The sequence below is a fragment of the Somniosus microcephalus genome, chromosome 9, assembly GCF_052327205.1.
Source record: "Somniosus microcephalus isolate GS21.2 chromosome 9, FLI_Smic_1.0, whole genome shotgun sequence".
Classification (NCBI taxonomy): domain Eukaryota; kingdom Metazoa; phylum Chordata; class Chondrichthyes; order Squaliformes; family Somniosidae; genus Somniosus; species Somniosus microcephalus.
The window spans coordinates 129,184,466-129,328,644 of record NC_140995.1 but is presented as its reverse complement, the minus strand read 5'-3'; the positions used below and the strand labels follow the sequence as shown (position 1 = coordinate 129,328,644).

The window sequence follows — 144,179 nt, the reverse complement described above, 5'->3', positions numbered from 1 at the left end:
GACAAGCTCCTACGTGCTTGTGCTCTTTGAGTGATTGATGGTGCTGTATATTGTGGGCAGTAATTCTTGCAAGATGGCATGCAGCGTCATCAATCATTGGAAGAGCGCCAGCTGGTAGCAGTTTGTGAGCAGCACTTGGGAAGTGGAGAAATGGCAGAGTTCAGGGAGAAGGCGGCAATAGCGTTTTTACGAGGAAAGAAAAGGAAAATGGCAGTACCAGCATTTTGGGGTGGTTGGAGAAGAGAGAGAGAGAAAATATTGAAAATATTGAAATGAGGCGCCTGCAGTTTGTACTGTTATGAAAGCTGTCAGAGTTGTCGTAAGAAAATGTTCGTTCATGATAGGTTGCACTGTGATGCTGATGGAGCTGACCAGGTTAGACAGATTGGGCTTCATGCTCTGCGCAAAGCCTTGAGACAAGTTGGAGGTGGACTCCTCCATGTTCCGTGACATTGTGCACAAGCTTTCTGGCAGGCTGCCCAGTGCGCCAAGCATTTCCATATGTTTGCCCATCAGCCTTCTTCAGTAGGTTGGGTCCTGAAAGTCAGCATCTGAGTCCACTGCAGAAGAGCTAATGTGTGATCTTGCCTTCCAGTGAGCTGCCCCGCCAATATCCCCGGCCCTTGCTTCTGCATATTTGTGCCCGTCGAGTCACCACGTACCAGAATCCTCCTCTAACCTAGTCTCTAAAGTTTGCGTGGATTCAGCATCTGGGCTGGCGCTTGTAAGAGTCAAATCAAGAGACAGTGCATCTTCTGCAACACTGCCCTCCTCTTCCTCCATGGACTGTGGGGTGTCAACATTCTCAGAAGCTGAAATGAAAGAGAGGGACAAGGGTTAGCTTGTGGTGTGAGGAAGAGGAGAAAGAAGTGGGTGTTGAAAGCATCTGCAGCTTGTCATGCAGAGTGTGTGGGTGAGGGAGAAGTCAGATGAGACAAAGACGATTAGGTATAAAGAAACCCTGCACAGCGTCTTCTCCAGTGTAGCCAGTGGACACGGCCTCTGCTCTGCCTGTTCCCGTTATAGCCAGGACACTCTCTTCAATGGTGGAGAGGGTGTGCAGGCTTGCTCATCCTCCTCTGGTGGCAGCCTGTTGCCTGATGTTATCCCTTGCAAGAGAGAGTGATGGGGGCAGTGAGAGTCTTGTCAGGTGTTTTGAGAATATGGCTGTCATGGTAGAATAGCTGACAGTGTGTGTGTGAGATGTGAGTTGTGGGTAAGTGAGGGTTGTAATCGTGAGTGTGTGAGCATGAGCAGAAGGATGTTTAGAGAAGTGTGGTACAGTGATTGCAGGACAGTGCAGTGTAGTGGGGGAGGGCAGCATATAGAGTGCTATGAGTGTTGGAAGTAATAAGGCTCTGAGTAGTGCAGCTGTGATTTTAGCAGTCTTCTTACCTTAACAACTCTAGTTAAAGCATTGAATTTTTTTCCTGTTTTGCAGCCATGTTCTTGGGTCAATGCTCCTGGCATTGACATTCTCAGCAATCTCTTTCCACTGTCTCCTGAGCAGATGCCTGGATGGCTTCCTGCCCCTGAGGGAGAAAGGATGTCCCTCCTGCTCTCCACTGCCTGTACCAAGGCCTCCAGTGCCGCATCGGAGAACCTTGGTACCCGATCGCTGCCTCCTTCTGCCATTTGTTCATCAGGTTGTTGCACAGAATGCACTTCCCCTTTAAGAGATGCTGGCTGCCTTTAAGTAGTGTCCTGGACTCCCAATATCACCCCCCCCCCCCCCGCCCCTGCCCCCACCAATAGCCATACAGCCAATGAATAACACTGGCTGCACGTAATCAGCAGGCAGCACTGATATTCCGTACTGCCTGCATTGGCAGTAACCGGCCCGAGCAGTCCCATGCCCCCACCCCCGCGTGCCTGTTCTCGGGCACGATCTAATTTCTAGACAAATGTCTAGGAGAAAAACTTGATAATTGTTACAAAGGGACAGACACTCCAGGCTCCTCTCACTCACTGCCTGACAGTTGGCTTTGGCCTGGGAGCCGGTTTCCAGCCAAATGTTTTCGGCTGGGGAAACTCCAAAAAGCGAAACAAAATCCAATAAATTATCACAAAAGCTGTGTTTTGCTCTCATCACAGCGGTCTTTTAACTTAAATGCTGTATATAATTGTAGTTGAAATTATTTATGGTGTGAATTAGCTAAAATGTAGCAAGAGAACTATGTAAGCAAAAATGCCTCATTACATAACCATTTATTTTACATTATAATAGTAATATGTCACTAGGTCCAACCAAATATAAAGACATGAGCTAAAACAGAAAGAATACAAATACAGAAGTAAAAGAGCAAAAATGGCTTTGTCCCTTAAAGTGTGTAAGTGTGTGACGAGCTGTAGGTGTCTCCACTGATCAGTCTGTAATACATCACTTTTGCCCAGGTTAGTCAGTGTTCCATTCTGAGGAGCTTTGTCTGATGCAAATGTCTTTAAATAGCAATGTGAATGTGGCAGAGAAAAGCGGGCACATTGCCAGCTCAGAATAACAGGCTTTCCAATTCTCCAGGGAGAGAGATGGGATTGGCCTTTAGTACACCAGGGACTTCAATTTCATCATAAGTCATGGCAGCTTTTAGTTCATTTTGAATTTTCCAAATTGATGCCGCATTATATTAATAACTAATATCCAAGCAGCCTCGTGTGAGGGAGAAAGATGAGCAGCACACACCCTAAAGAGGAGAATAATGCCAGAAATTAGACGGGAAACATGTCACATATCGCTGTCAACTTACACAAATCAAATAATTGGTCATTTTGTAATATTTATTAATTATACATTTATTCACAAAGCATCGTTATTTGTTAAAAACATTCACTCTGCCTCTGTCATTAGGATAAGGAAATACAATGCAATGTGTGTTTCTGCATTATAATAACACTAATAGTTACGATGAAAGATTATACCTAAACCATTAACCTTTCTGTTCCTTTGAAGTAATGATCAACCAGCTTTGCATTTCCAGCATTTTCTGTTTCATTTCAGAGTTTCAGCATTCTGTGTTTTCTTTTTACTTGAACCTTTATGTTTCATTTCTTTGCTCCAATAGTGAGGGATATAAACAACATCCTAAATAGGAAATCCTTCCTCAGTAGTAATCCTACTGTGTGATTCACAGATGTAACAGCTGGCACAGTTTCATCATCAATAATGTATGTCACAAGAGATTAGGTTCCCAAAAGACAGAGATAATTTAAATCTTCAGTTCTTCCGTTTCCTTTGCTGCCTTCAATCAATAAAAAAACTTGGTGATGTCTAAGTGGAACCGTCATAATCGGAAATCCTAGGTAATTGAATATTTAACATCAATTAACTTCAAAACAGAATTACTAGATTCACGATTGCCATTTTAAAAGTTCAGTAAGAATATTTTGACTTTGGCATAGTGAGGAGCCTTAGAATGTGGATTCCCTTTTTTAAACACACTTGTGTAGAAATGTCAGCTAAAAACGGGGCGTGGAGATCAATCACGCGCCTGAACATGTAGGCCCGAGGCACACCTGATATAGGGCCTTGTGCCTAATTTAATTCACTATTAGGTGTCCACAACTCATTGGCAAAAAGGATTCAAAGGTCAAGCCGTTGCAAAACCAGCAGCGGCCCTCAGGTAACTGGTTAAAGGGGGCCGTGAAGGGAGTCAACTGGGCAGGAAGGCAATCAGCAAGGGGGGGGAGGGATCGGCAAAGGGGGGCGATCGGCAAAGGGGGGCGATCGGCAAAGGGGGGGTGATCGGCAAAGGGGGGGTGATCGGCAAAGGGGGTGATCGGCAAAGGTGGGCGATCGTCAAAGGGGGGTGATCAGCAAAGGGGGGTGATCAGCAAAGGGGGGTGATCGGCGAAGGGCGATCGGCAAAGGGGGGTGATCGGCGAAGGTGGGCGATCGGCAAAGGGGGGTGATCGGCAAAGGGGGGTGATCGGCAAAGGGGGGTGATCGGCAAAGGTGTGCGATCGGCAAAGGGGGATGATCGGCAAAGGGGGCGATCGGCAAGGGGGGCGATCGGCAGAGGGGGTGATCGGCAAAGGGGGGCAATCGGCAAAGTGGGGTGATCGGCAAGGGGGCCGATCGGCAAAGGGGGGCGATTGGCATGGGGGCAATCAGGTTGGAATGGGGTGTGATCAGGTCAGGGAGGAGGGTTCCGGCGGTTGGGAGGGAGAGCAATCAGGTCAGGAGGGAGGGAAGCAATTGGCTTCACTCACTGGGCAGAAGCCAGGATCAGCAGGGTGGTGGGGAGTGGGGGGGAAAGGGTAGAGTCTGGGAATGGGGTGGGAGGGAGGGAGTGGAGAGGCCAGGATTGGGGAAGGGAGCAGGGGTGATTAGAGGAGGGAAGCAGTGGCTGGCAGGCAGCAGCAGCCCCAATGGATTTAATGTTGTTTACATTCAGGAAAGTATTTATTAAACACTGACCTTGTTGGTGGCGGCCTGCAGCGGTTTCCTTAATGACCCCCTGTTAGGCCACATGTAGACCAGATTTTCCTGAGTGCAACCAATGCAGGCTAGTTTTTCCACTGCTGATCACTTCATCAAAGTTTACCTTCCTATCTTCTGCTGTGAAAATTCAATTTTTGCCCCCTCATCAATTTCACAAAGGCCACTCTGGGATTTCTCTCTATCTCTGTTTCTTGGAGGAGGAGGGGCGGGATAACAAGGAAGAATTCAGGGAAGCACAGTACTCAGACAGCATTGGAAGCGTACTTTACAACACCAGCAGTACCCACACTCCAGCATTTACAGACAATGATGTGTCTACCTCCACTTAACACAGGAGTAGTGCTTGCAATGGCTGTGCTTCACAAAGGAAGCCATCAATGAGTTATCCTGCATACTGCACCCTGATCTACAGCCCAATTCCATCATAAGCTCAGAAGTGGGGATGTTCGCTGATGACTGCACAGTGCTCAGTTCCATTCGCGACTCCTCAGATAATGAAGCAGTCCGTGCCCGAATGTAGCAAGACCTGGACGACATTCAGTCTTGGGCTGATAATTGGGAAGTAACATTCGCCCCACACAAGTGCCAGGCAATGACTATCTCCAACAAGAGAGAGTCTAACCACCGCCCCTTGACATTCAATGGCATTACCATCGCTGAATCCCCCACCATCAACATCCTGGGGGGTAACCATTGACCAGCAGCTTAACTGGACCAGCCATGTAAATACTGTGGCTACAAGAGCAGGTCAGAGGCTAGGTATTCTACGGCGAGTGTCTTACCTCCTCATGCCCCAAAGCCTTTCCACCAACTACAAGGCACAAGTCAGGAGTGTGATGGAATACTCTCCACTTGCCTGGATGAGTGCAGCTCCAACAACTCAAGAAGCTCGACACCATCCAGGACAAAGCAGCCTGCTTGATTGTCACCCCATCCACTACATTAAACATTCACTCCCTCCACCACTGGCACACCATGAATCATGTACAAGTTGCACTGCAGCAACTCGCCACGGTTTCTTCGATAACACCTCCCAAACACATGACCTCTACCGGCTAGAAGGACAAGGGCAACAAGCACATGGGAACACCATCACCTCCAAGTTCCCCTCCAAGTCACACACCATCTTGACTTGGAATTATATCGCCGATCCTTCATCGTCACTGGTTCAAAATCCTGGAACTCCCTCCCTAACAGCAGTGTGGGAGCACCTTCACCACACGGACTGCAGCGGTTCAAGAAGGCAACTCGCCACCACCTTCTCAAGGGCAATTAGGGATGGGCAATAAATGCTGGCTTTGCCAGTGATGCCCACAACCCATGAACGAATAAAAAAAAAAGCACTGCATTCCGAATGACTGTGAAGATTCCCCTGAATTTTTATGCTAAGAGGTCATTCCAGGTTGCCGTGGGGCTGATCAGTATCATTACTCAATCAGCTGTGCATAGATGCATCTGGCAAGTCACAATTGCATTGTTTGCTACAGCAAGCCAATTCATCAGCTTCCCCATGGACATTGGCAGCAGCATGACAGAACACTGCCACTTTAGCAAATGGCAGGAGTCATAGATTACATCCACATGGCAATATGTGCTTCCTCCATCAATCACAACACTTATCGACAGGAAAGTAATCCACTTGTTCTATGTCCAACTCATTTGTGACCACCAGCACCATCATGCCAGTAAATGCTCACCTTCCTGGCAGCTGCCATAAGGTCTTCATTTTAAAAGGAAGGAAGGAGGGCTGGAGGGTGGGAAGGAAGGAAGGAGGGAGGGAGGGAAGGAAAGGAGGGAGGGAGGGAGGGAGGGAGGAAGGAAGGAAGGAAGGGAGGAAGGAGGGTGGGAGGAGGGAGGGAGGAAGGAAGGAAGGAAGGAAATAAATCCTTATATATGCCGATGATGTCATCGGATCCCAACTGCAATTTTAACCAGTGGCGTGAGTGGGGAAGGTGGTGTGGCTTTCCTGTCAGGTGAAATAGCGGAAATAGGACCTGGGACTGGAAGAGGCCCAAACAGGTGAGCTTTTAAATTTTCTTTTTACTCTTTCGGTCCCCACAAGAAAACTTTAGCCATCCCCTGCCCTGCGCTCCCTCCTTTCTGATTGCAAGCCCCCCCTGAAATCCCCTCCATACGACTTACCTGAGTGCCGGCAGTCTCCTGCATTGCCAAGGTTGGGGGTCATCCTCCTGGAGGGGATCAGAAATTGGCTGCAGTCAGGCCTTAGAGCATAGCATGGCCATCAGCCTCTGTGGTGCCATAAAAAGGCATAAATATTTACTAAATTAAAAAAAAACTTAGACTATGTCATTGATCACCCTGTGAATGATTGAATAGGCTCTCCAGTCTTTAAATTTTAAATACTCCCTCTTCCACCACCATAGCAACACTAGACATTAAGGATGAACAGGTCTGCTGTATCTTGAGTGGAAAGTCTAGCCCTAGTGGTCCAGAGATTACAAGGAAAGGATATATATTGTTCGCTATTGCTATATTTGAACCACTGTTTCAGTGCCTAACACCAGTTGGTCTGAAGCTATTTTTCAGGAAATTAGCAAAATGAGTAATTTGGTAAATAATTGAATTTATACTGTCAATAATGGGACTTGTGTGTATAGAAAGGCAGCCCTTTTGCATAAATGAAATCAAAGACAGTTTAAAGAAGTGAAATACATTCTCAAATTTGCCTTTGATAGCTGCATGGATTGTAACATGCCTTACATTTCAATAAAGAAAAAAGAAAAAGGAAGACTTGCATTTATATAGCGCCTTTCATGACCACCGGACATTCCAAGGTGCTTTACAGCCAATGAAGTACTCTTTTAAGTAGAGTCACTATTGTAATGTAGGAAACACAGCAGCCAATGTGCACAGCAAGCTCCCACAAACTGCAATGTGATAATGACCAAATAATCTGTTTTTGTTATGTTGATTGAGAGATAAATATTAGCCAGGACACTGGCGATAACACCCCTGCTCTTCTTCAAAATAGTGCCGTGGGACCTTTTACATCCACCTGAGGGCGCAGACGGGGCCTCGGTTTAATGTCTCATCCGAAAGATGACACTGGAGTGTCAGCCTAGCTTTATATGCTCAAGTCTCTGGAATGGGACTTGAAACCACAGCCTTCTGACTCAGGCAAGTGTGCTGCCAACTGAGCCACAGCTGACACTACAATTAAAGCACTAATTTGAACAAAATAATGAATGTCTTGCTACATGAAATAAATATTTCTACTCATGAGCTGACAAGCTAATACATAATTAAGTAATTTTGTCCAAAGTCTTTATAAAATGCAGCAACCGTGGTTAGACAAAGGGGGAAATTTCATAGAAACATAGAAGATAGGAGCAGGAGTAGGCCATTCGGCCCCTCGAGCCTGCTCCGCCATTCAATGAGCTCATGGCTGATTGTCCAAATTCAGTACCCTGTTCCTGCCTTCTCTCCATATCCCTTGATCCCCCTAGCCTTAAGAAATATATCCAACTCCTTCTTGAATATATTTAATGAATTGGCCTCTACTGCCTTCTTTGGTAGAGAATTCCACAGGTTCACCACCCTCTGGGTGAAGAAATTCCTCCTCATCTCTGTCCTAAATGGCTTACCCCTTATCCTTAGACTGTGACCCCTGGTTCTGGACTCCCTGACCATCGGGAACATCCTTCCAGCATCTAGTCTGTCTAGTCCTGTTAGAATTTTATGAGTTTCGATGAGATCCAAATACAACAGAACAAAACACTCAAGTAACTCCCCTTGTGACTAATTGTGCTTTATCTTCCACTTACACATGCTTCTACGTGGTGCTTCCCCTGTGGCTTCAGCAGATGTAGAGGCACCTTGCTGACTTTGATGCTGCGCCTGCTTAAACGCCTATGATGGGCGTCCTCTGGGTTTGGGAGCCTGGGAGGGCTCCTTCACAGTCTGCTCTTCCTGCGGCTGTGCAGGGGCTGAAACGGCCATCTCAGTTGGGTGTGCAATGTGGGTCTGTGAGTGAGGGCTCCGCAGTGGCATGGTTGTGTGAGCACTTGGAGAGGAGCCCACACTTCCTTGTTGCCTGCCACCAACATCCCTCTCATGGGTTAGCCGCACTTCAGTGCTAGCAAGTGGTTGGAGAGCACCTTGCTGTACACCAGAGGGGCCATGAAGACCAGTATCTGTACTGGCAGTCCTCATAACAAGGACATCCGGGAAGCTCTGGTGTCTCTCCTCAATAGCTGCCCATCTCTCCTCCAGAGATGACAATCTATTTTGAAGAGTCACCATGTTTTCGTTAGCCTGACGATTTATGTCCTCCATGGCGGTTGCCACCTTCTCCATGGCGGAACGTTCATGCGCCATTGCCTCCACAAAGGCAGTGCTCATGTTAGGGATGGACTCCTCCATTCTCTCCACACTCGCAGTTACCCTGGATGCAAACCCTCTCACAGACTCCTGCACTTGTTCCTGGAGTTATGGGCCAGCTTTTCCTGCAAGGAGGGACAGAAGCGGAGTTTCAGCGAGAGTGATGGAGTGAGTGTGAAGAACCCATAACATAGAAGCTTAGAGGGAGACCAAGATGGAGTGAGGTGCCAAGAGGATGCTAGCTCCCTGCACATTGTTAGTTGTTGTCAATGCATAACAGTGAGAGCGAGTGTGAGGGGTGCATAGGCAGGATGGTGAAATGATTCAGTACAGAGACAGAGAGATGGATAGGTAAGCGTGCAAGGGAAGGGAAGTGGTGCTGCCTTTGCTCTCGATGAACTCATTGTGACCTGGCCAATTCCAGACTCCAGCAGAATCAAGGACTGAAAGGCTGAGGCTGCATGGGGCCCTTAAAAACATCCGCACTAATGACGTCATCAGAGGCGACTAACAGACCCGATCCGAGTCATTGGACCGGCCAGCTCGCACCATTCAACTTAAGGGGCCAAATAAGCTAAAATCACAACTGGGGATTGGATGCAGCCGGCAGCGGGTCCGGACCCGGCCCACCAGGCAACTCGACTCCATCCCGCCTCCTCCATTAAATTTGCGGCCCCAGTTCTCCAATCTGCACTTGAGTTGAGTAAGGGTCTGTAAAATGTACCCTGAAATCTAGAAAGGCAATGGCTAGATTTGAGCATACCTACAGCTATATGTGGGAGCAGTAGCCAAGTGTCTAGGTTACATGTCTCTGACTTACTGAAGGTCATGAATTTTACCACTTATGTAATGCAAACTATTTTGAGGTTGACTGGTTAAGTTCATCTTGTTAATTTGCCAAGCTATACCCCCAAGGCTACATTTCTGAAGAGCAGCCAATGATGGTTGGCATCTATAAACATGAGGCTGTACTGAATTAGCTTTGTGAATACGTTTGTTCAAAAAGGGTTGACACAACATATTCCTACAACAGCAGAAATGTAATTTCCGATCTGTGTAAACCTTTATGTCGATTTTTTAAAAATCATTTTCTACATTTTTCTACCTTTTATGAACTCCATACATGATTCCCTGCTAAGAATGTGAGCACACAGCCTCTGATTTCTCTCTCTCTCTCTGATACAGTGCCTTGCACCAATTCAATGTCCCCATATATAGCATGGGAGTTTGCTGGTCGGTACATTAATGGGGATCATTTTGAATTTGGATGATATATTTGCAAAATATGTGATATAAGCTTGGTCACCTGTTAAACATCTCTCCTGATTATTGTTTCAATTGAAGTTGAAATAACCCCCATTGTATGCACAAACCTATATTCTACCATTCTGGGACAACAAGTCCGTATACCACTGCACCGCCAGCTTTCCATTTCTGAATTATAGCTGCAAAACCTTAAGAATACTTCTGGATATTTCTAAATACTTTTGTCACCGGTTTGCTAAAATTCTTCAAGCTAACACAGAGCAATTGTACTTACCAAGTGCTATCTTGTTGAGCACTGGTATAGACCAGCATTTTATTAATTGTTATTTTCACTAAATGTCAAATACAGTAATCCCTCCCCAACCTCGGGGATACGTCCCTGAAAATCCCCGTGGTTAGTAAAACCGCGGTTGGCAAATACAGTATAAATGTTCAAATAACACAATAAAAAAGAATATAAAAGCAATAAAATCATGTTATTTACCTTAATCCTAAATTAAAAACCGCGTATACGCAAAATTCACTGCCACGGTTGGCAAAAGTTGTCGCAGAGAGGAAACCGTGTATACTTGAAATCTGCGTATGGCAAAACCGCGGTTGGGGCGGGATTCCTGTACAAGACTAACATTCCTTATATAATTAAATCCTCTGCCGCTCTACACTCCATATATTTGGGTCAGTTGTCAAAGCTACATGTACTAGACAATCAAGGCAGAGGTGGATACAAATCTGACACTGGTAATTCTACCATGCCTGTAATGCTCCTCGCCAATTTGTGGCAGTGTTCAACACTGAGCAGACAGCAAAGTTGACACTGTGGAGACGCATTTGTTTTCTGCAGAATCCACAGAAAATATCTGTGGTGCTCACCAGGGCATCTTGTTGAGCAAGGCATATCCAGTCCATCAAAGTCTGCCCTTGCAATCAGTTGAAGTGTCGCCTGACATTAGCTTTAATTAGATGCATCGAACAGCTGCCTCTCTGAAGCATGGATTGAAGGAGTCTGACTTGTGAATCTGACGAGACAGAAGTATTGGGTTTCCTTTCAATGAGCCATTCTTTCCTTCTCACATCACATGCCATTCATATTTCTATCACTGATGTTACATCAGTAGATGAATATGCAAATGGAGTGAGCCAAACTGATCTCTGCAGTATGGTTAATTTTTGAGAAACTATACATGTCTTTTTTCTTTTTATTATATATAAAAGAATCATTTTTAAAAAGATGTTAAAGAAATATTACATTTATTAAGTGAACAAATTTCCATGTATTCTTTTTCTAACAGCTTTTAACATAAAATCTAATCATTACTTTTTCAGTAATGCACTGCAAAGGGGATTAACATTGATTGCGAATGTTGTCTGAGTTCCATATACTACTGAGAGGGGGATCAAACTATTGAGGCTTGCAATGGCTATGAAAAACCCAGAGTCTAATGGTGTGCTACACCTTGTGCGAGACAAGCATGGTGGCCCAGTCTAACCTTCATAACAGTGGGTAATATTACATCATTCGGACAGCTCTCGACTCCTCCAGTTTATGTGCAGTGGCTTCAACTTTGTCCTGTGTGGCTTTACGTTGGCCCAGAAATTCGGGTCGGGGGCTTCCCGCGGGTGCAGCGCACCGGCAGTTGAGCTGTAGGGCCCCATGGAATTCCGATCCGAGGCCTGGTCCAGCTGCCGGCGCGCTGTGCTTGCGTATCCCAGGGGTGCAGTTAGTGCGATGCGTCCCCTGGGATCACGTGAGCCATGGGCAGCCAATCGGAGGAGGGAAAAGCCCATTCATAAGATTGACAGGAAGACCTGTCAAGACTTATAAATGCTACGGGCCCCAAAATAGCAGTAAACCTGCAAATAATTTTTTTTAAATCACACTTTTTAAATAAACTATAAATTACATTAAATAACTATTTTAAACAATAATTTAAATTTTTGAAAAAAATAATTTTATATTCTAACAGGGCTAAAAATAAACTTACCTTGCTTTAAAGTATTTAAAAATAATAAACCTGTGGAAAAAAGTTTTAATTTTAATTAATTCACCACTTACCTTGTAAAAAGCAGGCCTGCTTTTTACATTTCTAAATACTGCAGGCTTACGATCCCGTTCAGAGGATCGGAAGTGCCGGTTTCCCGCGCATGCGCAGTGCATGCAGGAAACCAGCACTTCCATCGGGCTTACGGGTGAGTACCCCACGCGTACTCACCCGTGGAGACCCGAATTTCTGGGCCATGAGATTGGTAAAGGAGCAGTGGAAGTTTAGACCGGTTCAGGCCAGGCAAGAAAGCAAACACAACCTCAGATTAAAACTGAACTCTATCACTTTATTAATGGATGGAGTATCATCTTACACATTGGAGGCTCTCCAGTGTATTTTCAATGTAATATAGATAACCACTTAAATCAGTCTCAGCTAGACCTGAAAGGACTAATAAATATTTGTGCTTGTCACAAAAAAACATATCTGTTCCATGACATAATTTCTTGTAAGTTGAAGCTTTTATTTGTAAGCTTGTCATGTGCCTTTAACAACTGCTTATTTTACAATCTGAAAGGCTAAAAGAAACAAAGTCTGGATTCCTACTATTCTTTAAAATAATGATTATGTAGCAAAAATAATAAAGAATAACAAAGTAGCAGTCTAGTCTTTGTTTATTCCACATGGGAAACAATGCCACGTTTAACTGGTGTGTAATACATACAAGGTTGACAAAAATATCTGTGATAAATTGAACAGTTCTACATGGAGCAAGTACATAAGTCACAGGACAGGCACTTGGGTCTTTTACTTGTTGTTGGTCCATGTGGGGTTTTATGATCCAATAGGCAGTAAAACACTTTAGAGGACTTTAGAAACCAAAGTGGTTACTTAATCTGAAATGAATTTAGTAATGTTAGAACAACTAAACCAACTGCACAACTCAACCAACTAACCCGATATTCATTCATTAGACCTTTGCAACTAGATAGTGTCTTGACTGCAGCTTTTTGACATGATATACAACAAGCAATATTGTGGACAACTGGTACTTTAGCTATTGTTGGATATGTTCAGTAACATATACTTAAATTAGGTTACTGCACTTCACCCTGAGGCATTCTATCTGTGCAAAATCAAGCACATTTTTCAAATGTACTTTGTACAAAATGTTCTCAAATGGAAGAAAATAGTTGATTAATTAACCACCTTTAATATGATAGAGCAGTAATAAGACAATATATATTCACTAATTTGGCATTACTTAAGGTTTTTTTGAGATATGGTGAACGGGAAGGAATGTCATGTGGCAGAGCCACTGAGGGACTCGGAACAACTGTACATAATTCCCTTTAACGAGGTGTTAGCTGCAGACTAAATCTGTACCATTGTATATACTGTTTGCATGTACAGTGCGCGGTCCCTTTAAGAGCACGGGCAAATGCGATGACGTCATGCCGCTAATCACGTGATCACCCAAACGCGGGAAAAACGTGATGACGTCATGACGCCAGCCACGGGACCGCCCAGGCAGTCCTCGTGGAGCCTCCGACCTGTTAAGACCTGTATTCATAGTTCTACATAAGAACATATGAACATAAGAAATAGGAGCAGGAGAAGGCCAATCGGCCCCTCGAGCCTGCTCCGCCATTCAATAAGATCATGGCTGATCTGATCCTAACTGCCAATCCACTATCACAGAACCATCCCCTGCATCTAACAGAATTAGACACACGAAATAGGAGCAGGATCAGGCTACACGGCCCCTGGGCCCGCTCCGCTAACCACAGGGCCATGACCGATCCGAACCTAGACTCATGTCCAAATTCCTGCCCGCTCCCCATAACCCTTAATTCCCTTTACTTCTAGGAAACTGTCTATTCCTGTTTTAAATTTATGTAATGATGTAGCTTCTACAGCTTTTGGGGGCAGCATATTCCATGGACCTACCACCCTCTGAGTGAAGTAGTTCCTCCTCATCTCAGTTTTGAAAGAGCAGCCCCTTATTCTAAGACTATGCCCCCTAGTTCTAGTTTCACCAATCATCGGGAACATCTTCCCTGCATCCACCCGATCCAACCCCTTCACAATCTTATATGTTTCAATAAGATCGCCTCTCATTCTTCTGAACTCCAATGAGTAGAGTCCCAATCTACTCAACCTCTCCTCATATGTCCATCCCCTCATCCCCGGGATTAACCGAGTGAACCTTCTTTGTACTGACTCGAGAGCAAGTATGTCTTTTCTTAAGTATGGACACCAAAACTGTACGCAGTATTCCAGGTGCGGTCTCACCAATACCTTGTACAACTGAAGCAATACCTCCCTATTTTTATATTCTATCCCCCTAGCAATGAAAGCCAACATTCCATTGGCCTTCTTAATCACTTGCTGCACCTGCATACTAACCTTTTGAGTTTCGTGCACCAGGACCCCCAGATCCCTTTGTACTTCAGTACTTTCCAGTTTCTTGCCATTAAGATAATAACTTGCTCTACGAATTTTCCTGCCAAAGTGCATAACCTCACACTTTCCAGTATTGTATTCCATCTGCCAAATCTCTGCCCACTTACTTAGCCTGTCGATGTCCCCTTGCAGGTTTTTTATGTCCTCCTCACTCACTACTTTCCCCCCCATCTTAGTATCATCTGCAAACTTTGATATGTTACACTCGGTCCCTCCTCCAAATCGTTAATATAGATTGTAAAGAGTTGGGGACCCAGCACTGACCCCTGCGGAACACCACTAGTTACTGATTGCCAGTCTGAGAATGAACCATTTATCCCAACTCTCTGCCTTCTGTTAGATAGCCAATCCTCTATCCATGCCAGAATATTACCCCCAATCCCGTGATTTTTTATCTTAAGCAATAATCTTTTGTATGGCACCTTGTCAAATGCCTTTTGGAAGTCTAAATACACTTCGTCCACTGGTTCCCCTTTATCCACCCTATATGTTACTTCCTCAAAGAACTCCAGCAAATTTGTCAAACATGACTTCCCCTTCATAAAACCATGCTGACTTTGTCCTATTAAATTATGATTATCCAAATGTCCTGTTACTGTCTCCTTAATAATGGACTCCAAAATTTTACCTACCACAGATGTTAGGCTAACTGGTCTATAGTTTCCAGCCTTCTGTCTACTGCCCTTTTTAAATAAGGGTGTTACATTAGCAGTTTTCCAGTCTGCCGGGACCATTGCCGAGTCCAGGGAGTTTTGGAAAATTATTACCAATGCATCCACAATCCCTACCGCCACTTCCCTCAAGACCCTAGGATGTAAGCCATCAGGTCCAGGTGATTTATCCGCCTTGAGTCCCATTATTTTACCGAGTACCACTTCCTTAGTGATTTTGATCGTGTTTAGCTCCTCCCCCCCCCTTTAGCCCCCTGTTTGTCCAGTGTTGGGATATTCTTAGTGTCTTCTACTGTAAAGACTGATGTAAAATATTCATTCAGTGTTTTTGCCATCTCCATATTTCCCACCATTAATTTCCCGGTCTCATCCTCTAAGGGACCAACATTTACTTTAGCCACCCTTTTTCTTTTTATATAACTATAAAAACTCTTACTATCTGTTTTTATATTTTTTGCTAATTTACTTTCATAATCTATCTTCCCTTTCTTAATCAATCTTTTATGTTATTTTTTGCTGTCTTTTAAAGTTTTCTCAATCCTCTATCCTCCCACTAGATTTGGCTACCTTATATGCCCTTGTTTTTAGTCGAATACTATCCTTAATTTCTTTACTTAGCCACGGATGGCTGTCTTTTCTTTTACACCCTTTTCTTCTCAGTGGAATATATACTTTTTGGAAGTTGTAAAATAACTCCTTAAATGTACACCACTGATCATGTATCGTCTTACCCTTTAATCTATTTACCCAGTCCACTCTACTCAATTCCGCTCTCATACCTTCATAGTCTCCTTTATTCAAGCTTAGCACGCTTGTTTGAGATCCAACCTTCTCACCCTCTAATTGAATATGGAATTCAACCATGTTATGGTCACTCATTCCAAGGGGATCCTTTACTAGGACATTTTTAATTAATCCTGTCTCGTTATACAGGACCAGATCTAAGGTTGCCTGCCCCCTGGTCGGTTCAGTTACATACTGCTCAAGAAACCCATCCCTAATACACTCAATGAACTCATCCTCAAGGCAGCCCTGCCCAATTTGATTTGTCCAATTAATATGATAGTTAAAATCCCCCATAATTATAGATGTTCCCTTATTACAAGCCTCAACTATTTCCTGATTGATACTCCGTCCAACAGAGTTGCCACAGTTCGGAGGCCTATAGACTATGCCCACTAGTGTTTTTTTCCCCTTATTATTCCTTACCTCCACCCAAACTGTTTCATTGTCCTGATCTTTTGACCCAATATCATTTCTCTGTATTACAGTGATTCCTTCCTTTATTAACATAGCCACCCCACCTCCCCTTCCTTCCTGCCTGTCCTTCCTGATCGTTAAATAACCTGGTATGTTTAATTCCCAGGCATTGTCACCCTGCAGCCATGTTTCTGTAATGGCCACAAGATCATACCCATATGTAGTTATTTGTGCCATTACCTCATCTATTTTGTTACGAATGCTACGTGCATTCAGATAGAGAACTTTCAAAGATGTTTTGTGACACTTAGTTCCTGCTTTTGCCCTTTTTATTACTTTACCGTTTACTCCATACCTTCGGCCGCTTCCTGACATGCTCTGGTTTTTAATTTCCCCACTGCTACCTAAGTCTATGACCTTCTCTGTTGTCATTTGTATTATTTGCTCTCTAGGAACCTCCCCCCCACTAGTTAGTTTAAAGCCCTCTCTACAGCCCTAGTTATATGATCCGCCAGGACTCTCGTCCCAGCACTGGCCAAGTGAAGCCCGTCCCAACGGAACAGCTCCCTCCTGCCCCAGTACTGGTGCCAGTGTCCCAGGAAGCAAAACCCATTTCTCCCACACCAGTCTTTGAGCCACGCATTTAAATCTCTAATTTTATTTGTCCTAGCCAAATTCGCTCGTGGCTCAGGTAATAATCCAGAAATTATTACCCTTGTGGTTCTGCTTTTTAATTTGGCCCCTAGCTGCTCAAACTCCCTCAGCAGAACCTCCTTCCTTGTCCTATCTATGTCATTGGTACCAACATGGACCACGACAACTGGATCCTCCCCCTCCCACTCCAAGTTTCTCTCCAGTCCAGAGGAGATGTCCTTAACCCTGGCACCGGGCAGGCAACACAGCCTTCGGGACTCTCGCTCTCAGCTGCAGAGAACTCTATCTATCCCCCTAACGATACTATCCCCTACCACTACAACATTTCTTTTAACTCCCCCCACTTGAATGGCCCCCCGCTCCACAGTGCTGTGGCCAGGTTGCTCATCCTCCCCGCAGTCCCTGTTCCCATCCTCACAGGGAGTAAGAGCCTCGAACCTGTTGGACAAGTGCAAGGGCTGCAGCTCCTCCAACGCTACCTCCTGGATCCCCGTACCTTCCTCACTTCTAGTCACACCATCCTGACCCTGGCCACGGACTACATCTGAATTAATTAATCTAATTGGTGTGACTACCTCCTGATACACAGAGTCCAGGTAACTCTCCCCCTCCCTGATGTGTCTCAGTATTTGAAGCTCGGACTCCAGCTCTTCAACACGGAGCCGGAATTCCTCGAGCAGCCAACACTTACTGCAAATGTGATCACCGTGAGCATCAATGGTGTCCACCAGCTCCCACATATTGCAGCAGCAACACATCGCCTGATCTCCCATTCTATGTAATTAATTAAATTTATTAATATTATTCTTAAATACCCTCTGCCTCGATTCTAGATGGTGAATATCACACCTTAGAAACTATAAACCAAGGAGATTTAAGCTTAAAAAGGGAGAAATACTTACCAACCAATCACTTACCCGCTTTGTGGTGACGTCACACCTTGAATACTTTTTACCTCTCTCCTTGCCTGAGATTGGAGACTGGTGAGGCCTACCTGAGCCTCTGGGGCCTCTTGTAGTCGCTCTGCCGCTCAGCTCCGCCTCCACCCGCTGCCGATGCCGCACTGAGGCCTACCTGAGCCTCTGGGGCCTCTTGTAGTCGCTCTGCCGCTCAGCTCCGCCTCCACCCGCTGCCGATGCCGCACTGGGGCCTACCTCAGCCTCTGGGGCCTCTTGTAGTCGCTCTGCCGCGCTGCTCTGCCTCCACCCGCTGCCGATGCCGTTCTCTTGCATCCATCTGTTTAAACTCGTTAGTTTGACATTAAAAACCTTTTTGATTGATTGCCTGCGTCGAACTCAATCTCTAGATAGGAATTTGACCATTCCTACATTGGTGACCCTGACTTTTGTGAACGGATTTCGCAAAAGGAACACAGCATGGAGGCAAACGCCGTTTCATTGAAGCTGCCGCAGTTCTGGGAGCAACAAGCGACCTCGTGGTTCATCCAAGTTGAAGCCCAGTTTGCCCTGAGAGGCATCGTTGAGGATCTGACCCGATACTTATACGTGGTCTCCGCACTCGACGGCTCTACCGCCTCGCAGATCGTTAGCCTTCTCGAGAACCCCCCATCGGACCGCAAGTATGAGACCCTCAAGGCGCGGTTGCTACAGGTTTTCGGGCTCACAAAGTCAGAGCGCGCCCATCGGCTGCTCGCTATGCCCTGGATCGTGGACTCCAAACCTTCCGAGCTGATGAGCCAAATGCTCACACTCCTCGGCTCCGAACCGGAATGCTTTCTCTTCAGAGAGTTATTCATCAGCCAATTACCGGAGCAAGTGCAAGCGGCCTTGGTGAGATCCGAGGTCGAAGACTGCGCAGCGCTCGCTGCCGAGGCAGACAAAATATTTGCAGTTATGCAACAGTACTGCACTGCCATGAGGCACCCATCCCCCACAGGCGCCGCCCCAGCTCCTCAGCCCGCGGGGCTGTGCTTCTACCATGCGCGGTTTGGCGCGAAGGCGAGATGTTGCCGCCCTCCCTGCAGCTTCTCTCAAAAAAAAAATGAAAAGCAACAACTCTGTCCAATGAAGAACGGGTCTAACGGGTGCCCCATGGCCGCGATGGCAATCGGCAATGCAGGCAAGCTGCTCTTCATCACAGATACCCTCTCCGGTCATCGGTTCCTGTGCGACACCGGAGCGCAGTGCAGCATTCTATCCGCGTCAGCTCTTGATGTACAGGCTGGGAGGCACGGCCTCCCCCTCGAAGCGGCTAATGGTGGAGCTATTCGGACCTTCGGCAGACGGTAGGTCCAGGTGTGCTTCGGCGGCCAGCGGTTTCTCTAGGAATTAGTTACGGCCAAGGTTTCGCAAGCCATTCTCGGTGCAGATTTCCTGTGCACCAACGGCCTCCTGGTCGATGTAAGGAACTGGCGGCTGATCAACGCGGCCACGTTTCACTCTATCCCTTGCCACCGTAGTAACACCATGTCGCGCACCGTCTCCTGCGCTTTCCCGACTCCGAATGAGTTCGCTCGCCTGCTAGGCGAATTTCCAGACCTGACCAGGCCCACGTTCTCCTCCACAGCCATGAAACATGGTGTGGAACACCACATCACCACCACCGGCCCCCAGTCCACGCGCGGGCCCGGCGCCTCGAACCTGGCAAGCTAGCGGTCGCGAAGGCGGAGTTCGCAACAATGGAACGCTTAGGGATTATTCGCAGGTCGAATAGTTCCTGGTCTTCGCCTCTTCACATCGTACCGAAACCTGGCGGCGGATGGCGGCCCTGCAGCGGCTATCGGCGCCTAAACGACGCCACCACTCCTGATCAATACCCGATCCCCCACATCCAGGATTTCTCTGCCCATTTGGCAGGAAACACCATTTTTTCCAAGGTTGACCTTGTCCGAGGCTACCACCAGGTCCCGGTGCACCCGTAAGACGTCCCGAAGACCGCAGTCATCACTCCTTTCAGTCTCTTCGAATTTTTAAGGATGCCGTTTGGGTTGAAGAACGCTGCCCAGGCTTTCCAGCGCCTCATGGACTCCGTGCTGCGGGACCTCAAGTTCCTTTTCGTCTACTTAGATGATATCGTCATTGCCAGTCCTAATAAGGAGGAACACATCTCTTACCTACGCACCCTCTTTCGACGCCTCAGCCAACACGGCCTGATTATCAACCCAGCCAAGTGTCAGTTTGGTCTGCACCAAATTGATTTCCTGGGACATCGCATTACCTCGGAGGGAGCGGTTCCTTTGCAAGCGAAGGTAGAGGCAGTGACAGCCTTTCCACGCCCGCAGAACATAAAGGCCCTGCAGGAGTTCCTCGGCATGGTAAATTTTTACCACCATTTTGTGCCTAAGGCAGCACTGCTCATGCAGCCCCTCTATGAGGCCCTCAAGGGCAAGTCTGGCAAGGATCCGGTAGGCTGGACGGTTGACATGGACCGGGCATTCACCGACACCAAGAGCGCCTTAGCCAACGCGACCACGCTGGCGCACCCGCTACCAGGAGCCACCATCGCCCTCACCACCAACGCGTCAGATTACGCAATCGTCGCCATTCAGGAGCAGTGGGTGAACGGGACGTGGCAGCCATTGGCATTCTTCAGCCGTCAACTGCGGCGTAACGAGCGGGCGTACAGTACTTTCGACAGGGAGTTACTAGCCCTTTTTCTGGCCATCCACCATTTCCGCTTCTTGTTGGAAGGACGTCCTTTCACCGCCTTTCTCGACCATAAGCCACTGACCTTTGCCATGGCCAAGACCGCCGAACCGTGGTCATCTCGACAACAACGTCAGCTGACATACATCTCCGAATTTACCACAGATATTCAGCATGTGGCCAGTGAAGACAACCTGGTGGCAGATTGCCTCTCCCGCGCGACCGTGCACGTGGTCCAGCTGGGCATCGACTACGCCCTCATGGCAGCAGACCAAGTCTCAGACCCAGAAGTGCAGGCTTACCGCACCAACACCACTAGCCTCCAGTTGGCCGACATCAGGTTCCATTCAGCTGGTACCACGTTGCTGTGTGACGTCTCCGTTCGGGACCCTCGCCCTATGGTGCCAGTCGCCTGGCGCCGCAAGGTGTTTGACGCCATACATGGGTTGTCACACCCAGGAATGAAGGCTTCTCAGAAGCTAATGTCATCCAAGTTCGTTTGGCGGAGCATGCATAAAGATATCCGCGACTGGGCCAACACCTGCGTGATCTGCCAAAAGGCCAAGGTACAGCGCCACATCAAGGCTCCATTGGCCACCTTTGCAGTTCCTGAGCGTCGGTTTGACCACGTTAATGTGGACCTGGTAGGACCACTTCCACCTTCCCATGGTTTTACGCACATCCTGACCATAGTAGATCGCACCACCAGATGGCCAGAGGCAGTTCCCCTGTCATCTACTACTTCGGCGGACATGGCCAGGGCATTCATCTCTTCATGGGTCGCCCATTTTGGAGTGCCTGCTGACATCTCTTCGGACCGGGGACCACAGTTTTCCTCCGAGCTCTGGAATGCGGTGGCTCAAAGACTCAGTGTCAAATTACACTGCACCACAGCCTACCACCCACAAGCGAATGGGCTGTGCAAACGTTTTCACAGATTGCTTAAGGCCGCACTGAGGGCCAACCTCCAAGACGCTGGATGGGCAGACAAGCTGCCGTGGGTCATGTTGGGCCTTCGCACGGCCCCCAAGGAAGATCTTCACTCTTCCGCGGCAGAGCTCATTTATGGTCAGCCGCTGCGAGTGCCAGGGGATTTCCTGCCAACACCAACAGAGCCATGGTCCGCCTCATGCCAGCTTATCAGCCACCAGGAAGCAGCCAGATGTTTCACGCCAGTTCCCACATCGCATCATGGGTTTCAGGGCTCTCACGTTCCAGCAGAGCTGAAACAAGCTGACTATGTGTTCATCCGCCATGATGCTCACCAGGATCCGCTCAAGGCCCCATACACTGGTCCTTTCTGCGTGTTAGAGGCAGGAGACAAAACCTTCAAGGTGGATGTCGGTGGTAAACCGGACCACATTTCGGTCGACCGTTTGAAGCCAGCACACCTGGACCTTGACCGTCCCATCGAGACCGCACAGCCACCAAGACGAGGTCAGCCGCCCACCGTCGTCACGCCAGAACAAGTGTAACCACCTGTCAAACCGCCCGCCGACCAACAGCTTCCGCTTCGGGAATACAGGAGTCGTTCTGACAGGCTTGTCAGAACCCCTCACCATTTGACTTTTTCCGTTAAAGACAATTCTGGGGGGGGCGCATGTGGCAGAGCCACTGAGGGACTCTGAACAACTGTACATAATTCCCTTTAACGAGGTGTTAGCTGCAGACTAAATCTGTACCATTGTATATACTGTTTGCATGTACAGTGCGCGGTCCCTTTAAGAGCGCGGGCAAACGCGATGACGTCATGCCGCTAATCACGTGATCACCCAAACGCGGGAAAAACGTGATGACGTCATGACGCCATCCACAGGACCGCCCAGGCAGTCCTCGTGGAGCCTCCGACCTGTTAAGACCTGTATTCATAGTTCTTTTGCATCCATCTGTTTAAACTCGTTAGTTTGACATTAAAAACCTTTTTGATTGATTGCCTGCATCGAACTCAATCTCTAGATAGGAATTTGACCATTCCTACAGTATTATAATTGTGAGATTGGAGTACTGTTAAACCAGATGCAGTATAATAAATGCTCAGTGGGATATTGTATGAAGTCAAACATTCATTAATTGTGATGCATGCGCTTCCAACTGTTTGTAGAGCAATTATCGGTGACAGTGGAGCAAAAATGTAAAAGAAAAAAGTATTTTCAAGACTAGTCCCTATCTGGTTGAAGAGAAGGAAGGAGGAGAAAAGGAAAGAAGGAAGGAGTGGAAGCAAAAGAGGGAGGGAAAAAAAGAGGTGAAGGAGGGAGGGAGTGGGAGGAAAGAAGGAAGGGAAAGAGAGCGAGGGAAGAAAGGAAGGAAGGAGAAAAGGAGAGATAGGAAGGGAATGAGACAGAGAGAGGGAGGAGGAAAGAAAGGAGGGGAATGAAGGAGGGAGGGGAAGAAGAGAGGGGAGGGAAGGAAGGGAGGAAAGGAAGGAAGGATGGGACAAAGGCAGCACAAGAAGGAACGAGGACTACCACATTATTTCTTGGACAGGTTGGCTGATTGGGCAGATGCATGGCAGATGCAGTATAATGTCGATAAATGCGAGGTTATCCACTTTGGTGGCAAAAACAGGAAGGCAGATTATTATCTGAACGGCAATAGATTGGGAGAAGGGGAAGTGCAATGAGACCTGGGTGTCCTTGTGCACCAGTCGCTGAAGGTAAGCATGCAGTTGCAGCAGGCAGTTAAGAAGGCAAATGGTATGTTGCCTTTGTAGTGAGAGAGTTCGAGTACAGGAACAAGGATGTCTTGCTACAGTTGTACAGGGCCTTGGTGAGACCACACCTTGAATATTGTATGCAGTTTTGGTCGCCTTATCTGAGGAAGGATGTTCTTGCCATGGAGGGAGTACAGCGAAGATTCACCAGACTGATACCTGGGATGGCAGGAATGATGTATGAGAAGAGATTAGGTCGATTGGGCTTATACGCGCTGGAGTTTAGAAGAATGAGAGGGGATCTCATTGAAACTTATAAAATTCTAACAGGACTAGACAGACTAGATGCAGGAAGGATGTTCCCGATGGTGGGGGAGTCCAGAACCAGGGGTCACAGTCTAAGGATAAGAGGTAAGCCATTTAGGACAGAGATGAGGAGGAATTTCTTCACCCAGAGAGTGGTGAACCTGTGGAATTCTCTACCACACAAGGCAGTTGAGGCCAATTCATTAAATATATTCAAGAAGGAGTTAGATATATTTCTTAAGACTAAAGGGATCAAGGGATATGGGGAGAAGGCAGGGACAGGGTACTGAGTTTGGATGATCAGCCGTGATCTCATTGAATGGCGGAGTAGTCTTGAGGGGCCGAATGGCCTACTCCTGCTCCTATCTTCTATGTTTCTTGTCTAGGAGTCAAACACTCCCCAATAAATATGGAATTTGCAGACATGGAGAGAGGTCACTGAGTGAGTGTCCACAGGAACTGAAAGACAACAAAGAAGGTGTCTGACTTAAATATTTAGCAAGGTAACTACTTACTAATCACATCAATGCTGGCAGCCTGCTCTATTTGGAAATGGATGGACCTTGCCATATGTGGATGAAAGCTTAAAATAGGAGCACCTTGAGGGATTTGTTCTAAAAAAAATCAGTCAGAATTATTGTACAAATGTACATTATGGTTAAGTATCCATATAGGACATATATATTTGTAAAAGCCCAGATTATGAATGTAACTTTCAAGTTCATGGCAAAGCTGAGCCATCGTATGACCCTGCCAGGAGCACCATTTCCCACCGCATTTGCTTAACAGGTGGACCTGTGCCCCTTCCCTTCCCAGAAAACCTCACAAATCCTAGGGCATTGTAAAGGGGGTGGAGACCTAGCAACATGGGTTTCTGCCCCTTTCTTTTCCTGAGCTTTGTGCTTGGCGAAACGTTAAGAAATTTTTCCCCATTATCTTGTGGAGTACATTTGATGGAGTATAATCACTTCCTGTTTAAGCCCTTGCATTGTGTACAGAAGTATGAATGGCAAAATAGGTTGCAGTCAGTCATTCCCTGCACTCTTCGGAAGGCAGCAGTCTGATAAAAATGTGTTGTCTTATCTCGCTAAGACAGCTTGCTGATGCAAGCCTGGATACTAGGATAAGGAATTATTTTTCCCCATGATGTATCTGTGGGTTTCAAATTGTGTCGTAATGCATATAGCTCTAGAGAGTGATTAAAATGGCCCTGCAGAATTCAGATTCAGAGCCAATCTGATGTTTGCCTGTTTTGCAGATAGAACTGATTAGTTCCTGCCTCCCTACTCAGGCTTAGGTTTTTGAAGAATCAGCGATGCCCACATAGTGTACATGTTTTTGTGCGCCATGTGCTTGGGGTATTTGTGGGACCTGTATGTGCATCGTCAGTGGCCCCTTTACCTCCCTGAGCACCCTCTGTTCTTCCTTCATCAGGATGGTGTGCTGGGACTATTGGTAACCGAGTCCCATCCTTTTGCCCGGCTGTTCTCAACTGGGGGTCCATGGCCTCCCAGGGGTCCATGATAAAGTTTCAAGGGGTCTGCCAAAAATAACCAGAGGATGTGTAAAAAAAAAGTAAATTTTCATGCATGTTTATTATATGCTGAAAGTGCAAAAATTAACACGTTCTCAGGTTATGTAAGGTGTAATAGAGGTATTTCAGCGGGAGCAAGATAAATTACAAAAAACAGGATAAATCATTGTAAGTGCTCACAATAAATGTTAGATTTGGATAAATTTTTTATTCGACCATCAGCTTCAAAACAACAAAACCTACAGAGCAATTATACAGAACTCCCTTCATCAAGTTCAACCGTAAGGGCTAAAGAACACTGAGGAGGTGGAGGTGTGAGTAAAAAACATAATGCTGCTATTAACCCTGCGAAATTAAGGAAATACGAAGACAGCTACTTGGATTTCAGTTAAAGCCGCTGCATCTTGCTTTTTGGATACATTGCTTTTTACACAGAGAGGCACTTGCTATGAAAGAATTGAATCAGGTCTTCATGGTGTTCTCAACACAACGGTAACACGCGTTAATTTTATTAAATCCAGAGCAACAAACTTCAGATGTTATGCTGCACAATTTCCTGTTCATGCATACAGAGGTCAGATGGCTATCTCGAGGCAGAATACTTACCCGTATACTTAATCTCAAGAAAGAGGTACGTACTTTTTTAGCTGATAAGAAACCTAACTGCAATGGTGTCACAGAGGCATCTGCCCCAAAGAGGCGTCAAGGGTAACATTATACTTTGTTGGGGCCGAAAAGCTGACTGTATTGGGATTGGCTGCCCGTTATACACCCTGCCCAATTTTCTTTTCCGTTTATTGGAGAACAAAACTCAACAAGGGTTCCCACTCCTGTTTCTGGTCAATAATGCCTACAGGAAAATATGGGTTACAGGAAAATACTAAACAGCTCCCTCTGCAACACATTTGAAGAAATTCATTGGTTCTCATGTTTCTGAAGTATACCTGTGATTTGTGTATATACTGAATTGCATTAGTCAGTCTTCTGCGGGGTCATTCTAACCCCTCCAATGGGAATCTGCCGGGATCAGATCGGCCGGCCGTTGTACGCCCCTCTCGATTTTACTTTCCAATGAAATCAGTGCAAAGTGAAATTGGGAGGGTGTAAATTGGACAGCTGACCTTATCCCATCATTTTTCTGCTGAGCGGATTAGGTTAAAATAAACAGCTTTGTCTCCCTCATTCCAAATGATCCTGTATTTAGATTAGCCTTTTTATGGTATGTTCAGTCATTGCCAGGAGATCCCTTAGTAGTAAAGCTGTAAAACTGCTTTAGTGGCCAACTTTACAGTACTGTGGGGAGTAGTCAGCACAAGGTTTTGCCAAAAGCTTCCTGAGGTAGGAGTTTTTTTTGTTTAATTTTCTGTCAGAGCCTACAGTTTAATTAAAAAAAGAATGAAAAGGTCAATCTTTTGCACTCTCTCTTGGCATGTACATGAAGCCTGGTGTACCTTAATGTTATCTACACAATTTCATGTCTTTCTTTGGTCACATTGAAGGAGGGCAAATTAGATGTCATGTCACTTAATAGGCACTGAAACACCTTATTTGCTAAGAGACGTGCCTTTTTGCGCAGCTATGATGCTGCTATATGTGTAAGATAGAGTTTCCAGCAAGGGTTCAGCTCCAGTTTTTCCTGTTACTGTCAGGCATTGCACTGAAGAGGAAATCTTTCCCAATGTACAACTCTTAGTGCAATGACTAAGCCCAACATTGCAAGTAGCCTTACATTAACCTACATGTGGCTGGGAATCATCTCCTCCAGAGCACATTTAATGGCACAAACTACCGATATTTATACACACTGGTGGCAAAACTTACAAAATGGCATAGCTGCCATAAATTACTTATTAGCTGTGCTATAGGGGAAAATAACTATATGTGTTATTAATAAGAGGGCATGCTTGGGTCTCCCATCAAACTTCCAACAAGTTCTGCATGTTAAAATGTTTGGGTTAAGATACAGGTTAGCAGTTAAAGAGTCCCATGTAACTGAGGAGGTTGAGGACTGGGGAGTACAAAAGGACATTGAATGACTTGCAAAGTGACTTGTAAGTAATGCAACAGAAAATGCTGGAAAAACTCAGCAAGTCAGGCAACATCCGTGGAGAGAAATTTGAGTTGACGTTTCGGGTTTGACCCTTCTTCAAAACTGGAGAGAAAAGGAACTAGATCGAAGGCAGGGCTGCGATCGGACAAAAGAATAAAAGAACCAAAAGAAGTAAAAGAGATTAGAAGCTAGACGAGATGGTAATAGGCTGTGATTAGGTGTAAAGTGTACTGGCAGGGCAAAAGATAGCTGCCAGGTGTGAGAGAGAAACAAAAGGCCCCTATTTCATTTTCACTTATATTTTTCCACTCCTTTCCTTTCCCCCCCCCCCCTTTCCTTTTGTTTCTCTCTCACACCTGGCAGCTATCTTTTGCCCTGCCAGTACACTTTACACCTAATCACAGCCTATTACCATCTCGTCTAGCTTCTAATCTCTTTTACTTCTTTTGGTTCTTTTATTCTTTTGTCCGATCGCAGCCCTGCCTTCGATCTAGTTCCTTTTCTCTCCAGTTTTGAAGAAGGGTCAAACCCGAAACGTCAACTCAAATTTCTCTCCACGGATGTTGCCTGACTTGCTGAGTTTTTCCAGCATTTTCTGTTGTTATTTCGGATTTCCAACATCTGCAGTATTTTGCTATCGTGTAAGTAATGCAGCTGGACACTCCAAACAATAGAATCTGGAGAATGTGCATCTCTACCACTTGCTACTAAACACTACAGTGCACATCCAGCCAGTAGATGCTGGAAACATTAGAAACATTAAATATTTCTACAAAAAGGCACATTGTCAGCACTTCAGTACCAGTACAAAAGCAGACCAACAATATAAAATGATCGTGCTTGTCAGGCTCTGCTTTTTCTCCATAGTTCCTGATGATCGGTAACCATCACGATCACTAGCAACATTTGGAATCATGGGCCCATTGTACCAGGTACGTACATTGGCAGCAAGACAGGAGGCAGCATCAACATGGCATGTCACTGAGGCTGTGACAGAGCTACAGGGTTTGGTCTAGTAGGTCAACATATGAGACAGTGTAAGGATGACTTTATTTTCTCGACACAGACAAGGTATCAAGACTGAAATAAAAAAAATAAAATGCTGAAAACGCTCAGGCAGCATCTGTGGACAGAGAAACAGAGTTACCATTTGACCCGAAATGTTAGCTGTTTCACTCCCCACAAACGCTGCCTGACCGGCTGAGAGTTTCCAGCATTTTCTGTTTTTATTTCAGATTTCCAGGATCCGCAGTATTTTTCTTTTGTTTTAAAGTACCAAGACTGCTTTTTTAACATTTTTTGGGCCCCATCAACAGAACCCTGAAATAGTAGAGTTCGGAAAAGAAGGATTCAGAGCCATCATCACTTCCATCTCTAGACGCTCTTTGTGATGCTTGTGCTGACTTTCAATCACACTTTGTTATCTGGAGCAGCGCATTTGCCCTGACACTAGCTGACCTGTTGACCCTGTAATGCACATTTTTAATGTTGGACAGTTAAAGGAATCCACCAATCATGGGAGAGTTTAATGAACAATTTGGTTTCATCCAGCTGCTGTGGGAAATGTGAGATATTTGCGATTTCATTGTAGTGTAATCCTTCTACGCAGATCATTTTCATATGAGGGGCATAGATAGGGTAGATAGAAAGGAACTTTTTCCCTTATTAGAGGGGCCAATAACCAGGAGGCATAATTTCAAGGTAAGGGGCAGGAGGTTTAGAGGGGATTTGAGGAAAAACTTTTTCACCCAGAGGGTGGTTGGAATCTGGAACTCACTGCCTGAAAGGGTGGTAGAGGCAGGAACCCTCACAACATTCAAGAAGCATTTAGATGAGCACTTGAAACGGCATAGCATACAAGGCTACGGACCAAGTGCTGGAAAATGGGATTAGAATAGACAGGGCTTGATGGCTGGCGCGGACACGATGGGCCTCTTTCTGTGCTGTATAACGCGATGACTCTTTGGGCTAAAAATTGAGTAGCACCCCAATTGGGGTGCAAACTTCGCCGGGGTGCTACTTTTAGCGCCCCAGAAAAATTAGTGCCCCCACGCTGGAACTTGAGTGGTTGCACCCCAAGGGGGAAGCGGGGTGCTACTGGAAGCGCCCTGCATCTCTCTTGGGGCGCTGTGAGTCAAAATTGCGACGTTATGTGCCGCAGCGCCACACACTGCGGCACGTCGCGCCGTGGTATTGCAGGCCTTCCTCCCCTTCTTAAAGGGGAGGGGCCTTGTGCAGCGCGACCCGGAGCCCAGCTGGGCCCCTGGGGATCGGGAGTGCAGGCAAAAGAGCCTGGCACTCAAGAGAAGTGCCGGGCTCTTGGAGCACAGCCAGCACTCCGCAGGGTGGGGGGGCGTTTCAGGAGGTCTGGGACGGGAGCGCAGGCAGGTGCTGGCAGGCAGCCAGCAACAAAAATGGCCACCCCACACCTCGCCTTTAAATTGCGCCTCCCCGGCCGCAGGTACGCCCCCCTGACCCCGTCAGACATAGCGTCTGGCAGTAAGTCAGGGGGTGCTCCCGAAGATCGTGGCCGGGGCGTGAGCGGGGCGCTGTGCACGCCAATGATGTCATCATCAGTGGCGCAGCGCCGCAGGGCACTACCGGTTAGCGCCACCACTAACCTCCCGCTGAATTTTGCGGGAGGCGTGGGCAGTGCCGCGCCCGGGTGCTAGTTGCTTTGTGTCCCGTTAGCGCCCTCTTAAGGCGCTAACGGGAAGCGCAACCAACTGAAATTTTCCCCCTATGACTCTATACAATAACAGGCAGTTACTGCACCATGGCACTACCATTTTATTAAAATTATGGATATATTCAATTGGTGTCTGATAAATCCAGTGATTTGCAATCTAAAAAAAATTGGGTATTCTGAATGCATTTGTCTGAATGTATTTGTGCAAAATATCTAACAAAGAGATATTTACTGTACTTCAAATATGGTTTAGATTACAAATGTTTAGCACCCCTCCCCCAAAAATGCAGAAAATACAGTTCTGGGCTTTAGTAATTAGGTATGTCCCTCATAATTGCCTTAATTGATGTTCATGCCAATGTTCTGTATTTGATTACAGCACAGCTGGTTTTGTGAGAAATAAGGGGCGCCAGTAATTACTACAAGTGCTGCAGTATCTCTGGTGGTAACATACTTCAATATCCACTAAAGGTGCAGTAACATCCCTGCACACATTCGGGCATATGTCCCTAATGATGACATCTCATTTCCCTCATACTCTGAATTAATTCTATTGATATTTTAACACCCACTGTATGATCAGATATAAGAATATTTTAATCCCAGGTATAAACAAAAGTGATGTTAAACTTAATGGTAGTGAATTTCCATGCAGTGAGTTACGCCACTTTACGCCAATGAAAACAGATTTGTGCCTGTTGGTGGTCAGCAGAGGTGTTTACACAATGGTTTCCTGGGTCAGCTCATTTGCATACCCATTGGAGTGGCGATTGCCGTAAATCCGGTGTAAAACTGGTGTAAGCTGCTGGAGCGCATTGAAACTGGAGTGGAGCCTTTAAAAAGACAGTTCAGCCTGCATACTTCAACAGCATACTGGGTGAGGGTGGGGGGAGGTGGTGGGGGGGCGGGGAACAAGGTAAGGAAGGAAAAGTGCTTGGTTTAGTCACTTGACTCTCAGATAAATTCACTGCATGTCTCATCAATCTTTTCATGATACGTTAGGACCCGCTGGAGCAAAGAGCCAGACAAAGCAGCAGGGCATGCCACCCAGGCACAAAAGAACAGTGCATTTTTCTGACTCAGCACTGGCACTGAGTACTAACTCTCTCAACCCCAGAGCTGCCAACCAGTGCCACAAGAAGTTCAATGAGCTCATCAGAGCAGGTAAGAGGACACACTGGACACCCTCTCTTTTCATTTTTTCTCACCCTGGCTACCAGTGTACCCTTCACCCTCTTAAAGCAACACTTTTACAACTATCAATTCATAGTGCACTCTGGTTAAGAGGGGCCTTTATCTCAACATCTTGCACTATGGCTACCCGCCTCCCTTCACAACAATTGTTTACATTCTCAACTCTAAAACTGCTTCTTCCACTTTAACAGACTAATACCCCGACATCTCATACCTCAGCTCCCCCGTGCCACTTGGCAAACACTCCTCTACCTTCCCTTCATTTACTCCTATTTACTACAAGAGAAATTGGCATACAACGCCCTGAAGGAGGTATCTCCACCTTTAAACGCCTCATGCCGTACAAGAAGAAGGCCATGAAATTCATGAGAGACACTGCTCTTACCGTGGGAGATGGTGAAGTCAGCAAAATATTGCCGATGCCAAGTTAGTGATTGAACACCTACGCTGTCACCCTGGCATCCCTATGAAGTACCACACAGACACAACCTCCCACCTACTTCTTTGTCTCCTTAATCTCAAGGAGGTAATGCTCACCCACTCTTAGCTTCTTTGAATCATAGAGTGATACAGCACAGAAGGAGGCCATGTTTTATAAAGGTTTAGCATAACTTCCTTGCTTTTGTACTCTGTGCCTCTGTTTATAAAGCCAAGGATCCCATATGCCTTTTTTAACAGCTTTCTCAATTTCTCCTGCCACCTTCATAGATTGGTGTATGTAAACCCCCAGGTGTCCCTGTTCCTGCACCCGCTTTAAGATCGTATCATATTGCCTCTCCACATTCTTCCTACCAAAATGAATCACGTCATACTTCTCTGCATTAAATTTAATCTGCCATGTGTCTGCCCATTTCACCAGTCTTGTCTAAGCCCTCCTGAAGTCTATTATTATCCTCCACACATTTACTACATTTCTGAGTTTTGTGTCATCTGCAAATTTTGAAATTACGCCCTGTATACCCAAGTCCAGGTCATTAATATATATCAAAAAGAGCAGTGGTCATAATATCGATCCCTGGGAGACACTACTGCACACTTCCCTCCAGTCTGAAAAACAACTGTTCACCGCTACACTCTTCTTTCTGTTCCTTAATCAATTTCCTATCCACGCAGCCACTGGTCCATTAATCCTTCAGTTTTGCTAACAAGTTTATTATGTGATACTTTATCAAACGCCTTTTGAAAGTCCAAATACATAAGATCAAAAGAACATAAGAAATAGAAGTAGGAGTAGGCCATTTGGCCCCTCGAGCCTGCTCTGCCATTCAATAAGATCATGGCTGATATTCTACCTCATCTCCACTTTCCTGCACTATCCCGATATCCCTTGATTCCCTTAATATCCAAAAATCTATCGATCTCTGTCTTGAATATACTCAACGACTGAGCCTCCACAGCCCTCTGGGGTAGAGAATTCCAAAGATTCTCCACCCTCTGAGTGAAGAAATTTCTCCTCATCTCAGTCCTAAATGGCTGACCCCTTATTCTGAGACTGTGACCCCTGGTTCTAGACTCCCCAGCCAGGGGAAACATCCTCCCTGCCTCTACCCTGTTAAGTCCTGTAAGAATTTTGTATGTTTCAATGAGATCACCTCTCATTTTTCTAAACTCCAGAGAATATAGGCCTAGTCTAATCAATCTCTCCTCATAGGACAATCACCCCATCCCAGGAATCAGTCTGGTGAACCGTCATTGCACTCCCTCTATGGCAAGTATATCCTTCCTTAGGTAAGGAGACCAAAACTGTACACAATACTCCAGGTGTGGTCTCACCAGAGCCCTATTTAATTGCAGTAAGACATCTTTACTCTTACACTCAAATCCTCTTGTATTAATGGCCAACATATCATTTGCTTTCCTAATTGCTTTCTGTACCTGCATGTTAAGTTTCAGTGATTCGTGTACAAGGACACCCAGGTCCCTCTGAACACCAACATTTCCTAATCTCTCACCATTTAAAAAATACTCTGCTATTCTATTTTTCCCACCAAAGTGGATAACTTCACATTTCTCCATGTTATATTCCATTTGCCATGTTCTTGCCCACTCACTTAGCTTGTCTATAGCCCCTTGAAGCCTCTTTGCATCCTCCTCACAACTTACATTCCCACCCAGCTTTATATCATCATCAAACTTGGCTATATTACATTTGGACCCCTCATCCAAATCATTGATGTAGATTGTGAATAGCTGAGGCCCAAGCACTGATTCTTGCAGTACCTCACTAGTTATAGCCCGCCAACCCGAAAATGACCCGTTTATTCCTACTCTCTGTTTTCTGTCCGTTAACCAATCCTCAATCCATGCTAGTATATTACCCCCAATCCCATGAGCCCTAATTTTGTTTAATAACCTCTTGTATGGCACCTTATCGAATGCCTTCTGAAAATCTAAATACACCACATCCATTGGTTCCCTCTTATCTATTCTGCTAGTTACAACCTCAAAAAAACTCTAACAGATTCATCAATCACGATTTCCCTTTCATAAATCTGTGTTGACTTTGCCCAATCCTATTATTATTTTCTAAGTGCCCTGTTACCTCATCCTTAATAATAGATTCTAGCATTTTCACTACTACTGATGTCAGGCTAATTGGTCTGTAGTTCCACGTTTTCTCTCTCCCTCCTTTCTTAAATAGTGAGGTTACATTTGTTACCTTCCAATCCGCGGGAACCATTCGAGAATCTATGGAATTTTGGAAAATGACAACCAATGCATTCACTATCTCTATAACCACCTCTTTCAAAACCCTCAGATGTAGGCCGTCAGGTCCAGGGGATTTATGGGCTTTCAGTCCTGTTAATTTCTCCAGTACTTTTTTTTTACCTAATAATAATTTCTTTCAGTTCCTCATTCTCACTTGACCCTTGGTTCTCCACTATTTCTGGGAAGTTTTTTGCGTCTTCTTCCATGAAGGCAGACACAAAGGAGAAGAAATTTCCCTCCATTGCACCTCCCGTGGGGGGCGCTAACGGGGCGCAAAGGCCTTTTCACCCGACTGTGGCACTGACCGCGTCTCCCGCCAAATTCCGTGGGAGGATAGCGGCGGCGCTACGAGGTTGCGCCCTGATCTCGTGCGCCCAGATATCATGACGTCATCTCTGGGCACATTGCCCTGGTAGCGCCCTGACAGAAAAATTTCCCTTCACCCCCTGCAGCAGCACCGGGTGATGGCAGTGACTGCTGCAGGGGACATGAGCAGGGCGGCCGGCCGCTAGCAGGGTGGAAGTTAAAGGTGAGGTGGCCAGCCACCCTGAAAAAAATGTCGGCTTTTTTGAAAAATGTTTTTTTTGCTGCGGACGCGGGGTCTGTGCCGTGATCACGCGGCACCCCCACTCCGCGGTGCTGCAGCTAAGTTAAAAAAAACTTAAATTCAGGGAAGAGCCCCTGCAATGCGTCAGCGCCATGCATAACCGTGTGCCCCGGGTCATGAACCTGCCCCCCTCTTGCGCTCGCTTGATTTAGCACTCCACTTCCCTCTTGGAGCAAAAAGTGGGAATTTTAGAAAGGCTGGAAGAGGTTAGCGCCTGGCACTAACTGTTCCAGCTTTTATTATTTTGCACCCCAAACAGGGCTCGAGGGGAATTTCTAGCCTAAAGTATTTGTTTAATTTCTCAGCCATTTCCTTATTCCCCATTATATTTTCTCCTGTCTCATCCTGTAAGGGACCCACATTTACTTTTGCTAATCTTTTCCTTTTTACATATCTATAGAAGCTTTTACAATCCGTTTTATGTCTCTCGCTAGTTTACTCTCATTCTATTTTCCCTTTCTTTCTCAATTTCTTGGTCCTCCTTTGCTGAATTCAAAAATCATTCCAATCATCAGGCTTACGACTCTTTTTGGCAACATTATATGCCTCTTCCTTTGATCTAATACTATCTTTAACGTCTCTTGTTAGCCACGGTTGGACCACTTTTCCTGTGGGGTTTTTGTGCCTTAAAGGAATGTATATTTGTTGTAAATTATGTATTAATGCTTTAAATGCTAGCCAATGCTTCTCTACCGTCATACCTTTTAATGTAGTTTCCCAATCTACCTTAGCAAACTCACCCCTCATACCTGCATAGTTTGCTTTGTTTAGATTTAAGACCCTAGTTTTGGATTTAACTAAATCACTTTCAAACTCAATGTAAAATTCTATCATATTATGATCACTCATCCCTCAAGGCACCTTTACTACAAGGTTACACAGAAACATAGAAACATAGAAGATAGGAGCAGGAGTAGGCCATTCGGCCCCTCGAGCCTGCTCCGCCATTCAATGAGATCATGGCTGATCATCCAAATTCAGTACCCTGTCCCTGCCTTCTCTACATATCCCTTGATCCCTTTAGCCTTAAGAAATATATCCAACTCCTTCTTGAATATATTTAATGAATTGGCCTCTACTGCCTTCTTTGGCAGAGAATTCCATAGGTTCACCACTCTCTGGGTGAAGAAATTCCTCCTCATCTCTGTCCTAAATGGCTTACCCCTTATCCTTAGACTATGACCCCTGGTTCTGGACTCCCCGACCATCGGGAACATCCTTCCAGCATCTAGTCTGTCTAGTCCTGTTAGAATTTTATAAGTTTCGATGAGATCCCCTCTCATTCTTCTAAACTCCAGCGAGTACAAGCCCAATTGACCCAACCTCTCCTCATACATCATTCCTGCCATCCCAGGTATCAGCCTGGTGAATCTTCGCTGCACTCCTTCCATGGCAAGAACATCCTTCCTCAGATAAGGCGACCAAAACTGCTCACAATACTCAAGATGTGGCCTCACCAAGGCCCTGTACAACTGCAGCAAGACATCCTTGTTCTTGTACTCAAACCCTCTCGCTATGAAGGCCAACATACCATTTGCCTTCTTAACTGCCTGCTGCACCTGCATGCTTACTTTCAGTGACTGGTGCACAAGGACACCCAGGTCTCGTTGCACTTCCCCTTCTCCCAATCTATTGCCATTCAGATAATAATCTGCCTTCCTGTTTTTGACACCAAAGTGGATAACCTCACATTTATCCACGTTATATTGCATCTGCCATGCTTCGGCCCAATCACCCAACCTGTCCAAATCATACTGGAATAACAACAGAAAATGCTGGAAAAACTCAGCAGGCCAGGCAACATCCGTGGAGAGTGAAATAGAGTCAACGTTTTGAGTCAAACTTTTTGTCAAGACTAGAAAGGCACAGGAAATGAAATAGATTGAAAGGCCAGGCTGTGGGAGAGAACAAAAGAGAAATGAAGAGACATTAAGAGGTATTCAAAACGAGACGAGATTGTGATAGGACTAGTGGAGACAAAAGACGGCTCTAGATTAGGTGTGAAATGTGTTGGCAGAATGCGAGACAGCTGCCATGTGGGAGAGAGAGAGAAAAAAAAGGAAGAAGAAAGGGGGGGGAAACCTAAAACAAAGGTGTGGATCAAAAATATAAGTAAAAATGTAATAGGGGCCGAGGTCATGATCTGAAATTGTTGAACTCGATATTGAGTCCTGAAGGCTGTAAAGTGCCTAATCGGAAGATGAGGTGCTGTTCCTCAAGTTTATGCTGAGCTTCTGTGGAACAATGCAAAAGCCCAAGTACAGTGAGGTCTGAGCGGGAATGGGGTGGTGAATTAAAACGACAGGTGACCGGAAGCTCGGGGTCATCCTTACGGACTGAATGGAGGTGTTCCGCAAATCATACTAGAGTTTCTCGGCATCATGCTCACAGCACACACGCCCACCCAGCTTTGTGTCGTCTGCAAACTTGGAGATATTACATCTAGTTCCCTTGTCCAGATCATTAATATATATTGTTAATAGCTGGGGTCCAAGGACCGATCCCTGTGGTACCCCACTAGTCACTGCCTGCCACTTGGAAAAAGAGCCGTTTATTCCAACTCTTTGCTTTCTGTCTGCCAACCAGTTCTCTATCCAAGTCAATACCTTGCCCCCAATCCCATGTGCCTTAATTTTACACGCTAATCTCTTATGCGGAACCTTATTGAAAGCCTTTTGAAAATCCAAATACACCACATCCACTGGTTCTCCCTTATCTATTTTACCAGTTACATCCTCAAAAAATTCTAGTAGATTAGTCAAGCATGATTTACCTTTTGTAAAGCCATGTTGACTTTGTCCGATCCGGTCACTTTTTTCCAAGTGCTCTGCTATTACATCCATTATAATGGAATCTAGCATTTTCCCCACTACTGATGTCTGTAATTCCCCATTTTCTCTCTACCACCCTTTTTGAACAGTGGGGTAACATTAGCTACCCGCCAATCCATGGGTACTGTTCCAGAGTCTATCGAATTTTGGAAGATGACCAGCAATGCATCTACTATTTCTAGGGCCACTTCCTTAAGTACCCTAGGATGTAGATTATCAGGCCCTGGGGATTTATCGGCCCTCAATCCCGTCAATTCCCTAACACAATTTCCCTACAAATACTGATTTCTATCAGTTCCTCCCTTTCATTAGACCCTTAGTTCCCCGACATCTTTGGGAGGTTATTTGTGTCCTCCTTTGTGAAGACAGAACCAAAGTATGTATTTAATTGGTCTGCCATTTCTTTGTTCCCCATTATAAATTCCCCTGATTCTGACTGCAAGGGACCTACACTTGATTTCACCAATCTTTTTCTCTTCACATATCTATAAAAGCTTTTACAGTCAGTTTTTATGTTCCCTGAAAGCTTTCTCTCATACTCTATTTTCCCCCTCTTAATTAATCCCTTTGTCCTCCTTTGTTGGATCCTAAACTGCTCCCAATCCTCAGGTTTACTGCTTTTTCTGGCCACTTTATATGTCCTCTCCTTGGATCTTATACTATCCCTAATTTCCCTTGTTAGCCACGGTTGAGTCACCTTTTTTGTTTTATTTTTATGCCAAACTGGGATGAACAAATTCTGTCGTTCATCCATGCGATCTTTGAATGTTTGCCATTGCCCATCCACCGTCAACCCTTTGAGTGACATTCCCCAATCAATCCTACCCAACTCGCACCTCATACCATCGTAGTCGCCTTTATTTAAATTCAGGACCCTAGTCTCTGAGTCAACTATTTCACTCTCCATCTTAATGAAGAATTCTATCATATTATGATCGCTCCGACTCAAGGGGCCTCGCACAACAAGATTGCTAATTAATCCTTTCTCATTACATAATACCCAGTCTAAGATGGCCTGATCTCTAGTTGGTTCCTCGACATATTGGTCCAGGAAACCATCCCGTATACACTCCAGGAATTCCTTCTCCACAGTATTGTTACTAATTTGGTTAGCCCAATCTATATGTAAATTAAAGTCACCCATGATAACTGCTGTGCCCTTATTGCACGCTTCTCTAATTTCCCGTTTAATGCCATCCCCGACCTCCGCATTACTGTTTGGAGGTCTATATACCACTCCCACTAATGTTTTCTGCCCCTTGGTATTTCTCAGTTCTACCCATACAGATTCCACATCATCAGAGCTACTATCCTTCCTTTCAATTGTGTTAATCCCCTCTTTAACCAGCAATGCTACCCCACCTCTTTTTCCTTTCTGCCTATCTTTCCTGAATATTGAATACCCCTGGATGTTGAGTTCCCAGCCTTGGCCAACCTGGAGCCATGTTTCCGTAATCCCAATCATATCATATTCGTTTACCTCTATTTGCGCAGCTAATTCATCCACCTTATTATGAATGCTCCTCGCATTAAGACACAAAGCCTTCAGGCTTGTTTTTTTTAATGCTCTTAGATCTTTTAGAATTATTATTTACTGTGGCCATGTTTGATTTAAACCCTTGATGTCTCTGCCTGTCACTTTTGTTTTTCTCCTTCCTGTCTTTTGCTTTTATCCTTGTTTCCCTTTCCTCTGTTTCCCCGCTCAGGTTCCCAACCCCCTGCCATTTTAGTTTAAATCCTCCCCCAGAGCATTAGCAAACACTCCCCCTAGGACATCGGTCCCGACCCTGCCCAGGTGCAAACCGTCCGTTTTGTACTGGTCCCACCTCCCCCAGAACCAGTTCCAATGTCCCAGGAATTTGAATCCCTCCCCCTTGCACCATTCCTCTAGCCACGTATTCATCTGAAATATCCTTCTATTTCTACTCTGACTAGCACGTGGCACTGGTAGCAATCCTGAGATTACTACCTTTGAGGTCCTATTTTTAAATTTACCTTCTAACTCCCTATATTCAGCTTTTAGGACCTCATCCCAGTTTTTACCTATATCGTTGGTACCTATATGCACCACGACAACTGGCTGTTCACCCTCCCCCTCCAGAATGCCCTGCAGCCGCTCCAAGATATCCTTGACCCTTGCACCAGGGAGGCAACACACCATCCTGGAGTCTCGTTTGCGGCCGCAGAAACGCCTATCTATTCCCCTTACAATAGAATCCCCTATTACTATAGATCTCCCCCTCTTTTTCCTCCCGTCCTGTGCAGCAGAGCCACCCCTGGTGCCAGGAAGTTGGCTGCTGCTGCCTTCCCCTGGTAAGCCACCCCCCCATCAGTATCCAAAGCGGTATATCTGTTTGAGAGGGGGGTGGCCACAGGGGACCCCTGCACTACCTGCCTGCGCCTACTACTCTGCCTGTTGGTCACCCGTTTCCTTTCTGCCTGTGCCACCTTTATCTGCGGTGTGACCAACTGATTAAACGTGCTATTCACGACGTCCTCAGCATCGCGAATGGTCCAGTATGTATTCAATCGCTGCTCCAGTGCCACGATGCAGTCTGCCAGTAGCTGCAGCTGGATACACTTCCTGCACACATGGTTGTCAGGGACAGAGGAAGTGTCCCTGAGTTCCCACATAGCGCAAGAGGGGCATACCACGGCACCGGGCTGTCCTGCCATGACTTACCCTTTAATTAATTGAAATTAAATTAAACAAATCAGTCCCACCAATTACACTACAGATAAATGATATATTTTAGGGCCCTGGTTTACCAACAGTCCCCGCTACACCACAGAGACCCTAGAAACTATAAACCACAGAGTTAGAGTTTAAGAAAGAGAGAAATACTCACCAACCAATCACTTACCTGCTTTCTGGTGCCATCACACTTCGATTACTTTTTACTTCTCTCCCTCTCTGAGATTGGAGATTGGAGATTAGTAAGCCTCCTGGTCTCTGGGGGCCTTTTAAAGCCTTGCCGCTCGCGTTTCCCGCCGCTGCCGCTGTGCTTAATTAACCCTGTTATCGTTACACAATACTAGATCTAAAATAGCCTGTTCCTTACATACTGATCTAGAAAACTATCTTGCATACATTCCATGAATTCGTCCTCCACACTATTACTGCAAATTTGGTTTGCCCAGTCTATATATAGATTAAAGACCCCCATAATTACTGTATTACCCTTGTTACATGCGCCTCTAATTTCCTGATTTATACGCTGCCCTACATTACAACTACTGTTTGGGGGCCTATGAACAACTCCCACTAATGTTTTCTGCCCCTTGCTGTTTCTTAGCTCCACCCAGACTGATTCTTCTTCTTGATTTTCGGAGCTAAGATCTTTTCTCTCTACTATTTTTATCCCATCCTTTATTATCAGGGCTACCCCTCCACCTTTTCCATTTTGCCTATCTCTTCTAAAAATTAAGTATCCTGGAATATTTAGTTCCCAACCTTGGCCACTTTGCAACCACGTCTCCATTATGGCTATTAGATCAAACCTGTTCATTTCTATGTGCGCTACTAATTCATCTATTTTGTTGCGAATGCTTTGCGTATTCAGATATAGTGCCTTTAACTTTGACTTTTTTCTATTTTTCCCTGATGTCACCTTAGTCACTGATGCCCTATTACCTTTGTTACTCTCTCTGTCCCTTCCTGACCCACTCTGCTTATTTTTACCCAAAGCTTTACTCACCTCTAGAGCCTTGACATTTCTCTCGCTGCTTTTAAATTTACACTTTCCTGAATCCTCCCACCCCAACTTCATTAGTTTAAAGCCTTGTCTACTGTCTAGTTATTCAGTTTGCCAGGACACTGGTCCCAGCCCGGTTTAAGTGGAGCCCGTCCCAACGGAACAGCTCCCTCCTTCCCCAGTACTGGTGCCAGTGCCCCATGAACTGAAACCCCTTCCTCCCACACCACTCTTTGAGCCACGCATTTAAACCTCTAATCTGTTTGCCCCTATGCCAATTTGCGCGTGGCTCAGGTAACAATCCAGAGATTATTACCTTCGAGGTTCTGCTTTTTAATTTGGATCCTAGCTCCTCAAACTCCCTCAGCAGAACCCCATTCCTAGTTCTACCTATGTTGTTGGCACCCACAACAACTGGATCCCCCCCCTCCTACTCCAAGTTCTCCTCCAGCCGCGAGGAGATGTCTTTAACCCTAGCACCGGGCAGGCAACACAACCTTTGGAACGCTCGGTCACGGCTGCAGAGAACAGTATCTATCCCCTACTGTCCTTTACCACAACTACATTCCCTTTCACTCCCCCCACTTGAATGGCCTCCTGCACCATGATCAGCTTGCTAATCCATCCTGTACGCTTTTCCCTCATCCACACAGGCAGCAAGAACCTCATACCTGTTGGACAAGGGCAAAGGCTGAGGCTGCTCCAGCACTGCACCTGCGGTCCCCTTACTTGCCTGAGTTGCAGTCATGCCCTCCTGTCCCTGACCACTAACCAGACCTGTACCACTACCTAACCTAAAGGGTATGACTCCTAGATCAAAGTTTCCAGGTAACTCTCCCCATCCCTGATGCCCCGCAATGTCTGCACCTCAGAATCCAGCTCAAAAACTCTGAGCTGAAGTTCCTCAAGTTGCAGGCACTTACTGCAGACGTGGTTGTCCGGGATCACAATGCTCTCCACAAACTCCCACATGCAGCACACCACTTGCACTGCCATCCCTATATGACCTTGTTTTATTTAATTAAATTGCATTAAATTTGTAATTACGTAACTTAGTTTACAGTGTAGTTTCTTGACTACTTACTTGATCTATATTAAGTTAAGGGTACTGAAATTAAGACCTCGATTTTAACTCGGCTGCGGGCTATTGGCGTGTTCCCCGAATTTCGTGTTTCCCACATGAATTTAAATGGATGTGGGAGATTGATGCAATTTTAACTCAATTGGCCAGTTGATTTCCAACGTGTGGGAAGCCTTTGCAAATAGGTTTCTCATGACTGAAAGTCCCCTCGGATTATGTCATCATTGCTGCTGCATTTAAGGTCTGCAACAAGCCTTGCTTCTTCTGCAGACTGCCAAGCTTTCTCCATTTGATGGCACAGGAACCTGCAGGAACAATGGCCAGCGGGAGGCCAAGAGCAGCTCCTAAGTTTGACGAGGCAGCACTACAGGCATTGGTGGATGGGGCTAGGGCCCACAGGGAGGTCCTGTTCCCTTCATCAGGGAGGAAGAGGCCTCCCAGTCAGACCAAGGCTGTGTGGATACAGGTGGCTGGGGAGGTCAACTCCTTGGGGGTCACACGGCGCACCTGGATACAGTGCAGGAAAAGATTCCATGACCTTCAACGCACTGGAAAAGTAAGTATGAAGTTCCCATTACCCTCAATCTGATCCCCATTGCCTCTCCTCACCAGCACTCAACTTTAGCAATCTCTTCCTCCACATCCCACTTGACACTCACATCCATGCACCCTTACCCATTCCCTCTCTCTCTATGCTCACAACCACATAACTATTCCACCATGCAGCCCTCACACTCCCTATCACTCTGATGCTTTGAACACAACTGACAACACACAGGGAGGGCCCTTGGTCTTGCAACCTCACTCCATCTTTGTCTCCTTCTAAGTATCTATGCTATGCAATCTCTACACTCACTCCTTCATTCTCACTCAACCTCCACTTGTCTCCCTCATTGCAGGAAAAGAGAGCTCACAATAAAAGGGAAAGAGCCAGGACAGGAGGAGGCCCACCATCATTAGCCCAGCTCACCCCCTGGGAGGAAGCCGTCTTGGAAATTGTCGGGTTGAAAAAGATGCGCACATTGGGGACGGACAGACAGGTGCATCACAGCAAGCTGGTGACAGAATAGTTTTCCATCTCATTGACATTGCATGAGTCGCTGATAAAGATTCTGAAGCTATAACAGATGGACTTATGATCATCTGCAATATGCAATGTGCATGTAACCTTGACCTCACATCTCTAACTCTTCCCTTTACTCCCCCACAGGACCATCGAGAGCCCCCGTCCCCACTGTCCAGGAGGAAGAGCCTGAGCTTCCAGACTCCTCAGAGGAATCTTCAACCTCTGAGGGCGCAGCGTCAGCAGAAATAAGTGCACCCAGCACCAGCGCAGACACTCACACCTCAGTGGGATCTTCGGGACATAGAATAGTGTTGTCACCTGGTGTATCACAGCTCACAAGTGAGCATCAGCAGATTGTGGAGACAGGGACAGCAGTGGAGAGTCCTCGTCGGAGGGCACAGGACACTGCCAGCTCGGCTCAGCTGCATGTCGACCCTCTGCCTCTGGGTCCATCCATAAGATCAGAGGTGATGGAACTCCATGCACAGATGCAGGAGTCTCTGGCAGGTTTTGTCTCTAGGGTCGCTGTGAGTGTGGAGTGAATGGAGGAGTCCATAGCGAACATGAGCAGAGCCTTTGTGGAGTCATTGGCGCATGAACGCATCAACACGGAAAGGATGGGTACCTATGTGGAAATGATTGCTGCCTCCGTGGTAAGGCTGGCTACGGTAGAGGAGAGGAGGGCTATGGCCATGGAGGAGGTTAGTCGCCAGGGTATGGAAAACATGGTGAGTGTTCAGAATAGAATGACATCCCTTGAGGAGTGATGGGCATCTATTGAACATAGAAACCAAACCTTCATGGAAGTCCTTCTGAGTAGGGCTGCCATCGCAGATACGGGTCCCCATGCCCACCCCTGATGTGCAGCAAGGTGCTCTCCAGCCACTTGCAGGCGCGGAGGGAGAGCTGACCCATGAGAGGGAGGTTGGTGGCAGACCTCAAGGAAGTGGGGGTTCCTCTCCAGGCGCTCACACATCCATGCCACTGCAGAGCCCTCGGTCAGAGCCCCACCGGAGTCCACACCCAAGTGAGATAGACGTCTCAACTCCTGCACAGCCGCAGGAGCAGCAGACTTTTGACGAGCCCTCACAGGCTCGCCACCCCAGAGGACGCCCGCCAAAGGTGTTTTATTTATTGTTAAAAAAAGCCATCAGATGAATTCTGTCAATAAAAAGTCTGATGGCTACTGCTGTATTTGTGGCGTGTGTCACTTCGCGAATGGGACTTTCACATTGAGGGCTTAGGATTACTTGCAGTTATCAGTATGCTGGACAAATAGCTAGGAATCCGCAGGGTCTTGGCCATTGTCGATGCTCAGGTAAGAAGCTGCGAGGCAAAAGTGCTTGATTGGCTAGGCTAAGCAAATCTGGCCAGGATGAGTGTGTTCCTTGTATCCTGGGCAGCAATGTTCTGGCGTAATGCTGCCACTGGTTGTTGGTTCTCTGCAGGATGGTCATTTTCATTGTCCTCCTCCTCGTCCTCATCATCATCATCATCTGAGAAGGGTATATGAGGAGCCACTTGGCCTCAGGAATCTGCAAGCTATGACGCTGTGCCATGTTCTGAAGTGCACAGCAAACCACGACAATTCTGGAGACCCTGGCTGCTGAGTACTGTAGGGCTCCACCTGATCTATCCAGGCATCTGAAGCGCATCTTTAGCAAACCGATGGTTTGCTCGATAATGGATCTGGTGGAAATGTGGCTGGAGTTGTAGTGCTCCTCAGCTTCGTTGGCTGGCCTCCTCAACGGCGTCATTAGCCAAGTCCTCAGGGGATAGCCCTTGTCTCCAAGTAGCCATCCGTGAAGTTGGTCTGGCGGCCTGAATAGCGGAGATACACTAGACTGGCGCAGTATGAAGGAGTCATGGCAACTGCCAGGGTACATGGCACAAACATGCAAAATCTCCTTCTTGTGGTCACACACCAGCTGAACGTTAAGGGAGTGGAAGCCCTTGCGGTTGACAAAAATACCTGGATTGCGATGGAGTGCCCTTAGGGCCACACGTGTGCAGTCAACGATGCCCTGCACCCTTGGAAAGTCTGCCAGATGAGCTAATCCAACCGCTCGCGTTGTCACACTTGCGCGATCCTTGGTGAAATGGATGTGATTGTGCGCGAGGGCAAAGAGGGCATCGGTTACCTGCGTGATGCAAGTGTGTGCGGCCACCTGGGAAATGCCGCTGATGTCTGCTGATGATCCCTGGAATGAGCCTGAGGCAAAAATGTTGAGTGTGGTGGTGACTTTGATGGCCACTTGTTAGGAGTGTCCACCTGGTCCTCTGGGCAGCAGGTCTTGCTGTAGCATTGCGCAGATATCAGTCACTACCTCTCACAAAAGTCAGAGCCACCTTTGGCACTGCTGCTCAGTCATGTTGAGGTAGCTGACCCTGTGTCTGTAGACCCTGTTTGGGGGGTATCTCCTGCGCCGACGGGCTTCCAGGCACTGGCCCCTTCTGGCCTATGCTGCCTCAGGTGGGTGAGCAGCAGCCTGTCGCTCCTGCTGCTGCTGCTGTTGCTGGTGCTGCTGTTGTTTCTGATTCTGCTGCTGCCGCGCCTGGTGCTCGAGCTCCTCTAGTGCCCAGAACGGAAGGATAAAAATGGCTCCCATCACTCTGGCATATGCCTCCGTTGAGGAAGCGCTGAGTGAAGGTGGCGAGAGGGGTTTCCCAGGAGTTCACACTGGAGATGTGTATGAGGCTCCAACCTTCCACAGGTGTGGTTAAGCCTTGTAAAAGTTGCCCCAGGCCTGAGACAAAAAATCCTGCCACCTGCAAATGATGGCTGATCAAATCTGCTCTTTAATGGTTGACCTGCAGCTGATAGTCAGCAAGCCAATAGTGCTCCCGCCAGGTTTCACAGTCGTGATTCCCGCCAGGCGTGTTTTACGTGGGAAAAGGATTAAAAGTGCAAGGGACTGTTAAAATGGCATTATAGAGGCCATTTAGTGGTGATTAAGGGCCTTAAAGACCAGTCTCGCTTGTTGGATGCAGGACGGATTCGGGACCATCAGACATGCCTGAGTAAAAATGGCTCAGAGTCGGGAACCAGGCGGCGGGGGGGGGGGTCCCGCCCCCGCCCACCAGTTTTTGCAATTTTAACCCCCCGCACACCTCCAAGCCCGCCTCCAGTTAAAATCGAGGCCTAAATATCTACCTGTAACACAAAGCACTACAGGTAGTGTAGGCAAAAAGCAGCAAATCCTTCCCCCTCTTTGCCGAATTCCCACTCATTCCAAACTCCCAAATAAATAAACTCTATTTAAGTATACTCCATTTTAATCCCGCTCTGTGCTCAGACACATCAACCACACTATGACCCTCACCAACCTTTTACGTCAAAGAACTCAATCAAGTTAGTCAAACATGAAATAAAAACAGAAAATGTTGGAAACACTCAGCAGGTCAAGCAGCATCATGGAAAGAGAAACAGAGTTAATGTTTCAGGTCAATGAACCTTCGTCAGAACTGGAAAAGCTTACAGAAGTGACAGATTTTTAAGTAAGTGTGGGGCAGGGAAAGGGGGGAGGGGAAGAAAGAACAAAGGGAAGGTCTGTGATAGGCTGGAAGACAAAAGGGATGATGGTGCAAGGCAAAAGGAGAGGTAATGGGACAAGTTAAGAAACAAAAGATGACTCTAGATAAGGTGTAAATGGCAATGGCAGAATCATCAACAGCTACCATGTGAGAGAAAAAAAAGAGAAAAAGAAAAAAATATAGGGGCCGAGGTTATAGTCTGAAATTGTTGAACTCGATGTTGAGTCCAGAAGGCTGTAAAGTGTCTAATCGAAAGATAAGATGGTGTTCCTCAGGCTTATGTTGAGCTTTGTTGTAACAGTGTAAGAGGCCAAGGACAGAGAGATCAGAGTGGGAGTGGAGCAGAGAATTAAAGTGACAGGCGACCCGAAGCTCGGGGTCATGTTTACAAACCAAACGGAGGTGTTCCACAAAGCAATCACCCAATCTGCGTTTGGTCTCCCCAATGTAGAGGAGAGACTGCATCGTGAGCAGTGAATACAGTATACTAAATTACAAGAAGTACATGTAAATCGCTGTTTCACCTGGAAGGAGTGTTTGGGGCCCTGGACAGTGGGAAGGGAGGAGGTAAAAGGGCAGGTGCTGCATCTCCTGTGTTTGCACGGGAAGGTGCCGTGGGAAGGGGAAGGGGTGTTGGGGTGATAGAGGAGTGGACCAGGGTGTCGCAGAGGGAGTGGTCCTTTCAGAATGCTGAAAGTGGAGGGAGGGGAAGATGTGTTTGGTGGTGGGATCACGCTGGAGGTGGCAGAAATGGCAGAGGATGATCCGTTGAATGTGGAGGCTGGTGGGCTGAAAGGTGAGGGCAAGGGGAACCCTATCGTGGTTCTGGGAGGGACGGGTGAGAGCAGAAGTCTGTGAAATGGAACATACACGGTCGAGGGCCATGTCAACGACGGTAGAGGGGAATCCTCAGTTGAGGAAAAAGGAAGACATGTTGGAAGCACTAGTATGGAAGGTGGTATCGTCAGAACAGATGCGGCGGAGACTGAGAAACAGGAAGTGGGGTGGGAGGAAGTGTAGTCCAGTTAGCTGTGGGAGTCAGTGAGCTTATAGTGGATGTTTGTCGATAGCCTATCCCCAGAAATGGAGACAGAGAAGCCGAGGAAGGGAAGGGAAGAGTTGGAGATGGACCATGTGAAGATGAGGGATGGGTGGAAATTGGAAGCAACGTGAATGAAATTTTCTAGTTCAGGGCGAGAGCAGGAAACAGTCATCAATGTACCAGAAAAACATGTGAGGGAGGGGACCTGAGTAGGACTGGGACAAATCCCAAGAAAAGGCAGGCATAGCTAGGACCCATTTGGTTCCCATTGCAACAGCTTTAACTTTGAGGAAGTGAATGGAGTCAAAGGAGAAGTTGTTCAATGTGAGAACAAGTTCAGCCAGGCGGAGGAGGGTCGGTGGTGGATGGGGACTGGTTGGGTCTCTGTTCAAGGAAGAAGCAGAGCGCCATCAGGCTGTCCTGGTGGGGGATGGAGGTGTAGAGGGATTGGACGACCATAGTGAAAAGGAGATGGTTGGGTCCAGGAAACTGGAAACTGTTAAAGCGGCGGAGGGCGCGGAAGAGTCGTGAATGTAGGTAGGAAGAGATTAGACAAGGGGAGAAAAAATAGAGTCAAGAGGTGAAGAAATCAGTTCTGTGGGGCAAGAACAGACTGAAACGATGGGTCCACCAGGGCAGCCCTGTTTGTGGATCTTGGGAAGGAGGTAGAAGCGGGCTGTGCGGGTTGGGGGACTATGAGGTTGACAGCCATGGAGGGAAGATCTCCAGAGGAGATGAGGTCAGTGAGCCTTGGAAACAATGGCTTGATGTTCAGTAGTGGGATCATGGTCCATGGGGAGGTAGGAGGTGGTGTCAGAGAGTTGGCGTTCAGCCTCTGCACGGTAGAGGTCGGTTTGCCAAACAACAACAGCACCACTCTTGTCATCAGGTTTAATGACAATGTTATTCAAACATGATTTACTTTTAACAAATCCATGGTGGCTTCCATTTATTAAACCATATTTTTCCAAGTGCCAATTCATTTTGTCCCGCATTATTGCTCTAAAAGTTTCCCCACCACCACGTTAGGCTAACTGGCCTGTATTTGTTGGATTTATCCCTCTCCCCTTTTTTGAACAGGGTGTAACATTTGCAAGCCTCCAATCCTCTGGCACCACTCCCATATCTAAGGAGGATTGGAAGGTTGTGGCCAGAGCCTCTGTAATTTCCACCCTTACTCCCTTCAGCAAGCTAGGATGCATCCCATTTGGACCGGGTGACTTTTCTACTTTGAGCACTGCCAACTTTTTAAGTACTGTACCTCCTCTATCTATTTTTATCCTATCCAAATTCTCTACTACCACCTCCTTTACTATGACACTGGCAGCATCCTCTTTAGTGAAGACAGATGCAACATACTCATTTAGTACCTCAGCCATGCCCTCTGGCTCCACAAGAAGATTTCCTTTTTAGTCCCTAATCTCCCAACCCATCCTATGACTATCCTTTTACTATTTATAATGTTTATAAAAGGCTTTTGGGTTTCTTTTATGTTACCTGCTAATCTATTCTCATGCACTCTCTTTGCCCCACTTATTTCCTTTGTCAGTTCTCCTCTGTACTTTCTGTATTCTGCTTGATTCTCTACTGTATTATGAACCTGACATTTATCATAAACCGGCTTTGTCTGTTTCATTTTAATCTCTATATCGTTAGTCATCCAGGAAGCTCTAGCTTTGGATGCCCTTCCTTTCCCCCTCATGGCTAGTCTGTACCTGAACTATCTCCTCTTTGAAGGCCTCCCATTGCTCATTTACTGTTTTACCTGCCAATCTCTGATTCCAATCCACCTGGGCCAAATCCCTTTTCAACTCACTGAAATTAGCCCTCCTCCAGTTGAATATTTTCACATTTGCTATTTCCTTGTCCTTTTCCTCTAAACTGAATGATATTGTGATCACTGTTTCCCAAATGCTCCCCCACTGAAAGATGCTTCTACCCTCCTTTCATGCAGATCCACCACAGCATAGGAGGAGGAAGGTGATGATGAGGAGGAGGAACAGAGACTTAACTACATCCTGGTGAACTCTGATGTTCACAATGATGAAGAGGATGGGGGACTGAAGTTCACCCATGAGTTCCTGCGCAGACCTCCTGCTCCCTTTCCTCTGCCCCATCACCCTCTTATTCATTTTATTTATTGTTCTTGGGCACCAGCTCAGATAATTTCACCCAGTGGCAATTATATAGTTTTAATTAAGTTTTAATGAGCATAAGGGAGCTATAGGACTGCATGAAGTGGGTAAGGATGTGCCCCCTTCCCAGCAGAGGCTGTGGAGAAGCTGCCTATTAGCTTTGGAGTCATGAAACCCAAAACTCATGGGTACTTGCCTGAAAAGAAGCAAGTTCGAGGAACATCATACCTATGTGCCCTGAGGTCAGTCTCAAAGGACATGCAGTAACTGGCAGGTGGGACTCTCGAATCTACAGTTGTCCTTTGTGGCAATATCAGGGAAGCTTTTTCTTTGTTGCAGGCACCAATGGAGCATATGGCAGCTTCATTGGAATCTGCAGCAGACCCCTACCTAAGCAGCAGCCAGGGATCAGTCGGTGCCTCGACTTTCATGGAAGCACAGATTTTAGATCTGGTGACAATAGGTCAGAGAATAGAGAGCAGCCTGCGTAACAGCTTCCCGACCACTGCAGCCGCAATGCAAGCTGTTGTCCCTCAGCTTTCAAGCTGATAGTTCTTATTAGGCTAGCCATACCGCTGATCACTGCAGACACAGATTCAGGGCCCAGTGGAATGATGATGGCTGGAGTTGCCCTTCCTGATTCTGCTGTCTCTCCCGACAGCAGCACATGCCATGCCTCCAGCCTTCCCCTCAGAGCAGTACGCCAGTAGAATATGGGAGGCAACATCAAGTATGCTCCAGAGATGCAGCCAGCAATGATCTGCAATGAGAGGAGATCCATCTCAGTCCAATACTGGCCCTCAAGTTCCAACTAAGAGAAGCACTAGAATAGATAATAGAAAGGCATGTGTAGGCACCCAGGGCAAGCATGGCATTTGGAAAGAATAGGCTGGCTTGTGTTCACTTTGGACATTGTTGTATTAAAATAAAATGTACCAATATCATATTTTGTTATTCATGGAGGTTAGAGTTATACAGGAAATGGTGCACTGATTTGCTGCTGACTTACTCACTCACGTGATAATTATTGGGCAAAGAGGACTGATATGTTGTAATGTTATAGGATGGGTAGTGGATTGAGGGAATGCCTCTTTATTTGAAAGTGTGTGAGGAGATGGTGTCAAAGATAGACTAAATTACACAGAGGGTTTTAGTGGAGATGTGCTCTTATGCCTCTTGCAACAGTCACTGAGGAGTTCTTTGAGTGTTGGTCATAGTGATGCTCTCCTCCATTTAGTTATGGTTCCAATGGAGCCAGGTCCTCCTTGCCATCAATGTCAAAGTCCAGCTCTTTGCGAATGGTGAAGTTGTGAAGGGCACAGCAGCTATAACTCTCCATGACACACAACAGAAGCGTACTGCAGAGCTCCTCCAGATCTGTCTAGACAGCAAAAGTTGCTTTTGCGACCCCGATGGCACTCTCAATGACCAATCTAGTAGTTAAGTACCTTGCTGTAGCAGCAGTCTACTGCTATATGGGCCATTCTTACTAGGTCCATTATCCATGGGAGCAGGGGATAGGCTTTGTCACCAGAAGCCATACATAAATCTGATCTTCTTCCCTAGGCATTGTGACAACTTCCAGCATATGTAGGACTCTGCATGTTGTCACACACAATCTGTTAATAGGAGAGGAAGGCCTTCCTGTTGAGGTAGTTGTGGGGGTGCACAAAGTAATGTGGGTGCCATTGATTGCACCCTGGACCTCGGGGAAACCAGCAACCTCATCAAACTAGAGGGCCCTATATTGCTGCTGCTTTGCTATGATGCCAAAAGGAATGAATTCATCAACTCTCCTGTAAATGAACCAATGATATAAATGCTATATGAACCAGTTACCTTCATAGACACAGAGAGTAAAGCAGGCAGTGGAGCACCTCCTGCAGGTGAGAGATGCTCTGTGGCTTCTTTGGTGAAGCACACTCTTATCTCCTCAGTAAAGACCTCATTTGACCTGGGCCACTTAAGAACATAAGAACATAAGAAATAGGAGCAGGAGTAGGCCAATCGGCCCCTCAAGCCCGCTCCGCCATTCAATAAGATCATGGCTGATCTGATCCTAACCTCAAATCTACTATCACTCTCCATCCCACCCGAACCCATGTGATCTCCCGGGAGAGGTGAAAAACCAGATTAAAAAAAAAAAACAATGGCCAATTTGGGAGAAAAAAATCTGGGAAATTCCTCTCCGACCCATCTAGGCGATCGAAACTCGTCCAGGAGATCACTCTGTCCCTGTATTTTCTACAGTACTTACCTTCTGTAAAGGCGATCTCCACCCCAACCAGGAACAGGAATAAAAGATAGTGTATGTAACCGTTCCACCTTTAAGAGAACTATTTTAAGAGTTGCACTACTTTATCTTGGCTGCTGTATACAGTAATACCGGTGGTGACCACACCGGTATATAAGTGCTGTGTAAGGATTTATGGGGCAGTTCCGCCCTGACCTTCAACCAGTAAAGACCTGTTAAAGTTTACTCTTGTGGTCTGTGTAGTAATTCTCAATATAACACACAGACTTAACAGTGGCGACGAGTACGATCTTACCCTGCGGCAGAGATACATCCAAGGCAGTTTAACGGGCGTCGAGAAGAGGCATCCGCCCTCATCATTCTGCTGAGAAAAGACTCGGGTCTGCAGAGCAAAGGAAGAATTCTGACACGAAGCCTTCCATCAGCAACAGGCAGTGATCATCCCTTCTATCACGGTGGTGGGTAAGCCGATCAGCGACGAGCAGCAAGTCGGCCACGTTGACTGTGAGTAGGGGAGAAAATAAAAAAAAAACGGAGGATATAAGGGCGGAGAACTCGACCACGGCCGGGGAAAGGAGCCGGACAGAAGTCGGGGCCAGAGGCGCTGAGACTGGGGCAGCATAAGGCACGGAAGCCGCGGTGAATGCAAACGCAGCCGGTGCGAAAGACCGGGCTGCAAGCGGGCTGGGAGATGCAACAGCGTCGAGAGAGAGCTCGACCGCGACCGGTGAAAAAGGCCGGGCAGCTACCGAGGCCGCGAGGCGCAGCGACCGGGTCAGCGTAAGGCGCGGGAGAAAATTTTTTAAAAAAACGCGGAGAACTCAGCCGCAGCCGGGGGGAAAGGACCGGACTGCAAGAGGGGCTGGGAGGCACAATTTGAAAACCGCTGGGGGAGGGCGAACGCAGCAAATCGGCAATCGCCATTACAGCCAGCGGGGAAGAAAGGCAAACGTGGGAAGCCGCCATTTTCGGAGGCGGGGGAAGAAGACAAGCGCGGGAAACCGCCATTTTGTAAAAAAAATAAAAAAAAATTCTTTTGTTTCTCAAGAAGATCGCGAGGATGCCTAAGCGTGGTAACATCAACGATTTCGATCCCGATGTTGAAGATTGGGCCACGTATGTAGAACGCATAGAGATATATTGTAAGGCAAATAAAATATCAGATGAAGATAAAGCACTAACCTTACTAAACTCAATGGGTGCGAAGACATACGGGCTATTGAAGCATCTTCTATCACCAGCTAAACCGGCGGATCAGACTTTCGCTAATATTGTTGCTGTCCTGAAGAATCATTTGAACCCTACACCGCTGATGTTAGCGGAACGATTTAAATTTTATGCGAGAACGCAACTGAAAGAGGAAAGCAACGCGGAGTATTTAATTGAACTGCGTAAGCTAGCGAAATACTGTCAGTTTGGGGAAAGCCTGACAGAGGCACTGAGAGACAAATTCGTGTGTGGATTGTCGAAAGAAGGAACACAAAAGCGGTTGCTTGAAGAGAATGATCTTACACTTGAGAAGGCTGTCACTATTGCAGCATCGCACGAAGCCACAGCGAGAGGCACCGCGGAAATGCAGCTGAAGGCAGCGGTACTCAGCGTAGATCAAATGGCTTCGGGTACAACGAAATGTTATCGTTGTGGGAAGACAACACACGATCAGAACCAATGCTGGTTTAAAAACCAGGAATGTAGAAAATGTGGCAAGCTTGGTCACATAGCTAAAGTATGCCGGTCAGGAAAGAAGACCAGCAACAAAAAGTCACCACAGGAAAAGTGCAGCAAGGTACACAAGGTGGCTGAGAAGAGTTCGGATGAACAGAATTCGGATTCAGACTCCAACAGCAAGGAACTGGGTAGTCTGAGAATTCACAATGTGAGTAAGGAAGCTGACCGACAAACTATCTGGGTCACCCTGCAGATAGCAGGAGTCCAAGTGAAGATGGAATTGGACACCGGATCGGCGTTGACGGTCATGAATAAGCAAGATTACAAAAGGTTATTCACACATATTCCCCTACGGGATACAGAGATAGTATTAAAGACATACACGGGGCAAAGAGTATACCCCATCAGAAGGATAAAAGTCAAGGTGGTACACAAGGGCAAAGAACACCAAGGAATGGACATATATGTACTACCTGAGGGAGGTCCACCACTTCTGGGACGGGAGTGGATCAGGAAAATAAATATGGACTGGCACCCCCTAAAAGCAATAACGGGAGATTCCGGAAAAAGGAAAGATGTCAAACCTGCACGATTGTCCAGAATATTGGATGAGGGCATATGCAGCAGTGACAGTGACAAAGCAGAGAGTGAGAACTCGGTGAAGACAATCAGCTCAGACCCTGGAACTGATGATGGTAAGACCAGCCCATGTGCAAAAGACAAGTCTAAAATGGACTTGCAGACTAATGATGGAAAAACGAAGGAGTGTATAAATGCTTCAGGAGAGAACAAAGTATCAGAACAGAATTCCACTGAACAACAACAACATAGTTTGACAGAGAATTCTGAGTCTGTCCAGTCTACAGACATGCACATTTCTGAGGAACACCGGGCTCGAACTCAACTCAATTTCAAACTACAACAGCAATTAGAACAAATGATTCGCCGTTTTGAGCAAGAGATGAATGCAAAGAAAAAGTTCTTTGACACAGAGTGGGAGAATCTGGAAAGACAGCAGAAGCAGCTGATTGAGAAAATGGAACAGGAACACACAAACCGTCTGCGCGATGAGGCCAAACGAATCGAAGCTGAGCTAGAAAGGGAATATGTCAAATTCCTCGATCAGTTGAAAGCTAAGAAGAAAGAGCACCCTTTTGTGAGCAGTGTCAGCAGTAATAAGCCACTCAGGGAATTGGTGGCAGAGGCAAAACCTGAAGATGCTGCAGAGATCAAGTTTGTTGCTGAAAGCGCTACTTCCAGAGCTTTGCTTCGAATTAAAGAATTGCCAGTTAAAATTGTGAAACCCTTAAGAGAGAAGATTGGCATGGAGAAACATCGTGTCATTTTCGAATGCAAGGTTTCCAGGCCAAATGCTGCTGTCAAGTGGTATTACAAAGACAAAGAGATTCATCCCAGTAATAAATGAGATTGTGAGTGAAGATGTGTACAGGAAGCTCGTTATTAATAATGTCGCTTTTGAAGATGAAGGCAACTACATGTGCGATGCCATAGATGACCAAAGCACAGCAAAGTTATATGTAGAAGGGCAATCAATTGCCATCATTAAACCCATATGTGATGTGGAAGTGACAGAGCCAAGTGACGCCATTCTTGAGTGTGAGCTTTCAGTTGCTGACGTGAAGCCTCCAAAATGGATACTAAATGGTGAAATTCTTCATGCTTCTGAAGATGTGGACATTGAGCATTGTGGCACTATTCATCGTCTCACTCTGAAAAAAACAGTTTGTAAGATGACCGGCTTGCTGCAGTTTATTGCAGGGAAATCAAAATCTAAGGCGAGGCTGACTATTAAAGAGCCTCCGTCAAAGAACTACAGAACATTACAGTGGAAGAGAAGCATTCTGCTACTTTGAGCTGTGAGTTTACACCTACTCCCAAGATGGTCAGATGGTACAAAGACCAGAGCTTAATCGAATCTTCTGACCGATACAAATTTAAACAAAATAAGAATGTGATAGAACTTACCATTACAAATCTCATACCCAAAGACTATGGTGAATATAGCTGCAAATCAAGTAATGCACAGACCACAGCCACACTCACAGTTGAAGCTCCAAAAATAGAAATAATAAAACATTTGGAGGACAGCAATCTAGTATATTCATGTGAGTTGTCCCAGGATGATGAAGATGATGACTCATCTGAACCATTATCACCCCTACCAGGTCACGCACGTGGTCCCTCCGAACTGAGCCAAATCAGTCTGGACGCAGAAAAACTTCCCAAGGTACTCGAGCCTTTAGAAGTCAACAATGCTGGTCCTGAAGTTACGAAAATTCAAGCTGTTAAGTCCAGTGAAGGACTATTAGATGAGTCACCCCAGCAACGAAAACCTACTACACCACCGAAAACTACACCACCGAGGCGTTATCCGGACCGAGTCAGGAGGTGCAGGAGGCGCCGCCTCAGAGACTGAATCTGTGAACTGTTTTTACATGAAGTTGTGTATATATGTTATGATGTTATGTTTAATGGGAAATATATACTGTTAAGCTAAAAAGGGAGGATTGTAGTGTATGTAACCGTTCCACCTTTAAGAGAACTATTTTAAGAGTTGCACTACTTTATCTTGGCTGCTGTATACTGTAATACCGGTGGTGACCACACCGGTATAGAAGTGCTGTGTAAGGATTTATGGGGCAGTTCCGCCCTGACCTTCAACCAGTAAAGACCTGTTAAAGTTTACTCTTGTGGTCTGTGTAGTAATTCTCATTATAACACACAGACTTAACAAAAACCATCTCCTGAAATCTAACACAGAATTAGAACACAAGTAGGAGCAGAACCAGGCTACACGGCCCCTGGGCCCGCTCCACTACCCACAGGGCCATGACCATTCCGAACCTAGACTCATGTCCAATTTCCTGCCCACTCCCTGTAACCCTTAATTCCCTTCACTTCTAGGAAACTATCTATTTCTGCTTTAAATTTATTTATAATTAATGTATAATTTATGGTGGGAATGGTAATAGAAAGCCATACCAGTTTCTGAGAATTCCTCACTGTGGGTAGGGGTGGGGGTGCTGAAAATCTGGTCGTGGTCTGACTCTCACAGTGAGAAGCAAGTCCAGGCGTGTATTGGCAGAATGGCAAAAAAAAACCCACTGCAAATAGTGTTTCCCAGCCGCATAAATCATTAGTCAAACTCACCAGACTCTACAGGTTCGGAAACATCTCACTTTCTCCTGTATCAAATTATCGCCTTATAAAGTTATCCTGAGTGCATTGTGAATATCAAAGCAAGAAACTAGGATCTGCAGCGTCAATGGTCCTCATTATTATGTATTGAAATTAGGGCATTCAGGACTCAGGGCAGATATCGCGGGAAGGGCCAACAAGTGTGAGAGAACTCGGGAAGTGACTTAATGGCAGAAAATGGGCAGAAACGGCTTCTGTCATAAAAATTTCTAACCCTGTTTATACATTGGTATTTGCTATTCATGGTTGACAACAGAGGACTATAGTAAAAATAAATAAAAGGCAACATGATGCGTATCTGATTCCGTGGGAGGTTAATTTTACCCTAATCCACCTGACAGGAAACTGACATGATCAGATCAGCCGCCTGTTTTAAATGCCGCTCGATTTTACTTTCCATTGACTTGAATGGTAAATGATTCCCTGAAAACCCATGCGCCAGAATTAGCTGACCATTGGTATGTTAAGCCTGATGTGGCCAAGGAAGGTAACTACACTGCCAACTTCATATCCAATGATGCTGACTGGTAATAATGATAGCTGCTGGATTACATCATTCCAGACTCTTGTCTCTGATAGTGTTGGGCACAGATTGACAGTATTGAACTTCAACTCGTAGCCCACTACAGATGAGTTTGCTCTCTATTACTGTGTGGAGCACTGGTAAGCATACTAATTTGTCAGAAGTTCTTTCCTATTCTAAAGTATAAAACCGTATCGGAGATCAGTGCGACCATGTCAGTTTTTGATTTAGATTTTTTTTAAATGCCCTCAAAGTCATTTTGTAAGCCAATCAAACTATGGCCCGGATTTTGCCATCAGTGGCGAAGCGAAGGCGTTTGCCATTGGCCCCGAAGTAAGTTATGCACAAAGAGCTCGCGATCTCTGTGTCGAGAATTTTGGTTTTTCCGACGCGTAATTCAAATCAACAGAAGTTACTGGATTCCCAGCAAAGTGCTGCTGTGTCATCAACAAAGATGTCTAAGCAGCCAATAAAAACGCAGAATTCTCACAGACAGCGAATCAGGGAGTGAGTAAGCTCCTAAAATTCTAACTTTCAAAAAATGTTAGAGAGTGCAAATCAAAGATTGGGGCTCTCACATGGGGAAAAGGGAAACCTGAAATAAAGATGAACAAATTTAAAAAATAAAACCATTTTTTTAAAGATTCTTAAAACATTTTTTTTTATTAAAATGGATAAATTTGACACGGCACAAAATTAAAATGAGTTTTTCAGGGCCATAACCTTTGTTTAGCAGCCAATACACTGTAAAAAACCCAGTTACACCTAATCCAAAAGGTCTAACTTTTAATGGGGTATTTAACAGCATAATTACTGCAGAAGAGACTAGTTTTTGTCAGTTTCCATGATTTGAGAGATTTCAGTGATTGCCCTCTGTGGGGAAGGTGGTGGAGGCACAGTGCAGCCAGTGTCGGAGCAGAGAATGACAGACCACAACTTCAGGATTTCTGCGTTAGGCTGTGCCTGCGCTAAACCCTGAAGTTGCGGTCAGTTTCAGAGGCGAAATGACGGCGGGCACTGCCAGTTTGCCGTCATCAGGTCCGCAAATTCTGGGTCTATATATTTTTAAGGGAATGAAGGAAGGTGGCCGTTTCAGTTCATTTTCAGAAGGTATAGAAACTAAAGGATAGGTAGAAAAAAGGTCAATTTCAAATTTTTAAAAGGACAAAGAATGGGAAAATGAGAATGAGAAATAACATCCATTGATTTAAAGCTGAAGCTGCCTTGTTATAAAAGGCAAAAGAGTTGTATCATCTGAAATCAGAATATATACAGGCTGCCTTCGTAAATGTGAAAAATGGGGGAAGAGAATATTAACTTTCTAGCAGTGGAAAAGCATGGGCGTAGACATATTTGGACATGGGTAGTACACTTTCATTCAAAATGTTTCACAAATTCCAAGATCATCGCAGTAGTTTTTAACATTCCTTGGTACAACAGGAAAACTTAATACAAATTTTGGTTAATCAAAGTGGGAAATGAAAACTGTTGAATACTGAATGACACAGTGAGTTAGAAAACATTTTTCACTCTGGTACTTGGGTTGGAATCTGCCCAGCCAGTTGTGTCGAGTGTATTTCTTGGTAATATGTGTAAAGGTGCCACAAACAAAACAAGTTTGGTTAGTCTCAATCTAGTTCTCAGAGACAAGGCCACAGGAAAAAAAAAGTACCCAGAGTTAGCTGAGCAATTGCACTCAAAAAGCCTTAAGGATAGAGTGTGTGAGAAATGGAAACGCCAGGCGAGAATAGTACCAATTGCATTTTTGAGGTTGGCGTTGAAACATGTTACAAGAGGAGTGTAAAAGGAGCTGTACAGAGTATCAAATCTACCATCTCTGGCCTTGGATAATTCGGTGTTATCTCTAGAGGGCCAATTTTACTAATGGGGGCTCCCAGCATGGAGTGCATTTCAGGAAACCATGGGAAGCATTATAGGATAATGCAAAGTTAAACTGCAAAATTACAATATAAAATCTTAAATACCCGAACTACAGTCAGTTTTATTTTTAATATTGTACATTTTTTTTTTACAGTTGGGAACAGGCGAGCAACATTTTGTTCTTCAAAGTGCCTTAAATGAATAATAATGTCAAGACACATTTAAAATGAAATAGTGAAGCTGTCTCATTGCTCGGTTTTATATTTCCACATCATAATGGAAAGAAAGACCTGATTGGAATTAAACTTGCTCCTGATCATAAACCGGTAATATAGATGGTAAGTGTTATCTAAATTCCCACAGACATAGCTGCAAGTTTCAACTACACATGCATATACAAACACATTAGCATGCAAATAACTGAGCTTTCTGCTCCTCATAGAATACAGCTGATGTACAAGTTTACAACAAAATACAGAATTGTACAGTAAACATTGTAAAATAAACATTCACTTATTTTTAACTAATAAATACACATTGGAAAATAATTAATTTGTAATTCATAATTTAATTGATACAGATACGCAAAGTGTGTAGATTCAGATGGTCAATGTTAAGTACTGGAGACTACCAATCACAATTTTAACAAACTTTTCCTTCTTAAGCCATTTTGAAATCAGGTGAAGGATACCTTCTGTGTAATGTTTTCTAGGATTGAAATGTAGCATCATTTAAGAAAGTCAGTATGCAGATGAAGCACTTTCTAACCTGCTTGGTGCACTTAAAAATGTTATATGATTGAAGTTTTTATGTCAAATAAGAAAGCTTGACTGTGTTTCTGTGCAGCTCGGTTAAGTACAGCTGGTGCAGATGGTGATCTTGTTGCCCATCGTGATGGTAAGCGGCGGTTCTGTGGTCTCGTAGGACGTGAGAAGCTCACCCCATTCAATCTCATTGTCACAGGTGGCAAGGTCTAAAAGAAAGAGGTTTGGGATGGCAGGATGAAAAGTTTACTGCAATTCTACAACATCCAATGTCATATTATAAAATCTGATACATCTGATATAACACTATATAAATATAATAACATCTGATATAGCATACCATGATAAATTTATAAAAACATTAGTTAGGCCCTAGTTACAGTATTGTGTGTAGTTTCCAACACCCTCATTATAGAAAGGACATTTAAGCCATAGAACGCATACAAGGTATGGAAAACTATAGTTATGAGAGACTTGAGATGCTGGAAATATTTCCACTGGAACAGAAGGTTTATAAAATCATAGAGGTTTATAAAATTATGAAGAGTATCGATAGAGTACATACGGAAAGATTATTTTCTCTGATTGGGGTGTCTGTGGGGGTGGGGTATTAATTTACAATTGTCACAAAGTGAAGAAAGTGGTTAGAAGAAACTTCTTTACACAGAGGATTGTTGGAGCATGGAATGCTTTGTCACAGGGAACGTTTGAGGCATAAACCATTGCATCTTTTATTGGCAAATCAGATTAATATTTGAAGTCTTTTGGTTTTGGATTGCTCTTGCAAAGAGCCAGCAGAGACAAATGGACTGAATGGCATCCTTCTGTGCTGTGTTTACATCTGATATAAAATAACACTATAAGGAGATTTTCTTGGGTCAGTGCCCAAGCGTACTGGATCGCCTGAGCCTGGGCGCAGTGGATATCAGGATACCGGGCAGGTTGGAGTGCACACCTGTATGGAACACATCCAATCTTTCATCCATTAATTTAAATGGAGAAAAATATCCCCATATAACATCCCGCTCAAATTTTTCACAACATTCAATACCATTGACTATGCCTCTCCTCCATTATCCAGATTTGTGGGATTGCCCTCAAATGGTTCCATTCTTATGTATCCAACACAGTCAGCATATCTCCAGTTTCTCTTTTGTCCACTTCAGCATCACCTCTGGGGTCAACCGGGGATAGATCCCTGGTGCTGCCTTTCCCCTGTCTACATGCTGCCTCTTGGCAACAATATCCAGTCACAGGGTCAGCTTTCACACTTATGCTAAGGATACCCAGCTCTATGCCTGCTCCACTTTTCTTCACCATCTCCATGCCATCTGGTATCAACTCCTGGATGAGTCATATTTTTCTCCAGCTTAACATTGGAAAGACCAAAGCCACCATCTTCAGCTCCCACCACAAAGTCCACTCTCTTGCCAAAGACTCCACCCACCTCCCTGACCACTCTGTAAGACTGAACCAAACTGTTTGTAATTTTGTCATTCTGTTCAACACTGAGCTGAGCTTTAAAGTGCTTATGCTATCCATCAACAAGACCATTTACTTGCACTTCCACAACACTGCCCACCCTCAACCCACCTGCTACAGAAACTCATTTTCATGTCCTACTCATCTACCAAGCCGTCCTCACTGACCTAAACTGGTTCCCCGTCCCCAACACATCAAACTAAAAATCCATATCATCATCTAAATCTCTCCTTGGCCTTGTCCTACCTACCTCGGGAATCTCCTCCAACTCTATAATCCTTCCTGAATGCTCTAGTCTTCTTTGCATCTCTTCCTTTTCCCCACCATTGATGATAGAGCTTTCAGCTGCATCCGCCTTATTTTCTGGAATGCCCTTTCTAAGCCTTCCCACTTTGCTGTGCACCTTTGAAAGCCTTCTCAAAACCCAAACTTCAACCAAGCTGTCAGTCACTTCTACTAATCTCTCCCTTCCAGACTCAGCATCCATTATCCTTACCCATAGGTGTGAAACTGCTTGGGACATGTATTTTTGTTAAACACACAACAGAAATACAAGTATTTGTATTGTTGTTGATATAGCACACCAATTGAACTGACAATACTTAACTAACCATCAAAATCTCAAAGTTGGCATATTTAAAAAAGTACATAAAAATGGGTATATTAGGCATTAATTATTTTCTGTTTACAGTCTCATGAAGTCTATTATTTAAACCTTGTAAAACCACGGTGAGTCTCCAAAGCAATATTGGTAACACTAAAGTTTTCAATTATTTCTGGTATAATTTCTGAGACCATATTAGACATCATATCATCCGCGGCAACCGGAGCTTATACATCTCGACGATGTGTTCGGCGAGTCGGGCGGAGGCAGCGCAGCTGCAGTAAGCAGCAGCAGCAGCTACGACAACTCGCTACAGCACGTCGGCCGGCAGCTCCTCGGCGGGAAGCTCGCAGTCCGACTGGGAGGAGGGAGAGCCGGGCATGGTGGCCAGAGGCCGGACCGTGAGCGGGAGAAGCAGGCCACCATATCGTGGAGCCGGCAACAGTGAGGAGACAGCGGTGACGGAGCGGCTGAGGGACATCGCGTTCCCACTGCCATTGGATGCCATTGAATTGACTTTTCTGAACATGGCGCTGGAGAATAGCGACGTGTCTCTGTGAGCTCCCACAGCTTATTGTGGGAGTTATCGGGGAGTAAGCATTCCATTGTACTAGTTACATATGGCAAATGAAATTGAAATTGAAATAGTTATTTGGTCATTTTGGAAAAATATCTTAAACTGCAACGGTTGCATGCTTAAAAGTTCGGTACAGGAATGTACATCTTTGTTTATGGTTACAACTTTTTGAATCTCCAGACAAAAAAACAGAAACAATAAAATAAAACAGAAAACAAAGAATACAGTAAAGCACTGCTCATATAGGTCCTGAATTTGCCCGTGCCCAGCGGCGAGTCCCACTGTAAATTAGCTGGGAGCACAGCAGAGGGGACGGAAAATCATCCAGCACCCATATATGTTGATCTCAATCTAGACTGCCGATTTGCACAGGGGGCTAGTTGAGGCAGATGCTACATAAACTGCAAACGTAGCCCCTAGCGTCAGAAGGGATGGAGCCATGAGGAGGGGATTCCCATGCTGGGAAATGCCTCAGTACTAGCCTCCCTATCTCTTAGCATCCTGGAAAGTGGGATTAACCTGCTGTACAGGCACGCTCAGTCATTAATCTGAAATGTACTGCTAACTGATAGGTCTGTTGTGAAAGCTTACTGGCTCAATCCTTGGTTGGCTGCTGTTACAGTCCTGTTGTATCCTGATAAGTTAAATGACTGCATTGTATTTTACTTATTGTACCACATTCCCTCTAAGCTGTGCGACTGCGCAGTAATGGGAATGGTCCAGCGCAGGCCGCTCACCGGCTTCTCCATTGTAAATACCATGCAGGCATGGAAATTTAAAGGGACCGCGCATTAAAAGAAACAGGCCGTACAGAACAAAGCGCAGCTTACAGGAAACATTGCCACTGAATACAACAAATGGGCTCTTTCCACCATTACAATTGGTAGAAAGTCCTTAGCCCATAAAATAGTATTTTTAAAATGAAAACTCAGGAGTAGAAATTGAGTCAATTCCTTAAAAATAATCAACTTACATAATATAATGCTTTAATGTAGAAAACACCCCAAGATGCTTCAGAAGTGAAACAGACACCGAGTTGTTAATATCACTGCTAACTCCATACAACACTTATAGAAAATACAGGAAATTTTGTGCTATCCGGCACCGATGGGACCGAGCTGCTGCCGTTCCCTCAAAACCGCCGGACACTCCAGAGTTAATGTTGAAACATCTCCGTATGAATCAACAAACCCTGTTGCTTAGCAACAGCCTCTAAACAGTCGGCAAGCGTCTCTGTAGCATCTCTAGCTGAAGCTGTTGCTTAGCTACAGACCTTACAGAGCTTGACTGTTCAAAAAAAGCAAAGAAAAGAAACGAAAAGAATAAAAAACGGCTCCTGATTTTTGCCGGTGGCTCAAGCTTGCCGGACGGTTCTCCTCCGGATAACTCAAAGTTTCCTGTACATACCAATTTAATTTAGAATGAAACAGAATTAAGTTAATTCATACATACTTCTTTAGAACAGTGCATATATGCTGCAGTTACAACGTAGACAAGGGTATTTTAAGCAATGTTTGCAAGTTTGCAGATATCAAAACAGGAGACAGTGCAAATAATGAAGAGCAGTGCAACCAGATTCAGAAAGACTTATATTTTAGGTATCTGGACCAGTAGTTGGCTGATTAGAACATAAGAACATAAGAAATAGGAGCAGGAGTAGGCCAATCGGCCCCTCGAGCCTGCTCCGCCATTCAATAAGATCATGGCTGATCTGATCCTAACCGCCAATCTACTATCACAGAACCATCTCCTGAATCTAACAGAATTAGACACACGAAATAGGAGCAGGATCAGGCTACACGGCCCCTGGGCCCACTCCGCTACCCACAGGGCCATGTCCGATCCGAACCTAGACTCATATCCAAATTCCTGCCTGCTCCCCGTAACCCTTAATTCCCTTTACTTCTAGGAAACTGTCTATTCCTGTTTTAAATTTATGTAATGATGTAGCTTCTACAGCTTTTTGGGGCAGCATATTCCATGGACCTGCCACCCTCTGAGTGAAGTAGTTCCTCCTCATCTCAGTTTTGAAAGAGCAGCCCCTTATTCTAAGACTATGCCCCCTAGTTCTAGTTTCACCCATCATCGGGAACATCCTCCCCGCATCCACCCGATCCAACCCCTTCACAATCTTATATGTTTCAATAAGATCGCCTCTCATTCTTCTGAACTCCAATGAGTAGAGTCCCAATCTACTCAACCTCTCCTCATATGTCCATCCCCTCATCCCCGGGATTAACCGAGTGAACCTTCTTTGTACTGACTCGAGAGCAAGTATGTCTTTTCTTAAGTATGGACACCAAAACTGTATGCAGTATTCCAGGTGCGGTCTCACCAATACCTTGTACAACTGAAGCAATACCTCCCTATTTTTATATTCTATCCCCCTAGCAATGAAAGCCAACATTCCATTGGCCTTCTTAATCACTTGCTGCACCTGCATACTAACCTTTTGAGTTTCCTGCACCAGGACCCCCAGATCCCTTTGTACTTCAGTACTTTCCAGTTTCTTGCCATTAAGATAATAACTTGCTCTACGATTTTTCCTGCCAAAGTGCATAACCTCACACTTTCCAGTATTGTATTCCATCTGCCAAATCTCTGCCCACTTACTTAGCCTGTCAATGTCCCCTTGCAGGTTTTTTATGTCCTCCTCACTCACTACTTTCCCTCCCATCTTTGTATCATCTGCAAACTTTGATATGTTACACTCGGTCCCCTCCTCCAAATTGTTAATATAGATTGTAAAGAGTTGGGGACCCAGCACTGACCCCTGTGGAACACCACTAGTTACTGATTGCCAGTCTGAGAATGAACCATTTATCCCAACTCTCTGCCTTCTGTTAGATAGCCAATCCTCTATCCATGCCAGAATATTACCCCCAATCCCGTGATTTTTTATCTTAAGCAATAATCTTTTGTGTGGCACCTTGCCAAATGCCTTTTGGAAGTCTAAATACACTACGTCCACTGGTTCCCCTTTATCCACCCTGTATGTTACTTCCTCAAAGAACTCCAGCAAATTTGTCAAACATGACTTCCCCTTCAGAAAACCATGCTGACTTTGTCCTATTAAATTATGATTATCCAAATGTCCTGTTACTGTCTCCTTAATAATGGACTCCAAAATTTTACCTACCACTGATGTTAGGCTAACCGGTCTATAGTTTCCAGCCTTCTGTCTACTGCCCTTTTTAAATAAGGGTGTTACATTAGCAGTTTTCCAGTCTGCCGGGACCTTTGCTGAGTCCAGGGAGTTTTGGAAAATTATTACCAATGCATCCACAAACCCTACCGCCACTTCCCTCAAGACCCTAGGATGTAAGCCATCAGGTCCAGGTGATTTATCCGCCTTGAGTCCCATTATTTTACCGAGTACCACTTCCTTAGTGATTTTGATCGTGTTTAGCTCCTCCCCCCCTATAGCCCCCTGTTTGTCCAATGTTGGGATATTCTTAGTGTCCTCTACTGTAAAGACTGATACAAAATATTCATTCAGTGTTTTTGCCATCTCCATATTTCCCACCATTAATTTCCCAGTCTCATCCTCTAAGGGACCAACATTTACTTTAGCCACCCTTTTTCTTTTTATATAAATATAAAAACTCTTACCATCTGTTTTTATATTTTTTGCTAATTTACTTTCATAATCTATCTTCCCTTTCTTAATCAATCTTTTTGTTATTTTTTGCTGTCTTTTAAAGTTTTCCCAATCCTCTATCCTCCCACTAGATCTGGCTACCTTATATGCCCTTGTTTTTAGTCAAATACTATCCTTAATTTCTTTACTTAGCCACGGATGGCTGTCTTTTCTTTTACACCCTTTTCTTCTCAGCGGAATATATGTTTTTTGGAAGTTGTAAAATAACTCCTTAAATGTACACCACTGATCATGTATCGTCTTACCCTTTAATCTATTTTCCCAATCCACTCTACTCAATTCCGCTCTCATACCTTCATAGTCTTCTTTATTCAAGCTTAGCACACTTGTTTGAGATCCAACCTTCTCACCCTCTAATTGAATATGGAATTCAACCATGTTATGGTCACTCATTCCAAGGGATCCTTTACTAGGACATTTTTAATTAATCCTGTCTTGTTACACAGGACCAGATCTAAGGTTGCTTGCCCCCTGGTCGGTTCAGTTACATACTGCTCAAGAAACCCATCCCTAATACACTCAATGAACTCATCCTCAAGGCAGCCCTGCCCAATTTGATTTGTCCAATTAATATGATAGTTAAAATCCCCCATAATTATAGATGTTCCCTTATTACAAGCCTCAACTATTTCCTGATTGATACTCCGTCCAACAGAGTTGCAACTGTTCGGAGGCCTATAGACTACGCCCACTAGTGTTTTTCCCCCTTATTATTCCTTACCTCCACCCAAACTGTTTCATTATCCTGATCTTTTGACCCAATATCATTTCTCTGTATTACAGTGATTCCTTCCTTTATTAACATAGCCACCCCACCTCACCCTTCCTGATCGTTAAATAACCTGGTATATTTAATTCCCAGGCATAGCATGGGAGAAAGAGGGAGTATGTGTTAAATGGAATAATCATAGTGACCTGAGCAGAAAATTGAACTATTTATTATATTTCTATTAAATTATCAGCATAGGCCTGGAATTTTTGCTCGGTTGCGATTTTTCTTCAGCGCAAATCGACGGAAATCGGCAAAACCAGTACAGAAGATTGCGGAATTTCGAGTGCAAATTATGTCCAGCGTAAATAGAGTTTCCACGATCTTTTGCACTGGTTTAAAAATCAAACTAACCACCATTGCAAGTTTCCGCTAGTTGCGCCAGTTTGCAGGCCTTCGAGGAGGCTCTTAAAAGTAAGCTTTTTGGGCCGAAGAGCACTAATAAGCACATTTTAAAAGTTAATTTTTTTTTAAATGCAAAAACTAAGAAACTGACTACTGTCCACCTATATAACCAGCTAATGATTCTGTATAGCTTTTTAAAGTCAATTTCAGTTATTTAAAATCAGGTTACTCACAGGTGGTAGACTAGACACTGATTAAAAATTCTTATTTTTTGGGATAAACCATTTTCAGCTGTATTAATAAAACTGAAACAAGTTACCACTTCTAATATTTTTTAAAGCAAAAAAGTTTTTTTAAAAAATTACATTATAAAATGTTGCCGGATTGCGCTGGTTCATGGCAGATTTTACGTTCAGCAATATACAAATGAATATGAGCGGAAACTTGAGGGGGTAAAAAAACTTCTCAAAACTAGCGCAATTTTGGGCACATTTTGTACCCGGATCACCGATTGTGCCCAAAGTGGAAACTCTACCCCATAATAGTGCTTAGGTTTCCTCTTCTGCACCTTGGTGGGGCAGAAGCCCTTATTGTAAAATTGGGCACTACCTTGCTAATGATTTTACATCCATTAAAATGAATGGTCACACAGTTATGAACAGCTTGTGCCTGAATTTGCAATAAGGGCTTCCGCCTTGCCATGTTTTTGCACCCATCAGATTGTTGCTGCCAGATGCCATCTAGAGTATTATGTGTAATTCTGGTCACCTAACCATAGGAAAAATATTGGTTTCTTTGAGAGTGTGCAGAAGCAAAGTGATTCCAGATCTCAGGAATCTAAGTTTGGGAAGTTTGGAAACGATGGCCGCGATTTCCCCTACCTGGGCGGGGTGAAGGCGGGAGATGGTGGCGGCAGGTGACGAACCCGCTTCTGTGGCGATTCCGGCCAAAAATAAGATCTTACCATTAAGGGCCTTGTTGGGCCCGCCCTGTGCGTTTCCCATTACAATTAATGGGAGCGGATCCGGTGACATCACTGGATGACGTGCTTCTTGCCGCTATATTTAAAGGGGCCATGACCCCGTTTGCTGATAGCTGGATTTTCTTTCATGAAGCTTGTGTTAGTGAGTGGAGGTCTGTACCATGACATCTGAAAGGCAGAGATCTGTGCCTTGTTTCAATGAGTCCCTCCAGCATCTTGTTGAGGGAGTGAGGGCACGTAGGGCGGTTCTCTTCCCTGCGGATGGCAGGAAGGGGCCTCCCCAACAGACTAAATCAGCGTGGCTTAATGTAACCGAAGAGATAACGGCGAATTCAGTAGTGCGTCGCACCTGGGTACAGTGCAGGAAAAGGTTTAATGATCTTCTAAGATCAGGAAAAGTAAGTATAAACCTATACTTACCTTGATGATGCTGTGCCTGTCATCACATCCCCACCACTGTGCATTGCCAACCGTACTCCTGCACAAAGTTACTCAGCCCAAGATCCCTTAGACCTTCATCCATCCATCTCTCTCTATTTACATTATAAGGTCCCCATCTTAATTTCCACCCCTCACACTCAGCATCATTGTTATGCAATGAAAGCAAGTAACAGCACAAAAGCAGGCAACTTGGTAGCGCCAAGCCACTCCATCAAAGTCTCCCTGTGAAGCTGTATGCCATTCCATTAATGAAGGTCATTCCATCAGTCTCTTTAAACCTTCTCTTCTTTGCCTCCTTGCAGGAAAAGATTGCCCACAATAAGAGGGAGAGGGAGAGAACGGGAGGAGGTCCTCAGTCCATCTTTCATTTGTCAAGCGCGGAGGAGGCAGCACTCGATATTGCTGGTGTGGTGGAGGCTCCGGAACTGGGAGATGGAGAGAGGGGCTCAGTAAAGAAGCTGGTGACAATTATTATCCATACAGTTGCATGCCTTTCATCAGTCACTCATGTGGGGTGTTATGTGAACAGAAAATTAATGGTGATGATTTGTATAATGGTATGTGTCACATATTTAATCATGTCTTTACTCTCCAACAGCTCCATCAGGAGCCGCCCCCCCCCCCCCCCCGTCCAAGAGCAAGAGGAACAAAACTCCTCAAAGGAGCCTTCTGCCTCTGAGGGCGCAGCGTCACCTCACAGTACGCAAACCAGCACCAGCGCAGATATGCACACCTCGGTGGGACCGTCGCAAGGTGGAATCGTGTTATCACCTGGTGTCTTACAACTCACAAGTGAAAGAGCAGGTGGTGGAGACAGGGACAGCAGTGGAGACTCCTCGTCAGAGGGCGCAGGACTCTCCTAGCTCTGCTCGGCTGCATGCAGACGCTGAGCCTCGGGGGCCATGCAAGAAGAGGGCGATCCTGGAGCTGCAGGAACAAATGCAAGAGGCTCTGACTGGTTTTGCGACTGCGCTGACTACGAGTGTGCAGATAATGGAAGAGTCCATCTCCAACATGAGCAACACCGTGGCACAGTCACTGGCATCTATAGCTTCCTCGATGGATAGGATGGCCACCTGCATGGAGGAATCACAGCACCAGTGTAATGACAACATGGTTTCTCTTCTAAATAGATGGTCATCTATGGAGGATAGATGGGCATCTATGGAGACGAGAAACCAGAGGCTCATAGACATCCTTTCTCGGAGGGATGTCAGTATAGACGTGGGCCCTAATGTCCGCACTGTAGTGCAGCAAGGTGGTCTCCAGCTTCTTGCTAGCAGGGAAGTGCGGGTATCCCATGAGAAGGATGATGGTGGGAGGGGACATGTAAGTGGGGGCTCCGCTCCAACATCCACCCCCTTTGCCAGCCCCTCAGTCAGAGCCATAGATGCCTCCCCGGAGAGTGATGGCTGAGTCTGCCCCTGCACAGTCGCAGGGGGAGCAGACATTGGCGGGGCCCTCACAGGCTCCAAACCCCAGAGGACGACCGCCAAAGGCATCTGAGCAGTTGCAGCAGGGAGGTGAGGAGGCTGCCTCTGCCTTTGCTGAAGCCACAGGGGTAGCAGCACGTAGAAGCACCTGGAAAAGAAAGATCCCACATGAACAGTCATTAAGGTTTTCACTCGGGTGTGTTTATCAGTATCATTGTGATGGTTGTACAAACATGGAGCTATGTAATTAAATCATTTATTTCTCTCACTTTGCAGAAGCAGCCAAATGTGTGAGATAGAATGGAGGTGGCAGAGTGTATGGTCAGGGCTGATTTCATCATCAGCACCATTGCTGCATGCCCAAAGAAGGAAGTAGTCATTGATTGAATGGTTTATGTTGCTGGTGTGGGATGATGCCAACATATGGTCGCCTGTGCCAGGCAAATATGTGAGATCCACAAAGTTACTGGAACCTGGCATTTATGAGGGCGTCCCTGGTCTTAACGGCTGTGCCGGCTCCTCCAGGTCTTCCTCTTCGGCGTTCTCAACCTCATGTTGCTCCTCTTTCGATGACACTCTTCGCTCTGCACCATCTTCATCATCTAGCACCAGTCCTCGCTGCTGAGCGATATTGTGATGGGTGCAACACACCACAACTATTAAAGTCATAGGGGTCGATTTTCCTGAAACTGTCGGGAAGAAGGCGGGACTACAACTTTCGGGTTTTAGACCCGCCTACTTCGACGTCCGGCCAATTGGCGCGATTTTCCCTTGATTGACCTTGTTGAGTGCGGGCTCAGCAGGCCAATTAAGGGCCACCCGGCAACAGGTGACATCACAGACTGCAATTTCATCTGTCAAGAGTTCTTGACAGATAAAATATCAGTGTTTCACAGCTGTTTGAAGCTGTGAAACACTGACAGTCTGAGTTCTAACATGAGTCCTTCTGCACAGACTCAGTTAGAACTCTCAGCAGCACTCAAAGCCGAAGGCTGTCACTTTTCACAGATCGCGGCCGTTCAGCTTTAAGTGCCGGCTGAGTGATGGGCTCCCGACGGCTACAGGAAGAAAGGCTGTTAAGGTAAGTACAGGTAAGTAAAAGTTCTTTACACACTTTAGACACACCAAACACACTTACCTTTGCACTCATGCACCCATCACTCACCTGAGCACTGACATCGTGACCCCTCCAACTCCTTCAACCCGACGGCCCGCCTGCTCTAACCTGGCGTGGTTTGGAGCCATTGGGAATCCCATACGAAACCCCTCAAAATAGGGATTAGGCTAAAAACTGCCTGTTAACAGGCAGTTAATTGGCACTAATCCCTTCCCGCCTGGTTTCGGCGGGTCCCAGTGCGGGGCGGGTACCCGCCGCCCTTGAAACTTGCGTGGGGCGGGGTTTTGGGCGAGATGGTGTCGGGACCCCCAAATTCGGGATTTTCCCCCCCCCCCACGCGCCTGAAACCCCGCCTGACGGCTCCAGGAAAATCGACCCCATAGAGTTATACAGCACAGAAAGAGGCCCTTCAGCCCATCGTGTCTGCGCCGGCCATCAAGCCCTATCTATTCCAAACCCATTTTCCAGCACTTGGTCCGTAGCCTTGTATGCTATGGCGTTTCAAGTGCTCATCTAAATGCTTCTTGAATGTTGTGAGGGTTCCTGCCTCTACCATCCTTTCAGGCAGTGAGTTCCAGATTCCAACCACCCTCTGGGTGAAAAAGTTTTTCCTCAAATCCCCACTAAACCTCCTGCCTCTTACCTTGAAACTATGCCCCCTGGTTATTGACCCCTCTTCTAAGAGGAAAAGTTCCTTTCTATCTACCCTAGCTATGCCCGTTATAATTTTGTACACCTCAATCAGGTCCCCCCTCAGCCTTCTCTACTCTGCCTGTCCAGTCTCTCTTCATAGCTGAAACGCTCCAGCCCAGGTAACATCCTGGTGAATCTCCTCTGTACCCTCTCTAATGCAATCACATCCTTCCTATAGTGCAGCGACCAGAACTGCACACAGTAGCTGATCCCAATCCACTTTGGCCAGATCCTGCCGTATCATATTAAAATTGGCCTTCCCCCAATTTAGAACCTTTATTTCCGGTCCATCTTTGTCCTTTTCCATGACTACCTTAAATCTCACCGAATTATGGTCACTGTCACCAAAATGCTTTCCTACTGACACTTCTACCACTTGCCTGGCTACATTCCCTAGAATTAGGTCCAGTACTGCCCCCTCTCTTGTAGGACTTTCTACATGCTGGCTCAAAAAGCTCTCCTGGATGCACTTTAACAATTCCGCACCCATTAAGCCTTTCACACTCCGACTATCCCAGTTAAAATTGGGGAAGTTGAAATCCCCTACTATTATTTCTACACTTCTCTGAGATTTGCCTACATAACCATTCCTCTATCTCTCCCTGACTGTTTGGGGGGCCTATAGTACACTCCCAGCAAAGTGCTTGCCCCCTTTTTGTTTTTAAGCTCTACCCATATGGCCTCATTAGAGGAACCTGCTAAGATATCATCCCTCCTTACTGCAGTAATTGACTCCCTGGTTAATATTGCGACACCCCCTCCTCTTTTACACCCCCCTCTGTCTCGCCTGAAGATTCTATACCCCGGAATATTGAGCTGCCAGCCCTGCCCCTCCCTCAACCATGTTTCTGTGATAGTAACAATATCATACTCCCATGTGTTCATCAACACCTTCAATTCATCTGCCTTACTCGTAAGACTCCTTGCATTAAAATAAATGCCATCCAGCCTTGCCATACTCCCTTGTGCCGTTACATATGTGCTCTGCCTTCCAGACTGACTTGTTTTTTCCTCTATATTTGGCTGTGCATCACCCCCTACTGCATCTCTACTCCGTATCCCATCCCCCTGCCAAGTTAGTTTAAACCCCCCCCCCCCAACAGCAATAGCAAACCTCCCTGAAAGGATGTTGGTCCCGTTCTGGTTCAGGTGCAACCCGTCCGACTTGTACAAGTCCCACCTTCCCCAGAAACAGACCCAGTGATCCAGGAAACTAAAGCCCTCCCTCCTGCACCAACTCTTTAGCCACGCATTCATCTGCTCTATCCTCCTATTCCTATACTCACCAGCATGTGGCACCGGGAGTAATCCAGAGATTACAACCTTTGAGGTCCTGCTTTTTAATCTGCTACCTAGCTCCCTAAATTCTTGTTGCAGGACCTCATCCCTTTTTCTACCCATGTCGTTGGTACCAATGTGAACCACGGCTTCTGACTGTTTGCCCTCCCCCTTCAAAATGTCCTGCAGCCATTCAGTGACATCCTTGACCCTGGCACCAGGGAGGCAACATACCATCCTGGAGTCACATCTGCGGCCGCAGAAACGCCTGTCTGCACCCCTCACTATTGAGTCTCCTACCACTATTGCCCTTCCACTCTTACTCCTCCCCCCTTGTGCAGCTGAGCCACCCACAGTGCCGTGAACGTGGCTCTGGCTGCACTCCCCAGAGGAACTGTCATTTTCACCGTTTTCTAACACAGAAAAGTGGTTGTTGGGTGAGATGCACTCTGGGGCTTTCCTGACTACCTGCCTGCCCCCCTTCTTCTGACTGGTGGTCACCCATTCCCTCTCTGACTGCACTTTCTTAAGCTGTCGGGTGACCACGTCTAAAAACGTGCTATCCACGTAACTCTCAGCATCGCGGATACACCGCAGTGCCTCCAGCTGACGCTCGAGCTCCGAAAACCGGATCTCAAGTTGGCCAAACTGTTGGCACTTACTGCACATGTGGTCATCCTGACTGCAAGGAGCGTCTAGGATATCCCACATGCTGCAAGAAATAAACTTAAACTTGAAAAAAAAAACTCACCCACTACTCACCAATCAGCTTCTTCCCCTGCGCTGGTGTCACTTTCTGTACTGTGACGTCACTCTTGAATTCTGCCGCCGCTCCCGCTGTTGCCGCTGCTCAACTGGGCCTGAAAATCACCGACCTTTATTTTTTCCCACAGCCGCTGCTCCCTCGCAGGTCCGCTGCTCGACTAGGCCTGAAAATCACCGACCTTTATTTTCTCCCACAGTTGCTGCTCCCTCGCAAGTCCGCCACTCCCGCTGCTGCCGCTGCTCGACTGGGCCTGGGCTCGACTGGATACCCTCGCTGGTGCTTACTGAAGGGCCCCTCCAGATTTGTCCAGGCATCTGGATCGCATTTTAAGCAACGCTATAGTTTGCTCATTGATAGTTCTCGTGGAGATGAGGCTCTGATTGTACGTTCCATCAGCCTCATTCGCTGGCCTACTCAAAGGTGCCATCAGCCATGTCTTGAGGGGATAGCCTTTGTCCCCAAGCAGCCAACCTGAAAGACTGGTTGGCGGTTCGAACAGCTGAGGGACGGTGGAGTGGAGTAGGATGTGCGAATCATGGCAGCTGCCAGGGAACTTGGCGCACACATGTATGACGATTTTATTGTGGTTGCACACCAGCTGAACGTTTAGGGAGTGGAAACCCTTGCGGTTCACAAAAGCTCTCGGACTGTGATGGGGTGCCCTGATTGCCACATGTGTGCAGTCAATCACTCCCTGCACCCGTGGGAAGCCAGCCAGAGTGGCGAAGCCGATCGCCCGCTCAGTTACACTGGCTTGATGAGTGGTAAACTTTATAAACTTACCCGACTTGTTAAACAGGGCATCGGTGACCTGTGTGATGCATCTGTGTGCGGCAGACTGGGAAATGCAGCTAATGTCTGCGGCAGATACCTGGAAGGAACCTGAGGTGAAGAAGTTGAGGGCAAGGGTGACTTTGACAGCCACTGGTAATGGCTGTTCACCCCTTCCTCTGGGCTGCAGGTCTTCCTCTAGCAATGCGTAAAGGTCGGTGACCACCTGGCGCGATAGCCTGGTCTCCTTTGGCACTGCTGCTCCGTCATGTTTAGGTAGCTAATCCTCTGCCTATAGACCGTGTGCTGGGGGTATGGCTTCCGACACGGTGCATCCTTGCGCTAATGTCCTCCGCCCTGTGCAGCATGAGGAGAAGGTTGGCGCTCCTGTTGTTGCTGATGCTGGTGTGGTGGTTCTGCTGCTCCTGCGGCTGTTCCTCATCAGACTCGGAAGATCAAGATGAGAGAGCATGAATCGTGCCCATTTTGATTGTTGATATGCCAGATCCAGTTGCGTTGACAGAAGCAATCTGTCACTGGTCAGAAATTTTCTTCAAAGAAGGTTACAGTGAATATAGAGTTCACTACAAATAATTCCAAAGTATATGAGGCTGAAAATACTCTTCCTAACACTGAAGGATACAGCTTTTGACATTGGAAAGTGAACAGCTGTAAAATGGTAGCTTTTATACCACTTTTGCAGCTGTCACCTATTGAAAGCAATGGAGAGTCATTGAGAACCCGACTCCACTTACCTGGCGTGTTCCCCGAGGGACAGCAAACTCATCAAAAAGTTGGTAAAATTGTAAGTGCCTGCTTTTAATCCTCTTAAATAGCTTTAAACTGTCTGTTAAGTATCTTACTTAATTGGCACACCGCTTGGTGTCGGGTCTGCGATACACAGGCAGACCCGACAGTTGAGAAACTTACACGGAGGCGGGTCCAGAGTGGACTTCCGCCCCGCTGTCAATCAGGGCCATTTTGACAGCAGGCCTGCCTCCAAACCCGCACTCGCAGGGCTGGGAAGTTTCTGACCGATAAAACTTCAAGATGAGCTAATTGATATTTTCAAGATTATGAAGGAGACGGACAGACACATTTTTCACTGTAACAAAGTCCTCAGATACAGGAAGACAAGTTAAAAATTAGGAATAACAATAGAATTCCAGCAAGACATTTTTACACACAAGGTAATAGATTTGTGTAAGGGAAGTCAATTAAAGAAAATAGTATAAATAGATACAAGAGGTAACTGGATGCATTTCTGGGGCGAGAAAGAGTTAATGCGTATACTGAGAAGTTGGGTAAGATCAACATCAATATAAAGGGTGTTGTTGGGTCTAGTGGCTTTTTACAGTTCATAAAACTTCTTACGTGCTTATGATTGTTCGCCAAAATAGGGGGAAATAAAAAAGCAGGGGATAGACACTTCACCGCAGGTGGAATTAAAAAAACAGGTTAATCATCCTAGGTCATACTCATGCAAATTGCTGAGGTCACTTTAAAAGGGCATCATTAGAGGTTTGGGAACAGACATCTGCTCACTATGTTGACCAGAGAGAAAAACAGATTTAAATCAGAGGGGTAATAGTACCAACAATTACAATACAGGCTTACAGTTATAAAACGTCATTGTTGTACACGTGTCAAAACATTTAATTTACACAACAAAAGCTTACCACAGGTAATGAAGTTTCCTGCCCTGAGGCCCACTGGGATGGTCCTGATTTCCTCCTTACCTCTTGTTTTTCTTGATCTAGGTGAAGTATTTGAAAAAGGTGAGCAATCTTATTTGGATTTTCATGCAAAGATCCAGGATGAGATGTCTGTTGCTTTGTTCTGCTATCAGCAAAATTGGCAAATTTTTTCTTCACTTGAAAGGAAGGACTTGATGGTCTTTCATTGTTTCTCAATACTGTTTGGACAATATCAAAATTGGACCTTGCATACGGTGACTGCGTTGGACTGGAAAAATTATTTGGAATCAAGTCTACTTTGTCAAACATGTGCCTTTTGTCATTATCAGCCATCCAACCAGGAAATCCGTTGCTATGTTTGTCCTGTCCTGCTATTTTTGTGTTGGTGATGGAAGGTGACATATAAGGTCTAAAAGCTGAACCAGTATGCTTTGAAGAAAATTGTCTGGTGGCATGGACATTCCCTGCAGAGTGAAGTGAGAAGCTGGATCTTGGACAAGTAGTTGTCTCATTCTGTGTCAATTCCACTGATTTTCCATATACAACAGGATCACAGCTTTCAGTGTTTAAAGCAGTTTCTCTGAAGCTACCAGTATGTGTTGAAGGTACATCTAATGCGGACTGCATAAACACACCACTGGTATTGCAAACTCCTGTTGTCTTTGAAGTGCTTGAAAAGTTACACTCTGATGGATTGGATTTTGGAGACAGAGGTTTTGTTTGCCTAAGTCCACTGATGGAGTTTGGACCCAGGCTCTGCTCCTGCATCGGCAACATGATGTTTTTATCTGAAGAAAATGTTTTACCTGCTGAACCAAAAGACTTGTTTTCAGTTCCTAAATCAAATTTAGTTACATCACATGACCACCTGCTGTGGTAATTGTTTTTATTGCATTTAGGACCCGTGTCACATTTAATTTGTGGTGCTAAAGTCCGAAAAAGTCTTCCATCTATAAAAGATTTCTGTTCATTTTCCTGCAGCATTGCTTCAAATTTTCTTACAACATAAGGGCTATTGCAACTTTTTCCTGCAATATGATTTTGTGTTTTGTAGTTACTGTTATCTTCCTTCACAGCATCTTCATGATGCTGTGGAAATACTGAGAATGAACTTGCAAGGTACCAAGAGGATGTCCTTGGTGGAACTGGTGGAGCTATTTTCCTTGAGGGAGATGCATCATTTACGCCATGTCCTCCTGAAAGTCCAGGAGAAATTTCGTGCCCATCCCTATTGGAGTGATTCCACTTTTTCTCATTGTGTAGCTCTTCAGAACATTTTTGGTATTCTGAAAGTGTAGGACTTAATGCTTTAAATATATCATTTGACACGCAGCTATTCTCATCTGAGGAGGTTTCATTTCTTAAAAATGTATTTTCATGTTTTTTCTCTTGCAGATATGAAATTGATTTTGTTCTGGTTCAAAAAAAACATAAAATTGATGGTAGTTTTTTAATAACTGCGTGATTGATAACTGTAAAACGATAATGACATTTTTTTTGTCTTGGTGATGCAGTTTGGTAATTCTAGATTTACAGAATGTGAAGAATTCAAATTGCAGCTTCAGCTGTTATCCAAACTTGATTGGTTCTCACTAGGAGGATTTTACTAGTTCACAGTTAGGTTGTTAGATTGCTTCAAAGCAACACTCCAAATACTCCATCTTGGCAGATGGACAATAAATGCCATCAAATACACCGACTTCTGTATTGGGACTAATGATAGCAATAGAGAAGTCTACTTAGAGCAGATGGCATCATCTTCCTACTAGTGACAGAAATCAGGGGGAAAAAATCTGTGGGAAGGAGTCATAGCCATATTTTAGAGAACCCCAAGCCAGACAGTGGGAGTTGGGCACCGTGTAATAAGCACAGAATCTTGCCTAAGAGAAAAATGACTTTGTATATTCGCACACCCAGACATATAAGGACCGATTGTAACTGTGCTCACCCAGCAGAAACCGGACAGGCCGGCAGTTAAAGTGACCGTGGGACTTACCCGCTGCCTTCCCATGGGTTGCGAACTTAACCTATTCTTTGGAGCAGGCGAGAGGGACACTCACTGGAAGCCGGCAAGGTAGTTCTTTAAACATGAATCGGGGCCTGTCTGCCATTTTAACCGAAGGCCTGCGCGGGGAAACCATTGTGGCTTCCATGCTAGTCCAACCTGGTGGGGAGAGGAGCCTGGGCAAAGGGAGGACCAAAAAAGTAAGTGGTTTTATTTTATTTTTTTAACTTTCCTTGTGGAGTCAGGAGGAGCAGAAGTGCTTTTCCAGGCCCCAGAAAGAAAGCTGGCCCGGGCTGCTGTCCTCCTCCCCTGATTGCAAGGCCTTCCAGAAATCCCTCCCAACCCCACAGCAAAGGGCTAGGACCAATTCATTTGGGTCCCCGGCAGCAGCCTCTTGCCACTCGACATTCCGTGCCCGCCCGCCGGCCAGCTGCCGCTTCCAGCAGGACACTGATGGGGGGCCTATGCAGATGAGGAATGGGAATTAAAAGCTCTAGGGACTCATGCTGTGGAGGACAGGATCATTTGCTTTCCGCCTTGGCCCTCGTCTGCACGACTCTCGACCCGAGTTAAAATTGGCTCAATAGTTGGAAGAAAATGAGAGGGATCTTCCCCCCCAGCCAAAGCAAATGCCACTCCATTACAGTGCCCAGATTTTGTGGTCCATCTAAAGTGGCTCTTTTCAAAATCAAGGCTTTGCCCCATCAACTTCATGTAGGACGAACACCGTCTGCCAGCCCACCCTCTCAGTGCAATGCACCTGGTAAGAAAGTCCCTGAGAAAAGATTCAGCCCAGTTCTGCCCATGATATATTCTTTTCCCATCTTTTTTCTCCTTGATACTTTAATCTGCACACTATGAATAAATAGGAATTGCAACTTTAAATGTTTCTGATATATTGATACCTTCTGTGGTTCACTTTTTTCCGGACTTCCTCTTGGTAACTGCATAATTCTTCGCTTACTTTTGCTATTTCTTGTAAAGCCTGTGAAAATGATAAATAATTTGTAAGATATAGGTACCCAAATGTCAACAATGTTACTTGACACACTGTAATTTACAGAAATGGACTACTTACTGCATTCAGAGCACTGGAGTATTTCTTTTTATCATTCTCTGTATTTTGCAAATTTTCACTGCTACCACCTTCCTCTAAACTTTCAAGTGATAATTCCTCAATAAACAATGGGTCACTTGTACTCTTTCCTATGCCTTGATCTGTATCATTCAAAATAACTTCTTCCATCCCTGCACCAAGGGCCCTTGCACTGTTCATACGATTCTGGTCTTTTTCATCATGTGACTCATTGCATTCAAGACTGGAGGCATGTAAATTAAGCAGTACCCAATCATCTCTTTTTCTTTGTCTTTGTCCATTTCCTTGTCCATTCAATTTACACTCTTGTCTTGAATTTACGTCCCAGTAAATCTGTGCAGATTTAAAAAAATTATATTGATACAACATTTATTGTTTCAACAAGTAGATAACAAATATTTATGATTCAATAGTTCTCAATTGCAACTGAAATTATCACAAGCACCTAGGCACCCATGTCAAGCTCAGTTAATTAGCCATTAGAGATTAGGTGGTGCAATGTGTTGCCATGCTGTTCTTCCACCTCCAGAACCTAAGGTTGAGTCCAGAGTAGATCGAAGACAAGATTAGAAGCAGCGAATACTCATGCATTTTTTATGCCCTTCAAGTATTGACTGCTGGTGCCATGTCCAATGATTTTGTTTTTTGTAATGAATGTGCAAAGGGATTTTTTTCCAGAAAGACAAATAGTAAGCTTATACATATTATTGATGATCAGATCCCTTTTATTTATAAGAAGGAAAATGGAGGGTAATTCAATCTCTGCTGGTCTTTTGCACATCCATGTTGGTAATTCTGGAAATACACAGGTTGCCTACTTGTTCTATTAATCAGGGATGACACTTTGGAAGCTAAAGTAGCCCAAGAATTTTACTGAAATAAGGTGAATTAAAAGAATGGAGTAAATACATCTGTCTATTAAAATATTGTTTATATCCCAGCTCTTTCAAGTAGCTAAGTCTTTTGAAAAAATAATAAACCCCATGTGTAGAGAAAATATTCATACTTGAGCAAATTGATCAATGCCTTTAGTGCTACAAATGATGAAGAGAAGGAGAAGTTACAGCAAAATGAAGACAACTTAAGGTCTGAGTGATCCAAAAAGAACTGAATTACACTGTAGATAAGAATTAGTATAACATAACATCACCTCAATTATAGATTTAATAAAACAAAATCCTGTGGCTGTAGTTATGTGTTTGCCACTTTCACCTGTTACTAAACCCATAGATTATTTTGTCTTGATAATGCAGCAACTTTCCTTCCTCATCATCTTCATCTTGTAGCATTGAAGCCATTAATCAATGTATTCAATTATGAACCCTTTCTCTACTTATATGGAGGATGATTTTTCTCTTCTGCTGAAAGTAATGTTGAAAACATTAATAACTGATGTTAAATCCATCCGAGTAGTAATGCATTAATATCACTCAAATTTCTTGGGTCAGCTCATTTGCATCTTTATTCACAGATTCTGGTGCAGACTGCATCAAGATTTGGAAGTATACTAGTCGTAGGAGAGGAAATTTGTTTACACGTGAAATTAAAGGATGGGGAAAATTAAAGGGGAGTGCAACAATGGTGGGACAAAAATTCTGAAAGCTTATAGAAAATCTTAAAAGTCATCTCAACCAATTAGCAGCCTTTGCCAAGACTGATGGGGCAGGGGATTAAGAAATACAAAAATGAAGGCAAAGGAAGCCCAATGTGCAAATTGAAGCTGCAGTTGACTCTTTCTAACACTTGCTTTGCCAGGTCTAAGGTGCATGTTAACAGCAGGTGTCTTTACAGTAGATGGCACAGCTCTGCATCTGACTTTCTTCTGACCCAGATCCTATGAAGTTACTTTCCCACAGCGTTGGGTGCGACAACACCTGCAAATATGGTTGGTCACATTTTGACGGGTGTGGACAATCAGGCTTCACTGGCATGCCGTATTCATACAGCACCCTGTATGACATGCTATACTTGGGGTGTTTCTGAAGAGCCATCAAACATAATAGTTAGTCAGGCCTTCTCACAGACCTGTGCTAATCGGTCTGCTGTCACACTTACATTGAGAATTGGAGCCTTCACCTTCTCTCATTGTCTGTCAATGTGAAGCCTGGTTACCCCTGGATACAGATACAGGTGTGTGGGTACTGCTGGTTGGGCACAGAGCACTTTTGGTGCATCATATAAAACCTGCCATCCCTTCAGGGGTCATCCCATTTCTCCCAACACCTCACTGGGGTGTTCCCATTGGGAAACCCATTAATGATTCAGATGGAATTGCTGTAAACAAATAAATAAAACAATTGGTGCAAAAACACACAAGATCTTATTTGTCATGAGGAAAAGTTTATGAAAAATGGGCTGGAAATGGTCTTAAAAGAGCAGAGATAAGTTTCTTTGTGGCCCTTTAAATGCTCTTGTTACCACTGCCCCTCTCTTGGCAACCTCAGAATCCCAGTTATACTGGATGTGGAGTCAACAGACCACATAAAAAGGCATGGGAGACCACGTTATTAACACTGATCAGCGTGCTTTTGATGGACCTGAACGCCAATCTCCCACCCAGTCGAGCGCTAATAGAATGGAGACCCAGTGTAACAGGTCTCCGCCCCAATTTCCTCAGCCTAATTCCCTAGAACCAGGTGATGTGTCAAATTGACGTTAAGTCACCCCCAAGGGATTTAGTATTTGCCAGAAGACTAAGCTACTTAAAGGAGCTGGAAGATAGAGGTTTTTTTTTAATGGGCTGAGACAGTTCTCCAATCATTTAACTGCCCTTATTTCAATTACATTTTTATGCTCTCAGTGTCTCATTCCCCGAATAACAGGACAGGAAGGTAATCTGTGCATTTCTTAAACTGTCAGCATGGTCATGCACAATGCCAGCAGAGATTCAATATTCCTCCTCTCAGAAATAGAACTCATTTTCATTTAGTTATGTCCTCAGATGAGTTGTATTAGATTAAGGAGTTACAGAGGAAGAACCAAAGCTCTACATGATTTCCCTACATTACAACAGTGACTACACTTTAAGACTGCTTAATTGACTGTGAAGTGCTTTGGGAGATCCTGATGTCAATAAGGGTGCTATATAAATACAAGTTTTTTTTTACACAAAGTGGAACAGCACTGACATGGTAGCACTGAATAACATTGTTCTTTTAGTTTGTTTTGGAGCTTTACTCTAAAAATGTCTAACTGAATTTTGTGCTCACCATGGTGAGAAATGTCACTAGTGGGGAGATGAAAGTTTTCTACTTTTCTCTCTGTGTACATTTACTGCTAAATTGAACTTTTATAATATACAGTGGGGAGATATATAAAATGGATACGAATAGAAAATATTGACAATGTCCTAAACAAACTGAGGCATAATAACTTGCTTATTCATTAAAAATAGATCAGACAACATAAAATTATGATCTAAAGCAATGGATGATTTTATCAGTTTTTCCCTCATTACATCAAAGTAGACTTAGAAGCTAAGAAAAAGCAATCTGTGATATTAACTAATATGACCTTGTCAGGTTTGCATACAAGTGATTAATAGAGAAGCAACATAAAACAACCTCTCTGTACCATGCTATCAGCAGGAACATTTTAATGTATTTCCAAATAACATTATAGAAAAATGTTCCAAATAACAGTATAGAAAAAAATGTGATGTCTGTACAGCTATGCACACAGTGTCTGTTATAAAACAGGAGATCTGGAGGCAATCATGCATTGCAAGGAACCAGGCATAGTAGGGATTACTGAGACATGGCTACAGAAAAATCAGGACTGGAAACTAAACATTGCAGGGTATAACATATTTGGTAAAGATAGAGAAGGAGAAAGGGGAGGTGGAGTAGCTGTACTTATTAGGGATAACATAATGGCAGTAGAAAAAAGTGATGCAGTTATCAGCAAGACAAAAATAGAATCCATGTGGATAGAGATAAAAGACAATAAAGGATCAATCACACTAATAGGAGTAGTCTACCGACCACCTAATAATGGAAGGGAGGTGGAGGAAGAAATATTGCAAAATAATTAGGGAAATGAGTAAACAACATAGAATAATAATCATGGGGGATTTCAACTACCCAATATTAATTGGACAGAAGAGGTAGGTAAAGGCGACAAGGGAATGGAGTTCCTACAATGTGTACAGGACTCCTTTCTAACCCAATATGTAAAAAGTTCAACAAGGTTGGATTCACTATTGGATCTAGTAATGGGGAATGAACCAGAGTAGATAAGAGAAGTAAAAGTAGGGGAACATCTAGGCAATAGGGACCATAATATAATATGCTTTAAGATAATAATTGAGCAGGACATAAGTATGATGAAGACCAGGGTAATAGATTGGAGAAAAGCTGAATTTCAGGGGCTGAGAATAGAACTTGGGAAAATAAAATGGACATCAATATTGGCAACAATGACGCAGAATAGCAATGGGAATTTTTTTTAATGGAGTTCAGCAGAGTCCAGGAAAAATATATTCTGCTAAAAAAAGAACAAAATAAGCACTAATGGGACACCATGGATGAATAAAATCATAAGGGAAAAATTGAGGGTAAGGAAAGAGGCATATATTAAGTACATGGACAGCAGGGGAGAGCATGATAAGGGAGAATACGAAGAGATTAGGAGAGAAGTCAAAAAACAATTAGGAAGGCAAAGAGTAACTATGAAATTAAATTATCAAGGAACACAAAACAAAATAGTAAAATATTTTATAAATAAAAAAAGGAAGATCAGGATGGGAATAGGGCCACTAAGGGATGGGCAGGATAAAACCACAGGCAACGATAGAGTGATGGCAGAAATATTAAATAATTACTTTGCTTCAGTATTTACCAGGGAGATACAGCAGGTGGACATGACATTGGATCATGAGATTAGTAATGAAATAAATGCATTTAAAATAAAAAGAGGAGATATATTAAATAAACTAATCAAACTCAAAGAGGAAAAAAACCCTGGTCCAGATGGATTACATCCACATATTTTAAAAGAATCTAGGGAAGAGATAGCAGAGGCATTACTACACATATTTAATACTTCATTAAAAAAAGGTGTAGTGCCAGAGGACTATATTTAAGAAGGGAGATAGAACATGTCCAGGGAATTATAGGCCTAATAGTTTAACTATAGATTAACATCGGTGGTAGGAAAAACAATGGAATCGCTACTAAAGGAGAAAATAGAAGAATATGTAGAAGCCAAAAATATAATAATGAATAGTCAGCATGGATTTCAAAAGGAAAAGTCTTGCTTGACCAACCTTATTGAATTTATTGAAGAGGTAACAGAGAGAGCAGACAAAGGTAATGCAGATGATGTAATTTATCTAGATTTTCAAAAGGCTTCGATAAGGTACCACATAATAGACTAATGAATAAGGTCAGAGAATGTGGAGTCAGGGACAAGTAGCAGATTGGATAGCTAGCTGGCTTCAAGACAGAAAGCAGAGAGTAGGGGTAAAGGGTAGCTATTCACAGTGGCAGAAGGTGGGTAGTGGTGTTCCACAAGGATCAGTGCTAGGATCACTGTTGTTCACAATTTATATTAATGATTTAGACTTTGGAATCAAAAACACAATTTCTAAATTTGCAGATGACACCAAATTGAGGGGGGATAGTCAATACTGAGGAGGAATGCAACAAATTACAGGAGGACAATAAACTTGCAGAATGGGCATATAATTAGCAAATGAATTTCAACACAGATAAATGTGAGGTATTACATTTTGGTGTGAAGAATAGGTCACTTATTACTTGGAGGGTGAGAGTCTGGGTGGGGTAGAGGAGCAAAGGGATCTCGGAGCACAAATACTGTACATAAATCGCTAAAAGTAGCGACATAGGTTAATAAGGCCACAAAAAAAGCAAACCAAGCACTAGGGTTTATTTCTAGAGAGAGAGAATTAAAAACTAGTGAAGTTATGCTAAACTTGTATCAAACCTAGGTTAGACCACACTTAGAGTACTGCGTGCAGTTCTGGTCGCCATATTGTAGAAAGGATATAGAGGCACTGGAGAGGGTGCAGAGAAGATTTACAAGGATGATACCAGAAATGCGAGGGTATACCCATCAGGAAAGGATAGACAGGCTGGGTTTCTTTTTGCTTGAAAAAAGGCTGAGGGGTGACCTAATAGAGGTCTTTAAAATTATGAAAGGTTTTGATAGTGTAGATACAGAGTGTTTCCACTTCTGGGGAAGAGCATAACTAGAGGCCATCAATATAAGATAGTCACCAAGAAATCAAATAGGGAATTCAGAAGAAACTTCTTTACCCAGAGGGTGGTGAGAATGTGGAACTCGCTACCACAGGAAGTAGTTGAGGCAAACAGTATAGATGCATTTAAGGGGCAGTTAGATAAGCATATGAGGGAGAAGGGAATAGAGGGTTATGCTGATAGAGTTCGATGAGGAAAGGCAGGGGGAGGCTCGAGTGGAGCATAAACACTGGCATTGACCGAAAGGATATACGGCACAGAAACAGGCCAATGTAATCCTATGTGAAAGTTTTTCTGCATGTTTTATTTATACGCTATTTATAGCACCTGCTCTATCTTCCTCTGCATGTCCTTCAGTTGACTTTCCCATTCCTTTCTTTCATTGTCAAATCGTTCAAGTAACTCCATCTTCTCCCTGCCCCAGTTTCTCTCGCTGTTCACCAGCTGTTCCCTCAGGTCCATAGCTGCTGAGTGAGTGTTCGCCAACAACTGCTTCTGTTCCTCTCTTTTTTTTCCAAATGTTTCTTTTGTTTCTTGGGGTGTTTTTTCCACGTACTGCTTATTTGCCTTTACTTCCAGCTTTCAGTTAGTTGGACAAAAGTAACAAAGATATTTGTGAATATTTCGTACCTATGAATGTATAATTTTATAAACAGTGTGTTCAGGTTTCCAACATGTGCCATGTGTAGGGGTTGCAAAATTTCCCCTATTTTCCCTGAAGATTTGAAAATATTGGTCCACATCGTGGACGAAGAATTGGGTGATGGGACTTGTCTACAATGTTTTAAAAATGTGCCAGAACCGCAAAAGACTGTTCGGAGATGGAAAGAACGTGGACAACACAGGAGTCGTGGAGCTCTGTGGAAAATATTCACACATCCGAAGACAGTACTTTATTAATATCGTTCCCTGGAGTTTGGGCAATCACAAAAGGTTTTAAAATGGCCACAGAAAGCATTGGCCAAGAACCGCGGGGTTTGGAAAGCCTGTACAGCTTGTAATGTTGTCTGTGTGAAAAAGTGGGCGGATACAGGGGCTGTGAGTCAGACCTGCCAATCAAAGGGAGGTTTCCTTCAGAAGCACTTGAAGTTGTTTATTTACATATAAGAGATTAGCCCACTTGAGAATTGACCACAAGACAATCGATTTGAAACTGTTATGTTGACACAGCCATTCAGAACTACTCAGACACACAATGAGAGACTAAAACCCTGGAATGGACTTTTGAAAGGCTACAGTTTAAGCAATGAATGGGTTTTTAAATCACCCAGCACTGGACAATAGGGCTGTTGCATTCTCTTTTGTTTTAGCCCAGGTGAACTCCGGATGTGGGCGGGATCATTGCGGCCCCACAGTGCAGACTCTAACCCAGTCCAACCACTTTGAGTTAGCCAATCACAGCTTTTCTCTTGTGAATTGGAACTTTTTGGGCACTAATTTCCCAGACAGGCAAACAGCAGAGGGGGGAGGGGGCTCACAAGGTATAAGATAGCTGCTGTGAAGCTATCGCTCTCTTTTTACTTCCTGGGACCACAGGTGAGCCTCTCTCTCTCTCTCTTACTTCGCTGGAACACAGGTGAGCAGATTTTCTGACTCCTCAGCAAAGCAACCTAGTAAGGAGTTAAGGGATGGTAATTAAGGGGATATTGCTTAGATTGTTTAATGAACATTGTAGCTACTTACCCCTCGTTTTTGCCGTCTGTTTTCCCCCATTTAAGCAATTTTACTGTAATTACTGTGCTCGTGTGGTATGGTTTAATATTTGATTATAGTTTCTTTAGTTTAATAAAAGTTTGACTTTCTCACATCAAAACCACTTGTTCGTTTTAATATGTCATTAATTATAAGTCCTCTTGTCAGAACTGGAAGGTGGGGTAGCGATTCGAAACCGCTGTTTGAAAATTGGTTTATTGGAAATTGGTCAGAGTGCAGGCAAAGCTGCCTGACCAGGTAAATTACCTTAAATCAGTTAAAAGAAGCCCCCCGCCTTACACATGTACTATATGTAAAGTGAAGATCACTAAAACCAAATCATAAAATGGTCCATATCACCAATATAATTAAAATATTGACAGCCACATTTCATATATATGTAAAAATTAAACTATTTGTTTCCTTTTAATTATACAAGTTATCTGCTTTTAAATTGTTTGTTTTTATTTATTTAGATTCTGAAAGTCTGATATCCTTGGACTGGCTGCTCGCATCCATGCTGGTAAATCCATTTTTCATAGCCTGGTGGCCAACTCTTCCTAGTTTTACCTGGTTCAACATATCTGCTACCAGGCTATGGAAAATACATTTAACAGTAAAATATAAGGAATTTGAAGAATGTTACAAAAGCAGTTATTAAAAAGCTTTGGAGGCATTGTCTTAAAATTATGCTGTGCAAATATTAGCACACAGACGCTTAATGCATTTGCATGGAATTTCTTTCTTGTTTAATGGAGGCAGTAATCCATTTATTTACATGAAAGGTAATGTGTCCATGTAAATGGAAATTTCGTGCAAATGTTTCAAGGACTAAGATACTAATATTAATGCAGCATAATTCTGAGATAAATTTATAGAAGATGAATAAAGTACAATGCAACCAGAGATAAAACAGCAAATATATATCCAAATCGACACAAAACGAGAATTAACAGAATTCACCTTTTTCAATAGCTTGCCGTAAACAGTCTACAAAAACAATTTATTTTAGAATTATTTTGCTGAATATACATTTAAATTACATGAAAATGGCCTTTTTGCAGTGATACAGTCAGAGGGTTGCTTTAAGTGTCGGCATGTCTCACCTGCAGCTGTGTGAGTGCAGACAAGAAATATTGGACTGTAAAATTAGGCCGCAATCAGTTCCCCCGACTTCTAATTAATTTCGGCCCTGTACAAATTTCTGCTTCGGTCTGGGGAGGGTATTGAGAATTCCCTTTGGAAGCAGGTGGAAGCTTTTTCTTAATATTCGAAAGGGGCATGAATGGGAGATAATTTAAAGGGCACCGATGTTCGGAGACATGGGTAGTAAAGGGTTAATACGTCGTTTACAGAACAGCAGAGAATCCCATTTTTCTTTCTTGACTGAAATAGTAGAGTGGATCTCTGCTCATCATGCTTGAGACTCTGATAAACTATGCAAGAAGGTACCATTAAACACTAGCCCATTGACACTTAATTGAAGGCTGGCTGGGCAACCTTAGGATGAACAAAATGAGACGGCTGAGAAAATGGAGAAAAACAGCAGAGTGGAATGTGAGCTCATCCACACCATGTCAATAGCAGTACTATAGACCACTCATTAGTCACTACTCTGTAGTTAGAAGTCTGTGTAGTTTACCATATATGAATATTTTGTTAAGGTACTTGTAGCTCAGGTATAAAAAGGTAGCAAATTATAACAGGAATTTGGATTCAACCTGAGAAGTTTGAGCTCAAGAACTGTATACTCGATAAACCTTGTTTCCCTGAATCAAGTTTGCTTGATTTGTAAGTACTTCACCTTATTTGGCGGTTTTAACTTTGAATAAGCAAAACTTTGACTGTGAATGTATTACCATCATTGAATGAACGCACATAAATGCAGCATGCTAGCTAATACTGAATTTAACACTATATTAAGCCTTCTTGTTTGGGGTTAGACCTCATTAAACTGAGTATTTGCTTATTGCAAATGTCAGTAGTACTCACCACTGAAAATTGCAGTATCCACTTCAGCTGAATAACCACACACTGAAAGTTTACTCTTGGAGAGTATCTACTCAAGCTGTGCCTATTTTGGAGATAATTAAAAAATAAGGGGGTAAGATTTCCTCACTATACTTTTTAAAAATTCGTTCATGGGATGTGGGCGTCGCTGGCAAGGCCAGCATTTATTGCCCCTCCCTAATTGCCCTCGAGAAGGTGGTGGTGAGCCGCCTTCTTGAACCGCTGCAGTCCGTGTGGTGAAGGAACTCCCACAGTGCTGTTAGGGAGGGAGTTCCAGGATTTTGACCCAGCGACGATGAATGAACGGCGATATACTTCTAAGTCAGGATGATGTGTGACTTGGAGGGGAAGGGGAACTTGGAGGTGGTGGTGTTCCCATGCACCTCCTGCCCTTGTCCTTCTAGGTGGTAGAGGTCAGGGGTTTGGGAGGTGCTGCCGAAGAAGCTTTGGCGAATTGCTGCAGTGGATCTTGTAGATGGTAAACACTGCAGCCACGGTACGCTGGTGGTGGAGGGAGTGAATGTTTAAGGTGGTGGATGGCCAATCAAGCGGTCTGCTTTGTCCTGGATGGTATCGAGCTTCTTGAGTGTTGTTGGAGCTGCACTCATCCAGGCAAGTGGAGAGTATTCCATCACACTCCTTATTTGTGCTACCTTGTAGATGGTGGAAAGGCTTTGGGGAGTCAGGAGGTGAGACACTCGCCGCAGAATACCCAGCCTCTGACCTGCTCTTGTTGCCACAGTATTTATGTGGCTGGACCAGTTAAGTTTTTGGTCAATGATGACCCCCAGGGTGTTGAGAGATTTGGCGATGGTAATTCAAGGGGCGGTGGTTAAACTCTCGCTTGTTGGAGAAAGTCATTGCCTGGCACTTATGTGGCGCGAATGTTACTTGCCCTTATCAGCCCAACGTCGTCCAGGAGGTTTTCCTTGCCCATGAGACTTCATGGGGTCCGGAGTCAATGTTGAGGACTCCCAGGGCCACTCCTTCCCGACTGTACTGCCACCTGGTGGGTCTATCCTGCCAGTGGGGCAGGACATAATGGAGGAGTTTGAGACATTGGCTGAAAGGTATGATACTGTGAGTATGACTATGTCAGGCTGTTGCTTGACAAGTCTGTGGGACAGCTCTCCCAATTTTGGCACAAGTCCCCAGATATTGGTGAGGAGGACGTTGCAGGATCAACTGGGCTGGGTGTGCTGTTGTCGTGTCCTTAGCCGGTACCGCGGTTGATACCATTCAGTTTTATTCTTATTGGCTTGCTAGGCCATTTCAGAGGGCAGTTAAGAGTCAACCGCATTGCTGTGGGTCTGGAGTCACATATAGGCCAGACCAGGTAAGGATGGCAGATTTCCAGATGGGTTTTTATGACAATTTACACTAGTTTCATGGTTACCATCATTGATATTAGCTTTTTATTCCAGGTTTATTTAATTAACTGAATTTAAATTCCCCAGCTGCCATGGTGGGATTTAGAACTCACGTCTCCGTAGTCCAGGCCTCTGGATTACTAGTCTAGTAACATAACCACTATGCTACCATTCCCGTGAATGTGTAATGAAACTGTAAATCCATTTATAAAGAATGATTTTACAATCTCATTATGCATAGCACCCAGAAGAAATTTTCTTTAATATGCTTCCTTAAGATTGATGAAAGCTATCTACTATACAAAACTTAAGGCTAAGTATTAATTTAACTATTCAAGGCATAAATCAAGTTATGTGCCTATTTAAATGCGTATTGCAACTTCCTAAACCAAAGAAAGGAATGTCAGCATGCTATGCATATGGCAGTAAATCGTGGCATTCTAACAGACACTGGATTTTCATTGAGGAGGCGTGTAGGAGGCAGGACTACAGCTTTTCGGGTTGTAGTTCCGCCTTCATCGAGTTGTGGCCAACCCACGCGATTTAAGAACATAAGAACATAAGAAATAGGAGCAGGAGTAGGCCAATCGGCCCCTCGAGCCTGCTCCGCCATTCAATAAGATCATGGCTGATCTGATCCTAACCGCCAATCTACTATCACAGAACCATCTCCTGAATCTAACAGAATTAGGCACACGAAATAGGAGCAGGATCAGGCTACACAGCCCCTGGGCCCGCTCCGCTACCCACAGGGCCATGTCCGATCCGAACCTAGACTCATGTCCAAATTCCTGCCCGCTCCCCGTAACCCTTAATTCCCTTTACTTCTAGGAAACTGTCTATTTCTGTTTTAAATTTATGTAATGATGTAGCTTCTACAGCTTTTTGGGGCAGCATATTCCATGGACCTACCACCCTCTGAGTGAAGTAGTTCCTCCTCATCTCAGTTTTGAAAGAGCAGCCCCTTATTCTAAGACTATGCCCCCTAGTTCTAGTTTCACCCATCATCGGGAACATCCTCCCCGCATCCACCCGATCCAACCCCTTCACAATCTTATATGTTTCAATAAGATCGCCTCTCATTCTTCTGAACTCCAATGAGTAGAGTCCCAATCTACTCAACCTCTCCTCATATGTCCATCCCCTCATCCCCGGGATTAACCGAGTGAACCTTCTTTGTACTGACTCGAGAGCAAGTATGTCCTTTCTTAAGTATGGACACCAAAACTGTACGCAGTATTCCAGGTGCGGTCTCACCAATACCTTGCACAACTGAAGCAATACCTCCCTATTTTTATATTCTATCCCCCTAGCAATGAAAGCCAACATTCCATTGGCCTTCTTAATCACTTGCTGCACCTGCATACTAACCTTTTGAGTTTCGTGCACCAGGACCCCCAGATCCCTTTGTACTTCAGTACTTTCCAGTTTCTTGCCATTAAGATAATAACTTGCTCTACGATTTTTCCTGCCAAAGTGCATAACCTCACACTTTCCAGTATTGTATTCCATCTGCCAAATCTCTGCCCACTTACTTAGCCTGTCTATGTCCCCTTGCAGGTTTTTTAAGTCCTCCTCACTCACTACTTTCCCTCCCATCTTAGTATCATCCGCAAACTTTGATATGTTACACTCGGTCCCCTCCTCCAAATCGTTAATATAGATTGTAAAGAGTTGGGGACCCAGCACTGACCCCTGCGGAACACCACTATTTACTGATTGCCAGTCTGAGAATGAACCATTTATCCCAACTCTCTGCTTTGTTAGCTAGCCAATCCTCTATCCATGCCAGAATATTACCCCCAAACCCGTGATTTTTTTATCTTAAGCAATAATCTTTTATGTGGCACCTTGTCAAATGCCTTTTGGAAGTCTAAATACACTACGTCCACTGGTTCCCCTTTATCCACCCTGTATGTTACTTCCTCAAAGAACTCCAGCAAATTTGTCAAACATGACTTCCCCTTCATAAAACCATGCTGACTTTGTCCTATTAAATTATGATTATCCAAATGTCCTGTTACTGTCTCCTTAATGATGGACTCCAAAATTTTACCTACCACAGATGTTAGGCTAACCAGTCTATAGTTTCCAGCCTTCTGTCTACTGCCCTTTTTAAATAAGGGTGTTACATTCGCAGTTTTCCAGTCTGCCGGGACCTTTGCTGAGTCCAGGGAGTTTTGGAAAATTATTACCAATGCATCCACAAACCCTACCGCCACTTCCCTCAAGACCCTAGGATGTAAGCCATCAGGTCCAGGTGATTTATCCGCCTTGAGTCCCATTATTTTACCGAGTACCACTTCCTTAGTGATTTTGATCGTGTTTAGCTCCTCCCCCCCTATAGCCCCCTGTTTGTCCAGTGTTGGGATATTCTTAGTGTCTTCTACTGTAAAGACTGATACAAAATATTCATTCAGTGTTTTTGCCATCTCCATATTTCCCACCATTAATTTCCCGGTCTCATCCTCTAAGGGACCAACATTTACTTTAGCCACCCTTTTTCTTTTTATATAACTATAAAAACTCTTACTATCTGTTTTTATATTTTTTGCTAATTTACTTTCATAATCTATCTTCCCTTTCTTTATCAATCTTTTTGTTATTTTTTGCTGTCTTTTAAAGTTTTCCCAATCCTCTATCCTCCCACTAGATTTGGCTACCTTATATGCCCTTGCTTTTAGTCGAATACTATCCTTAATTTCTTTACTTAGCCACAGATGGCTGTCTTTTCTTTTACACCCTTTTCTTCTCAGTGGAATATTTTTTTTTGGAAGTTGTAAAATAACTCCTTAAATGTACACCACTGATCATGTATCATCTTACCCTTTAATCTATTTTCCCAATCCACTCTACTCAATTCCGCTCTCATACCTTCATAGTCTCCTTTATTCAAGCTTAGCACGCTTGTTTGCGATCCAACCTTCTCACCCTCTAATTGAATATGGAATTCAACCATGTTATGGTCACTCATTCCAAGGGGATCCTTTACTAGGACATTTTTAATTAATCCTGTCTCGTTACACAGGACCAGATCTAAGGTTGCTTGCCCCCTGGTCAGTTCAGTTACATACTGCTCAAGAAACCCATCCCTAATACACTCAATGAACTCATCCTCAAGGCAACCCTGCCCAGTTTGATTTGTCCAATTAATATGATAGTTAAAATCCCCCATAGTTATAGATGTTCTTATTACAAGCCTCAACTATTTCCTGATTGATACTCCGTCCAACAGAGTTGCAACTGTTCGGAGGCCTATAGACTACGCCCACTAGTGTTTTTTTCCCCTTATTATTCCTTACCTCCACCCAAACTGTTTCATTATCCTGATCTTTTGACCCAATATCATTTCTCTGTATTACAGTGATTCCTTCCTTTATTAACATAGCCACCCCACTTCCCCTTCCTTCCTGCCTGTCCTTCCTGATCGTTAAATAACCTGGTATGTTTAATTCCCAGGCATTGTCACCCTGCAGCCATGTTTCTGTAATGGCCACAAGATCATACCCATATGTAGTTATTTGTGCCATTAACTCGTCTATTTTGTTACGAATGCTACGTGCATTCAGATAGAGAACTTTCAAATATGTTTTGTGACACTTAGTTCCTGCTTTTGCCCTTTTTATTATTTAACCTTTTACTCCATACCTTCTGCCCCTTCCTGACACGCTCTGGTTTTTAATTTCCCCACTGCTACCTAAGTCTATGACCTTCTCTGTTGTCATTTTTATTATTTGCTCTCTAGGAACCTCCCCCCCACTAGTTAGTTTAAAGCCCTCTCTACAGCCCTAGTTATATGATCCGCCAGGACTCTAGTCCCAGCACTGGCCAAGTGAAGCCCGTCCCAACGGAACAGCTCCCTCCTGCCCCAGTACTGGTGCCAGTGTCCCAGGAAGCAAAACCCATTTCTCCCACACCAGTCTTTGAGCCACGCATTTAACTCTCTAATTTTATTTGTCCTAGCCAAATTCGCTCGTGGCTCAGGTAAGAATCCAGAGATTATTACCCTTGAGGTTCTGTTTTTTAATTTGACCCCTAGCTGCTCATACTCCTTTAACAGAACCAGCTTCCTAGTCCTATCTACGTCGTTTGTACCAACATGGACCACGACAACTGGATCCACCCCCTCCCACTGCAAGTTTCTTTCCAGCCCAGAGGAGATGCCCTTAACCCTGGCACCGGGTAGGCAACACAGCCTTCGGGACTCTCGCTCTCGGCTGCAGAGAACTCTATCTATCCCCCTAATAATACTATCCCCTACCACTACAACATTTCTATTTACTCCCCCCTCTTGAATGGCCCCCCGTTCCACGGTGCTGTGGCCAGGTTGCTCATCCTCCCTGCAGTCCCTGCTCCTGTCCCCACAGGGAGTAAGAACCTCAAACCTGTTGGACAAGAGCAAGGGCTGCGGCTCCTCCAGCTCTACCTCCTGGATCCCCGTACCTGCCTCACTCGTAGTCACACCGTCCTGTCCCTGACCATGGGCTACATCTGAATTAATTAACTTCATAGGTGTGACCACCTCCTGATACACAGAGTCCAGGTACTTCTCTCCCTCCCTGATGTGTCGCAGTGTCTGAAGCTCAGACTCCAGCTCATCAACACTTTTGACTGACCTTGTTGAGCCCGCCCAGCAGGCTCAGCAGGCTGATTAAGGGCCATCCAGCAACAGGTGACGTCACAGATTGACATTTCATCTGTCAAGCGCTTTTGACAGATGAAATATCAGCATTTGACAGCTCTTTGAAGCTGTCAAACACTGACAATCTGCACTCCAAGTTAATTCCTTCCTCTCAAGCTGATTCAGAGGTCTCTCCGGAACAGAAAGCTGAATGCTGCAACTTTTGACAGCTCGCGGCCATTCTGATTTCTGTGCCGGTGAGATGAGGGACTCCCGAGACCTGAAGGAAGGAAGGCTGTAAAGGTAAGTAAATGTAAGTAAAACTTCTTTAAACACTTTACACACACCAAACACACTTATCTCTGCACTCATGCACCCATCACTCACCTGAACACCGGACATCTCGAACCCTCCAAGCCCTTCAGCCTGTCGGTCCGCCTCGCTAACTTGGTGTGGTTTGGAGCTGTCGGGAATCCCACATTTCAGCAATAAAAATAGGGATTAGGCTAAAAACTGCCTGTTAACTACCTGCTAACAGGCAGTTAATTGTCACTAATCCCCTTCCCGCCTCAGGGAGGTGGGTCCCAGCACAGGTCGGGTATCCGCCTCCTTTGAAACTGGCATGGAGGCGGGTTGGGGGTGGGATGGGTTCGTGCCCCCCGATTTCGAGATTTTAACCCCCCACACGCCTCCAATCTCGCCTCCACGGCCCAATGAAAATCCTGCCCTCCCTTTTCTACCTCTATTATTTACACAAACTGGTTATGTACTGAAAGTGTGTTTGGGACACAAGACAGGATGTTCGTTGCAAAAACAATTCAAAAGAACTGTAAATGTAAAGTTTATACTACACATCTGGTCTATTACTTGATGTTGATTTCATAAGCTCCAAGTAATACCGAGGAGTTGCATAACCTCAGATCATTGGGATTAAATGTATCAGCAGCCTTTTCTTTGAATTCTCAAAAAAGCGTATACAGTATATGAAGATACTGTACATTTTGATTGTATAGTTCTTGAGATTGGGGGGTGTATTTGTACATCTAGGTTTCTTAGCATGACTATGCCTGTATTGGGAGCAATGTGGGTCAGAGGGTTGAGACAACTAGTTAGGTTGAGGATTAGTTAGGTCTGGGGAGCTGAGGGAGTTGAGAGGCCCTACTTCAGTAGTCAATTTGCTTGTGATTGTTATGCTTCATGGTTAATGGGTGGGTTGCTGTGCTGGGGTGGGGGTTAGTTTCTGCTGAGTAAGCCTCCAAGAATTGGTCCCGGTCTGGTATTTCTCCAGTTCCAGGTGGAGGCCGAACATCACTTATTCTGATTGTGATATGTCTCACATGCCAGCAGCATTTCATATTGTCAATAAATAATTTATTTATTTTTGTAATACCTTAATGTGTAGTATAAATATGCTATCCAATTTTTGAGCAGTGCGCTGCAAGAAAATAAAGGTCTTTCCAACATCAATTGCTGAATATTATCCATTATCTCACTGTTCCCTGGTTATTCTATACATTTAACAATTATGCAGCAATTTTTCCAAGTACAAATTTACCTGTCCAATACGACATTTCAGCTCCGCTCTCTCCAGTTCCCAGGCATACTTGTCACTGGAATACTGACGCTGCAGTTCCGCCCTTTGATTTTCCTCCTTTTTAATTTCAACCTGAACACCTTCCAAAATGGACCTAAGATCAAGCAAAATTCTTCTGTTTTCACCAGCCTAGGATAAAAATGAAAACTGTTTAGATCTTATATATTGTTTTAAATGTAAGTTTCATTATGTGCCAGCTTGGCTCAGTTGGTAGAACTCTTGCCTCTGTGTCAAAAGGTTGTGCATTTGAGTTCCATAACAGAGTTTACGGCCGGAATTTTCCCATAAAAAAGGGGTGGGTTTGGAGCGTGGGGGCAGTTAAATTGTTAAAAATGAGATTCCCGACCTGATCCCGCCTCCAATCTGTCCACTTCCGGTTTTGTCGGAGGCAGGACGAGCAGCCAACCCGCTCCCAGGGGGGCGTTACCTAAATTTAAATAATGTAATGAGGCTGGAAGCCTCTATTTTCCCCTCCATTTTGTATTTAACTGCCTGTGGACGGGTTTCACACAATTCGTGAAACCCGGTAGTTAAACCGAAGCGGGGACTGCTGCATCCAGGAGGTAAGTGGCTTGATACCTACCTCCTGAATCCATGGTCCCAACCTAACCCACCCCCGCGATCAGAGACCCCCTTACGAGGCCTCCGATCACACCCCCCCCCAGGCCTGCCCACCCCCCCGCCCCCCCACCCCAAGACTTTCCCCCCCTGCCTCAACGATGATGTTGAGACCGGCTACGATCCTTGGCCGCTCCCCCCACCACCCTGCGATCCTAGACCACCCTCCCGCAATCCACAATCCCTGACCACACGTTCTCCGACCATCCTCCCACGATCCCCACTTGCCTGCCGATCTCCGACTCCTGACCATCCCCCATCGCCTGCCGATCCTGCAACCCCGATCCTCTCTCCCCCCTCCCGATTGCTCGCACCCCTCGCGATTCTCTCCGCCCCCTCCCGATTGCTCGCACCCCTCGCGATTCTCTCCGCCCCCTCCTGATCGCCGACCCCCCCTCCCGATCCGACACCCCTCCCACGATTCCTCCCTCGGACCAAATTCTCACAACTGAGCCCTACCCGCCCGCAGCCAGCCAGGCCTCCCGGGTTTCCTGCCCGCCTCGGAGCACCCCCCCCCCACTTCCTGAACTAAATTCCGGCCTAAGTTCGTAATGAAGGCTGACACTGCAGAGTAAATCTGGGAAAACACTGTTGTCTGGATTTAAGCAGGAGGGTGAGTTGGGGGTGGGTGGCTTCGAGGTGGTCAGGAAAACCGGGTTTCCCGCAGGCCCTGCTGACTTCAACAGCAGGGCTGGATTTGCATGCGAGGCCTCGGTTTCCCGCCCACAGCCAGCCAGATTGAGAGGCTGGCTGGCTGTGGATGGGTAGGCCTCTGGCACTAGGCCACACAGAAGAGGGAGGGAGGGATCGGGCCGGGCCATTAAAAAGATTGTGGGGGGGTGGGTGGGGTCATGGTTGGCCACGGATTGGTGATCAGGCCGTGTTGTTAAAAGCATCATTGTGGGGGGAGGGGGGGTTGGGTAGCAATCGGTTGGGGGTGGGGGAGAGAGATTGGATCGGGGCCAGATGATCGTGCGGGGGGGGGGGGGGGGTAAATCGCAGGCCTCGTGAGGGGGTCTCCGATCGTTGGGGGTGTGTTAGGCAGGGACCCTGGATCCAAGAGGTAGGCATAAAGGCACTTACCTCCTGGATCTAGCAGTCTCTGCCTTGCTGTAACTGCCGGGTTTTATGAATTGTGTAAAACCCATCCACATGCAGTTAAAAACAAAATGGAGGTTAAAAAAGAGGCTTCCAGCCTCACTATAATATTTAAGTTGATGTCCCACCTCCTGGGAACGGGTTGGTCACCCATCCCTGTCCTGCCTCCATTAAAACCGGAGGTGGGCGGGTTGGAGGCGGGTTCAGGTCGGGAAAATCATTTTTAATAATTTAACTACCCCCACGCTCCAAACCCACCTGGCTTTTAAGATTAAAATTCCCCCCTGTATGTTTTAGCTGGACAAGATGTTAGATCAAGGTTCTGTCTGCTTGTTCTGGTGGATGTTAAGATCTCATGGCACTATTAGGACAGCAAGGAGTTCTCCTGATTCAGGCCTCACCAATACCACCAAAATAACCTCTACTTGGGTGAGATACCAGAGTGCTGCTGGCACTGGTGGAACTGTACCCCTGTATGAGTCAGTCTCTCAGAAAAAATGGGAATAAAACTAGAATAAAGGTCTCCTTTTGCTGAGGTAATTTGTTTTGGTAAATAACATATATTCGATCCAGTTATTTCCACAAACTACCGAATTGTCAAATTGTTGATCACAACAATGGGATATTTGTTTAATAAACATTCATACTGTTCTCATTCACAGGGTCTAGTGAAAAGACCATGGACATACAGCTGCTATTCATGCTATCACATGATATTGTGGAGTTTAGAAATATAGGGGGGAAATTTGTGGCCGCCATGAGAGCTGGTGGTGTCACCGGCAACTCGGGTTAACGGCCGCTGAAAATGGAAGAAGGGGCTAAAGATTTTTAGCCCAGTGCTAAATTACTGTGTAACGCCCTCCTGGTGGCGTTAGTGTAGGCCTGGAAGTCTAAGTTCCCATCCTGAGGTGGCGGTCCAGCTTCTAACAGCCTCTGAGAGCCAGGCTATGGAGTTTGCAAGGAATTGTGGGCAATTAAAAGGGCTATGAATTAAAGGGGCAATGTGTTCAGAAGTAATAAAAAATAAAATACTGTAAAATGAAGTGAAAAAATGCAGTTTTCAGCCCTTACCGCCTTTAAAAAAAATTAACATTAAAAAGTCCCAAATGGGAGTCTTCAGCACTTACAGCTGAATTCCCTTCTGAACCTCAAAAATAATGGGAAAAGTGCTTCAGCACTAACACAAATGGCTCAGCAAGCCAGGGAAGGGGCACCCAGGATCTCACACACAGCACTCCAGCTTTGTGCAAGGGGACAACACTGCAAGAGAGGTCCTCTACCCACAGGGGCCAGGAGGCCCTCCAGAAAGAAGGATGTGAGACCACATCACCGAGGCCGTCACTGCCAGCAGGGTCGGCCCCATGACCCGGTTCCAGTGTCCAAAGAAGCTTCATGACCTCAGACCACTGGTCAAGGTCAATGAATGCATCTTCAAAAGCCGTCTCCTACCAACTGAATCACCAGCCTCACATACTGCTCAATGCCCCAGTCACTCACCTACCATCAATCTGTAGCAATCACGAGGCACATTTCCCATTCCTAGCCTCACCTCACTCCCTTGGAGGTGACGGGGCAGGCCATTCTTGGCAGGGGCATGGCTGAGCCCTTGGCCAGCAGTGGGGCAGAAAGGATATAGGACGCTGGTATCCATCCTCATACGTTATCCCCCTTCTGGCATGTAGCTCTTGTTTTCCCACCCTCCCCTCACCACAGTGCCACCCTTGAGCCTTCCTCATTTCACACATCCAAGAAATGCAGCCTGCCCAGCCAGTGGGTGACCAAGAAGAGGGAGAGAAGAGTGAAGAAGAAGAAACACTGTCACTCGATTTCATGCTCCCAGTCACCAGCTCCTCTAGGTCATCCAGCAAGGCCATTTGTAGTGTCCCCCACTGAAAGTCAGCAGCTCTCCACAAGCCATGCTGCAGCCACTGGGGTAGCACTGCGTGACATCAGTAGTTTAGGCAAAGGCACACACAAGACAGTCACTAAGAGAATTTTTCTGCCCTGCTGCTGGCCAAGGCCTCAGCTATGCCCCTGCCAAGGGTGATGAGTTGATTTCTTGATGGATGGACGGAAGTATAAAATTGGATTGGAAAGTTTGCTTTGTGGTGGCTTTTATTTCAGCATTGTGGCCAAGAGGATGCTGTGATGGTCAGTAACAGAGGGAAGGTAAGGTGTGGGACTAATGTTGAAAGAGGAATTAGGGTTGTGGCCACTGGTACCGCAGGTGGATGATTCCATCCCAGATATCACGGCCAGAAAGGGGCTGTCTGGGTTGCATCCTTCCTTCGCTTTCCTCCTTTTCAGCATCTTCCTCTTCCCTCTGCAAGCGGATGCTGTAAATCTGAAATGACAGCATAAAATGCTGGAAATCTTCAGCAGGTCAGGCAGCATCTTGACCTGAGATGTGAACTCTGTTTCTCGCTCCATGGATGTTGCCTGACCTGCTGAATATTTGCAGCATTTTCTGTCTTCTCAGAGACCTTCCTTTACCATCTGAGGCCTTGCAAGCATCCAGCAGCGCTCCCTACACACTTAAAAAATGTTTAACATCTATTACAGCAAGCTACTACTTCAGTAAAGTCAAAAAAGCCCAGTCCAAAAGCTTAAATGCAAACTTACCTGAAAGATGTGTGTATCCCTTTAAGAACATAAGAAATAGGAGCAGGAATAGGCCACTTGGCCCCTCGAGTCTGCTCCGCCATTCAATAAGATCATGGCTGATTTTGGGCTCAAAGCCACTTCCCCGCCCGCTCCCCATAACTCTTCACTCCCTTATCTTGCAAAAAATCATCTATCTCCACCTTAAATGTATTTAATGACCCAGCCTCCACAGCTCTCTGGGGCAGAGAATTCCACAGATTTACCACCCTCTGAGAAGAAATTCCTCCTCATCTCAGTTCTAAAAGGGCGACCCTTTATTCTGAAACTACGCTCCCGAATTCTAGATTTCCCCACGAGGGGAAACATCCTCTCTGCATCTACCCTGTCGAGCCCCCTCAGTATCTTATATGTTTCAATAAGATCACCTCTCATTCTTCTAAATTCCAATGAGTATAGGCCCAGCCTGCTCAACCTTTCCTCATAAGTCAACCCCCTCATCTCTCGAATTAACCTACTGAATCGTCTCTGAACTGCCTCCAATGCAAGTATATCCTTCCTTAAATAAGGAGACCAAAACTGTACTCAGTACTCAAGGTGTGGTCTCACCAATACCCTGTACAGTTGTAGCAGGACTCCCCTGCTTTTATACACCAACCCCTTTGAAATAAAGGCCAACATTCCATTTGCCTTTTTGATTACTTGCTGTACCTACATGCTAACTTTTTGTGTTTCATGCACAAGGACCCCCAGGTTCCGCTGAACTGTAGCATTTTGTAATCTCTCTCCATTTAAATAATAATTTGCTTTTTCATTTTTCCTGCCAAAGTGTATAACCTTGCACTTTCCAACATTATACTCCATCTGCCAAATGTTTGCCCACTCACTTAGCCTGTCGATATTCCTTTGCAGGTTCTTTGAGTCCTCTGCACAACTTGCTTTCCCACCCATCTTTGTATCATCCACAAACTTGGCTACATTACACTCGGTCCCTTCATCCAAGTCATTAATGTAGATTGTAAATAGTTGGGGCCCCAGCACCGATCCTTGTGGCACCCCACTAGTTACTGTTTGCCAACCGGAAAATGAGCCATTTATCCCGACTCTCTGCTTTCTGTAAGTTAGCCAATTCTCTATCCATGCTAATATATTACCCCCAACTCCGTGAGCTCTTATCTTATGCAGTAACCTTTTATGTGGCACATTATCGAATGCCTTCTGGAAATCCAAATACACCACATCCACTGGTTCACCTTTGTCCACCCTGCTTGTTACCCCCTCAAAAAACTCCAGCAAGTTTGTTAAGGCTTTAAGAGGTGCTGACAGTGCCTCTGAGTGTGCTTGCACGCTGGGTTTACCTGGCATGCTTAGGACCCAGCGCTGAACTCAGCGCTAGGGTCAAAGTTCACCGTGGTGACGTTAAGTCGCCGTGGACATCACCACTCCCTCATTTTTCTTTGCAGGGCAATACTTCTTAACGGCAGCGATATCGGGCCTAGAAAAATGGAGGACCCTGTGGGATCCGCCACCAGCTGGGGAAAGAGCGGCGGTCGCCATCTTTTTGCCATTTTTTGCTGGTAACGGGTGGCATTAAGCCCCCAAATTTTTAGCCCATAGTTATTATTGGCACTCTCACAGAGTTTAGGTTGTAAAGTATGAAAATATAGTTAATATTGACAGTCATGCAGTAGCCTATAGAAATATAATTATTGGCACTTTCACACAGTAATAGGCTATTGACCATGCAAATGCAGTTCCTATTGGAACACACACAGAATATGGAACTGTCTTCTCTTCTGCATAGGCAGTCCCTCGGAACTGTAATTACTAGGTGTCAACACCACTCCATGACTTGAACACATAATCTAGGCTGACATTGAGGTGCATTTCATTAAACGAAGCCCTGTCTGTTCTTCCACATGGACATAAAATATCCTGTGGCACTATTTCAAGAAGAGCAAGGGAGTTCTCCTGGTGTCCGGGCCAAACACTTATCTCTCAACCAATATCACTAAAACAGATTAACTGGTCATTTATTTCATTGCTGTTTGTGCAATCTTGCTGTGCGCAAATTGGCTGCTGTGTTTCCCTACGTTACAACAGTGACTACACTTCAAAAGTACTTCATTAGCTGTAAAGCACTTTGGGACATCCTGAGGGCATGATATGCGCTATATAAAGGCAAGTTCCTTTTTCTTATTATTCACAGTACTTTGAACGACCATGGAAATATAATTACTGTTCCCAAATAGACACCATATAAAATATTATTACTCAAGGTTATTAATAACAAAATACTTTCTAAACAGACTATTCAAAAGGCACTGTTCCAACAAAAATATAAAATGTTCACTTGGTATTTATTTGACTTTTAATTAATTATTTAATTACATTTTATTTTAGAAGTTAGGGTTTGGTTCTGCTCATCAACGCATTGCAGCAATTTTAAATACCATGACATTTTTGGGACAAAGGCCTAGAAATTCGGTGGGCTGTGCCACCAGTTAGCGCCTAAAGAGGGCATTCAGTGGCTTTAGCGCCACTGGCCACGCCTCCCGCGATATTTAGCTGGGGCGCTAATGGCGGCGTTAGCCTGTTGCGCTGCGCCGCCACCGATGACGTCATCGGTGTGCGCAGCGCCCCGATCGCGATACTTGGTAGCGCCCGCCTCTGTAGCGCCGTTCGCAAATCGCGCCCGGTTCACGGGGCCTACCTGTGGCGGGAGTGGCGCAAATTAAGGTGGAGGTGCGGGGCGGCCGTTTTTTTCGGCGGCCGCCTGCCAGCACCTCCGTCCCCGGCCTCCTGATCTCCCCCTGCGGCAGTGCCGGCTGTTTTCCGAGAGCCCGGCACTTCTCCTCGGTGCCGGGCTCTTTTGCCGGCACTCGCGATCTCTGATCGCGCTGGTGCAGGCCCCTCCCCCTTAAGAATGGGAGGAAGGCCTGCAGTACCGCAGCGCGCCGTGCCGCAGCGTGTGGCGCTGCGGCACGTTGCGCTGCGATATTCAGTTTTAGCGCCCTAAGAGGGACGCAGAGCGCCTCGTGCAGCGCCCCGTGTCCCTCTTGGGGTGCACAAGCTGAATTTCCGGCGATTGCAACTGCTCCGATCACAGCGGTAATTCCGGCGCCCAGGCGAGCTGGGCACCCCATTTGCGACTCCACCGAATTTCTCCCCCAAAGTGTTTTAAGTGAATTAAAGGAAACAAGAATATAGAACAGCTAAAAATTGTTAGAAAGGGAATTTGCACCACACGAATGAGAGAAACGGTTGATTATTTAACTTTGGCATCAACTTCTGATGTTGAAGAATTTCACATAAAGTACCATATTTGCTACTTTTAAAAAGATAGAATGTACCAAACTGCATCTTTCAAAGGGGAAAAATTAGCTTATTTTACTGTAAATTGAGAACTCAACATGAACAAGCTGTAAAATATATTTGTCCCTTCATCCTCTTTGTTGAATAACTACAACATGGACTTTATTTTAACACCAGCTGCCCTGCGAATTATGTAATGTTAAGAACCCTAATGAAAACAACGTGTGAAATGTTCACCACACGGTTTTGACCCTCACTTTCTCCTAGCAGGTGTAGTGACCAGTGAGTGAACCCCAATGCACTGTATTTACTTGGATCTCGGAGATTTCCCTCAGTAACACCTCCTTTTCTTTCCCCCAGACGTCTTTGTCTTGTCTGTAGCGTTTCTTGGCTTCCTTGAATCTCCTCTTGAGCCGGAAGAGCTGATACTGAAGCTCATATTTATCGGGCTGGGTTCTGCAGGCGCTCGCTGGCACGGCTCCCCCTTGTTTCGGATCCTCAAAGCCAGGTGAAGTTGACATGTTTCTGAGAGGGCTGCGGCTCCTCTCCCGGCCTCTGCCCTTCTCTCGGGGTTTTGACACGGACTCCCAGCCCTGCACTCTGCTCGCATAGCCTCCACCATAAGCCCCTCCAACCACATTCCACATCTCGGGCAGAGAAAATACTTCCTTTTACCCCTCGTCCCTCGTCCAGTAGAGGAGTGGAGAGCCACTTTATCTAAAATCAGCCGTGGCTCCGTGGAGCCTCGCCTCTCCGCGCTGCAATGGGGCAGAGGCATCGGTTTCATTTGGTGCTCCGGCAGACACGGTCAAATCAGGCACAGCACTTTGCCAAGATTTCGGCGTGTAACCCACACGATGTAGGAGTGCAGAATCTTTTTTTTTTAACTTATTTTTTTAGCACAGTTTGTTTAACACCACAGTGTTTAACGCCTTGGGAAGCTATTCATAAGTTAAAGGCGCTATATAAATGCAAGTTATTGTTGTTAGGCTCAGACTGACTCCCGCCCACGCCAGTCCTAAATAACACCTCACAAAACTACAGATCTACTGGCCCAACACACAGGTTTCTAAATATAACTGGCGATGCAAGGAGATTACGTTTACAGCAGACTTCATTCTCTGAGAATGCCGAGTGCACTCTGTTCTCCAGCTGTTCCTCACTTCAAAGCTTTTATCGCGCTAGACCTAATGGCTGGTTGTTGTTGGAAAGTGTAAAAACGCCGCTGCCAAGTTGAAGGGCCGTTTCTTCATAAAACAGCATTAAAGCTGGATATTACTGAAAGTCATAGAAGCTTAATAACTGGCATCACTGAGCAAAGACATGGGAGGGCAAATTCCTGTGCGCTAGATATATCGCGGTTTTACCAACGGGCTAGTTTTGTGTTAGACATAAACTCTCAGAATAAATCTACTCCTCTTAGCACATCGTTTTATAGGAAAATAAAGGCATTTTGCAATCCACCCAGTCTGGCTCAAATTCTAAAAAAGCAAACAGCAATATCCGTAGAGTTTACTTTTGCATCAGGCCGTCTGTGAGCAGCTTGCAGTCAGTGTTTGCAAAAGCATCGCCGTTAAAATCAAAATAGCTGCTCCGTGTTTCTCACCTGCCTTCTTCCTTGTAGTTACACCGAGCCTCCCCTCCTCTGAGCAAGGTGTTGGGAAAGAGCTGAGCGGGGCAGTGGATGCAGCGGGATGACGCGCTTCAGAAATCTCTGTACGGCCCCTTCTGAGAAAGAAAGGGAAGGAGACGTCAAGAACAAGATCATTGTTCAACTTATCGACAAGTCCAAAACAGCTAGCTTCCCAGCAACTGGCATGTGACGTAAAGCCAGGACAACTTCAAACCCATTTGTAGAAGTCGAAGTCTATGACATGAAATCTGACCCTTCCCCCCGTAAACAGCTTTGCTTCCCAGGTTGAGGCCACTTTTCGGTTTACAGTGAGCAGAGGGTCGGGTTGACATGCAGCAACAACAGTAAATAAATCAGGAGTCTGTAGTGAGTGACAAAAGCAACTCTAATGTCACATTCAGTTTAGGCTGTTAATCCCCGGGTCACATACAACACCCCAATATCTCCATGCTTCAGATGCCCAGTGCAGGCGTCATTTAAAATACAAACCCTTCATGGACAGAACCACCAGAATCGCATCATCAAGGCAAAAATAGGTCCAAGGACTTGGGTGAAGAAGGAAATTTACCGAAAGCGCTTCCTATCGACTACGAATTGTTGAATAAATAATTCCCAGTAGTAAACATCGTCTCTTATCTATTCTGGATAAAGTTGATGTGATTTTGGTTATCAAGAAACAATTGGCATTTCTACTTGGTACAAAACAGATGTTTTTGTCATTGCTGGCTGTGTATGCCACAAATACATAAGCGGATGTTTACAAGTGAAGTACCACAACTTGTTAAGTATAGGGTAAGAAACGTTATATTGAAACGCTCAAGCTTCCCAACTTCCAGATGATCCAAATGTATTTATGTCCTTGACGTTCTGTTTACTAACTAGACAACCAGTTTGTGATTAATTTAATTGTTGGAAGTTATCAAACCGCACTTATCCATTACATTTTAAGCAACAAAACAATGCTGAGTCACCCAGTAAGGTAGATTGTAACATAGGTCTAACCTTTACACTGTACCATTCACCGGTTGCAAGATCATCTTGGTCTCATTTGTCATGAAAAAAAAACCTTTAATCATTAGCAAGAGTTTATTTCTGCGAATAATTGAAACTGGCAGGGTTAGTCACCTCGCCCACTATCAATGTTAAAATAGTAACAGTTTCTTATTACAAATAAGTGTAAAAAAGTAATAAAACAAAAATACTGGAAACACTCAGCTGCATCTCTGGAGAAACAAAGCCGTTGGCCGGAATTTTGCTCACCTCGGCGGGTCTGTGGTGGGCGATGTCAGTGGCGGGTTCCGACCCCACTGCTGGCTCCATCCCGCTGTCTAAAATGATTTTCCCTTGATAAGGCTTGTTAAGCCCGCTCAGCGCGTTTCCCGGTCAAATTAGAGGAAGCGGGTCTGGTGACGTCATTCATGATGCATCATCAGCCGATTTCCTTAAAGGGACCATGACCAACTTTATTTTGACATTTGTGCTGTCAGTGTTCTACAGCATTCAAGTGCTGCAAACACTGACAATGACTGCACAGAGGTGCACAGCTGCACCCAGGTTCTCCCATGACATATGCTTATGGAGGGAGTCAGAGCACGTAGGGAGGTCCTCTTCCCTTCCAATGGGTGGAAGAGACTTCCCCATGAGACCAACGCAGCCTGGTTGCACATTGCAGAGGTCACAAGCAGGGATGTGGTCAGGAGGACCTGGGTGCAGTGGCACAAATGTTTCAATGATCTCAGTAGATCACAAAACGTTAGTACAAGGCCACACTCAACCTCATCCTGCTGTGCCTCTCATCACATTCCCATCACTCTGCCTTCCCTACCCTACTCCTGCACATCCTTACTCACACCAACTTACCTTGCACTTCCACCCATCCCTCTCTATCTAGATTATCACATCCCCATCTCACTAGCCACTCCTCACACTCACCCTCATTCTAGTCCAATCATGCCAACTAACAACACACAAGGGTAGGCACTTGGGTATTTAATCCAATGTTCATGTAAAGTTTCTGTTAATGTACTGTCAAACATTTAAACCTTTATTTTCAACACTTACTATTCTTGGACAGATTTGTGTGCACCTTTGAAAGTGGCTTAGTGAGTTGCAGTGAATGGTGAGACATAACGGTACACCCCACAAGGGTGGTGAGTGTGAATGGAATGGCTTGGACATTGTAGGGATGCTTTATGGTGTTTATGTGGGGTGGTGCCAACCTTGCGCATCATGTGACAGCCAGGGTGTACAGCGTCTTGTGAAGTAAATCTGGCCATGGTGCGGCTATTCCTGGCCTCCTGGCCAGCAATGTGCTCGGGTGCTGATGCCCTCTGTCCTGTGCAATATCAGGTGATTGCGGAGAAGGTTGGTGTTGTTGGTGCTGCTCGTGTGCTTGGTGTTGGGGCTGAACATGGTCGGATTCTGAGGACTAAGGTCAGACAGTATAAAGGGCACCCATGTTGATGGATTAGATGGCAGGTGAAGTCAAGATGACAGAAGCATTCTGTCACTGGTGAGAGAGTTCTTCCAATGAGGTGAGAGTGGAAAGTGGAAAGCCTGCAGAATCTGTGCTGGAAATGGACTGAGGAACAGCTTGTGGCTGAGGAAAGTGAAGATCTGTCAGGCGGGAGCTTTTACTGTACATTGAAAGCTGTCATGTAATCAGCTGGAGCAATGGCCACTGAACTCCCGCCTCAGGTTGACAGCCATAGTCCCCGAACAGTGTGATTCCCGTGGCCATGAAGTTAAACTATAAAGCCTGTTAATGATCTGTCAACTAGACGGTAATGAGTTTAACTGGGTCGCCCATCACTGACAGACCCGACATTGGGAAAGGCGCGTTGCAGCGGGGTTCCGACCCGCTGTAAAAAAAAAACATTGTCTCACCCACCCCACCACCGATCCCGCCCGTTGACCCCCCGGAAAATTCCAGCCAATGATTCAGGTCGATGACCTCTCATTAGAACTGGAAGATGTTAGAGATGAACAGCTTTTAAGCAAGTACAGAGCAAGGGAAAGGGGTGGGGTGGGGGGGGGCTTGTGGAGAGCAGGAACGAACAAAGGGTCTGTGATATAACAACAGAAAATGCTGGAAAAACTCAGCAGGTCAGGCAACATCCGTGGAGAGAAATTTGAGTTGACGTTTCGGGTCGAACTCTTCTTCAAAACTGGAAAGGAAAGAAAATAGATCGAAGGCAGGGCTGCGATCGGACAAAAGAAGTGAAAGAAACAAAAGAGCTAGACGAGATGGTAATAGGCTGAGATTAGGTGTAAAGTGTACTGGCAGGGCAAGAGATAGCGGCCAGGTGTAAGAGAGAAACAAAAGGAAAAGGGGGGGGGGAAAGGAGTGGAAAAATTACAAGAAAAAATGTGTAATAGGGGCCGAGGTTATGATCTGAAATTGTTGAACTCGATATTGAGTCCGGAAGGCTGCAGAGTGCCTAATCGGAAGATGGGGTGCTGTTCCTCGAGTTTACGTTGAGCTTCCATGGAACAGTACAAGAGGCCAAGGACGGTGAGGTCCGAGTGGGAATGGAGCGGTGAATTAAAATGACAGGCGACCGGAAGCTTGGGGTCACCCTTACGGACTGAACGGAGGTGTTCCGCAAAGCGGTCACCCAATCTGCGTTTGGTCTCCCCAATGTAGAGGAGACCGCATCGTGAGCAGCGAATACAGTATACTAGATTGCGAGAAGTACAAGTAAATCGCTGTTTCACCTGGAAGGGGTGTTTGGGGCCCTGGACAGTGGGAAGGGGGGAGGTATAGGGGCAGGTGTTACATCTCCTCCGCTTGCACGGGAAGGTGCCAGGCGAAGGGGAAGGGCTGTTTGGGGTGATAGAGGAGTGGACTAGGGTGTCTCAGAGGGAGCGGTCCCTACGGAATGCTGAAAGGGGAGGGGAGGGGAAGATACGTTTGGTGATGGGATCACTTTGGAGGTAGCAGAAATGCTGGAGGATGATCCGTTGAATGTGGAGACTGGTGGGGTGAAAGGTGAGGACAAGGGGAACCCTATCGTGGTTCCGGGAGGGAGGGGCAGGGGTGAGGGCAGAAGTGCGGGAGATAGAACTGACACAGTCGAGGGCAGTGTCAACCACGGTAGAGGGGAATCCTCGGTTGCGGAAAAAGGAAGACATGTCTGAAGCACTGGTGTAGAAGGTGGCATCGTCGGACCAGATACGGCGGAGACGGAGAAACTGGGAGAATGGAATAGAGTCCTTACAGGAAGCGGGGTGGGAGGAAGTGTAGTCCAGGTAGCTGTGGGAGTCAGTGGGCTTGCAGTGAATATTGGTCGATAACCTACCCCCAGAGATGGAGACGGAGAAGTCGAGGAAGGGAAGGGAAGAGTCAGAGATGGACCATGTGAAGGTGAGGGAAGGGTGGAAATTGGAGGCAAAGTGAATGAAATTGTCAAGTTCGGGGCGAGAGCAGGAAACGGTACCGATACAGTCATCAATGTATCGGAAAAAGAGGTGAGGGAGGGGACCCGAGTAGGACTGGAACAAAGATTGTTCTACATAGCCCATGAAAAGGCAGGCATAACTAGGACCCATGCGGGTACCCATGGCAACACCTTTGATTTGGAGGAAATGAGTGGAGTTAAAGGAGAAGTTGTTCAATGTGAGAACAAGTTGAGCCAGGCGGAGGAGGGTGGTGGTGGATGGGGATTGGTCGGGCCTCTGTTCAAGGAAGAACCTGACTGGCATCTTCCCGTGCAAGCGGAGGAGATGTAACACCTGCCCCTATACCTGCCCCCTTCCCACTGTCCAGGGCCCCAAACACCCCTTCCAGGTGAAACAGCGATTTACTTGTACTTCTCGCAATCTAGTATACTGTATTCGCTGCTCACGATGCGGTCTCCTCTACATTGGGGAGACCAAACGCAGATTGGGTGACCGCTTTGCGGAACACCTCCGTTCAGTCCGTAAGGGTGACCCCGAGCTTCCAGTCGCCTGTCATTTTAATTCACTGCTCCATTCCCACTCGGACCTCACCGTCCTTGGCCTCTTGTATTGTTCCACGGAAGCTCAACGTAAACTCGAGGAACAGCACCTCATCTTCCGATTAGGCACTCTGCAGTCTTCCGGATTCAATATCGAGTTCAACAATTTCAGATCATAACCTCGGCCCCTATTACACATTTTTTCTTGTAATTTTTCCACTCCTTTTCCCCCCCCCCCTTTCCTTTTGTTTCTCTCTCACACCTGGCAGCTATCTCTTGCCCTGCCAGTACACTTTACACCTAATCTCAGCCTATTACCATCTCGTCTAGCTCTTTTGTTTCTTTCACTTCTTTTGTCCAATCACAGCCCTGCCTTCGATCTATTTTCTTTTCTTTCCAGTTTTGAAGAAGGGTTCGACCCAAAACGTCAACTCAAATTTCTCTCCACGGATGTCGCCTGACCTGCTGAGTTTTTCCAGCATTTTCTGTTGTTATTTCGGATTTCTAACATCTGCAGTATTTTGCTATCGTAAAGGGTCTGTGATAGGCTGGAGGGCAGGAGTGATTCATTGACAAAAGGGATGAAGTTGCAAGGCAACAGGAGGTGATGATGGGACAAGTATAGAAACAGAAGCTGGGTCCATAGGAGGTGTTAATGCTTACAGCAGAATAGCAGAGAGCGGGGGAAAGCATGGAAAATCTGGCAAAGAGAAGGCTCTCGAGGCCCGAGACTTAGGCGGAGAAAGATAAGTAGACTCCAGGGGCTCCGCACCCCACTTCTGATTCCACCTTTAAAAGCTTCTCAAAACTGATCTTTTTGACCAAGCTTTTAAACACCTCTCCTAATTGTCTCACCAGGGCTCAGTGTCCATTCCTTTATCCCCTTTATTTTGTTTATTCATTCTTCCCCTTCATAAAGAACCGTAGGGCTTTTTGGAGGCACTATATAAATGCAAGTTGGTGAATTAAATATTGCATGTTATCAGTAAGCACAATAAGGATTATGATGGATATTTTCACCTGTTGAGATATTTATATTAATTACAAATTAACCACATCATTTTTGTACTTATCAAGCTGATAGATCTCCAAGCTTCCCATCTTTTTATACCCACAGTCAAAATCAGGCACTCTTGGGTCAGGTAAAATACAAGTGGGATACAGAGTAAAGCCTTGTTTATCCTGCTGTAACAATGTGCATTCACTCAACATTGGAACACTGGCATTTTCATTCCCAATCATGGATCATGTGCCTTTTTTGAATTTTTGAATTCTAAAAGATCTTCTTGAGACTGTCAATGTACTACTAATTGGTACAGAATTATGGGTGGTTTTTTCTGCTGTGGGCCTTTCAGTCATGAGAGAGAGAGGAAACTTTTGTGCAATCAGCATGGGTTTGATTGGAACTCATTTCGTAAGGTCAAAAAATAATGGTTTAACCCACTCAATCTAATTAACCACATCACTGATAAATAAACAAGCATTGTGAGGGACAAACACATGGGCTAATGGGCAAGGGAAATTGAGAATAATAGCTTTTGTTGGGAAGCCAAAAATATATAGGTTAGGAGATATAACAAAAGCAAAGATCACCAGAACCCAATTATGAAAAAAATAATATAGGCATATTACCTGACCCTGCTTTCTGGAGTATTTAATTGCCCTTGAAGTTACTCCAGATAAGTTGAGTACACACAACATACTTATTTTAATATGATTAGATTGCTAAACATTTGGAAATGGAGAATTTATGTCTTATAAAACAAACATCCATAGGTCAATTGTGAAACTTTTATTCTGCAGGCTAATAGGTCTATGTAAATACCAATGAATAGTGGGCATAGAGACTTTAAAAGGGCATCCATTTGATAGAATTATACGCAGTGTGATGCAATATTTACAACAGCAAACTGAAATGGAGCACTACTATTTACACTTGGACTGCCAAATTATTATGATGAGTGCTAGTACTTTAATTAAACTGAGTCCCTGTAACAGTCCAGGCTGAAAATAGTTCCATGTGCCAAAATAGGTGCCGCTATCCCATTTACACTCAATCCAAACTTTTTTTTTAGTTATAAATTACAAATCAGGTTTATTAAATGTAAAGAATGAACAGTAGGGAAAATCAAAACAGCAGATGGTGATTGATTACAGAACTTCTGACTTATATTTCCTCAGGTACAAAAAAAAAAGCCCCAGCACTTCACGAACTCTCTTAGTAATAGTACACTTGGACCAGCATCCATAATGTAACTTGCATATGAATTTTGTTTACCAACACTGTCTCCAGCCTTTATTGCAATTAGCTAAAGAGAACTGAAGAACTGGGAGATTGCCGTCACTACTCTAAAACTGTCAAAACATGATTTGTTCTATCAGGTTCCAAATCCACAAAATGAGATAACAGAAGCGTGTACTAACTATACTGGCTCCACTGAAGTATTTGCAAATGTTAGCGTGCGTGTGGAAAACATCGACAAAATTCATTGCACAAATTACAATTATGCCTTTGTGCAATAAATTTTAGGCTTTCAATTTGGAACCCAAAACAAATGCTGTTACACTGAAGCCACACAGGATATTTCTCAAAGGGAAACACTCTGGGGGCAATTTTCAAATGGAGCGTACACTGGGCAGGCGGTGGGCGGAATGATCATGCTGCATGCTCGATAGTTCCAGCAAGAGGCTTGAGCTATTTTCATGGTTGGGCGTCATTTAAATATTTTCAGACAGTTGCCAGTGCTCAGTGACCACATACTGCAGGGGAGGGAAATCCAATGGCTCCTCCATTGAGCCGAGCCAGATGTTACACCCCGAGGAAGTGGGAGGAAATCGGGAGGCAGAGGGCACTGAACAGCTGGCAGCAGGCCTGAAGATTCTTGTGGGGCCAGGGAGTTACGGTAGATTGAGGTTATAGTAAGTAAACGTCTGTCTAAGGTCTACATTGAGAGGAAAGGCAAGTGATATCTTTATTATTTGGTGTCAAGGAGACTAGAAATTTTTTTTTTTTTTACTGTGTTATACTGCTTATTATTTATTCATCATTTGTTGGTTCAAAAGCCTGAGCTGTCGGTCTAGTTGGTGTGCACATCTGGGCAGTCTTTCACAGCAAAGAGAATCATGTGGCAGCTCGTAATACATTGCTGTAGCTGGTGTACATAGTACAAGTTCTCGGTTATGATCTCTGGTCCGCCATATCATTTATCTAGATAGTTGGAGGTCCACTAATGGAATGACTGGTGACGCTGAACCCAAGAAAATACCTAGTGTACAAACCCAAAAATGTAAGACTACCCTTACCCTTCCTCTCCTTAAAATGGTTTGGGAATATGGTTCCAGGAACAGCAGTAGCCATCCTGGGCTTTACACAATGGGCCATTTTTCATCCATGACACTGGATAGCAAATGATGGTGGGTAATTCTGTTGTTGAGCTATCATAGTTAAGCTTGATCTTATCCTCATTTGGTGCCCACACGTACACATTCCAGCAAGGGTCACTGGATAGTGATCCGAAGCTTTAAACTTGGGTAATCTTTTGTAACTCCCATGCCAGAGACACTGAGGCCAACAGCATCACCAAATATAATTCTTACTTAAGCACATACCAGGCGGAAAACATGAGACCTCCTTAGACTATGTAACTCAGTACATTTAACCACTGGGCCAGTTGTAGCAGGCTAATGCATGTGTAATTAGGGCTTTAAATAGTTTTTACTAGAAACTGTAGAAATTGTAAAAGACATTCGAAAGACATCGAATTTTTGTTCTTCCCTGAAATTGTGGAACAATTTACATTTAAATAGCACCTTTAATGTAACAAAATGTTCCAAAGTGCTTCACCAGGGCAAGGGGAGAGGGGGTTCGACACACTTTCAGCACCATGTTCAGGGGTTTTGATGCGAATACTGTAAAAACTGAAAGCACCAATCCAGAAGGATTTATTACATTGCTATTGGGTTTAATTTGTGTATGCAGGGTAATGCATAGTCTACAGCCTGGGAGAGAAAGTTTAATATTATGTCTTTGATTAATCTTGTGAACACTTAAATATCTTAATACCTCAACAAGCATCAGATAATACTTTTTTCCATGTTAATTTTAATACTTTCATTTTTCTTTATGCCAACGGGGACATCATAGTGAACCACAATGGATAGCAAAACTATTCCTCGTCTCTCCTGTTATTAGGTCAGAATGGTATTGTATCAATGATTCAGTCAGGAATGATATTAGGTTACATTTTACTGACTGATAGAAAGAAAAACTAAAAAAAGATTTGCATTTCTCTAGCACCTTTCACGCCCACCAGATGTCCCAATACAAGGGCACAAAATGTACTCTAGGTGGGAGTCGTCAATGTCCATCAGCAGGAGTGGCTTGATAGCACCACTACTGACCGAGCTGGCCGAAGGACATAGCTGCCAGACTAGGACTGCGGCAGGTGGTGAGAGAACCAACACGAGGGAACAACTACCTGACTTCGTCCTCACCAATCTACCTGTCGCAGATGCATCTGTACATGACAGTACTGGTAGCAGTGACCACCGCACAGTCATTGTGGAGACAAAATCTCGTCTTCACACTGAGGACACCCTCCATCATGTTGTGTGGCACTACCACCGTGCTAAATGGGATAGATTCAGAACAGATCTAGCAGCTCAAAACTGGGCATCCATGAGGCGCTGTGGGCCATCAACAGCAGCAGAATTGTATTCCACCACAATCTGTAACCTCATGGCTTGGCATATCCCTCACTCTACCATTGCCATCAAGCCAGGGGACCAACCCTTATTCAATGAGGAGTGCAGAAGAGCATGCCAGGAGCAGCACCAGGCATACCTATAAATGAAGTGCCAACCTGGGGAAGCTGCAACACAGGACTACATGCATGCTAAACAGTGGAAAGAGCATGCTTTAGACAAAGCTAAGCATTCCCACAATCAACAGATCAGATCAAAGCTCTGCAGTCCTGCCACATCCAGTCATGAATGGTGGTGGAAAATTAAACAACTAACAGGAGGAGGAGGCTCCATGAATATCCCCATCCTCAATGATGGCGGAAGCCAGCACACGAGTGCAAAAGACAAGGCTGAAGCGTTTGCAACCATCTTCAGCCAGAAGTGCCGAGTCCCCACCATCACAGAAGCCAGTCTTCAGCCAATGCGATTCACTCCACGTGATATCAAGAAATGGCTGAACACACTGCATACAGCAAAGGCTATGGGCCCTGACAGTATCCCGGCTGTCGTCCTGAAGACATGCGGGGGAAAATTGGCTCGCGCCCCCTTTGGGGCGATAACTTTGCCGGGGCACAACTTTTAGCATCCCGAAAATGTTAGTGACCCCGCACCCGAAATTCAATGGTAGCGCCCCAAGCAGGAGGCGGGGCACTACTGGAAGCCCCCCCCCCCCTCCCACTTGGGGCACTCCCATTGAATATCACGGTGTTACGTGCAGCAGCGCCGCGGTACTGCAGACCTCCCTCCTCTGATTAACAGGGAGGGGCCGAGTGCACCAGGGCCCTGCTGGACCACCAGGGAGCGAGGTACCAGCAAATGAGCCCGGCACCCAAGAGGCGTGCCAGACTGATGGCCAGAGGGGGAAGGTGCTGGCAGGTGGCCCCCAAAAAATTGGTCACCCGGAACCTGCCCTTTAATTATCATTGTCTCTGGGCGCTAACGGGAGGCGCAAAGCAACTGAATTTTCCCCCCTTTGTCTCCAGAACTAGCCGTGCCACTAGCCACGTTGTTCCAGTACAGCAACAACACTGGCATCTACCCGACAATGTGGAAAATTGCCCAGGTGTGTCCTGTCCACAAAAAGCAAGACAAATCCAATCCGACCAATTACCACCCCATAAGTCTACTCTCAATCATCAGTAAAGTGATGGAAGGTGTCGTCGACAGTGCTATCATGTGGCACTTACTCACCAATAACCCACTCACCGATGCTCAGTTTGGGTTCTGCCAGGACCACTTGGCTCCAGACCTTATTACAGCCTTGGTCCAAACATGGACAAAACAGCTGAATTCCAGAGGTGAGGTGAGAGTGATTGCCCTTGACATCAAGGCAGCATTTGACTGAGTGTGGCATCAAGGAGCTCTAGTAAAATTGAAGTCAATAGGAATCAGGGTGAAAACCCTCCACTGGCTGGAGTCATACCAGCACAAAAGAAGATGGCTGTGGTTGTTGGAGGTCAATCATCTCAGCCCCAGGACATCGCTGCAGGAGTTCCTCAGGGCAGTGTCCTGGGCCCAACAATCTTCAGCTGCTTCATCAATGACCTTCCCTCCATCATAATGTCAGAAGTGGGGATGTTCGCTGCTGATTGCATAGTGTTCAGTTCCATTCACAACTCCTCAGATAATGAAGCAGTCCATGCCCGAATGTAGCAACACTTGGATGACATTCAGACTTGGTTTGAGAAGTGGCAAGTAACATTTGCGCCACACAAGTGCCAGGCAATGGCTATCTCCAACAAGCGAGAGTCTAACCACCACCCCTTGACATTCAACGGCATTACCATCGCCAAATCCCCCACCATCGCCATCCTGGGGTCACCATTGACCAGAAACTTAACTGGCCCACCAACATAAATACTGTGGCAACAAGAGCAGGTCAGAGGCTGGGTATTCTGCAGCGAGTGTCTCGCCTCCTGACTCCCCAAAGCCTTTCCACCATCTACAAGGCACAAGTCAGGAGTGCGATGGAATCCACTTGCCTGGATTACAAGATGGTTGTGTCCAAGACAACAATAACAAACCTTCACCTTGTTATCATGCAGTACCTGGAAGTACTGCACTCCTTCCATTGTCTCGAATTTCATGCTATACAGCAATGATTTCACCTCCTCTGGAAACCGCACCTTTATGTAACGGGTTCCATCTGCTACCCACGTTCCTGGATAGTATCTCCTCTTTATTGCCAAGCAAATTTTAATGTCCCACAACTCCAACTTTTTGATTAGCACATCATCCTCAATATAAACTGGCAGGTTTAAGAATGAGACCACCACCTCTTCAGAATATAGCAGAAATACCGCCAAGAACTTATCGCCAACCTTCAAACTCAGTAAAAGTCTTTCCACCTCCTCTCGGCCACTGACCATCACCTTGAACCCAACATTCGGCTTTGGTCGGCAGGCAAAGCAGCTTCCCTCGCTGTAGTCCTCATGTACCGCCTGGATAATATCCCAAGCTCATATCTCCTTAGCCTCGCACTGAACCACCACCGTGTTTTCTTTTCCAAACCTCCTGGGGTTCCAGCCAAATCTTTGGGCCTTTTTTTCTCCTTTCCCCCAACATTTTCTCCCCTGATTAAATTCATCCTAGGAACATTGTCCTTTGAGGGGCCGGGCGGGACCAAAATAACCCTAAAACCTGAAAAACAAACTAAATACCCACCACCAACTTTTTACAAACTCACTCCAACTCCCTGCAGTAATCAAGCACCTAGCAGCACCTGCTCACTCCTAACCCCTCCCACCTAGAGAATGTTATCCACTGAGCCACAGCTGACACTGGGATGAGTGTCACTGATAGAGTGGGATGCCATTTCAAATGCCTACTTCAGGGTTTTCTTATTGGAAGAGCGAACAACCTTTCATTCTGTGATGAAATGGAGTCATGATTTATGTCAGTGCAGCACCTCCCTGTGCATCAGACTGGACTACTATCAGTGCAAAGCACAAGCATAAAAGTTATTTCTCCATGAAATTAAATCAATACCTTTCTCTGACAGATCAGATCAGAACAGGACTGGAATGGAAGGTGAGGAATGAAGAATAAAAAAAGGGCTCTTCTCCCTAATGGATGAAACGTAATGCTGCTGCAAGGCACTGTCCCACAATGCCAGGTAGCTATTACTTTTTACTGCATGGACTTTACCTGCTTGAATTAGGCTTTTATGAGCAGCTATTGGTGGATTTAGCAGTTCAAAGTGCATCTCTGGACTATAGGGGCACGCAGGTACGAACTGCCAATACGGAGTACTTTTCTCCGGGGCTGCTTGCAGCAGTGACTGGGAGATGGATCCTCAGTTCTGGGAGATTGCTGGCAGCATCACTATGGAGGGAGGGTAAACAGAAGAAAGTTATCACCTGGCCACTATTGTGTTTCTCCTACTGGAGGTTCAAGATTTTGGAAGCAGCTGACACATTCACCCTCAGCTACAGGAAGTATGGACTGGCAGACCAGAAAAAGGATAGGGGAAAAATTAAAAAGTCCACTTGTACCAGTCCATTAAAGATTGGGAACTCGATGAAGACCTGGTGATGGGCATGTTAATCACCTTACAGGAGTAAAAGGGGACACAGGCCAATCTGGCTGAAGGTCTAAAGGGCAGAAATTTCCTTCCCTGTTGCTCCCTTACCAATGGGCTCAATAACTAAATGGCAATTGATCTCTCTTGGATCGACTGAGTAACAACATCTATGCTTAGTTCATGAAGGTGTATTTCACGCTGGCCATGAGGTGTAACTGGCAGGATATCCTTACGTATAATGTGTCCACTTGTGTTGTATGACACAATACTAATCAACTTTTAACAAATTTAGTAAAATGGAAAAACCTCTTTTAGTTCACTTTTTCACCAAACATCCATTACAAGACTAATTGTTAATCTTTTTCACCATCAAACCTACATGCCTTCACTCTCTACTGAATCAGAAATTCATCCAATGTATGTTATAACGTAAGTAATAAAAACATTACAATAAAAATTTGATTTTACACATCTTTACAGGTCCCAGCTGAAGCTGCATTCAAATTAAATTTATAGAATGATGAGACTATTGATTCCTTCGTAAGAACTCCAGTGAATTTTTAATAAGGTTTTTATGTATCTAAAAGAACAAATGGCTAGGGATAGATCATTAAAATGTATCCAGTCTTTTATAAGTTTAGATCTCTTTGTTTACTGTTAACCGAAAAACAAACTCAGGATCACATTTTTAATGAATACCCAGTTATCTGAAACTGATATAATCTTAAACACCAGATGTATTCATTTTAATGTAGCTTTTAGAGTCCAGAAGTTGCAATAAAGAAAAGTCAGATAATATAACTGAATTCACCATAAACACTGACTCTGGGCTTTTTGGGGACAGGAATTTCTGACGGGGCCAATGTATGCCAGGATTCCACTACAGAAGTGCCCAGGCATAAATTTTGTTGAGTTTCAGGGTGCGCTGAAGAAGCAACCAACTTCACAGGGGCAGCCACTGGAAAGGTGACCATTTCTTCACCTGTCCTAAATTCCAGGACTTCTGCATTCTCATCCACCTTTGAGAATATGCGCTACCGTTTAAAAGACAAGTATTGCCATGATCTGTTCACGGAAGGTGGAAAGACTTGGTTAAAGGTACTCAACTAAGACTGCTTGTGAAGACTTTTAACCATATCTTGGGACTCAATGCATGTATTGGGGGGTGAGGGAAATCAAGTCTTGTACATAGGAAGCCTACCCCAACATTCTCTATTACTCTTTGAAAACATTCTATTTCAACACGATTACTGAGCTAGGATCTGAAAGCTATTCAATGGGCTTCCCAATGGGTATCCCACTTTCCTTGACTATGTGCTAGAGGAAGAGGAGAAAGGGGAGCAGGAGGCTGTAAGAGAAGCCAGATTAATCAGGCAGAACCATAGGCGAGGCAGACAATCCTACCACATCCAGGATGTACTCCAACTGGCGGGATGTAACCAGTGGTGTTCCATATTGGGGCCTCAGCTTTTCACTACATTTATCAATGACTTAGATGAAGGAATAGAGAGCCATATATCCAAGTTTGCAGATGACACTAAGGTTGTACAGTAAGTAGTGCAGATGGGAGCAAAAAGTTGCCAAAGGACATTGATAGATTAAGTGAGTGGGCAAAACTGTGGCAGATGGTCTACAGTGTGGAGAAGTGTGAAGCCATCCACTTTGGACCCAAGAAAGACAGATCAGAATATTTTCTAAATAGCGAGAAGCTAGGAACTGTGGAGGAGCCGAAAGATTTAGGGGTCCATGTATAGAAATCACTAAAAACTTGTGGACAGGTACAAAAAAAATCAAAAAGGCTAATGGAATGTTTGCCTTTATCTCAAGAGGGCTGGAACACAAAGGGGTAGAAGTTATGCTGCAATTGTATAAAGCTCTAGTTAGACCACATCTAGAGTACTGAGTTCAGTTCTGGGCACCCCACCTCATAAAAAAACAGTCTGCTAAGACCTGCAAACCTTCGTTCAGTGCCTTCACATTGAGAGGACAGACTTGCCTGGATAGTTCATGAAGCAAGGAATGATTTGAAGACTTTCTCCAGGCTGCTCTGCAGCAAATTAGGATGAGAGGGCTGTCCTCTGAGGAGAGATCGAGTAGAATGGGCCTATGTTCTCTGGAGTTTAGAAGAATGAGAGGTGATCTCACTGAAATGTATAACATTCTTAGAGGGCTTAACAGGGTAGATGCTGAGAGGTTGTTTCCCCCGGCTGGAGAGTCTGGAACTAGGGGTCCTAGTCTCAGGATAAGGGTCGGCCATTTAGGACTCAGATGAGGGGAATCTTTAGAATTCTCCACCTCAAAGGGCCGTGGATGCTCAGTTGATGAATATATTCAAGACTGAGATCGATAGATTTTTGGGCACTAATGGAATTAAGGAATATGGGGATAGGGTGGGAAAGTGGAGTTGATGTAGAAGTTCAACCATGATCTTATTGAATGGCAGAGCAGGCTCGATGAGCTGTATGGTCCACTCCTGCTCCTGTTTCTTATGTTCTAATGTTCTTATTAAAGCTCTCTCAGATGTTGATACACAGCAGGGTAGTGGATTCCACTACTATCCTCAGCGTTTGTCACAGTAGTAGTTGTAGGTGTCAGGGAGCAAGGACCTAGGTTGAGACTTCAGTGTGTTACCATGCGTTAAAGGATGTGAGATGCTGGACATGAGTGTTGTCACTTGACTTTGCTTCTGGGACAAAGAACATGATACCATGTGATACCCTAAAGTAGCAATGCTTGACTATTGTTCTAGGGAATACCCACGTGCTGCTTGGTGATTCATCTGAAAATATTCTTACTTTTGCTGACCTAAACTTCTTCTGACACTGCAAGAGGGTCCTTGAGGTTATGGTGGGCCACTTATAGCCACAGCCATTTCCTTTACATGGCTGCATGTGATGGTTTCTTCCATGGCACTCCGACTGTATCCCTCCTAGCACTTCTACATCAATTTCTGGGAATTTAGATGCTTACCCTTTCCCTTCTTTAGCAGTAGCAATTTCAGTCTTTCTTCCAAGAGCTTGCTCAGCCCTTTAAATAGGGCAGTTGCACCCTTGCTCTACCTTCTTCCTGAATTTTGGAGTTTCCCCTGGTGTATCTGACCCACTGCTGGCAGATTCAGGTCCTTGTCCTGCCAAGATAAAACAAATTAGCTGATCCCAGGATTCCCACAGGGTCCGCCTCCTACAATTTCCACAGGTATGTCCTGCCCCACTGCACTTGACTGCAGTGTTGGGGACCCAGAAATTTCAAGGCTAATATGATACACTATCTGTTTACAACAGTACAGGTGCTATATTCCAATAGCCTTCCCATATTTACAGTCTCCTTTATACAAAAGTAAGGTAGCTGGATTTCAGGTAAATGTCAGTTACTCACACACAAAAACATTCCTGTTCATTGTCTTTCTCTCAGTTTGGATGTCCTACAAAGATTTTAAACTTTAGACAGTTGACATGACTTTCTTCCTGCTCGCGTGTTCTTCAAATCCAGACAAATGCAGTTTGTTGTTAACAATCACCTACTATGTACCCAGTAAGAATCCTCTTCAGTCTGACATACCCATGGTGCATGCACACCTCTGTTACACTGACAATGTACCACAATTCCCAACCTAATAAATTCAAACCTTACTGTACCAGTATCACATTCCCACAGTCTCTAGCCATATGCAGCCCAGATTCCAGAGGTCAAGTTAAGCATTATGTCACCCAATCTGATGTAAATCCTCAGCCTAAAAATAAGTATTCACTGACAGTCATTGTAAATAACTCTATTTACTGCTTTAACAATATTTTTACTTCTTTATCAGAACAATTCCAATAATGATAAGATAATGGCCCGTAATTTGTGGTCAGCGGCAAAGCGAAGGTACTCATCGCTTACCTCGAAGAAAGCTACCCACAGAGATCTCACGATCTCTGTGGAGTAAACTTGAGATTTCTCGACGTGTAATTGATTGTAACACTGTGAATAGGGGATTCCGAGCGTAGTGCAGCAGTGACGTCATCAGGCTGTCGAAGCAGCCAATCATATTGAAGAATTCTCACAGACAGCATACCAGGAAATAATAAGCAGCTTTTATCTTCACTTTTTAAAATGGTAGAGAACAAAATAAATATTGGGACTTTCACATGGGGATAAGGTAGAATCTGAAAAGCCATTAACAAACTTTAGAAAAAATATTTTCTTTTTAAAATTGTAATTTTTATCATCAATAGAGAAATTTGACATTCCACAAATATAAAAATTAGTTTTTCAGAGCCAGAACGGTTGTTTAGCAGTCAATATGCTGTTAAAACCCCAGTTCCACCAATTCCAACAAGGCTTAACATTTAATGGGGTATTTAACAGCGATATTAGTGCAGAAAAGCTGAACTTTTCGTCAGTTCCACTGATTTCTGGCTATGGTTGGGGGGGGGGGGGGGGGGGTCCGCAGTGCAGCCTGTGTCGGAGCAGTGACAGACTGCAACCTCAGGATTTCCATGTTTAGCTAAATCCTGAAGTTATAGTCAGTTTCAAAGAGGTAAAGATAGTGAATGTTGACAGTTTGCCATCATTACCCACCAAAAATCTGGGCCAACATATAACAGTGCATTTCCTATAAGTCAGAACTCAATCCACTAATGTTGTCTTCTTACATTGTTGCTTTCTAATTGTAATTTTGCTTCTGTTATTCTCTATATGCGTTTTCCTACTTCCTGGTATAATCTAGCTTTTCAAGATTACACAATCTTACACGAGGTTGCCTCCAGGCAGAACAATTAACTTCTGACATGGACATCTGCAGTGATCTTAAGCAGGTTAAGAAAATATTCTTCTGCAGACAAGATTAATAAGTGAGTTTTCCTTGTACTCATCGAGCACAAGTAAATGAGTTACATTCAATATGGCACAATGAATGTTTAAAATTAATCCATTTATATATTTGCAGCAGAGACTTTCCATATTACATGTTGAAGCTCACATTAATCACCCCATCATCAGTAGCACATAGTACTACTTATATGGTCAAAAGTTCTGGTTCCTATGCAAACACCAACTGTGTTTCTAAATATTGCTGCAAACTGAATGCTGGCAAAGCACCAAAAACACTGCAATATGATGTTGACCTTAAATAGGGGATGACATTTCCTTGGTTGTTCCGGAAACTTCTGTCATAAATCTGGCGGAAGTCTGATGGAACAGCTCGAAACTAGGCAGGACCTGGTTAGGCCAGGTTCCAAACTAAGCTGGGGGTTCTTGTCAGCAGCAGAGCTTCTGCCCACCCCTTCCAAGGTCATTGAGAAGGATGTAAGTGGGCTCCAACAAGGTGTTTAACCCAGGAAAGTGGCTTGGCCCCCCAAAAGATGAGGAGAATTTTGTTTTTAATATTTTAGTGTCAGTAAGAGGCTCCTCTGGGGTGTGAGAGGAGCCTGGGCATCCCCCAGTCGGCAGGCTGTTTCCACCAGCATGGGCATGGCAGGCACCTGAAATAGGCCAATAGCAAAGTGGATGCCCGCCAGCGCCATGCTAATGAGGTGCCCTCCCATTGAACCAGAAACTCCAGCAGGATCAGTGCTGGAGGGCACCAGTGGCCATTGTAACTGCTGGGATCCTGGCCTGCCAACTTTTCACCCTAGGAGTCTGAGGAATTAAACCAGGTACACAGAAATCCAATTCTGGGCACCACACTTTAGGAAGGATGTAAAGGCCTTAGAGAGGGTGCAGAGAAGATTTACAAGAATGGTTCCATAGATGAGGGACTTCAGTTACGTGGATAGCCTGGAGAAGCTGGGGTTGTTCTCCTTAGAGCAGAAAAGGTTGAGAGGAGATTTGACAGAGGTGTTCAAAATCATGATGGGTCTAGACAGAGTAGAGAGAAACTGTTCCCATTGGTGGAAGGGTCGAGAACCAGAGGACACAGATTTAAGCTGATTGGCAGAAGAACCAAAGGCGACATGAGGAAAACCGTTTTTATGCTGCGAGTGGTTAGGATCTGGAATGCACTGCCTGAGAGGGTGGTGGAGGCAGATTCAATCATGGCTTTCTAAAGGGAATTGGATAAGTACCTGAAGGAAAGAAATTTGCATGGCTACGGGGAAAGGCAGGGGAGTGGGACTGGCTGAAGTGCTCTTGCAAAGAGCCGGCACGGGCTCGACAGGTCGAATGGCCTCCTTCCGTGCTGTAACCATTCTATGAGGCTGATTTTCTCAATGGGGAGCTTTTGGAGGCGGGACTCCCACTTGTCGGTTTCAGTCCCGCCTCCATCAACATCTGGCCAACCCACGCTATTTTCCCTTGATTGACCCAGCAGGCTTAGCAGGCCAATTAAGGGAAAGCCGGTTACAGAGAACGTCATTTTTGACAGATGAATTGTCATCGTTTGACTGCTCTGTGAAGCTATCAAACGCTAACATTCTCTACTAATATAAAAGAAAATACTGCAGATGCTGGAAATCTGAAATAAAAACAGAAAATGCTGGAGAAACTCAGCAGGTCAGGCAGCATCTGTGAAGAGAGAAACAGAGTTAACGTTTCAGGTCGATGACCTTTTGTCAGAACTGGAAAAAAGCAGGAAATGGAGCAGATTTTTAAGCAAGTGAAGAGGCTGGGAAAGGGGGAGGGGATGAAAGAACAAAAGGGAAGGTCTGTGATAGGATGGAAGGCGGGAGGGATTGAGAGACATTAAGAGATATTCAGGAGAAAAGGAGATGGTAATGGGACAGGTTAAGAAACAAAGGATGGCTCTAGATGAAGTGTGAATGGCGCTGGCAGAATGAGAGACAGCTGCCATGTGGGGGAGAAGAAAAAAGATACAGACAAAAAGTGTAGATGAAAAATACATATTGGCCTAGAAATTCAGTGCCCTTAGCACCGATTTTGCGGCGCTAGAGGGCCTAGCGCTGCAATTGGCGCCGGTTCCTAAATTGCCTGGGGCCCTTCCGCGGCGGTAGACCGGTAGCGCTGCGCCGGCACCGATGACGTCATCGGTGTGCGCAGCGTCCCGGTTGCCGTGGTAACCCGGCCCCAAGCCAAAATTCAGTTGCGCCCGCCTCGCCCGTGGCAGGCGCAACTAAGACTCCGGCAACAGAGTCTTCCCCCAGTGTGCGCCGGCGCATAAAGGTGGAGCGGCGGCCGGCCGCGTTCCCGGCGGCCGCCTGCCCGCACCTCCCTTCCCGGACTCCTGCATTCCCCCCCCCGCGGCCCTGATCAGTGTCTCATGCGAGCCCGGCACTTCCCCGAGGTGCCGGGCTCAGATGTCGGGTCAATCCGCCGGACAGTTGTCGGCTGCAGGCAGCTCCTCCTTAACAGGAGGAGGAGGCCTGCAGTTCCCCCGCCTGCCGCACCGCATCGGGTGCCGCAGCGGGGGATTAGCGCCGGGAAACCCAAGTTCACGCCCGTTTTGAGGCGCTAAAGGAGGGTTTTAGCGCCCGCCGCCGTCTGGGCCCGGCGCACCCGAATTTTCGTCGGGCGCTGTCGCATTACCGCTGGCGCAAACTTTCTGGCGCTACAGCCCTGGCAAGACCAGAACCCAATTTCTAGGCCATTATATATATATATATATGATAGGGGCCGAGGTTATGATCTGAAATTGTTGAAATCTATGTTGAGTCTGGAGGGCTGTAAAGTGCCTAATCGAAAGATGCGGTGCTGTTCCTCGAGCTTACACTGAGCTTCCGTGGAACAACGCAAGAGGCCGAGGATGGTGAGGTCTGAGTGGGAGTGGAGCGGTGAATCAAAGTGACAGGCGACCGGAAGCTTACGGACTGAATGGAGGTGTTAAACAAACAAAAGTGCAGTACTGACATTCTCTGTAGTTTGATGAGGTCTTGAATTCAAGACCTCATCAAACTTCTTTCTTTTGCAGAAATGAGATGGTTGTTGCATTGGAGAATGCAATGGCCATCTGTCATCTCCAACGCGGAGGTCCGACACTCTCCGCATACACACTGACTGAAGCCTGCAGGAAGAAACAAAGGTAAGTACACTTTTACTAACACTTTGCACTTACCTCAGATATTCACCTCTCCACATTTGCACCCATCACTTACCTTCACAGCACACTTTTGCACCCCCCCCCCCCGACCCCCGCAGACCCAGTACTCGCCTCACTGACCTGGCGGGTTTCGGAGCCTTCGGGAAGCCCGCACTTGTGAAGGCAAAAATGGGATAATTCTATTTTCTGCCTGTTAACTACCTGTTAACAGGCAGTTAATAGGCTTTAATCCCTTCCTGCCTCCACGGAGACGGGAGCCGGCGCGGGACAGCTACCCGCCTCCTAGCAAGATCGCGCCCAAAGATTCGATGAAACTGTACACCAGTCATCTCAGTCATACAGCTAATCGCTATGATATCATTATCAACACTGTGAATGGCTATCACTGTTGTGAAGACCCTGATTACATTCACTCGTGCTATTTAGAGAACATTGATTGACACCCCTCGTATTAGTTTCAAACCTTGCTCCAACAATTGCATGTTGTTTTATCGTCTTGTGCAGACATCTGAGTTTTGACCTGGGGAGAGACTAGGCCTAGATTAGCCAAAAATGAAATTGAAGGCCCTCTATATTCCACCAGACTTGTCTTCAAATAAAAACTCTAAGCATAGCACAAGGCTCAAATTAAACATTTTATGCTAGTTTCAAATAAGAAAAGATAGATGGTTTTAACAATTTAATGTACAATACTACTTTAGATCCAGGCAATAGGGTTAACCTTAAAGTGTTGAATTGCCCAACCACTTTACAGAATGCAGATCTCCCATATACACACAATCTAAAATCTGCTAAATTCTCTAATCTAAGTGAAAGTTCTTTTAAATACACAGTACATATTAAAATTAATATTTCACAACTCATGATAGACTCAAATGATTCCTGGCCAGGGCTGCTCTAAAACCTTATACTGATAAACCCTGAGTCATCACATTTTAAAATTAAGTGAAAAGTGCTCTCACTGCAATATTATCAATTTATTAAAATTCTTTACGAATGTGTAAATATTGTTGCACTGCAGAATTCAAATAGTTAGTATTGTCCTGTCCCAAAATTCCATATCACTTAGGTGCAAGAAATTAAATGATTGATGTGTCACTTATTTTTTTTAAAAGAACCAGTCAGCAAGAGCAATACATTACACAATCTAATCTCCACTTGTATAAATAGAAATACATGCATTATCCACAGTGAGGTATTCATTAAGTCCTACTCACTGGCTTACATTGAGGTATTGGAATCCAAAACAACCCCAGCACAAATATCGGTGCCAGGCTGAACAGCATTATTAAGCAGTACAGGTGACCTCCATTGTATTTTAAAAGTCGTCTGTTAAAGCTCAGCAATGTAATCAAGCAATCCAAAAATTCTGATAAAGTTTTTAAACAAACAAAAGTGCAGTATTTTTCAGGGGTGCAGTGATCCTGTTAATTTGTTTCCAAAAGGATTTTCACCTTGAAAATATGTGTGTCAATAATCTATCAAGCAAGCTACTGAGAAATCCACACAGGGAGAATATCTGTTAGCTTGATATGGAGTGCACACTCTCTCTGCATAAGGATGCAACCCATTTACCCAAGTCCAGAGAGCGTAGGCAAGGCTCAGGGACCCACAAATGTCTGCAGGTGTACTGATGATGTTTAACCAGCTAAAACTGTGCAACTAAACAGCACAGAGTACTGATAATCTTCCCATTGCGTGTCCAGCAGGACCACCTTGCCTGTTAGAGCTTGGCTTGCAGGGTTACCTGAAGCCCAATGGTAAAAAGCTCACTTCCCAGAGACAGGACAACCCAATCCAGGTCCCATTAATCAGTCAGGTTAATCGTTGAATTACGAACACAAGAAGAAAAAATAGGCAACATAGATAGCTATTTCAAAATAGCCATGGATGAAGTTCAGAGATATCTAGGGGTTTTAGTGGGCTGGTCACTTAACATGTCCATCAATGCAGAGCAGTAATCAACAAAACCAAACAGAAAGCTGAACTATAGATTTAAAACAGTAGAGTACAAAAATGTAGGGAATCATACAAACTCTATATTGTTCTGTTGAGTTTTGTTCACAAAACATGAGAGAAAATCAAGTCCTGGAAGGGGTACAGAGAAGACTGATCCTTAAGGTTGGATTTTCATGGGGAAGGCGGGTTGAGGCTGGGGGCTTCGATGCAGGCGGGAAACCCAGGAGAACGGGTTTCCCGCAGGCCCTGCCGATTTTAACAGGATGGAAATCGGATGCCTCGTGAGGGGGTCTTCGATTGCGGGGGGTGTGTTAGGTAGGGACCCTGGATCCAGGAGGTAGGTATAAAGGCACTTACCTCCTGGATACAGCAATCCCCAGCTTGCTGTAACTGCCAGGTTTTATGAAGTGTGTAAAACCCGACCAGATGCAGGTAAAAACAAAATGGAAGGTAAAGAAGAAGCTTCCAGCCTTATTATAATATTTAAATTAACATCACACTTCCTGGGAGCGGGTTGGCTGCCCGCCCCCGCCTCCATTAAAACCGGAAGTGGATGAGTTGGAGGCGTGTTCAGGTCGGGAATCCAATTTTTAACAATTTAACTACCCCACACTCCAAACCCACCTGTCTTTTAGGTTAAAATTCCCCCTTAGTGTCAGATAAGTGAATTTTGAAGAAAGATTGGAGAAACGTAAATGGTACATCAACTTCAGGCGAGGAGCAGATGTTTAATGCGAATAGCCAAAAGTTACCGTCCAAGTTACATGCTCCGTTAGTTTTGTGAAAATGGCATTTCGCTGTCTGCCTCATCATTAACATGCATTGAATGTCACGAAGTTGCTGTATTTGCATGGTAGGTACGAACTAAACCCACCACAGATATTTTGGACATATTAATTAATAGTATAAGTACCCTTTTAACAATGTGATAATTGTTCATTATAAAAATCAGCCTCTCTGGCACTGAAAATTGATGATTGCAAGTGTGGTGTCTAATTCCTTCAGGAGTTGAATTTTTCAGGGAGATTTTAAAGATGTCAAATTTTAATTTTTCTTTCTTACTTTTTCTTTCTTTGTTCTCTCTGTTAATCCAACCTTTCTTTCCCTCTCTTTATTTCTCTTTCTGCACCTGATTTGACATTGAATTCACCCACTCTAAATAACCCTCCTTCTCGGTACTTCCGCTGTTTATTTCCCAATCAGTAAGTCACATTGGTTAAGGAGAGACCCTGTTGCTTTCCTGGTTCACTCAGGTCCTAGATGCCCCTTTTCTCTCGCTGCACCATTTTCAGCTTGCACTTTCAGCAACTTTGAGGGCAAAATGTTTTTGAGCTGAAGCGTGCAGCAGCAGGTCTAACTAATGGCAGATGCCTTTGGATGCCCTGCTATAGCAAAATCTGCCCCATATGTTTTCCTCATGCTTTTCTTACATGTCTGACTGAGATGACCATTGCATAGTATATAGCCTTTAACGACTCCTTCCAACATGTTAAAATCCATTTATAGGCTACTAGCTGGGGGGAGCCCGGCTTTGCCAGGGCTGTTTTGGGCCGGGCGGTTTAAATCGAGTGCCAGGCTTTGGGGCCTCTCTGTGTCCCTCTGTGAATCTGGTGCCGGGCAACATTTTAAATCGAGTCCCAGGCTTTCGGGCCCTGTCTGTGTCCCTTTGTGAATCTGCTGCCGGGCAACATTTCTACCTTTTAATACCTTGAAAGATGAAAGTGAAAGTACTTATAAAAGGTTTTTGGTAAATCTTATGTTATTTTTAAAAGAGAAACTAACTTTTTCAAAGCTGGATGATCAAAGGGCTTTCAGGCCCTGTCTCTCTCTCCCTGTGTGAATCTGCTGCCGGGCAACATTTCTACCTTTTAATACCTTGAAAGATGAAAGTGAAAGTACTTATAAAACATTTTTGGTAAATCTTATGTTATTTTTAAAAGAGATACTAACTTTCAAAGTAGTTTGAGCTGGAAGCTGAAGTCATGGCAGTGAAACAATGGCTGCCACATCCCCGAGATGAAAACGATTAGTCCCGCCCACACACACACACACACCTATTGGCCAACCATCAGGGGACCGTACTGTAGGATTGGTCAATCGTGACGGCACAGGATTGGTCGAACCTTGACGTCAGTCAATCAATGCTAGCAGATAATGAGTTTAATTTTGAAGGTTTTTTGCATAAGGCGCGAACAATTTTCGTCCGACCGAAAAGTAAATACGCTTACGAGCGTCCCAGAAGCGTAAGCTTTCTTCGGAGGTAACGCGCGCGTAGGTACGCCGTATAACTTTCGAGCGCATAGCCGGACAGACGCACACCCGAGGACAGACAGAAGGACAGACAGAAGGACAGACAGATCGACTCGTTTATATATATAGATTAACCCATTGACTTCTTTGAAAATAATTAACATACATAGGGGGAGAAATTCAGTATCGCCCCATTTGGGGCGCCGTTATCGGCCGGGCACAAAGATTAGCGCCTGGCGCTAATTATCGCCTCCGACTGCAAACTTGGCTTTTATCGCCCCTGGAGGTGATTGGAGCGCTAAATCAGGCTCTACACACCTGTCTTAAGGCGCAAAGGCCGAGGAGCGAGGCGCTACCTCAGAGCGCTGGCAAAGCTCATGTGATGTCAGTCAGCAATGGAACACAGACACAATGGCGCCGGCCAGTTCTTAAAGGGGAGGGTCGATCTTGTGCTCCATCCACATCCTGCTCATTGCAGCCTTGAATCTCAGCCTGGAAAGACCTGTACATCAAATCTGCTGGAAAGAACAATGGAGAGGCCCAGGGAAAGATCTCAGAGTGCAACCCCCACAGTCTCTTCTAAATCGATACAAGGAAGGGCAAATCAAAATGAACCTGCAAAGTGCTGCTCAGTACCCAAAACTCCTTCACACAGCGTTGAATCTCTCCAGAAGTTTCTCTCTCTCTCTCTTAGAATGCATGGTGCAAAAATGTCACCAACAAAAAAAGGCAGGAAGCGGTTGCCTTTAAATAGCGCTCCCCCAGTCCCTTCCTGACTGCAAAACGCTCCCCTCAGCCTGTCGTTGCTAGCGGCAGGCAGTGCCACTCAATATTCGGTCCGGGGTGCTACCGGGACGTTGCACACTCGACTGACGTCACGATCTGCCGGCGCAGGAGATCGTGGCGGTAGTGTTTAGTGCCGCCGCAACATGTCTAGTTAATTTCGTGAGCGGCGCAAACATCACCGCGTACGGGCGCTAGTTGCTTTGTGCCCCATTAGCGCCCTCTTAAGGTGCTAACGGGAGGCGCAAACCAACTGAATTTTCCCCCCATAATCTCTTAAAGGCAATTTTCCAACATCACGTTTTCAGTGGGGAGCCTTACCAATTGGGAGCACACTTTGGAAATTTGGGTGTGTGGGGTGCATGGGTTTCCAGCCATTCATTTAAATGGCCAGAAAATTATGCACAGTACATTTCATAATTTCTGATAACATTACTGGTAGGTGAGCCTCCCACTGCTATCACAAAATTAGAAATGTATCTCTTTGATCTCTATTTGTTGTTCTCCCTGCATCCTGTGTTTTGGTCACTCCTATAAAGGGATCCACCTATCTTCCCTTTCCAGTTCTGATGAAGGATTCCACCCAAAATGCCAACCAATCTTCTTTCTCTTTCAGGTGTTAACCTACATGTCCAGCATTTTCTGTTTTAGTTGCGATTTCCAGCATTTGCAGGGTTTTTTGTCTCTGCTAAAAACTAAAATGTGTACATTGTCTGCCCAATATATGCTACACAGATTCCAGTGGGAAAAATCTGTTAAAAGGGATGGATATGACACATATTCCCCAATTTACTGAATCAATGGCCGATTAGTAAAAAAGTATGTTGGGGGTAAAATTCAACTTCAGCGAGGGTGCAAAACAGATCGGACATCCATTATCCACATGGCCAAATTTTCATTTCCATTGACTCCAACTTGTGTAACAGGCGGCTGATCTGCTACTGACGGTTTCGCGCCTCCACCAAAGTTGAATTTTATCCCTGTAGAATGAAAATATATATTATGGGTTCCCCTGATAGCTCAGTGGATAAATGCATCACATGGCCTAGTATTAAGGCATACAGACCAGGAAGATGCCAGGTTTGATATTTGTCTCCCCTAAGTTAGTCCAACTCAACAGGAACAGTGGTAGGAACACTACAGTTGGCTCAAGACAGAAAGAGAAAAAAGAAATTAGCCACAGATTAACTTCTGATTGCTATCCAATGACCTGGAAATTGTATGTATGTGAGCATCAAGAGAAGTCAGGTTTCTTGCTGGAATGCGATGCCTATGCAGTCAAACAATCTGCTAAAACTCAACTCTAGGCACAGACTTGAAGAATGACCAAATAGATGAAGTACTCACAATCTGTCAGTGCTTGTGGAACCATGCTGCCTTCAGGAGCAATTGAACACAAAAGAAAAGGATATTATATATTGGACCCCAAGCTTTTTGGTTTATTTAACCTTGCATTTGGGGGTAATATGATCATAATTTCACTTGGTGCTATATGTAATATTCTTATTTTTGAAAATATTTGGCAGTAGTGATATTGAGTCATAATTTGAGGTTATCACTACAAAATTAAACAGAAATATGACAACAAGATCACATCAGCAATAGAATCCATCAATTAAAATGACATTCAGTGAACTTGTTGCAAAACTCTAGACAATGCTAAGACATCACCTGGAAGCATAGGGAGGCTGTTCAAGTTCCTCTTCATCTCTTGCCAGGACACATATCCATCCTTCAGTGATATCAAGGAGGTTGCCAGTCACATTTCTAAATTTTCAATCATTTTGCCATAGAAGGAGTCTTGAAGTAACTTGAATTGAGGTGTTGCTTCTACATTAAATCTTGCTCTCAAGAGTATTAGGTTCACAGGACAACCACATGCCTGAACCACTGGAACAAAGAGAGGGTTGGTATGTTCATGAGCGCTTCTGAAAGCTAACTGCTGAATTTGTTATGCTTAACGATGTGGGAAAATAGGTTCAAACACTTCTGGTAGACAATTACACTTGAGATGTTTGAAGGAACTGATTTCATTCATACACAGCAGGAGTTAGTTGACAGGAATCTCCATCCAGGCAGGAGCGATAGCTGGTTTAACTGCAAGTTCTTCTAACTAACCCGCAAACAGGAAATGAGTTGAAGGTCAAGCCCTAAACTTCCTGTGGGTACAGACAACAAAAGAAGAAACACGTGTTCTTGGTTAGTTGGTACGGTCTGCTGAGAGAGGCAGGTAAGGTCTAATCTACCTTAAGTCTATCTTAAGACGAGAGCTGATCAAGCCCAGAGTAAGCCATTGTCTGATTCAGTTGACCTAAAGAAGTGATGCTTTGTCTGCAACTCTTCAACCAGAGGAAACAGTCTTTCCCAATTCACTCTAATAAAATCCTTTTGGTTTTAAGAACCTCTATTAATGCCCCTATATCGGTCTCTCTACTCCAACAACAACTACAACTTGTATTTATATAGTGCCTTTAATGTAGTAAAACGACCCATGGCACTTCACAGGAACGTTACAAAACAAAATTTGACACCGAGCCACATAAGGAGAAATTAGGGCAGGTGACTAAAAGCATCTAAAAGGAGGAAAGAGAGGTAGAGAGGCGGAGAGGTATAGGGAGGGAATTCCAGAGCTTCGGGCCTTGGCAGCTGAAGGCACGGCCACCAATGGTTGAGCGATTAAAATCTGGGATGCTCAAAAGGCCAGAATTAGAGGAGCGCAGATATCTCAGGGGGTTGTGTGGCTGGAGGAGATTACAGAGATAGGGAGGGGCGAGGCCATGGAGGGATTTGAAAATAAGGATGAGAATTTTAAAATCGAGGCGTTGCTTAACCGGGAGCCAATGTAGGTCAGCGAGCACAGGGGTGATGGGTGAACGGGACCTGGTGCGAGTTAGGACATGGGCAGCAGAGTTTTGAATCACCTCAAGTTTACGTAGGGTAGAGCATGGGAGGCCAGCCAGGAGTGCTTTGGAATAGTCAAGTCTAGAGGTAACAAAGGCATGGATGAGGGTTTCAGCAGCGGATGTGCTGAGACGGGGCGGAGTCGGGCAATGTTACGGAGGTGGAAATGGGCGGTCTTAGTTATGGCACGGATATGTGGTCGGAAGCTCATTTCAGGGTCAAATATGACACCAAGATTGTGAACAGTCTGGTTCAGCCTCAGACAAATGCTAGGGAGAGAGATGGAGGTGTGGCAGGGACTGAAGACAATGGCTTTGATTTTCCCAATATTTAGTTGGAGGAAATTTCTGCTCATCCAGTACTGGATGTCGGACAAGCAGTGTGACAATTCAGAGATAGTGGAGGGGTCGAGAGAAGTCGAGGTGAGGTGGAGCTGGGTGTCGTCAGCGTACATGTGGAAACTGCCGCTGTGTTTTCAGATGATGTCGCCGAGGGGCAGCATGTAGATGAGAAATAGGAGAGGGCCAAAGATAGATCCTAAGGGGACACCAGAGGTAACGATGCAGGAGTCGGAAGATAAGCCATTGCAGGTGATTCTCTGGCTACGATTAGATAGATAAGAATAGAACTAGTTGTGAATACTGCCAGTATCTGATCTCTCCTCATAACTAAACTTTGACGTCCCTGGTACCATCCTGGTAATTCTACACTGGATGCATTTTATGGCCCGGACTTGTTCTCAGCGAGCTTCTAAGGGTAGATTTTGTTTAATTGGCATATTTTCCAGCATGGCGCCATCTACAGGGGATCTGTGGTGTCTGTGAGCAGGACTAGAAACAGCGAGGCTCTTCAACCAATCAGATTGAAGAATCATTACTGAGCCATGCAGAGTCCAAACCAAGAAGCATAAAGCAGGAAATTGGCGTATTTTCCAGCATGGCGCCATCTACAGGGGATCTGTGGTGTCTGTGAGCAGGTCTAGAAACAGTGAGGCTCTTCAACCAATCAGATTGAAGAATCATCACTGAGCCATGCAGAGTCCAAACCAGGAAGCATAAAGCAGGAAATACAAATTAAATTTAAATGATGTACAAAAATCAAAATAAAGATTGGGAAATACAGATGGAATTAAGGGAAAGAGATAAAAGAGACAGACAAAGTTAAAAAAAAAAAAATTCTTTTTTTTTAATCTCCAACACTAATTTTCTTTTTAGAGAATGAGACTCCATCCTTGTAAAATTAATTTTTCAGGGCCAGAGAGGTTGTTCAGCAGTAATTATCATTTATCACACCATTAAAAACTCAATTACCCCTGAATGCACCAGCCCTAACTTTTTCAGCCGTTTTTAGTGCAGAACTAGTGGGCAAGAACAGCAAGTTCACGCCGTTGTAGTCATTTCAATGCCAAGTCTATCAGCGAGGACTGCAACAGTGCGCCCTGTCGAGGAGCAGGGTATCTCTGACAGCAACTTCCGATTTCCACGTTTAACTGTGCATGTGCATACGCCAGCGATTGCTGTCTGATTTACCCTGTAATAACGGTAGGCGCTGATAGCCTCACCATTATTATTACTGCAAAATCTAGGCCTATGTCTTTGATGTTCTTTCTATAATAGGATGCCCAAAACTGCACACACTGTGACCTAGCCATTGCCTTGTATAAATTTATCATGATCTCTTTGCTCTTGTACTCTATACCCCTATTTATAAAAGCCAGAATGCTTTTTTTATGGCTTTATCTATCTGCCCTTGCACTTTCAGAAATTTATGTATTTGAAGCCCAAGTTTTCTCTGTATCTTTACACCTTCAGTGTCTTTCCATGAATGTATGCACCCATTCCATGTTTTTCTTCCCAAAATGCATTAACTCGCATGTTTTCCACGTTAAATTTCCTGTCATCTGTCTGCCCATTTTGCTAACTTGTCCATACCCTCCTGAAATCTTTTACCGTTTCCTCATTCTTTGATAAACCCTCCACCTGCGTTATTAGCAAATTGTGAGATTGTGCTCCCTATGCCCAAATCTCAATCATCTAAAGAGAATAAAAGTGGAACCAGCAACACTCATTAACCCTAATCCTTTGTTTCCTGTATATCACTAATTTGCTATTCCACCCTATACCTGAATTTTTGTAACAAGCCTTCTATAAGAACATAAGAACATAAAATTTGGAGCAGGAGTAGGCCATACGGCCCTTCGAGCCTGCTCCGCCGTTCAAGAAGATCATGGCTGATCTTCGACCTCAAATCCACTTTCCCGCCAGATCCCCATATCCCTTGATTCCCCTAGAGTCCAAAAATCTATCGATCTCAGCCTTGAATATACTCAACGATTCAGCATCCACAGCCTTTTGGGGTAGAGAATTCCAAAGATTCACAACCCTCTGAGTGAAGAAATTCCTCCTCATCTCAGTCTTAAATGGCCAACCCCTTATCGTGAGACTATGCCCCCTAGTTCTAGACTCTCCAGCCAGGGGGAAAAATCTCTCAGCATCTACCCTGTCAATTCCCCTCAGAATCTTATGTTTCAATGAGATCACCTCTCATTCTTCTAAACTCTAGAGAGTATAGGCCCAATCTACTCAGTCTCTCCTCATAGGACAGCCCTCTCATCCCAGGGATCAATCTAGTGAACCTTGTTGCACCACCTCCAAGGCAATATGTCCTTCCTCGATAATGAGACCAAAACTGTGCACAGTACTCCAGGTATGGTCTCACCAAAGCCCTGTATAACTGTAGCATGCCTTCCTTACTCTTGTACACCAACCCCCTTGCAATAAAGGCCAACGTGCCATTTGCCTACCTAATTGCTTGCTGTACCTGCATGCTAACTTCCTGTACGAAGACACCTACATCTCACTGAACACCAACATTTAATAGTTTCTCACCATTTAAAAAATATTCTGTTTTTCTATTCTTCCTACCAAAGCGAATAACCTTATATTTCCCCACATTATACTCCATCTGCCACCTACTGCCCACTCACTTAACCTGTCTATATCCCTTTGCAGGCTCTTTGTGTCCTTCTCACAACTTACTTTTCCACCTAGCTTTGTATCGTTAGCAAACTTGGATACATTGCACTCGGTCCCTTCATCTAAGTCATTAATATAGATTGTAAATAGCTGAGACCCCAGCACCGATCCTTGCGCCACCTCACTAGTTACAGCCTGCCAACCGGAAAATGACCTGTTTATTCCTACTCTCTGTTTTTTGTCTGTTAACCAATCCTCTAGCCATGCTAATATATTACCTCCAACCCCATGAGCATAACAACCTTTTACGTGGCACCTTAGCGAATGCCTTTTGGAAGTCCAAATATACTACACCCACTGGTTCCCCTTTATCTACCAGTTATTAAATCCTCAAAAAACTCTAATAAATTTGTTAAACATGATTTCCCTCTCGTAAAACCATGTTGACGCTGCCGAAGTGCCCTGTTAACTCTTCCTTAATAATGGATTCCAGCATTTACCCAACGACTGATGTCAGACTAACTGCCATGTAGTTCTCCATTTTCTCTCTCCCTCCTTTCATGAATAGCGGGGTTACATTTGCTACCTTCCAATGCGCTGGGACCTTTCTAGAATGTAGGGAATTTTGGAAGATCACAACCAATGCATCCACCATCTCTGCAGCCACCACTTTTAGAACCCTAGGATGTAGGCCATCAGGTCCAGGGGATTTGTCGGCTTTTAGTCCCATTCATTTCGCAAGTACTTTTTCTCTACTGATATTAATTACTTTAAGTTCCTCACTCTTATTAACCCCTTGGTTTCCTACTATTTTTGGTATGCTTTTTATGTCTTCTACTGTGAAGATAGATACAAAATATTTGTTTAAAGTCTCTGTCATTTCCTTATTCCCCATTATAATTTCACCTGTCTCAGTCTCTAAGAGACCAACATTTACTTTTGCTACTCTCTTCCTTTTTACATACTTGTAGAAGCTCTTACAATCAGTTTTTATATTTCTTGCTAGTTTACTCTCGTATTCTATTTTCTCCCTTTTTATCAATTTTTTGTCCATACTTTGCTGGTTTCTAAAGCTTTCCCAATCCTCAGGCTTACTACTATTCTTTGCAACATTATAAGCTTCTTCTTTTAATCTAATACTATCATTAACTTCTTTAGTTAGCCATGGATGGATCACTTTTCCCGTGGAGTTTTTTTTCTCAATGGAATGTATATTTGTTGAGAATTCTGGAATATTTCTTTAAATGTTTGCCACTGCTTACCTACCGTTATATATTTTAATCTAATTTCCCAATCTACGTTAGCCAACTTGCCCCTCATATCTATGTAATTGGCATTATTTAAGTTTCAGACTCTCGTTTTGGACTAAAGTATTTCACTCTCAAACTCAATGTGAAATTCTACCATATTATGATTACTCTTCCCCAGAGAATCCTTTACTATGAGATTACTAATTAACTGCCTCATTGCACAATACAAGATCTAAAATAGCTTGTTCCCTGGTTGGTTCCATGACGTATTGTTCTAGGAAACTGTCTCGAATGCATTCCATGCACTCGTCCTCCAGACTATCTTTGCCAATTTGATTTGCCCAGTCTATATGAAGATTAAAGCCCCCCCATAATTATTGTATCATCTTTGTTACAAGCTCCTATTATTTGTTGATTAATACTCTGTCCATCTGTTTAGCTACTGTTTGGGGGCCTATGAACTACTCCCACCAGTGATTTCTGCCCCTTATTTCTTATCTACACCCATACTGATTCTACTTCCTGATCTTCCGAGCCAAGATCATTTCTCACTACTGTCCTTATGTCATCCTTTATTATCAGGCCTACCCTTCCTCCTTTTCCATTCTGCCTGTCTTTTTGAAACATCAAGTAACCTGGAATATTTAGTTCCCAACCTTGGTCACCTTGCAACCACGTCTCTCTAATTGCTATTAGATCAAGGCCATTTATTTCTATTTGTGCCACTAAGTCATCTATTTTGTTATGAATGCTTTGTGCAATCAGATAAAGAGCCTTTAATTTTAACTTTTTACAATTATTCCTGCTTTCACCTTATTCACGGATGCACAATTACCGTTAAACTCTCTGTCCCTTCCTGTCACACTCTGCTTATCTTTACCCAAATCGCTACACTGCTCCATTGCCTTGACTTTTCTCTTTAGGTTTCTAAATGTCCCCTCGCCTGACCCCGCCCACCTCTACTTTTTAGTTTAAAGCCCTAGTTATTCCTAGCTATGAAACCTCTTATCAAACACCTTCTGAAAATTCATATAAAAATAAATTGGCTCAGGAGGACTACATTAATATAATCATTGTGACATGGACTGATAGGATACTGGACATACTTTATCAATGGAATCAATCATTTCTTAAAAAAAACTATTAAATTTGTCTAACAAATCTGTGCTGGCTGTGCTTGATATCGCATGCATCTCTAAATGATCACTAATTTGATCTCAAATTATGGATTCTAAGGCCGTGATTTCGCCTTCCGAGGCGGATCCAGTACAGCCGGGGTCGGAGTGCAACCTCACTGCTGGCTCCATCTCGCTCTGTGAAAAGAATTTCACCAGGTTGGGCTTGTTTAGCCCGCCCAGCGCATTTCCTGGCCAATTGAAGGAAGCAGGTCTGATGACGTCACTTAATGACGCATTATAGGCTGGTTTCCTTAAAGGGACCATGCACAAATTGATTCTGACAGTTGTACTGTCAGTGTTCTACAGCATTGAGGTGCTGCAAACACTGACAATGACTCTGTGTGCACGGCTGCACCCAGGCTCTCCAATGACTCCCTCCATATGCTTATGGAGGGAGTCACAGCATGCAGGGAGGTCCTCTTTCCTTCCCATGGGCAGAAGAGACCTCCCCAGGAGACCAACGCAGCCTGGTTGCACATTGCACAGGAGGGCACAAGCAGGGGTGTCGTCGGGAGGACCAGGCTGCAGTGGCACGAACCTTTCAATGATCTCAGTAGATCATGAAACGTTACTGCAAAGCCACACTCAACCTCATCCTGCTGTGCCACTCATCACATCCCCATCATTCTGCCTTCCCTACCCTAATCCTGCACATCCTTACTCACACCAACTTACCTTGCACCTCCACCCATCCCTCTCTATCTACATTATCACATCCCCATCTCATTAGCCGCCCCTCACACTCACCCTCATCCTAATCCAATCATACCAACTAATAGCACACAAGGGTGGGCACTTGGGTGTTTTAGCCAATGTTCATGTGAAGTTTCTGTTAATGTGTTGTCAAACATTGAAATCTTTATTTTCAATACTTAGCGTTCTTGGAAAAATTTGTGCGCACCTTTGGTGAATTGCAGTGGATGGTGAGACATAACGGTACCCCCCGCAATGGTGATGAGTGTGAAAGGAATGGCTTGGACATTGTAGGGATGCTTTATGGTGTTAGTGTGGGGTGGTGCCAACCTGGCGCATCATGTGGCAGCTAAGGTGTACAGCGTCAAGAGATGTAAATCTGTCCCGGGCAGCAATGTGGTTGGGTGCTGATGGCCAATGTCCTGTGCAGCACCAGCTGATTGTGGAGAAGGTTGCTGTTGTGTTGGTGCTGCTGGTGTTGGGGCTGATCGTGGTGGGATTCTGAGGACCAAGGTGAGATTTTTTTCAAGGGCACTGATGCTGATGGAATAGATGGCAGGTGAGTTTGAGATGACAGAAGCGATCTGTCAATGGTGAGAGAGGTTGTTCCAATGAGGTGACACTGGATAGAAAGTTAGCTCCAAACACTTGCTAGCTGCATAAAGCTCAATCTGTCTTCTAAATGCAGTAAGTAACAGCTTCTAACCTTGGAAAATGAAGACCTATGAAATGGAAGCTTTTATAGATCATTTGCAACTGTCAAGTAAAGAAATCATCCCGTGCTGACACAACACCCGACCTCCTTACCGGACGTGATCCGAGCAGTGGGGAAAGGTAAGCATAACATACTAGTTAATTGCCTCTTAACAATCTCTCTAATGATGTAAATTGCCTCTCCCGATGCTTGGTGTCGGGTCTGCTCAGCGATGACAGACCCGACATCTGGGAGACTAGTGTGGAGGCGGGTTGACAGCGGGTTCGCTACCCGCAGTCAAAAAAAAATTCCCAGCCGACCCGCCTCCAACCACCCCCGCTAACTCCCCGAAAAATTCCGGCCCGAGAGTTTGCCCACAAACAACATTAGACAAGACACTGGAATAATACATCTGTCGTGTCCTGAATGCAGAAGGACATGGCACCTTAATCCATATCACCATAATCTCCAAGTGCCTGAAAAAACCCTGCAGCAAAAATAATTAATAGTAGCTGAAACTTCTGCAGGTATGGATAGAGCAGGTGAAGTCACAGTGGCACATTCCACATCTGTAGCTAACATTTGACATATCTCTGTCACGACAGCTCTGCGTAACCTAAACCTCAATATTGATTGCTCCTTACATAGGGCTTCTCTAAAATATAAAAACGCTTTCTTTTCAAAATATTTCCTCATCACCACAAGTTTAATATCTATAAGACATGTTGCTTACAAGTCCTTATTTCCTGTATTGTTTTTGATGCATATAGTATTCAAAGCATACTAAGAATACTTCAATCAAAAATAAATATTGCGAATGTACACAATGGTAAAAACCTATGAGAAATATCTCATAGGCATTAATTTTATTCCCTTACCATACACAATCTTGTTTGCTCTGCAGGTTCACCATATTTAAATTGATATGGTGGTGCAAATGGATCTGCATTTGCATTAATTTTGTGGATTTGTAGCCACTTACAGAGAAAATGGCTGAAGGATATGCACATCTGGATAACTGGATCTACCTTGTTTGTTTGTAATTTAAATTTCAGATTAATTTTCTACAAGGACTTGGATCTATATACCAAGAGATATATTACGTTTCCATGATCAGACATAAAGGACAGACCTTACAAAAGTTGTTGTCTATGTGTATTTTCCCTATATACTTGAATATGTCAGAATGGAACCTATAAATAACAGGCACAGAGTACAAAAACCTGCCATATACGTGTTTCTCCCTGCCTTCTTTTCATCTGTGCAGGATTTGGGGGGGGAGTGGCGGTGGGGAGAACAAGAGCTGACATACAAAGATGCACACGGTTTTACAGAAGGCTGGAAAATTGGACCCCATGTATATATGTTAGAAAAATAAACATGAATAAATAACAAAAGAGAAAAGGAAAAAAAATGCAAATGTTCGCGATCGAAAACAAAAACAGATTCTGCTGGACAGATACAGCAAAGTTTTCAGCATTTGCAGAGAGAAAAGGTAGGTAAACATTTCATCCTAGAAATTCGGTGGGCTGCACCACCAGTTAGCGCCTAAAGAGGGCACTCAGTGGCTTTAGCGCCACTGGCCACGTCTCCCGCGATATTTAGCAGAGCGCTAATGGCGGCATTAGCCTGTAGCGCTGCGCCGCCACCGATGACGTCATCGGTGTGCGCAGCGCCCCGCTACCGCCCCGATCGCGATATTTGGTCACGCCCGCCTCTGTAACGCCGTTCGCAAATCGCGCCCGGTTCACGGGGCCTACCTGTGGCGGT

At 44.9% G+C, this 144,179-nt stretch overlaps 1 protein-coding gene and 1 long non-coding RNA gene across 6 annotated transcripts; both read right to left on the bottom strand.

Moving 5' to 3' along the window:
* Positions 1-59,392: 59,392 nt before the first annotated feature.
* Positions 59,393-105,905, bottom strand: LOC147112682 (uncharacterized protein KIAA0408-like). 3 transcript variants are annotated; one of them, XM_085997174.1, is made up of 7 exons: positions 105,224-105,905; positions 97,242-97,409; positions 86,321-86,572; positions 79,755-80,105; positions 79,582-79,661; positions 76,714-78,085; positions 59,393-60,264 (listed from the first exon to the last, which is right to left on the bottom strand). In XM_085997174.1, the coding sequence occupies exons 1-7, from the start codon at positions 105,557-105,559 to the stop codon at positions 60,082-60,084; spliced, it is 2,742 nt and encodes a 913-aa protein (XP_085853300.1). In that variant the 5' UTR covers positions 105,560-105,905; the 3' UTR covers positions 59,393-60,081. The 3 variants fall into 3 exon arrangements, with proteins under 3 accessions (XP_085853300.1, XP_085853301.1, XP_085853299.1); XM_085997175.1 differs by having other exon boundaries at positions 76,654-78,085; positions 80,022-80,105; XM_085997173.1 differs by having other exon boundaries at positions 76,654-78,085; positions 105,224-105,896.
* Positions 105,906-106,550: 645 nt separating this feature from the next.
* On the bottom strand, positions 106,551-135,213 carry LOC147112681 (uncharacterized). Of its 3 annotated transcripts, none has more exons than XR_015079547.1 (3): positions 134,390-135,213; positions 134,066-134,095; positions 106,551-106,640 (listed from the first exon to the last, which is right to left on the bottom strand). It is a non-coding gene; the product is annotated as an uncharacterized LOC147112681 (long non-coding RNA). The 3 variants fall into 3 exon arrangements; XR_015079546.1 differs by lacking the exon at positions 106,551-106,640 and adding an exon at positions 121,201-122,878; XR_015079548.1 differs by lacking the exon at positions 106,551-106,640 and adding an exon at positions 127,855-131,560.
* Between the last annotated feature and the right edge of the window lie 8,966 nt (positions 135,214-144,179).

Bases quoted from the DNA above. Each gene is read 5' to 3' on its own strand.
- LOC147112682 (XM_085997173.1), bottom strand. From the start codon at position 105,559: ATGTGGAATGTGGTTGGAGGGGCTTATGGTGGAGGCTATGCGAGCAGA. The intron at 80,106-86,320 runs GTGCTATAAATA...AAATCTGCACAG, and splicing joins TGCAGAGGAAGATAGAGCAG to ATTTACTGGGACGTAAATTC. The intron at 60,265-76,653 runs GTAAGCTTTTGT...TCTTTCTTTTAG, and splicing joins AGGAAACTTCATTACCTGTG to ACCTTGCCACCTGTGACAAT.